Source organism: Narcine bancroftii, chromosome 1 (assembly GCF_036971445.1).
Source record: "Narcine bancroftii isolate sNarBan1 chromosome 1, sNarBan1.hap1, whole genome shotgun sequence".
Lineage (NCBI taxonomy): Eukaryota > Metazoa > Chordata > Chondrichthyes > Torpediniformes > Narcinidae > Narcine > Narcine bancroftii.
The window spans coordinates 232,546,575-232,683,168 of NC_091469.1; the positions used below are offsets into that span (position 1 = coordinate 232,546,575).

Genomic DNA, 136,594 nt, shown 5'->3' on the forward strand with positions numbered 1-136,594 from the left:
ATTTAAAACTTTCTAAAATCATTTTAAAACAGGTTTTGAATAGTTTTGCCAGGGGGAGGTGTTTTCCCACGTCTTCTTCCTATGCCATCACGCCATGACCCCCCCATTTGGGCCATAATTGATTTTTCTTTTATCTGTGATATCTCCATTTTAGATCATGGCATCATTAAAAGTAATTAACAGATTATAAAAAAGTTTAAATCACATTAATCATAACTGACTAATAATGACATCCTTGATATTGGTTGAGATCAGTAATACAGCATTTTACTTTTATGGTCAGTATTTTCTTGAATAGAATATGGAACTTTTCCTAGCATTTAAGTATTAATAATGACTGTAGATCCAGAACTTCCAGTTAATTCTTTGTTTTAATGAATGTTAGAAAAAGAAATGGGGGGGGGGCATGAATAAACATCTCCATATACAGTAACAACACTGCTCCCACATCACAAGCAATGTTGCCTTTCAAACAGAGTGATGCTTGGCCACACACAGTTTCCCTTGAGATTTCCCTTCAAATTGTAATTTCACATGTTGTTTTCAAGTGTGTCTTCTCTTTGCCAATTCATGAAGATTTGTTGCATCCATTATCTGTTTTGCTTGTAATTGTAGCTCCCTGTTCTTTTCTTCTTCTTCCAATTTAAGATCTAGCTCTTTTCGCCACTGTGAGGCAAAGGAAACCCATCAAAAAGTCATACATTAAATATCATGAAAGGAAAAAAGAAACACGCATCCTCCCAGTAATAATTTGTACAAATCCAGATGCTTATTAGAGGCTTTAAGCAGAAACTGTAATGAAGTGAATACTACAAATGATATTTCAATGGACAAAACTACTCATGATATTGGAATAATTTGTGCTTCTGATTTTAATTAAATCCTTAGTGAGAAAACAAATCATTTGGTACACTTTGTGTGACAGGTAGGAATCTGGTGTGAAATTGAGCAATCTGTGTCATGATTTAACACAGCAAAGTGCTTCATTAATGTCTGCATCAAATGAAAAAATGCAAACAGCAATATAGCAGATCCCTTCTTAAACTCACTGCAGTACTTTACCTTGCTGATATCATGCTCCTCTCTAGAGTGTTCATCTGTTGGATGAGTGGAGAGAACAAAATGAAGACTCTCCTGTGGGCTTCATGGGATGGAAGAAAAGTCATACAAGGAAATATTGAATCAGCTTGGCCTCCATCCTTTGAGTTTAGAAGAAGAGAATGTATTGGAACACAAAATTCTTGAAGAGCTCAACAGGGCAGCAGATGTGATACTGCTGGAGAAGTCAAGAGCGGGGGAGGGGGGGGGTTAAAAGTAAAATGCAAAACATATGGGACAGAAATGAGAGTAAATTAATTTTTTCAAAGGGTGGTAGTTGTTTCAAATTCTCTGCAATGCCATGGAGGCTCAACCACTGATTGCATTCCAAACTGACAGACATCTGGATTCCTCAAAGGAACATGAGGAAATGACAAGGAAGTCACATTGGGATACTAATGATGGTGGAACAAAGCATGTGAGTACAAAGGACAAGCCTGAAGCCCTTACAAGTATATTCAACCAAATCTATCATATGGGTGAATGCTCCCCACTCCACCCACCACCCGCTTCCTCACTTCTCTGCCTAACTCTGTTTCTTGTCTTTATCTTGTTGTAACCACAATTTCCGTCTACAACTATCCACAACACCTCCAACCTCTGAGTCATCCATAAACGTACTAACCTACCCCCCCACTTCTTCATCTAAGTCGTTTATAAAAATTACAAAGGGAAGGGGGTCCCAGAACAGATCCACATGGAACACAACTAGTTACCAATATGCTTCTACAAACACCCTCTGCTTTTTTTGGGCAAGAAAATTCTGAATCTATGTAGCCAATGTCTCATGGATCCTACGCCTCATGACTTTCTGAATGATCCTACCATTGGCAACCTTGTCAAATTCCTTACTAAAATCCATTAACTCCATGCCCACCACCCTATCTTCATTGATTTCTTTGGTCACCTCCTCAAAAAAACTCAATGAGGACAAGTTCATTGATTTAAGTTCAAATCAAGTTCAAAGATTTAAGAGATTTTTTTGTTCCTTTAATTTCTTCATTTTTTTCAGTCAGAGCATAGTACAGTCCCTTCGTCTCACACTAATAACCTACTCTAACAATTTAACTAGAATTTCCCTACAGCATAACCCAAGATCCTATTGTACCTGCCTCCACCACTATTGCCAGCAGCACATTTCAAGCATGCACTACTTTCTGTAGAAAGAAAACTTGCTTCTTACATCCCTGAACTTACTCACAAGCACCTTAAAACTAGCTCTCTCGTATTAGTCATTTCAGCCCTGGGGGAAAAGCCTCTGGCCGTCCACATGATTAATGCCTCTCATCACCTTGAACACCTCTATCAGGTCACCTCTCATCCTCTGTCACTCCAAAGAGAAAAGAATGTTCACTCACCTATCCTCATAAGGCATGCTCCACAATCTAGGCCACATCCTTGTAAATCTCCTCTGCACCCTCTGAGCATCTACGTCTTTCCTGGAATGAGTTGACTGGAACTGAGCACAATTTCCTTTTAACCAATATTAATTACTTTTTAGGCCCTCACTATTTCTGGTGTGTTTATTTAGTCTTCAATACGGAAGATATAAAATATTTGAAAAAACACCTTTTATATTCCCATTTTTTTCTGCCTCTGGTTCTCAGAAATCCACAATTATTTAGCTCTTTTACTTTTTACACAATGGCAAACAGCAAATGTTTTTACAAATGTTTACATATTTCATGTTCCATAAGGGTGAATTTCCATGACCAAACAGGGTGGGTGGGGGGATGTTGGGGGGTATACGCACTTCTATCCTTGACTTTCTCATCGGAAGACCACAGTCAGTATGGATTGGAAACAGTGTCTCCTCCTCACTGATCATCAACACAGGCGCACCCCAAGGGTGCGAGCTTAGCCCACTGCTCTACTCATTAAACACTCACAACAGTGAGGCCAGTCACAATTCCAATACTATCCACAAGTTTGTTGATGACGCCACAGTTGTCGGCAGAACCACAAACAGCAATGAGGAAACGTGCAGGAGGGAGACAGACCATTTCTCTGAGTGATGTCACATTAACAACCTTGTGCTTAACGTTAGCAAAACCAAGGAGATGATGGTGGACTTCAGGAAGGAGTCAAGAGAACACAATCCAGTCCTTAATGAGGGCTCAGTAGTGGAGAGGGTCAAGAACTTCAAATTCCTGGGAGTCAACATCTCCGAGGATCTGTCCTGGAGCCCTCTAATCACGAAGAAGGCCTGCCAGCGGCTATACTTTGAGGTGCTTGAGATTCAGTATGTCACTGAAGACTTTTGAAAACTTTTACATTGCTTCTGGCTGGTTGCATCACTGCCTGGTATGGAGGCACAAAATCTCAGGACAAGAAAAAAACTCTAGAGGGTTGTTAATTCGGCCTGCGACATCACAAACAGCAGACTTCACTCCATCGAAGACATCTACATGAGGCGGTGTCTTTAAAAAAGCAGCCTCTATCCTCAAAGACCCCTACTACCCAGGCCACGCCCTCTTTACTCTGCTACCATCGGGAAGGAGGTACAGGAGCCTAAAGATGAGGACTGAGCGGCCCATGGACAGCTTCTTCCCCTCTGCCATCAGATTCCTGAATATCAATGAACCAAAGACACTGCCTTCCTTTCGTGCACTCTTTGCTGCAAGACACTGAATTTCATGACTTGTTCATGACAATAAATTCTGATTCTGATTTGGACCCCCTTTAGTTATCCATGTTTAGATCACTTTCCAAAGTAGCTTTGACTTTGTGGCTATCAGTGTGATCTATTTCAGTGTCAGGATCGGGACCAGGAGGCAGTCAGCTGTATAGCACTAGCATGGATTGGGCTTCAGCCTCCTGCAGGGTCTAAATCTCAGGGTGGCTAGAAATCGTCCATATTGTTTCAGATGTAAGAAGCCAGTTTTGGCTGTGAAGATGGCCAAAATGGTGGCAATTGTGGATAGCGAGAGGAATTGCTTTAGTGGCGAAGGCTGTTATGACCAAGGAGGGCACAAAGAAAGGGAGAGTGGGGGATTAGAGACGGGATAGCTATGGTGGTCACAGAGGTCATTCTTCCTGGGACGATGACTGGAATGACTTACACGCTAGATTCCCATTAGGAAGCCACTGTAATTTATGATTCAAATTTAAAATTGTATGTTAAAATTAAATTCTGCATTGTCACGATTAATCTTGCTACCTGTGCGATTTTCTGTGAATTTCTTTTGCAAATCCAAAATGGCTCCAGAGCAAGGCCACATTTTGCAAGCTGCCCATATGACATGCCAAACTAAGTTTTTCACCATATCCAAATAAACATTTCAATTCAATGAGTTTGTACAGGAAGTTAAGAAATAGAAACATTGCCACATGGGCGTTGAAACTTCCCTGATGTTCAATAATACCATGATTGATCTTTTATCTTAACACCACTTTCTTACATTAATACCATATCCTTTAATATCTAAAAACCTTAAAGAAGTTAACTAAGTAGCTAAAATTATAGCAAGATTATTCCTGATGGAATTGACAGTTTCACTTTGTATATTGGAAAGACAAACTAATATATTTACTAAATAGAGAGTCCCAAGGAGGGGGGGGGGGGGGGGGAAGCAATCAGTCTGCAAAGGTTAAGAACCCAATGAAATGTTTTATCAGATAATCTGAAAGTGCATACAGCCTTGGTCACATGCAATACCTAGACTGCAGATACAATCTTGCTTTTATACCAAAAGTTAAAGGCTAAATTATGTGTAAAAGTTGCTTGTATGACTTGTTTCTTGTGCTAGATGCAGAACCCATCTTAAAATCAGAGATAGACCATTTAGTGAAAACAAGTTCATGTTTGCAGGGGTGGAGACTATAAATTTATTTCCCAGAAAGGTTATGGAAATTGAGCTGATTGAAAGATCTTTCGAAGATAAGGGTAATCAAAGGACATGAACGTTGCTGCAATACAGAAAAGTAATCCCGAAAAGGCAACTTCCGTGCCTACATATGTTGACCTGAAAACACTTAATGGCTTTAAAATTTCTTGTCAGAAAACAATCTTTAATATTTCACACGAGCAGAGGATTTAAGCCTTGTACAAAGAAATTCACTGTTGTATTCTGAATGTAATTTAATTGAATTATAATCAATTTTGATTCCATTTAAAAGCTTCAACTATTTGTTTATGATGGGCTGTAAATATTACATGAATAATGTTTGGATCTTTTGTTAAATTACACGGGCTACTTAAATGTAATTTACTGTTTTAATCATTCAGAGTAGGCCATATGGGAAGGAATGCAAGCTCAAGGTCAGTAGAACTTTGGTAACACATGCACACATATAGAAACAGGTCCAAAGATTAGTTTATTCCCTTCCATCAATCTCTTTGCCTCTCATAAACAATGACATTATCAAAACAACATTTCATGTAATCAGATATTGGGACCACAAACATATAGCAGGTTTACCTGATCTTCCACTATTCTTCGCAGATCAAACATTGTGCGAGTATTGAAATCAGGTAATGATCTATGACCTGTTTGTGCCAATATTATTTCTTGCCTGTAATAAAACATGTTATTTATAGCTATATTAACATCTAAAATTAGAAAATACAAAGGGTATACATATTAGTATTGCAAGTTAGAAGTTTGTATAAACTGTATAATTCATTTATTAAAAAAATAAATTTGAAAGAGGTAAACAAGAAAAACTGCAGATACTGGAAAGCTGGAGGAGCACAAATTACTGGAGGAACTTAATGGGCTAATAAAATAAGTAATGGAAGTGATCGTGGAGGGATTGGTAATGATTGTTCAGGAATCAAGAGATTCTGGTATGGTTCCAGTGGAACCATACCAGAAAATTGCAAATTTCACCCCAGTATTCAAGAAGTAGGGGGTGGGGGCAGCATAAAGGAAATTATAGGCTAGTTAAGCCTGACGTCAGTGGTTGGGAAGATGCTGGAGTCGATTGTCAAGGAGGAGGTTACAGCGTACGTGGAGGCACATGACAAGATAGGCTAAATCTTGTCTGACAAACCTATTGGAATTCTTTGAGGAGGTGACAAGCAAGCTTGATAAGGGAGGTGCAGTGGATGTTGTATATTTGGATTTTCAGAAGTCATTTGAAAGGACCACACATGAAGCTACTTAACAAGATAAAAGCCCAAGGTAATAATGGGAAACATACTAGTCTGGGTAGAATATTGGCTGATTGGAAGGAAGCAGAGAATTAGAATACCAGATCATTTTCTGATTGGTTGCTAGTGGTATTCCACAGGGGTCAGTATTGGATCACTTCTATTTATGATATATATTAATAACTATGAAATGAATGGTTTTGTGGCCAAGTTTGCAGACGATATGAAGGTAGGTAGAGGAGCAGGTGGTGGAGGGGTAACATGAAGGCTTCAGGAGAATGGACAGATTATGTGAATAGGCAGAGAAGTGACAAATGAAATATGATGTTGGAAAGTGTATAGTCATGAACTTTGTATATTAAAAAAAAAATGAGCAGACTATTTTTTAAATGGGGAGAAAATTGAAAATACCCAGATGCCAAGGGACCTGGGAGTCTTTGTGCAGGATAGCCTGACAGTAAACTTGCATGTCGAGTTAGTGTAAAGAAAGCAAATACAATGCTGGCAATCATTTCAAGAGGAATGGAATAAACTGCCAGAGCGGTTCCAGTGGTGTGGGGGATTATGGGGAAGGAAGACAGCCATTGCTCCCACACTCCAGCATTGAGCAGTTGCCGCAAACCAGAGCGGCACGTCCCCGGGATGAGGATCACATTGAGGGCCAGGAGCGGGGGGAGGGGAGGGCGACTGACGGCCAGGAGTGTTTAGCAGAACTTTAGCATGATGCATCACTCATCACTTCAATCACCAAGTTGGCGATTTAACAGGTAGGCTAGGCTGCTATTTCAAAAGCGCATCCTGCCCACATGACTCAGTAATCTCATCCAGGCCCCAGATGGGCCACCCGGGTGCTGCAATTTGAAAGCGCTTAGATTGCCAGATACACTCCTTGATGACCAACTCTCAAGATTTGATGTTTGCCTGGACAACTCAGTGACCTGTAATCGGATGGCTCTTGAATCTGACATTGTTCCCAAAACTCCTCTCTCTTTTGTCCTTTGTTCTTCCCAACAACTCTTATCATGTACCTCACATTTTTATTTGTGGACATTTCACAGTTTGTCTCTCCATAGAATCTTCATTTCCCCCATCATATGGCAAAATCTACTGACCATTTTTCACATATTGGCTATGGAAAATATTATGATATTTAAGTGTGTTCAGTTAAATCTTTTTAAAAATTGAAACAAAATGTTAATGCTATGGCATTGATGGTTTTTGCCCATGGCATACAGTCATTTCCTAATTGTGACTTCTTACAACTACTGGTGTATAGCAATGGAGTTAATTGTATCATCAACTTTCCAACTCATTGTATGAAATTTATATTTACCTGAGGGAAAGACGGGCTGTTTTTTTGTTTATATTCACCTTTTTCTTAAGTGGAGTAGTGAAATTAGTACGTTTTTGCGACAGCAATCGAGGCAAAGGAATACAAGGAACCACAGGAGGCAAGCAAAGCTCTGACAAAATGTTTGCTATTCGCCAACCCAGAGAGCAAAATGCAACTGAACCCTTGAGGGACGTCTTAGAGCTTGCAGCAATGAAAGGGTTTCTTGGACCATTTAACTCTGCCTTGGAAAATAAAAAGGATGTCAATTCAAAATATGAGAAACAGACAAGTGGCATCTCAGTACAAGGTCTTTAAAATAAAAGTATGTTAATCATAATTTAAATTTTTTTTTAAGTTTCTTTGTTTTCCCACAAACATTGGGACGAGACACACAGGTGAAACTGTCGAAACTGAACCCTGGAGCATCTACATTTTAAAATCTTATTTAGTAATTTAATTGTTGACCTTTGAAGCTCACTGCCCTTGTGGAATTTTGTTCAACGAATGCAATCAAAAGTTATTCTCATCACCCTTTTTTGCAGCTATTTGAACTATCTGCTCTAATCCAGGGTTCTGATTCAGGAGCGCAAGTCAGTTGGATGTGGGTTGGCATTCAGAAACCTCTTTTAGAAAGGGAATTAGTGCACAAATTTCCAATTAAAGTCACATTTGAATCATTTGGTATAGTCCCAGATGACAATCTTTCCTCATAAGCTACCTCCCTCATCTCTGGAATCAACCTCTTGAACCTCCTCTACACCACCTCCAAAACTTGTATATATCTTTTATCTTGATCTGTCAGGGCTTGAAGCATTGAATCAGTGATAAAGGTTCATGTTGCAAAACTGCAGTGAACAGCCATCTGGAGATGGTGCTAAATGCCAATCTGTTATTGGAAAACAGAGTAGTCCTTTATGATTTTAATCAATTTGATAACACAACTTGGATGCGCAATCTTAACTCCGAATTAGAGATTGAAGCTTTAAGACAAATTAAGAGATCCACATAATTGTGGATGACTGTATGAACAAAACTATCCATTTACAAATTAGGAGATAGGCTCGATCTTTATGGAAATTGCAATATCCCCCTGGCTAATAAGAACATGAAAAGTGGAACAGAAATAGGAATTCATCCTGTTGAGCCTGCCCCGCTACTTAGTAAGATCATGGGCGATCTGGCTGTGGATTCAGCTCCACTTACCTTCCTTTTCCGCTATAACCCTGAATTCTCCTACTTTGCACAAATCTATCTGCATTTTAAATATATTTAATGAGGTAGCCTCCATTGCTTTCTTGGGCAGAGGATTTCAAGGATTCATCTCTCTCTGGGAAAAGCAGTTCCTCTTCATCTTCATCCTAAGTCTACTCATCTATATCTTGAGGCTAATTCCCCCAGTTCTAGTCTCATCTGCCTCCATTGGGTCTATCCCTTTCTTATACATTTCCATGAGAACCCCTTGCATTCTTCTGAATTCCAGTGGGTATAGTTCCAGATGACAATCTTTCCTCATAAGCTACCTCCCTCATCTCTGGAATCAACCTCTTGAACCTCCTCTACACCACCTCTAAAACTTGTATATATCTTTCTCAAGTAAGGAATCCAGAACTGCACACAGTACTCCAGGTGTGACCTCACCAGTATCTTGTTGCAGCAGGACCTCCCTGCTCTTGAATTCAATCTGTCTCTAGCTCTGAGCTCTGAAGCCCAATATTCTGTTTGCCTTCTTGGTTATTTATTGTACCTTGCAAACCAACCTTTCACGGTTAATGCACATGTACTCCCAAGTCACTCTGCATAATGCTGCAATCTTTCACCATTTAAAAAATATCATCTATTATTTTTTTTGTCCAAAGTGGATGACTTCGCGTTTACCAATATTGCACTCCATCTGCCAGATTTTTGTCAGTTAAGCTATCCATATTTCTCTACAAACTCTCCACATTCTCTGAACAATTTTCCACTCAATTTAGTGTCATTCGCAAACTTTGATATGCTACTTTCAGTCACCTATTCCAAATCTTTAATGTATGTTGTCAACAGTTTTGGGCCTGTGATGCTCTGCTCACTGTTATTGCCAACCAGAGAAATACCCATTTATACCAAATCTCTGACATATTGGTTAACCAATCCTCTATCCATCCAAACACCTGACCTCCAACTCCATATATTTTCATCTTATGGTTAAGTCTACAACACCTTATCGAATACTTTTAAATCCAATGACACACCATTTACCTTTAGCCTTCAAAAACATTGTCAAACAGGGTCTGCCCTTCCTGAATCCATGTTGTGTCTGGCTGATGGAACTATTTCCATCTCGATGTCCTGCTCTTTTTTTCTTAATGACAGCTTCAATAGACATCTCCCTTTTGCCTGCATTCTTTTATTTTTAATAGTGGTGTGATATTTGTTGTCTTCCAAACTGCCAGGACTGGTCCAATATTCAGAGAATTTTGGTAAATTATCACTAAAACCTGTACAATAACTCCCACTATAAGCTCCTGGGATGCATTCTGTCAGGACCAGGAGACTTATGAGAAATTCAATTATATTGTGATCACTCTTTCCAAGAGGATCCCTAACTACACAGTCATTCATTTTACCTGTCTCAAGGCACAGAACCAGAACCAGATCCAAGATAGCATGTTCCCTTGTAGTTTCTAACATGCTGTTCAATCATTATCCTAAAACAAACATTACTAAAATGCCTAGATATTGGATTGTAACGGTAAAGGTTCCATCATTGTCCCGTGATACTACATTTAGAATGTAACATACATGAAATTCTTTAACTTTTGTCCACCGTAAGGCAGTCAGAGAGTCACCACTTTGTCCAGTGCCCCTCACAGAAACCTACAGCACCTGGTGTACCCAGGCGTCTCCCCTCCAAGTACTGAACAGGCCTGAGCCTGTTCAGCTTCCAAGATCAGATGATCTCAGGGTATTCAGGTTATTAGGCTTCTGTGGATTAGGTATCAATAATTGTTATATAATATGCCAACAGTTTCGTTGTGTGCACAATTCCGCAAGCATTTGAGGTCAGGTGGGGAGGGGCGTGCCACGTGATGATGTAGGGCTGGACTTGGAATCCCTTCTCTCTGTAAAAGTTTCAAAACAAAAGAGTTAAAAAAGCTGAAGTAATTAGAAGAAAACAGAAAGAAAAGCTGTGGGAAGGCCTACAGAACAACTCAGAATGCCACCTAAGAAGGATAAAACAATTACCATCTTTCAAGAACTTGAACAAGTAAAGGAAGCAGATAAAGAGGATAACCTTGAAGAAGGATCCTAGAGCTGTCCGGAAGGTAGGAGCCTCTGGGGATAAGCCTGGAGCGGAGGAGACCTTGGACATTGCAGTGCACGGTCTCCCCTGACAACAGCCGCCTGCCATGGGAGAAAGAAGTGACTCTGCACATGCGCTACTCCTCACACATGCGTAGAGCACAGAAAAAAACCGGAGACCATTAAAAAAAAACTCAAAAAGTCTCCAGTTCCAGTGATCAGGAAGAAGAGGAACAACAAATATATGTAGAACAGAGTTTTGACTAAAAAAAAGGAGAAAATGAAAGAGACTTGTATATCTACAGCAGAAATGAAGAAATATATGGATATTTCTCAGCAATCTCTGGTTCAATTGACAATGAAAGTTAAAAAATGTAATGAAAGTTGAAAACAAGGGTTATACAAAAAAGGTGGAAAAACATTGTCGCCAATGGATAAAAAATTTGGTGGAAGAAAAAATTAAAGGGAATGAATTTGAAATTCAAGATGTTAAAGAACAAGTGAAAAAAGTTCAAGTAGAAGCGGCCGCAACAAAATATCAATTAACTCAAAAAACTTCTGTTTGAAAATTTCATTAGAAGAAATAATATAAAGGCGATGAAGGACAAGACATGAAGAGGTTTTTGCAACATTGGGTTCTGCAATCATTGGGGGTAATCAAATTTCAAGCAAACATTGAGATTGAAAGAGCTCATAGAACATTATGACCAAAACCACAACCAGATCAAAAGCCACGTTTGATACTGGCCAAGTTACTTCATTACGAAGTGAGGGAAAAAAAACCCTGGAACTGGTGGCGAAGCAAGCAAAAGAGAAAATCACCATTAATTTATAATGGAAATAAGATCTTCTTTTACTCTCATATAAGTTTTGATTTGTTGAAAATAATTCAATGGTGTTGAAAATGTTATGGAAAAAAGGTTATGCTTCGTCCGTGAAGCCAAGCCAAAGAAAAAAGAACCCAGCAATTCTGAAGACTTTTGTTCCTGAAGGAAAGAAATAAGATTTTTTTGGAACCCACTGAAGCAAGTGTTTGCAGATTCATTGCCTGAGAAAGAGAGACGAGAACTGGGTGATGCTTGAAATGAGAGAAGATGCAGAAAGATTTCAGTAGATGGCACGGTGAAATGCAAAATTGTATACCTTGAGAAAAAAAATTACATATAGTTTAAGAAATCCTGTTGAAAATTTTTATAGTATTTGGAAACCATATATGGATTTTATGAATGAGTTTCCGTCCATCTCTTCCACCTTATCCACTCCACTCAATTATAAATTAATAGTAATGATTAATGAACATATGTATGATAATGCTATTTCTTTTCTCTCTTTTTTCATACTTTTGGGATGTAGGGGGTTGGGGAGAAAATTTAAATGTTCTTTTTTAAAAAAATCACGACACATGATCAAATGATTAATGTATTCATTGGATTTTTTTGTTTGTATTGATACAAATGATAAATAAAATTTTAACAAAAAAAAATTTGCGGTCCAAGGCCTTGGACACAGTTGAATGGGAAATGTGTCATCTGTGACAGAGGGTGTGTTTGGTGCAAGGAGCTGGCAAGAGAGCAGAAACCTGATAAATGTGGGGGCTCGAGTTGGGACAACAATTAGTTAGGAACATAAGAAATATGACCAGATGTCAGACACAGGGGACCTTTGAGCCTGTCCACCATTCGATGGATCATGGCAAATCCTATCTTGGCCACAACCCTAATTTCCAGGATGTACCATGCACTGACAGACTGAGACTAGCTGCAAATTGGAGGAACAACACTTCATCTTCCATCTGGGCACCCTCCAACTGATGGCATTAACATCAACTTCTCCGGTTTCCATTAACCCCCTGTGATAGTACAGATCTATCACCAATGTACATAGTGTATATAGTTACTGTATCTAGACTGTGCTTACAGCGATTGGCTGAGAGCTAAGCCACTCCTATTGTCTGGGCCTTAAAGGGTTGTGTCCCTAGCCAGGTCGGATCATTCCGGACTGGTCGGCCACCCGTGAAGAGCTCCGGTCTTTTGCTAATAAAAGCCTTGGTTTGGATCAACAAGTCTTTGGTTCTTTCGACGAGCTCTACAATTTTATTAGCAAAAAGAATTTTTTTGAAAGGGATGGAGCGTTTAACTCGGCCAGAAAAACTTGATATCGACCCACAGTCAGCTACAGCCTTCAAAGCCTTTAACTTCTGGCTGCTGAACTTTGAAAACTTCCTGAGATTCATTCAGGTAGAGGAGGATAACCAGCGTCTAACAGCATTGCTGTCTATGGTGTCCTTGAGAGTCTACGAGAACATCCAGGATGAGACCACTTACACCGCAGCCATAAAGGTACTGAAAGGACTGTATGATCAACCGGTGAACAGAGTTCATGCCCGGCTCGTGCTTGCGTCGAGGAAGCAACAGCCTGGTGAGTCCAGCAGGGCATATTTACAAGTATTAAAGGCATTGGGCAAGGACTGTAACTGTGTGGACAAAACTGCTGCCGAGATCACAAATGATCTCGTCCGGGATGCCTATGTGGCCGGGCTCCGATCGAATGAAGTGAGGCTGCGCTTGCTCGAACAAGGGGTAGAAAAACTAGAGGACGTGGCCCGGATTGCAATCACAATGGAGGATGCAGCCTTAAAGTCCACCGAGCTCTCTAGGGACTGGACCCCTCGTTCTGATGTGAGTAGAGTGCCCTTCTACCCTACCCCTGACGGCCTGTCGGCTGCTGCTACCCTGCCCCGTGCGAACCCGAAATGTTATTTCTGCGGGAGGGACAAGCACAGCAGATCCCAGTGCCCAGCAAGAAAAGCCAGGTGCCAGAAGTGCCTTAAAAAGGGCCACTTTGCTGCAGTCTGTAGGTCTAAAATGGCCGCCAGCAAACACAGTGCCTCGTGTGAAGCCCAATCGCCGCTTTCCCATTCAAACTCTTCTTCCCCAGAGCTCTCGTCCAATGAGAGCGAGGGCTCCCCTGCACGGCAACGCCTGACGTCACGGAGACGCCGAACCCGGAAGGGGCAACCCACCGTCGCAACCATGGTGATGGCCCGCCTCTCGCCCCCGTGCGGAACACTTGACACTACCGCCGCTGCTGCCGCCGCCACAGCCACCCCCGGGGCCGACGCACCCGCCGCTGCTGCCGCCGCCACAGCCACCCCCGGGGCCGACGCTACCGCCGCTGCTGCCGCCGCCACAGCCACCCCCGGGGCCGACGCTACCGCCGCTGCTGCCACCGCCACAGACACCCCCGGGGCCGATGCTACCGCCGCTGCTGCCGCCACCACAGACACCCCCAGGGGTGTCGCTACCGCCGTAGCCACAGACACCCCCGGGGCCGACGCTACCGCCGCTGCTACCGCCGCCACAGCCACCCCCGCGGCCAACCAGGTGCTCACCCTAGCGTCCATCGCTGACGACCGCCAGGGCCCGACCGCCGCGACCAACGACCTACCCACCGCCAATCGCGAGCAACTACAAACCCCAATACTTACTATTCACACGCCAACGCCGCCACAACAGCACTTCCGGGAGGTCCTCCAACCTGCTCCTCGAGCGTTGACTACGTCATTCCGTTGCGTGACGTCATCCCGTTGCGTGACGTCATCGCGCAAAACTCCCCTGTCAACTGCTTCAATAACAATGAACCAGCAATGCTCTCATCCCCTCACTAAAGCAATGGAACTGATTAAAGTGCATGGACACTACATCAATTGCTTATTTGACTCTGGGTCAACTGACAGTTTTATCCAGCCAGATCTGGCCCTCCGTTGGGGACTTGACATTATTCCCACTACCCAGAGGATCTCATTAGCGACGAGGTCGCACTCGACTGGGATAAAGGGGTATTGCATCGCCACGCTGGAAGTACAGGGCATGACGGTCACCCACTTCAAATTATTCGTCCTTCCCCAATTGTGCGCCCCAGTGTTGCTGGGATTAGACTTCCAGTGTCAGTTCCAAACGGTGTCCCTACACTTTGGGGGACCCCACGCCCCCCTCTCGGTCTGCCATCGCCCCACTCCCGAAGCACCCGAGCAACCCGCCCCCATGCCCCGGGGCCAATCCTGCGGCCTTTCCACACTCCGGATTGCCCCGCCAGCACTCTTCGCAAACCTCACTCCTGGCTGGAAGCCTGTGGCCACCAAAAGTCGGCAATATAGTTACGAAAACAGGCAATTCATTAGGAGTGAGGTGCGTAGATTGCTGGATGAGGGCATCATCGAACCCAGTTCAAGCCCCTGGAGAGCCCAGGTGGTGGTTGTCAAGAATGGGGAAAAACTACGGATGGTGGTCGACTATAGCCAGACCGTTAACCGCTTCACGCTCCTGGATGCATACCCCCTGCCACGCATCACGGATGTGGTGAACCAGATCGCCCAGTACCGCATTTTCTCCACTAATGACCTACGTTCGGCCTACCACCAGCTCCCGATCCGCTGCGAGGACCGACCATTCACGGCCTTTGAAGCGAATGGGCGGCTATACCAATTTCTCAGGGTACCATTCGGGGTCACGAATGGTGTCGCGGTCTTCCAGCGGGAAATGGACAGGATGGTGGACCAGAACGGGCTAACCGCGACCTTCCCGTATCTGGACAATATCACCATCTGCGGCCACGACGTGCAGGACCACGACGCCAACCTAGACAAATTTCTTCAAACTGCCCGTCAGCTAAACCTGACTTACAATTTGGACAAGTGTGTCTTCCGGACCACTGATGTGTGGTGGAGAACGGGATAGTCATGCCAGATCCTGACCGCATGCGTCCCCTAATGGACTTACCCCCCCCATATACCCAGAAAGCTCTCAAACGTTGCCTGGGCCTTTTCTCGTATTACGCCCAATGGGTTCCAAACTACGCCGACAAGGCGCGTCCTCTTATCAAGACCACCTCTTTTCCCCTCTCGACCGAAGCCACAGCGGCTTTCGATCGAATCAAATCTGACATCGCTGCTGCGACGCTGCACGCGATCGATGAGTCTGTCCCGTTTCAAGTCGAGTGCGATGCATCCGACTTCGCCCTGGCAGCCACCTTGAACCAGGCCGGTCGGCCTGTAGCCTTCTTCTCCAGAACCCTCCAGGGTCCGGAGAGTAGACACTCCTCGATCGAGAAGGAGGCCCAGGCCATAGTTGAAGCGGTGCGTCGTTGGAGACATTACCTCGCTGGGAGGCGCTTTACACTGTTGACTGATCAACGTGCGGTCTCCTTCATGTTCAGCAACACCCAGCGTGGTAAGATAAAAAACGACAAAATCGCCAGATGGAGAATCGAACTCTCCACCTTTAACTATGACATCCTGTACCGGCCTGGTAAGCTCAATGACCCGCCTGACGCGCTCTCCAGGGGGACGTGCGCCAGCATACAGATGGACAGACTATGGAAACTCCATGAGGCGCTCTGTCATCCAGGGGTCACTAGGTTTGCTCACTTTGTCAAGGCGCGCAACTTACCCTACACAGTCGAGGAGATCCGCTCCATGACCCGAGCCTGTTCGGTGTGCGCTGAATGCAAGCCCCACTTCTTCCGTCCGGATAACTCCCACGTTATCAAAGCCACCCGCCCCTTCGAGCGTCTTAGTGTAGACTTTAAGGGGCCCCTACCGTCGACCAACCGTAATACCTACATCCTTACGGCCATCGACGAGTACTCCCGCTTCCCATTCGCTGTAGCCTGCCCAGACACCACTGCCACCTCAGTGATACAGGCCCTTCACAGTATTTTCACCATCTTCGGGTACCCCAATTCCATCCACAGTGATAGGGGGTCCTCATTCATGAGTGCAGAGCTGCAACAGTACCTTCTGGAGTGTGGTATTGCTTCAAGCAGGACCACGAGCTATAACCCACGCGGTAATGGCCAGGTCGAGAGGGAGAATGCCACCATATGGAGAGCGGTTACACTGGCTCTCCGGTCTAAAGGTCTCCCCACCTCTCACTGGCAGGAGGTTCTCACTAGTGCTTTACACTCCATCTGCTCCCTCCTATGTACTGCAACAAATGCCACCCCCCACGAAAGGATGTTCTTTTTCCCGAGGAAATCCGAATCGGGAACCACTGTACCGGCATGGTTCACCGTCCCTGGCCCCGTCCTTTTGCGACGCCACGTCCGGCACTCAAAGAACGACCCCTTGGTCGACCGAGTGACTCTACTCCACGCAAACCCACATTACGCATACGTGGAGTTCCCAGACGGGCGGGAGGACACTGTTTCGGTGCGGGACCTAGCTCAGGATGCGGTAGACCCAGCAAACCCCCCCAACTCCTTCTCCAGGCCCCGTGCCGCAACAGAAGGACCAACAGCATCCCAATGACCCGGGCCACCCTGCCGACAAAACAACTGGGGAATTGAGCGATGGAGCAGTCGCTCCCGACGAGCCCACTGGCAACACCACTCCAGTGACCCCAATCTCGGCACCACGGCGGTCACGCCGGATGGTCAGACCCCCTGACCGCTACAGTCCTTGACCTACCCCTTCCTTTCATTCTCTCCCTCGTTTTTGTTTATTTTTCCAGGGTCAATTCTCCAAGAAGGGGTGAATGTGATAGTACAGATCTATCACCAATGTACATAGTGTATATAGTTACTGTATCTAGACTGTGCTTACAGCGATTGGCTGAGAGCTAAGCCACTCCTATTGTCTGGGCCTTAAAGGGTTGTGTCCCTAGCCAGGTCGGATCATTCCAGACTGGTCGGCCACCTGTGAAGAGCTCCGGTCTTTTGCTAATAAAAGCCTTGGTTTGGATCAACAAGTCTTTGGTTCTTTCGACGAGCTCTACACCCCACCCCTCCCCATCTTTGTCTCTCTGTTTCCTCTCTTTCTCTCTCCCCCCTTTTCCCTCTGCTTCCTTTCACAGAGCCAAAATCAATTCTCACCTTTCCTCTTATCATATCCAATTAACACTTCTGGCTGTTAGATCTGGACTCCTCCCCTTCCCATCCTTCCCCCTTAATCTCTTGTCTTTAATTAAGATGGCTGCCTGCTTTTTGCTAATTATTTGAAGAAGGGCTGTGGCCCGAAACCTTGATAATATATCATTACCTCCTATGGATGTTGCAAGACTGGCTGAGTTCCTCCAGCATCTCTGTGTGTTCTTTCCCTATAAACTACAACTCCCCTATCGCTCACAAACATGTCTGCCTCAGACTTTAAAACACCAAATTTCTCTGCTTCCATAGTTCACAATTCTGATTAAATTAATTCTTAATTATCTTGCATGGTTGCTCCCCTTACTTTGAAATGATGGTCCTTTGCTCTAGATTCACCCAGCATCTACCCTGTTGAGATCATCTCTCATTCTTGTAAGCTTCAATGAATATGGGCAAATCCTGCACCACCCTTCTTCTCAAGATGATCCTTTCAACCCAGTGACTCAATCAGTGAACCTTCTTTGAAATGCCTCAAACTTAAGAGAATCATCCTTAAATAAGAAAAACAAAAATTCTATGCAATCTCACCAAGACCCTCTCCAATTATGGCAAGATTTCCTTGATTTTGTACTTCTTTTTATATACAATAATGGTAATGCTCTGATTATTTGCTAATCTGCATGGTAGGTTTCTGAGTTTCAGCAATAGGGACACCGAGATTTCTCTGTACAGCACCATTCTGTGGTTTCTCTATTTATGAATTCTGTTTATCCGTTTTTACAATAGTGGAGAACTTCAAATTTAGCTCCACCTTCAGAATTAGATTTCAGATTCAGATTTAGATTCAGACTTGTCCACTTATTTAAACTCTCGATATACTTCTGCAAATGTGTTGTGTCCTCCTCACTACTTGCTATTCCATCTATTGTTACATCTTTTTAAAAAATATGGCAACAGTACACTCCGTTCATCTATGTAGAGATTATGAATAATTGAGGCTCCTGTTCTGATCCTGCTGATACAACATGAAAATCACAGATTTAACGACTCTCTGTTAAAAGATAGCCATATTTACCTTTGTCTGAATGTATGGCAAAGATTTTACACAGTTACCCCCACTCACATATATTCAAATTACCTCAGCTACTTTAATGGCTGAAAGTACTCGAGTGTCTAGCTCCAAGCTTTGATGTCTTTGCAGAGCTTGCCACGCTGCATTCCTTATTCCATCTTGATTTCTGACACCATAAAGGATATGGCAGATTTTTCTCAAACTATATGCTGCTCCATAGCGAACCCACCAGCCACTGCTGTGATCTGCAAGATAAGTTATTTATTTCTATCACCTCCGATAATGCTTGTGATGATGATGTCCGATACAGAAAATGTCAGTAAGTTAAAAAATGTTTTGCAATACCATTATATCACACAGTAAGAATAGAAAATCTATCTTTACTAAAAAACTATGATCTGAAAATTAGGACGATGAATTTTGGAAGCACAAAAGCGATCATTTGAATTAAATCATAAGACTGGAACCATTTCTACCACATTCACTGTGATGCAAATAACCACAATTTTAATAGGAGCCCATGATATCTTTATTTTATTTTTCACAGATAGGTTCATGTAGAAATTAATACACATCAGGCAAAGAGACAGCGCGAGGACCACAAAATTAGAGCTCGGCAGAATGAGGATCACTTTCTACCCACTGATTATGTAACTCAAAAGAAGTTAACAATCTTCCACATAGGTTGTTGTCTAAGTCAGGCCATTTAATGATAGGATTTAAGGAAAGCCAACTTTGCAGAAGTCTGCTCTGAACTCATGGTATACCACTCCGGTCATTATGATGGAGGGGATCACATTAGATGTGAATGCATGAATTGGAGAGATTTGGTTTCAGAAATAAGGATAGAATATTTGTGGGAAAGTCAGGAGGTTATGTGTTCGGCTATGAATGGTTGAAAAAGATAAATCAAGGGACATTGACAGGATATCAGTGGAATATGTTTTCTATCAGTTTTGACTAGTTTGTCAGCCAAGTTAAGGACTCCCAGATGGTAAACAACCTCAATGTGCAAGAAATTTAATCAGGAATGGGCTTTTGCATTCAGGGGTAGGAAATTGCCCAGCTGTCAGTTTCAGATGGGTCATTAGATAAGGCATCTCAGCTTGATAGTGGCAATTAAATTGCACATTGTGGGAAGAAATTGGCTACACTCGGGGAACAAAAGAATGCAAGTCAGTTCGGGCCCTGGAAAAGGGTTGAAGTAATGATGGGGAGGAAATACAATCCAAGATCAGCTGTTCTGTGAAGGCTCGGAGCAGCAGTCCTTCAACCTTCAGATTTATTTTGAGAGTACATATATGACATCACACGCAACCCTAAGATTCTTTTTCCTGCAGGTGTGTCAGAATTACTACTAATTGGTAATGCAAAAAAAATGCACAGCATTCACATGTAAACATATAAAAAACTGTAAACAGATAACAAATGTAAACAAACTGACTATGCAATACAGAGAGAATAAATAGAAAAGTGCACAAGAGTCCTTAAATGTGTCCCTGATTGAGTTTGTTGTTGAGGAGTATAATGGTGGAGGGGTAGCAGCTGTTCCTGAATCTGGTGGTGCGTGTCTTGTGGCACCTGTACCTCTTTCCTTATGGCAGTGGTGAGAACAGAGCATGTGCTAGGTGGTGAGGCTCCTCGATGACTGGTGCTGCTCTCCGATGGCAACATTCCCTGTCAATATTCTCGAAAGTGAGAGGGTTTAACCTGGGCTATGTCCACTACCTTTTAGAGGGCTTTTTGCTCAGGGGATTGGTGTCCGCATAAAGGACCGTGATGCAGCCAAACAGCATACTTTCCACTACACTTCTGTAGAAGTTTGCCAGGGTGTCTGATAACATAGTAAACCTGTCCCTTTGGAATGCTAGAATAGGCATTCAGCTTAAGGATCTGAAAGAAAATGCCCAAGATTCTGGAAACCTGAAATTAAAGCAGAATTTTCCCATATCTACCATTGTCTTAATTTAAATTATAGAGATACATAATATGTCCAGAGGAGGCAGGAAACAGCTTAAGAACTCAGTGAGGTTTGGGACTTCGAGAACATTTTAAATCCAAATTTCAGGGCAGTGCGTTATGATCTGCATCAGAATTCCTGACTTGCACCAGTACAAGAAAGGTGATCCTCACATTTAAATCTTAAAATCTCCCTGGTCCTCATCATCCCCACTGAGTTAAACAGCAAAGTCTGAAGACAATGGTTGTAGTGCAATACACTAAAGTGCTGGAGAAACGTCCATGGGAAGGAAAGTTATATAACCAATATTTCAGACCTGAGCCCTTCGTCGAGCAGAAAACAAGCAGGCACCTGGATGTTGTTTGGGCTTCTCAGAGATGCTACGTGGGTTTCTTAGGGACTAGAAAACTTGTCAGAAAAAAAAGTGGAAGATTTTTGTATCATAAAGAGAATTGTCCAGCATTCTGTGGGCAAGAAGATTGTGCAGAGACTGGAGAAACACAATTAAGAACTGTATTAAAGGTTTTAATAGAAAACCTTTTAATAACATAAAATTTCCCCAATATTTCTATACATTTTGTCAAAACTGCAGTGTTAACTCCCATAGTTACTTTGACTTCATCACTTCCCACCCTTTCTCCTGTCAGGATTCTATTCCTTTCTCTCAGTTCTTCCATTTCCACCACATTTGCTCCCAGGATAAGATCTCCAATTCTCAGACATCTGAGATGTTCTCCTTCTTCAGAAAATGTGACTTTCCCTCCACTGCCATTAACTCAGTCCTCACTCTATTTCCCACACATCTACTCTCGCCCCCTTCCCCAACTGCAGTCACAAGGATAGGGTTCCCATTGACCTTACCTACCACACTTCCAGCCTCCACATCCAACATATTATCCACCACAGTTTCTGCCACCTACTCCATGACTCCCTTGTCCAGTCATCGCTTCCCACTAATCTCCCCCTTGGTACCCTACCACTGTGAACACAAGAAATGCTACACTTTCACGCCTTGGAAATTTCCAATCAATCAACTTATCCAGTTTTTGTTAACACCCTCTCCTTGTCTGTATCTTTTCCAATCCCTCTGTCTCCTTTCCTTCCTTCTCTTATCAGAGAATTCTGTGTCTTAGCCCTCTGACCTCTCCCCATCACTTCTCACCCTTTTTCTCTTCTACCTTCCTACCTGTATCAATCTATTACCTCTTACCTGTTAGCCTGTGTTTCTCCTCCTGCCCTTTCCTCCATCCTTTTCTCTCTCCCTCCCCCACTCCATTGCATTCAGGTGCCCCGGCCTGAACTATTGGTTGGTTACCTTTTACTTTCTATGGATGCTGTGTGATCTGCTGGGTTTCTTTAGTGCATTTGTGTATTGCACTTGAATCCAGCATCTGCAGATTTTCTTGTTTAACTCTTCATGGATAACCATTATGTGCAAAAGAAAAGTGAGGTAGTGTCTATGGTTCATTATCTATTCAGAAATCTGATGGCAGAGTGGAAGGAGCTGTTTTTGTGTATTTGTCTTCAGGCTTCTATACCTCCCCTGATGGTAGCAGTGAGAAGGGGGTCCTTGATGAGAAGGGGGTCCTTGATGATAAGAGGTGGCTTTCTTGAGACACCGTCTCTTGTAGATGTCCTTAATGGAGTGAAGACTATTGTGCATGATAGTGGCAAGTTCACAACTCTCTGTAGCTTTTTCCTATCCTGTGCATTGGCATCTCCATATGCTTGCCATATAAATTTGCAAGAGACTTTGGTGACATACCGAATCTTTTCAAACTCTTAATGAAGTGCAGCCACTGGTGAGCCTTCTTCATGATTGCATTGACATGAAGGCCCCAGGATAGATCCTCACAGATCTTGACACTCAGGAATTTGAAGTTCCTGACCAACTCCATTGCTGACCCCTCGATGAGGACTGGTTTGTGTTCTCCTGATTTCCTCCTGAAGTCCACAATCAGTTCTTTAGTTTTGCTAATATTGAGTACAAGGTTGTTGTTGTGACACCACTCAACAAGCTGAGCTGTATCACTCCTGTCTGCTTCCTCATTGCCGTCTGTGATTCTGCCGACAACCATGGTGTCATCAGCAAATTTGTAGATGGCATTTGGATTGTGCCTGGCCACATGGTCATGGGCATAGAGAGAGAAGAGCAGTGGGCTAAGCACGCATCTTTGAGGTGCACCTGTGTGTTGATTGTCAGTGAGGAGGAGACGCTGTTACCAATTTGCACTGGCTGTGATCTTCTAATGAAGAAGTGAACAATCTCAGTTGCAGAGGGAGGTGCAGAGGCCCAGTTTTGAAGCTTGCTAGCCAATACTGAGGTATTGACAGCTGAGCTGTAATTGATGAAAATCAGTCTGTACATGTTGCTGTTGCCTAGGGCTGAGTGGAGAGTCAATGAGGTGGCATCAGGTGTGGAGCAATTGTGGCGGTAGGTGAAATGCAGCAGGTCCAGGTCTTTATTTAAGTATGAGTTAACTCTGGCCATGACCAACTTCTCAAAACATGTTTTTACAGTAGAAATGAATGATCCTGGCCAATTATTATTGATTTTCTTCAGTATGACTGATGTCCTTTTGAAGTAAGTGGGAACATCCGACTGCAGCAATGAAATACTGAAAATGATCCTTTTTTTTTGCAGCCATAGTGGCTAAAAACATGGGGGATAATTGACCGAAGTTTCAGGTCACACTGGCTTAACTTATCCACATGCCATGGATCCAAACGGAGAACAGTTCAATGTCTCAGAAGCCTACAAAAATACCTATGGGTAGATGTAAATGGAAATTTTTTAAACAAGCTAGATGGCAAAGTATGTTTGAAAGTATAAGTGGTGAGGAAAGTAAATATAGTGCAAGCAAACATTCTGGTATTCACTCCCAGTTTTATGGCTTGATAATCTACTTTGCATTTCATTCTGGTACTTGCCAACTTCTGGTGTTACTGCTCGCTGGCTTCGTAGAAGTTCAAGTAATCCTGGTGTATTGTTCCTGTGGGATGACTTTGAAGAAACCTCGCACCCAGTTAGAGCAGCCTTTTGGATTTCTGAAGTATTGCCATGGAGACAGATGTCTCCTAATATATAACAGTAGAGTTGATTTAACTGCAAAGACCAAGCATGCAGATCTGCACTCATATTTGCCTAGAATTAAAATACAAACATGTTGATTTAAAATTCTTGTATAATCTGCACCACATGAATCGTTCAGTCACATTACTCCATAACAATGCTGTTTTATTGAACAAGGCAAAAGAATCTCAGTTCTTTGATGCATACGTAATGAAAGGCAAACCTATCCAGAATTGAGAATTGGTTGAGGAGCATCTATTCCTCTGCTCTTCGCAAATCTTAAGCAATTTAGCAGTAATATCAAGATCATAACCAGTAAGCCACAGCTTTACTGGTTGTAATACTTCAGCCAAAAGGCAGGCACATTTAAGCAGAGTAAAACATCTTAATTCTGTAGTATCTCAAACAAAATTTGACCTAATTTATTAGATGACAGTTAATCTAAGACATTTTAATTGTACCTTGAAGGGAAGAGGGATAGGAAAGGAGCCAAAGATGGTTAGGGAGGAAATGCGAGGCTGAAAATTAAGGCAGCTGAAGATATGGCTGCCATTGGACCATGAGAAATAGAAGCAGAATTAGGCCATTCAATCCATGGAGTCCACTCTGCCATTCCATCATGACTGATTTACTATCCTTTTTAACCTGCCTGCTCCATATTCTCCTGCCTTCTCCCTGTCACCCTGATTCCCTTCTGAATCAAGAACTTATCTACCTCTATCTTAAATATATCTGATGACGCCCTCCACAACAAAAAACCTCAACAAATTCCTTGATTCACCACCCTATGTGCAAAGAAATTCCTACTCCTCTCTATTCTAAAGGGATGTTTTTGTATTTTGATGTTGTTCCTTCTGGTCCCAAACTCTCCCACCGTAGGAAACATCCTTTCCATGTCCACTCCATACAGTAATTTCAGTATTCAATACATTTCAATGAGATCACTCCATTCTTCTAAACTTCAGCAAGTACAGCCTCAGAGCCATCAAATGCTCCTCATATAATAATCCTTTCATACCAGGGATCATTCTATGAACATCCTCTGAACCCCCTCTAATGCCAACACATCCTTCCTTCGATAAGAAACCCAAAACTACTCACAATATTCTGTGTGGTCTGTACAATACAGGTTCTAACCCAATACCCCTTCCTTGTCAGCCCAAAATCAATTTTTTGCCATTATTAGCCCTCCTTCCTCTCCCCACTGTATAAGACAATCATTGTTTAAAAGTAAAAGCATGTCAACATTTTTAGATTCTTTGGTGACCTCACAGTCTGGGTCTCCAATGTGGTCCTAATTCCTTTCGTTCGGCTGGGTGGAGTAACATTTTGAAGCTCTCACGTTTCTACTTTGGCTCCTTTAAGATCTAAGAAATTAAATCTTTATAATTTTTGTCTCAAGGAAAATCCTTATAACAATAGCATTCTAAAGAGAAACGGGAGACTTCCTAACACCTTCATCCCAAAAGATTTCCATAGCCTTATCTATTTTCCAACTGTTTCACATTCTCTGACTAGACAGGGAGTTCATCAGAACCATTGCAGCTTCTCAAAAGCTTTTTTAAAATTCTTAACCATTTTAGAGGAAGGGTCTTATGCAATTGAACATAAAATGGTGTCGAAGCTCAACATGTTAGAGAGCAAGTTTATGTTTCAAACTTGGTCTACAGAGATGCTGTCTGTCAGGCTGAGTTTTTCTCACTTATGTTTTATATCAGATTTCCACCAATGGAACAATTTACTTTTAGGTTTTATGGAAAATGTTTATTACACATGACATTCTTAGAAGAATGGTTTGAAATGTTTTGCACTGAGTCAAATGTAACTTTACCTGTTTTAAATTGTGAACACTTAAATATGTTACAAAAGATAAACCCAGATCTTTCAAAGCTTTCAAGCAAGGCTTGTTTATTTTGGCAACTTCACCGAGGAGCAGCAAACCAAGTGCAGAATCAATCCTGAAAATAATCCAAGATACTGGCATCATTTAGTTGTGTGATTATTTTGTATCTTATATTTTGTTATTAGCTGTTTTGCAATGTGCAACAGATACTTATAAATATTAAAAACTATACTATGATGCTCTTACTTTGCATCTTTTGTTATACCGGTAGTAATAATTTAAAAGAATACGTGTTAAAATAAGTATAAATTTGGTGGTGAGGGAGAAAGCAGTTTGCATTTATGTGGAGTTTTAGATTTTGTCATAAAGCATGGTAACAGGCCATTTTGGCTCACAAGACCATGCTGCCCAATTACACCCAATTGAACTACAGCCCCCAGTACTTTTCCAACAGTGGGAGGAAACCCATGCAGACATGGGAGAACACACAAACTCCTTCCAGACACATGGAATTCTAACCCCAGTCCCACTGTACAGGTGCCTATCTTTTATCCAGGATTCCGAACACTGGCGACCTCCAAAAATCGGCACTTTTTTTTGGTAATGAAAATGCCCAACTCCATCGCTCCTAGCCCCCGCCATTAGTCTTTCCCCCACCTCCTCCCACTCCGATCATCCGTCGACCCCCATCCCTGGCCTTCTGTCTGTCGGTCAAACCCCCCCACCCCATCTAACTCCTGATGGCCCCCTCCCCTATCTAACACCTGATGCAGCAGCAGGGCTGCCCTGTTGCTGAGCCTGGAGTTCATTTGCAGCGGCAGCTAAATTCGGAAGCAATGGCCGTCTTCGTCATCCATAATCCCCCACACAGCTGGAACCGCTTTGCCAGTACCAGAGCAGTTCCAGCTGCGTGGGGGATTATAGGTAAGAAAGACAGCCATTACTCCCGCATTGAGCCAGGAGAAGCTCGGGGGTGAGAGTCACCTTTCCATCAAAGGTAAGAGATGTGGGGATGGGGACAGGGGTCTGAGCCAGTTTTATTTTAAAATTTAAAAAAATTACACTAGAAATATTATGGTTTTTATTTATCTAAATTCATTTACCACCCCATGCCCCCTGTTTTGTGGGATTTTGCACAATTTTTTAAACATTGTACTTGTGTAAAGGGACCACCATTTTAAAATGATTCTGAAATCCGGCAGGAGTCCAGTCCCGACAATCCTGGATAAAAGATTAGGTATCTGTAATAGTGTTGCACAAACCACCATGCCAAGCATTCTGCCAAAATGATTTAAGGAGCTTGAGCTAGCATTATCAGACATATTTGACACAAAGTCACATTAAGAAAGACAAAATCGAAGGATGATAAAGAGGTATGTCATAGAGGAGGAAAATTACAGAGGGGGAAAGGTTTAAGGAGGGAAGTTCAGGATTAGGGATTTGGGAACAGAAAGTATGTCTGCAATTGTGGAGCAACTAAAATTGGAGATAAGCAGGAGCCAGTTGAAAAAACAAAATAGATAGCTCAGAGGGTTACAGTTGTTGATTACATCTTAGATGGTAGCATTCAGTGATGTTCTTCAGGGCAAAGCATAAGAACCACTGCACGTTTTAATACACATTAAAGACCCAGTTTTAGATATAAAGCTTTTGAACATAGTGTTGATCTGAAAGGTTCAACTATCCGATCCTAATGCTGGTGGCTTTAAATGGCCTGTTAAATGAGCTGACGGTGTTTGTAAGTGAAATCCTGCAACCACAGACATTTGTGGTCAAGATGGCAGCGACTGTGCTTCTTGAGGGATTGGAGACTGGGGGAGCAGGTGACAGGCGTAGGGCACCATAAATGGGGAGAATAACCACCACTGAGAAGGAGAAGCAAAGGAGATGATGCGACAGCAGCAGACCAGTGAATGACTCAACAGCTGAAGGATCCACACAGGCTACGGGCTGCTGGAGACTGGCTAATGGGAACTAGGGATTCAAGAGGGTACTGAGGGCAAGAAGGGCTGATGAAGGGCCTTGAGCACTGAAGGCTTCCTGATTGTGTCGGAGGTTTGGATCCGATCTTGGGTTGACGATGAATCGAACTGGAGCCTGAGTGGCTGCGGAGGTTGCGGTAGCACTATACGGGCAGACAAAAGTTGAAGTATATCATGTATAGTACATTTTTAATGTATTATTGCATGTCCATAAAATAAACCTTTGAACGTTTGATATATGGACACTGATCAAATTTAAATTATAAAAAAAATTTAGACATACAGGCTCTTTTGGCCAACAAGCTCATTCTGCCCAATTATACCCAATTGACCTCCAATCCCTACTATGTTTAGAAGGGTGGGAGGAAACCAGAGCCCCTGGGGAAATCCCATATAGACACGGGGAGAACGTATGAACTCCTTACTGTGACAGATTATGTTATATTTTATATTGAATATAGAATGTTTTAAATTATATAAATTGTGGCCTTTTTTTGTGTAGGTCACATACAAACACTTCAAAACAGATCTCATTTAAAATGCCAGAGCTCTGCTCAAGCCAGACAGTTCAGGCTCCAGGAGCCTTTGTACAAACTTTAAAGAATGCCAATAAGGACTTCACAAGCTGTGGAGTAATGGATTATTGTTTTGGAAAGCAACAGATGAATGAACTCAGAAGATTGGGTCCAGTGCTGCAATCTGAGTGAAGTTTGTTGTTCTAAGAGGGTCATGTGGCTTTCTCTGAGAGAGAGAGAGAAAGAAAGAGAGAGAGAAAGAGAGAGAGAGTTCAGTTCTACAGTTCAGCAGCAGCAGCTGGGACTGGAACAGGACAAGCTGGCAAGCGTGTGGAAAAACCCTATTTTGAAGATGGGTTGTGAGTTCTTAGTTCAACCTGGTCAAAGCACTTGTGGTCCATACAAGAGGAGATGGCTGGCTGTATAATGTTTCTCTTGAAATAAGGGAAACAGAAAAGGAACTCTGTGGTGACCTGAAAGAAAGAGGTTATTATCTGGAAAACCCTGATGGGGAAAGTTTCTTCAGCAAGACACTGAAGTGACTGATCGAAGGGTATCAGTTGTGGGAGTCCAACAAGCAACATATCTCTCTCTGAAAAACCAACAAGAACCTTCCTGACCAGTAACCATTTACCTTTCAAGCACCAAAGCCTGGTGAAATTCATAAATGTTAAATTCTGTGCACAGTATAATAATTGCCTGATACCAGTGAACTTGGAGAAATGAGAAGTGAGATTGGACTGTGAATTTAAAGAACTTTTTTTGAACATTACATACATGGGTGCTTAGAATTAGAAGGGGGTTGTTAAGTTAATAGTATATAGTTAAAGTTTGATCCTGTTTTTATGTTTAAAGAAAATTAAAATTAAGTAGCTATTTGTCTTGGTGTATTTCTATTGCTGCTGGGTTTTGGGGTCTTCTGGGCCCATAACATTACAGACAGCATGGGATTCGAACCCAAATTCTGATTGTTGGCGCTGTAATTGAGTTGCGCTAACCGCCACACCAACCGTGCCATCCTTATTACATTCACTTATTTAGCCAAGACATAAATTGGGGGGGGGGGGGGGTGTGGTGTTCCTGGGATTACATAAAACACCACATGGGTCACAGTATCATGTCACAGAAAGAGTGACAACACAAAAGAGGTAATAAGGAGGAGTTCGGAGATCTGCGGGAGTGATCCTAGGAGTAGAGAATTTTAAGATTTAATATTGGATGGGATGAAGCTTTTTTTGCAGTTGAGAAGATTCAGAAGAGATTTGACATATAATGGTGTTAAAGAGAGTGGATTGGAAGTACCTATTTCCACTGGAAGAAAGGTTAGTAATGATTGGACATAACTGTAGATTCATAGATTTCTACAGCACCGAAACGGGACCTTTGGCCCAACGTTCATACCAACCAAGCTAGCCCTATTTGACCATATTCAGCCCATATCCCTCAAAACCTTGTATGTCCATATGTCTGACTCAGTATCTTTTGAATGTCACAATTGTCCCCACTTTTTCCACTCCCTCTGGTAGCTTGTTTGTGTACCCACCACCCTCTGCATGAAGAAGATGCTAAGTGGGTCCCTTTCAAATCTTCCCTCTATTATCTTAAATCTATGCATTCTTGTTTCAGATTCCCAAACCCTTGGTAAAAGGCTACATCTATTTACCATTGGGGCAGAATAGTTAGTGTAGCAGTTAGTGCAATGAGGTTACAGCGCCAGCTATCGGGATCAGGGTTCAAATCCAGCTCTGCCTGTAAGAAGTTTGTACATTCTCCCCATCTCTGCGAGGGTTTTCCCCAGGGTCTCCAGTTTCCTCCCAACCTTCAAAAGTGTACAGGGGGTTGTAGGCTAATTGGGTGTAATTGGGCGGCACAGGCTCATGGGCTGAAAGTACCTGTTACCGTGCTGTACGTCTATGTTTAAAATTAAAAAATAAAAATAAATTATCTATAATTTTATAAACCCTGATAAGGTTTCCTCCAATCCCACCCCCCCCGCCCCGCCCCCAAACATGCATGCTCCACTCCAGGGAGAAAAGTCCCAATTTATCCAGCCTCTCTTTATTATCCAAGCCTACCAGTCGAAATATCATTCTTGTGAAATTCAACGTTAATGATGGAAAGATCAGAAAAACCATGAACCAACCATGGTTAGCCAAGGACATTAAAGTTGAAGGAAAAAAATTGTAGGAAGCCAAAAAAAAAAGCAGAAGACACAAAGATTACGATAAATTTTAAACCTAGTAAATTTAAAAAAATCAAAAACTATGTAATGATTACAAAGAAAAACTGTGAAGTCAAACTAGGAAGGAATGTGAAAAATGGACTGTTTTTTTTAAGTGAATTTTTTGATTTTCCATCTCTGGCTAGTTTTGATGTAATCAAGCTTTTTTTTAGCTTTTCGATTCTCTCTCTACCAACAAATGCTACAAGCAGATTCGCTCTATCACAGCAGACATTCCCTTTGTTCTCCCTGCCATTCACCCTTCTCTGAGAGTTAAAACAAACCTATTTTCTAAATTGTCCGAGTTTTGACAAGATGTTCAAGGATCTGAAATGGGAAACCTGATCTTCTGAGTATATCCAGTAATTTCTGTTTTTATTTAATAATTACAGCATCTGTAGTTTTTTTTTTGGACAAATATTCCTCCCTCATCTGTCAAATACCACGATGTGGCAATCTTAATGAATACAAATCTGTCAGCATCATCTTTTTTTAAATTAAATTTGGAACAATCCAAATCTTTAAAAAAGTGAAACCTACCAATTGGCTTGATGGAATTGTTCCTTCTGGAGTTGATTCAAAGCATCATCCAAGAGTTGAATGTTATATCTCACACAAATCCAAACATTAAGGTATTTCCTTAGCACTGGACTGATGTTGCATTTTCCGTGTCTCTGAGCAGATTGACAATCTTTTCTCAACTGAAGAATAAAAAATGATATTTTGTAAAATTACTATTGCAGAAATGATCTATGCAATATAATTGATGATAATCAATTGGAATAAAACCCTGAATAAAATGAAAGTAACTGTTAGTAACATGCATAAATTAAATAAACAGATTAACATAGTTAGGAAAATAATTAGAATTGAACAAATTCCATCCAATATTCATACTCATACAATTTCAAAAAAAATGTTTAGTCACTAGCAAAAGAGTCTGCTACCCCTTCACACTAATCAGTTTGCCAGAGAAACTTTCAGAATGGCATATAGATTGAACGGACAAAAAAGTCTGTTCTCAAGAATATAAATTGCCATTCCTTTGAACAATACAGACATTAAAACTGTTCTTTCTTTCTTTCTTTCTCAGTCTCCTTATTAATCATATTATAGGTAAACAATACATGAGATGAATAGAACATAATGAAAAAGGGAAAAAAATTTCACAAGACATCATGTGATTATAACATAGTGCATTACACAATTACTGAATATGTTCTCATATCCTCAATCTGAAATCTTCAAAAAAAAACACCACCTAATCTAAAAACAAAACAAAAAGACTGGGGCAGCCTATCCTGAGAATTTATTAATAAAAATTAATCTCTGGTCCTCACCAAAAATGAGAAAGGAATTAAAAATAATTATACTAAGTCATGTGGAAATAATTTATAAAAGTGTATCGTCTTTTCAAATTTAACAAAAGTATGAAATGTACGACTCCTGACTTTATCAGACATACAAACTGTTTATGAACTTTATATTCCTATGATTTTCTCCCAGAGATATTGTTAATATCATCTTGGTTAATTTAAAATAAACTATTTTACTTTTGGTAATTACAGTATGTGCCATCGAAACTAAGTTTTTGAAATATGATTTATTGCTATTTTATCCTAAATTATTATTACAATGTATAAATGATAAAGGAGACACAGGATAACATTGGAATGCCTTGTGGCATATTATTTTCGAAAGAAGGCAGCACTTACAGAAAGGGTATAGCAAATGTTATTTCCTGGAATGGTATGTTCATTATGTAGGTCATTTTATACAAAAAAAGTCAATGTTGAGTTGAGAAGACTGACATGTAACATACAAATTTCTTTGAGAGGTTAATGGTTCTTTATTGGAATGTGCTTTGAACCAGAAGTAAGTGTCAAAATAAGGATGTGGACATCTGGGACTGAGAAGAGAAGGTGATTATTAATCTTTTGAATTGTCTTCCCAAGAATGCTTGGGAGGACCATTGCCATGTATATTTAAGATTCAAGATTCTTTTATTGTTTTGTAATAATAAAGAAAATGTAATATTACATGAAATTTCCTTCTGCCTGCCATAAGGCAGATTCATTAGTACTGCCCGGCACCCCTTACAGTAAGAGAAGCAAAAGTGAGTCCCTTCAAAGACACTGAGTGTCTGTGGATTCACCTCCAGTGCTTCCACAGCTTCTGCAATGGCACAGATTCCGAGCTCCAGATCCAAAGCTCCAACGTGATCAGGAAGCCTTCAGCACCTCAGGCCCTTTGTGAGCTCTTCTTGCCCTCAGTACTCTTGTGAACCCCATTTCTGCGAGTCCCTCGACCACAAGTCGCTAACTGCCTGCAGGCTGTGTGGGGCCTTCAGCCACTGTGCACTTTTTGTCTGCTGCCATGGTCACTGTCCTGCAGAGACCTACAGCTGCTGAGATCTTTGCTGGCCCAGTGCTGTAGTCTCCTTTCCTGTAGGGTCGTTTCCTCTGCTTCTCCTTCTTGATTGGTGGGGGTGGGGCGGGGGGAGGGGGGGGAATGGGATGGCTGGGTGTTCTCCCTGTTTCTAGTGCCCTGTGCCACTCCATTAAAATTAGTTATTACCTTGCTGAATGGTGGAACAATCATGAAGAACTGAAGAGGCTTTCACCTGTTTCTATTTTCATGGATGCTCTTATATATTTTATAGTATTGTGAGCAATTTGGAGTATTGTTGGCAGTTTTGGGCCTCATGTCTCGGGAAGGATGTGCTGGCATTGGATATGGTCCAGAGGAAGTATACAAGAATGATCCCAGGGATGACAGGAATCATATGAGGAACATTTGATGGGTCTGGGCCTGTACTTGCTGGAATTTGGAAGGATAGGGGGGCGGGGGGAAATCTTATTGAAACCTGCCAAATATTGAAAGGACTGGATAGAGTGGACGTGGAGAATACATTTCCAGTCGTGGGAGAGTTGTGGACCAGAGAGCATAGCCCCAAAATAAAAGGGTGCCTTACAGAACAGAGATGAAGAGAAATTTCTTCAACCAGGATACCAGGATGTAGTGAATCTGTGGAATTTGTTGTTTCAGATGGTTGTGGAGCCAGGTCATTGGGTATATTTAAAGTGGAAATTGATAGTTCCTGATTAATAAGTGTATCAAAGGTTATGAGGAGAAGGCAGGAGTATGGGAATGAGAGGATTCACTGGGCCAAATGGCCTAATTCTGCTCCTACATCTTATAATATGTTTTCTCTGTTTAATATAATCTGAGCATTCTCAGTTGAGTTTAAACATGTATTCTCTTCCCAATTTTTGGGAAGCAGTATTTTGTACATTGAGTTCTTAATGTTAATTTGACTCCCAAGACTTTTATTGCTCTCTTTGGGATAAGTGGCCCATCTGGTTTAATTCTGACTGCTTCACAATCCCATGTGGTTGCCCTCACCTCCCTTATTGCTAAACAGGCCATATTAATGAGGCAGAAAGATGCTGTCCCTCCCTCTCATAATAAATGGTTGTCCAATATGATGGACTTTGGAAAAAAAGTAGGTGTTCCACTACTGAAATTAATCTTAACTTTGTTTCTTTATGGGGTTCTTTTAATGACTTTCAAAGTTTGCAAGATTAATTAGTTTCTGGTTTTGACCCCATTGTTTACCTTTTTTTATTAGTAGCGGACTGTGTGTTCAGCCAGAGGCTTCCAAAGGGAGGGGATCGATAATTAGTATAGTATGTTTTTTTTTAACTTCTTTTCAATGTAACCTAGGTTTCAATATCATTTTAATTACGATATAAGATTTGTTAATATTTTATTTTATTGTCATATACCTATGTAACATTTATTTGATGAAACCAATAAAAATATTGGGAAAAAAACATGCATGTAAATGACCCTACTTCTGAAAGATTATATCTATATCAGGGACTCAAGGGTTCCATTGATATCCAACAGGAATTCTGTTAAGCTTGATGTACATTTATTGCCCATTATCAACAATTCTTAAAAAGTGGTAGATCATCCTGAACTATTGCAGAATATTGAACCAGCAACAATGAAAGAACAATAGCAAATACACATCTGGATCGTGTATCCCTTGGAGACAATGAGATTTCTAATCTACTAATGCTCACGTAACTGAGGAATTCTGCAATGCAACCAATACATCGTGTCCTACAGTCGTATTCATGAGCAATTAAAGCATTGTATACTCAGTTTAATCAGCACTAGATCCAGTCAGCAAAAGTGAAGGTTAAGATTTACCTATTTCGACCCAGGTGAATAATAAGCCTGACAGTATTTACCAGACTTGAGAAGCTTTTAATATTAATTTGCTGAAGTAATGTCAAGCTTCCCGAATTCTGTCTTTCTCTTGTAACTAAAATATTAACAGAGCTGTTCTCCAGACAACAACCTGTTGCATGAGTAACTCGAAAGTAAAAATTCCATTTTAGGCTGGGAGAAGTTGGTCTCCTTGTTAGAAATACTGATTACTTGATATACTTTGACAAAAAGTCAATACTGAATCATTTTATAAATTTCTCCACCATGACCTTTCATTTTCTCACCTGGCCAAAGCATTTTTTCTTCAGTTCCTCATCTGAACCATTATTACGAGCATGTTCTTCAGTTGATACCAGGGAGCCACAGATTATTTCTCCTGCATCAATGATGAAGTGAACATGCAACAGAATAGTTGGATAGGATTGATAACATGCCTCACAGTCTGGGAGTCCTACAAACATAATAATATCTTGAAATCAGATCACTGGTTCATTATCATGTATAACCAAGGTACAATGATAAAGTTTGTTCTGTGTGCAATCCAGCTGGTCAACCCTGTAGTGATATGTAATTACACCACTAGGTCACCAGGGGTCATCCCGGTGACCTTGTATATAAAGCAGTCCAGAGCTACAGTCTAGCCTTACAGTCTTGTAGAGACAAGACTTCTTAGTGTACACATTAGTTTATTAAAGCTGTCTTATACTCGCACTGCTGGTGTGGTTATTGTCAGTACAAGTTAATAAACTAATATCATAGCTACTAGGATGGAAGCTGCTTCTGCTTCAACACACATTCCCGACCACCTGAAGACTCTTCCTGAGGAATAGAATCTGGGGACGACCAGCACGCACGTGCATCTGAGGACAGAGACGGCGAGGGACCGCTGTACTGGAATCGTGGTGGAATGCGTGGAAGACCACAGAAGTATGATATGGCAAGTAAGAAACGGCCAAGAGCCCTGCCTGCCTGTGGGTTTGGCACTGCTGACCCTAAACCCCAGTCCAATCAGAAAAGGGCCTCTACAAGCACAGATGGAAGGATCTCTAAAAGTCATGCTCCCGATCGCCATGTATGTGCAGAATTCCCGACCACTCCAGAGCCAGGAAAAGCAGACACCGCTACTGTCACTCCCCCAGCAACAATTTCCCCAGTACCATGGAGACCTGACGCTACTGCTGGGATCCTCCCTAAGGCCGCTGCAAACGTCCCAAAGCCAGAGACTCAGCCAACAGCCCCAAGCACCTAGGTTACTCCTCCAGCAGACACACGCCCCACAGAGGCTCTACCAGTAGCTCCCAGTACCCCAGGGTCCGCCCTTGCTACACCTAGACCTAGAGACCACGTGAAGACCAGGAACGACCCCCAGGGTGCACCCACATTACCTAAGGGACCAGAGACTGCAGCTTAACCATGTGCTGTGACCAGACAGGCTGGAGCTCAACCACAGAAATCCCGGAGCTGGCATGCAATTCGCCCGTTGGCAGAGATGCATTCTAAATTATGTGGAGGGTGCTGAGGCATCGGATAAAGAGCTATTAATGCTGCTGTTAGCACAGCTGGGAGACCACCCTCACTCCCTTATACAGGATGCCAGGTCCTACCAAGAGGCAATAAGCACTTTACAGAGGCATTACAGTAAGGGGCATAGCGAACTCCACACCCGGTACAGGTTCATGACCAGGTCACAAGTAGGGGAGTCTGCCAGAGAAAATGTCTGTTCCAACTGTGGAAAATGTGGGCATTATGCAAAAGTCTGTAGAAGCCCCAAGGCCCATTCTCATGCTAATGAGAGGCTGGAAAGCTCTTCTTTCTCCACAGACAAAAAGAAGAAGAATGCCATGTGCAGCTGGCCATCTTGGACAAATGCTACAGAGCAGAGGACACAGTCTTCAGGAGATGAATATGACGCCAAGTACTATCGGATGGAAGGACATGCCAGACTTGCTTCCCTACGCATGAATCAGGCGAGTCCACACAATTTATCTGATGCCACTGTGTGCATCAAAATTAATGATGTGAGGGTAAATTGCTTAATAGATAGTGGAAGCACTGAAAGTTTTATTGACCAGTGGTTAGTCAACCGCCTTGCCCTCCCCACACGCCCGAGTGAGCACCGGATCCTGTTAGCAGACAGAACCCTTGTAGCTGAGGTAAAACAGTTTTGCAGGGTTACTCTAGAAATCCAGGGCACAAAATACGAAGGGTTCAAATTACTAGTACTCCCTCACCTCTGTGCCCCGGTACTATTGGGGTTAGATTTTCAGTGCCAGTTAGAAAGCATTACAATAGTGCACAACGGGCCTCACCCCCCACTACGCCTTACGAAGAAACAACACTGCAGCCTGTCTGTCCTGAACATAGAACCCCCTCCGCTATTCACACACCTGACCCCAGAATGCATACCAACAGCCACAAAGAGCAGGAGGTACAGCCCAAGAGACAGAGCCTTCATTAGGACAGAGGTCCGCAGGCTACTATAGGAGGGCATCATAGAGCAGAACATCAGCCCCTGGAGAGCCAAAGTGGTTGTAGTAAAGTCAGGAGAAAAACTGCGCATGGTAGTGGATTACAGCCAATCAACAAATTTACACAACTAGATGCCCACACCCTGCCATGCATAGCAGACATGGTCAACAACATTGCGCAGTATAAAGTATTCTTCACCATAGACCTGAAGGCAGCATACCACCAACTGCCCATTAGAAACAGCGATCGCATTTACACAGCATTTGAGGCAGACGGCAGGCTGTATCAATTTCTGCGATCCCCCTTCGGTATCACCAATGGAGTGTCCCTGCTTCAGAGAGAAAAGGTCCGAATAGTAGAGGAGTTCCAACTGAAAGCCGTGTTCCCCTACTTAGACAACGTGACAATCTGTGGCCATACTCAGGAGGATCATGACACAAACTTAAAATGCTTCTTTCAGGCAGCCAAAGAAAGGAACCTAACATACAACAGGGACAAATGCGTTTTTAGCACCAAAAAGTTGCCAATCCTGGGCTACATAGTGCAGAATGGGGAAATCAGCCCAGACCCAGCCCGTATGTGCCCTCTCCTAGACCTCCCAGTGCCACACATACTGAAAGCACTAAAAAGGTGTTTGATAGATAGTGATAGAAGGTGTTCGCTTACTACGCCAACAGGACTCGCCCACTTATAAAAGCCTCAGTTTTCCCACTCTGCCCAGCACCCACCAGAGCATTCAAAGACATTAGGGACCATATCGCTAAAGCTACCATGTGGTCCATAGATGAGTCGATTCCGTTTCAAGTAGAAACGGATGCATCCGATGTGGCTCTGGCAGCTACCCTAAACCAAGACGAACGACCGGTGGCCTTTTTCTTGCGAACCCTACAGGAGGTCAGAGGTAAGACACTCAGCAGTAGAGAAGGAGGCCCTAGCCATTGTGGAAGCAGTAAGGCACTGGCGACATTATCTGGCGTGCAAACACTTCACCCTCGTCACGGACCAACAGTCTGTGCTTTTATGTTTGAATTAAGAACGACAAAATCCTGCGCTGGCGGATAGAATTGTCTACATTTAACTACGACATTCTATACTGCCCTGGGAGACTCAACAAGCCCCCAGACACGCTCTCCTTAACCACACATCCCCGTTGCAGAACTTGCACAATGAGCTGGGCCACCCAGGGGTCGCTAGACTGTTTCACTTCATTAAACCCCAAAACCTCCCATTTTCAGTAGAGGAAGTGAGGTCAGTGAACAAGAGCTGCCCCATCAATTTTACCGGCCAGACAAAGTCACCCTGATAAAAGCTACCAAACCTTTTGAGCGCCTCAGCCTCGATTTTAAAGGCCCGCTCGTCCACTAAAAGAAATGTCTATTTCCTCAACATAATAGATGAATATTCCCGTTTCCCCTTTGCAATCCCGTGTTCTGATGTATCAGCAGCCACTGTTATAAAATGCCTCCAACCCATCTTCAGCATATTTGGGTACCCGAACTACATACACACAGACAGGGGTGCTGCATTCATGAGTGCAGAAGTACAGCAGTACCTCCACGAGAGGGATTGCTACCAGCGCACTACAAGTTACAATCCCAGGGGGAATGAACAAGTCAAAAGGGAAAATGCCTCTATTTGGAAAACGGTCCTCTTGACTTTAAAAGCAAAAGACCTGCCTGTTACTAGGTGGCAAGAAGTGTTGCCAGAGGCCCTACACTCTATACGTTCGTTGTTGTGTACTGCCACTAACATAACCCCACATGACCATATCTTTTCTTTCACAAGGAAAGCCACGACGGGCACAGTGCTGCCTAAATGGATGATGACACTGGGACCTGTTCTCCTCCGGAAGCACTGCAGACCCTACAAAGCAGACCCGCTGGTGGATCAAGTGGAGTTGAGGCACGCGAACCCTCAGTATGCCTTCGTCACATTCCCAGATGGAAGAGAAGACTTGGTGGCCACCAGGGATCTCATGCCGGCCAGATGTGTGAACAACGCAGAGGAAACACAGATGTCTACGGATCAACAAGGAGCTCAGCAGCAGTCACTAGAACAGTCGTCCATCGAGTCACCCCAGATGACTATATCACCCACCCCGGAAATCAGGACCCTGGGTACCCCCGCCCCACAAAATATCACCACCCTAGACTTGATGGCAGGACCTAATCCCATACAATACCTAATCCCAGCCCACATGGCCATCTAGTACTTCCCACTCCCACACCTCCACCAAGAAAGACTGAAAGGCAGACTGCACTCCCCACCCCTATACCACTACCAAGGAGGTCCAGAAGGCAACTGAAGCCACGAAAAAATTTGGACATGAACAAGGGAAGGAGGACGTGGGGGGGGGGGGAGGGCGAAATAATAATTTTTTAAGGGGGGGGTGAATCTGGTGATGTGTAATTACACCACTAGGTCACCAGGGGTCATTCCGGTGACCTTGTATATAAAGCTACAGTCTAACCTTCCAGGTTCATCTTGCAGAGAGAGACAAGACCTTAGTGTACATATTAGTTTATTAAAGCTGTCTTATAGTCGCATTGCTGGTGTGGTTATTGTCAGTACAAACCCATACATAGTACCACAATAAAACAATACAGAGTGACAGAGAAATCAGTTTGAACGAAGCAATTACAACATTATTTCACTGGCAAGAGCAGAGTGGGAGGGAGCAAGGCTCTCGGTGTCATCCTGAATGCAGTTTCTTCATTTTCATTAGTCATAGGCCCCAGAATTTCAAGAAGCTTGGAGAATTTTACATTTTTTCAAGGAGGCTTTGAGAACATTCTGAACGGTTTACATCCATGCTCCTGGCAATCTCGACACTGGGAAAATGATCTTGGATCACACTTCCTGCCAGTGGATTCGTATGATTTTCCACAGAAAGCAAATGTAATGACCTTCCAGAACTTTGAGGTGATTGCATACAGTTGTCCATATCTTTAAACCGTGGAGAAGGCTGGAGCTCATTGTTGCATGACAGATCAGGGGATTCTTGGCAGATTTGAAATGGGAACACTCTCTTCCCCAGACAGCATTGGGGCTGTGGAAAACTGTATCATCAACATTTGTATTAATCTTAGGAGGTGGTTCTTCAGATAGAGAAGAGTTCACATTTTCCAGGGTCTCATTGTGAACCTTTATTGTTGAGGGTGGTGGGGTAAACCTTGCATTAGCTGACCAACAATTGCAGAACATGTCTTCATGAGCTTTTAAGAAACCATTATCATCCCCTACTCACAAAACAATAAGACATTTGAGAAGCAATAATGTTTTAGACTTTAGTTCACGCTGATGCTTAAAATGGTCACTTGAAAATTCTGCAGGAGTAAATTATAAAGCGAAAAATGCAATTTAATGGAAATTATTTTCTATCTTATTTAAGATAGCAATGGAAAAATGCAATCTATTTTATTGTTTTAAGTTGTACTTTCTATTAAACTAGTAAATGAAAATGAAAGAAACTGCAATGGCTGGAAAAGCTAAATCAAATTTAGAAAATGCTAAAGATAGCATGTCAGGTCACATCTGTAGGAAGAGAAATGGGGCAAATATTTCTGAAAAAATACCCTTCATCAGAACTGAAAAGGCAGCAAAAGAAGCAAGGGAATGAGAAGGAGTATGATTTTGATAATGGTGAAACTGGGGTAACATGGGGATAAACTGTAATCAGGTTTTCAGATTAACGAGTAATTTGGGAGCAGTTCAAGAGTGTGAAACATAGACAAAAGAACATGGGAGTTGTGAAATGCAGAGCAGAACAGAATGTCCAGCCAGAATGGTCAGACTAGGAATGTCCTCCACGCCAAAAAAAAGGGAGAAAAAAAATCAAGCTGAACTAATACAGGTACGTAATCTTTTATCTGGAATTATTAAAACCAAAAATTTTTTTCCATGGATGTTGTCTGCACACCAAAGCTCACATATGGCGTCAAACACGACCCATGCTCAATTCATGTTTGAATGTCCCGTGTCAGTAATTAGTGGAACCCTAGGGAATCCTTACTTTAAAGGTGCCAGTGGAAAAAACAGAGTCCAGCACCTCTGATTCGCCGTATATGGGTGCCCAATTCATCGTAGATAGCTGGACATCCGGTGTCCCCCCCCCACCCCCCATCTAGTGCTACCACAACCCCCACCATTCACTGCTGTTGCTGCAATACCCCACCCCTCTACAGAGACCCTTCTAGTTGGAGTGTGTCACTGTTTTGTGCAAATCTGAAATCAGTGCAATTAATTAACATACCAGTGTTACTATTATTCTATTATCCAAAAAATTCAGAATTCCAAGAAGTGTCATATTCTGTAGTAGTATCAGAAATCAAATTATCTGTGGGTGTAGAATTCAACATTGAGTCCAGTAGGATGCATTGTGCCCAGACAGAAGATGAGGTGCTGTTCCTCATGCGTGCATTGGCCTCATTGTAATAGGGCAGGAGGTCATTAACTGATATGAGCATGAGATAGGAAATTAACGTGATAACCAATGGGAAGGTCAGGCTGCCCGTGAGACTGAAAGCAGGTATTCCACTAAACAATTACTAATCTGCATTTGTTTCATTTTTGATCAAGACAAACTGTATCCAACCCAAAAAATCAACTGTGTTTCTCTTCCCACAGCATTGACCCACTGAGTATTCCCGTATTTTCTATTTTTGTTCCTACCAATCATACCAGACTAAAAGTATTGTCAAATTACTCAAATGTTATGAAGTAAAATTAAAGTAATCTTGAATTTCAGTTTTTAATTTTAATTTTTAGAGGATGCCCAAATTATTGCCTTAGTCTTCTGCAGATTGTAATCTAAAAATAAAGTGACAGGGAAAAAAAGCTACTAACTTTCAAAAGAGATACAATTACCAATTATTAATATTTTATATGGATAATCAAATGGAATTTGGCAGTGTTTATGCTGGATCTTAATTCCCAGGCCCCCAAAATCAGCATTTGGGTTTGTTGCAGTGCAATAATTAGGCCCTTTCAAACTGCTGTGTAAAATGGGATTAACCGGGCAATTTGTCCAGTTAGCGCCCCAGTTACGTGGCAGTATGAAAGGGTCTGACCTAGTCAACCCCGTTGGAATCCAATTGGGTCCCTGACCTACCTCAGATGTAGTCAGGAAACCCAGTTAAACTTGTCTAGGTTACGTCCACAGTTGATTTGAGAATGAAAATGGCCGACCCACTTATTCCGGTGACTTCAGCGCTTGCGTTCGTGCGTCACCGGACAGCCAGCATCCGAACATCTGGCAGTACTTCCGGTGAGTATGTAACGCGGCATCGTGGGGGCAGGATCCCCTTAAATTGCCGGGTTGGCGATTTAATGGGTAGATCCCCCGCGATTTAAAAGGTGCTTCCACCACCTTTGCCCCAGTAATCGCACTGGGTCCTGGGAGCCCTACCCCAGGTGCTGCAGTTTAAAAGAGGTCAGTGAGTGATCTCCACCTCTTGTGAAACAGTATTTCTGGGATCCAAGTGTTCAGCCTTAGCAACTGAGTACTTGTGCCGAGTAATGAACCATTTGCAGATCCCCTCCTTAAACCTATGTTTTGAAGTACTTAAATGATGCATATAAGAGTTAGATCAACTAACAGTACATCATGAAAATTTAATGGCCTCTTGTTGCATTGAATATCCAAAATAAAACAGAAAGTGATGTGACAGGTCAGTGGAGAGATAAAATTGGCTGGGAAGCTGCTGCAATTTGCTAACCATGATGTATGTGCAGGGTGATTTGCTTCTAACTCTGGAAAAATAAGGTAGAGCGAGAGGATGTAATGCACAACCATGTAGTCGTAGTCGTAGCAGTAGCCCTTATTGTCATTTAAAACCAGTATGCAGTACATAGTTTAAAATAAAATTAAGTCCTCCAGATACCACAACACTACCCACATAACTGTGATTACACATCAGAACACACAAGACGCCATTTCTGCTCCAGACAAAACAAAAGATAAAAACTATACAAGACTAAAACACACCTACACAAAACTACATCATGAGTGAAAAAAAAGTGCTAACAGTACAGAAAAGATGAAAAACTAGACGATAGGCACAGTGGAGACATCATATTTCAGAGACTTAGATTTTAGAAAGTTCAGTGGCTTGAAAAGAAGAACTGCCACACAGTTCACAAGTCCATACAGGCCTGTCAGCTTCGGCACTGTAACAGTAGAGAGACCCCTATGGCCTCCACTCTGACCCCATCATCCGCCACAGGGCTCCGCACTCAAAGATGGCACAGCCTCCCAAACCTCCAGGCCAGGCACATGACACAGCCACTCCAGGCTCCTGGACACCTCTGCAAAACAGGCGGCCAGGCATATGCCACCCCCTCCAGACACCCTGACGCAGCTCCGCAGACGCAGCTCCGCAAACGCAGCTCCTCAGACCCGCCACAGCATCTCCTCCTCGGCCACCGGCAGCACCTGACGTCTGGAAGCCTCGTCCTCACTACAGCAGACCAGGTCACACCGCGTCTTCCACACCTTCACCTTACTTCGCAGTTCTTCTCAGCTTCCCGACTCCACTGCACTACCGTCTCATCTTCATCCTTTAAAAATTGAGCAGGCACTCCGCTTTGACCGTTTCAGTCTGGAGAGGCCGTTGCAGCCATGCCGTGCTGCGCTGCCATCATCTGGAACCAGATGATTGCCACTTACACTGAATTCTCTCCCTGCCCAAGATGGTCAGCGTGTATTCTCATGTGGTGAAGAGGCAGGAGACCTTGATTCTCCACCAGTGTTTGTTTTCTGGATCAGACTGTGTGGTTTTCTCAAGAGGTATTTGGAGAATGTATGTTGAATAAGAGTGGTTAGCATGTAGGTGAGGTGTGGGGAAAATGTGCATAAAATAGTGGTGAGTCTGTAAATATAAAAAAAGGGAGAAGTGGAATAAGAAGGTTTCTGTGGACTGTAATCCCATCCTTCATCCAATAATGGATTACACAAACAAACAGCAGAACTACAAATTTCATCCCAACTGTCACAAGAGGTTCCTGATAGTTTTTCTGACGACTTTCCTGCTTATAACACAAATGGCCATTGTAGGGCACACAATCCACTCAGCAGATATAAATACCACGTTCCTCATGTGAAAGAATAAAATTTCTGCTACTTCTGTGACTGTTTGTGGAACTTTGACCATTCAAACATACTGCATCCTGATATTCAGTACCTTGTTTTCTTTAAATCTTACCATTTAAGTACTTCTGAAGGCGATATTTATACTGCTCAAAGGGTCCAATAAATCCAGCAAGGTGAAAAATAAACAATCTTACAAATGTGAAAAATCCAACCTATTGAAAGAAAAAAAAACATAGATTCTAAATATTATGCACTATAGAATGTACAAAGGTAATGAATTCAAAGTTGATTACATCTCCATTCAGTGAAAAGTTTAATTGAAACCTTAGTCCTGAATATTGGTTTTTATTTTATTGAGATCCTATTACATCAATTCTGGCAGCTGGAAAGAAATGTATGATTATCAATGTTGGGTAATTTAGATTATAAAATATTATTTTACTATCATTCATGAACTTGAATCATCTCAGTTTTGGTGCAAATATTACACAACTAATAATAACTTATTACCAGGAAGGTGCCTTTGGACTCTCAAGTAGGAATATGCACGTAAAAGGAAATAGATGAAATCAATAAATTTTAAATGAACAGATCACTGCACTCCGAAATAAAGCAGGTGAACAACCTCCTTCTGCACATGAACTTTGCTTTGCTTTGGAGTTCTCTGAAACTAGGTTTATCAACCAAGGGGACCAATGGTCTTTGGGCACCAAATTTTGTGTGTCCTATTCTCTGTTCAGGAAAAAAATATTGGTGTATGGTTTTTTTTCTATTTGAATAACTGCATGCAAAAACTACCCGGAATGCTCGTATTATTGCTTAAACCTTGGATTAATTCTACTCTAGACTTAATGGTTCTTGAGTCTGAAATGATCTGAATAGTTTCTTGTAGTAGGATACATTGTCATTTAACAACATCCCTTTCCCACCTTCTCTGAGTAGGTGCCAATCTCCTCTGATTTTCTTTTTCCCTGAAGGAATGAAGTCAATTTTCTCCTTTAAATATTTATGTTCAGGAATTCATTTCCAGCTGGATTTTCAAAATGTGGTTTGTAGTAAACTAGCGATTTGTATTTTGCATTGCACAAAGCACTGTGACAAAGTTGATTCTGTGAGGAATGCAGCACATCAACCCAGAGATTCAAAGTTCAAATTTATTGTCAGATTACATACACCCCTCACATTCCTTCTTCCTACAGGCCAGCCAAAATTTCCACTTCTCAGTAGTTCAAGAAAATATGCATATAGAAAAGAGAGAATGTAAACAAACTGACTGTGCAATGCAGAAAATAAATATTCAATAATAAATAATGTGCAATGAAAGAGTCCTCAAATGAGTCTCTGATTAAGTTTGTTGTTTATGAGTCTGATGGTGGAGGGGTAGCAACTGTTCCTGAACCTTGTGGCATGAATCCTATGGCACCTATACCTCTTTCCTGATTGCAGCAGCAAGATCAGAGCATGTCCTGGGTGGTGTGGATCCTTGATGATTATAACAGCATGCCATGTAGATTTTCTTGATGGTGGGGATTTTTGCCTGTGATGTACTGGGCTGTATCCACTACCTTTTGCAGGGCTTTATGCTCAGAGTTATTGATACCCCCTGTGATGCAGCTGAACAGTACACTTTCCACTACACATCTGCAGAAGTTTCCCAATGTTATCAATGTCATACCAAGCCTCTACAAATTCTTGAAGAAGTAGAGGTGCTAACATTCTTTCTTCACAATGCAAGGTCCAAGAAAAGTACTCCAAGTTAGTAACTCCTACGATTTTAAATTTGTTCACCCACTTCACCTTTAATCCCCTAACGATCACTGGATCATACACCTGGTTTTTTCTTCCTAAAGTCCACAATTAGCTCCTTGGTTTTGGTAACATTGAGTGAGAGGTGGTTGTTAGTACACTATTCAGCCAAGTTTTCAGTCTCCCTCCTGTAGCTGACTCATTGTCCCTTTTTATACAACCCACTATCGTGGTATCATCAGCGAATTTGTAGATGGTGTTATTGCCGTATAGAGCCACAAAGTCATAGGTGCAAAGCAAATCAAGCAGGGGGCTAAAACGTTCTAGTATGGAGTAAAACAGAGTATAAAAGTGCTGAATTGCAGAGAGAGATCAGTTAATATAGAGCAAAAACACAATAATTCTACTAGTGTAAGGTTGATTAAGGAGTCTGATAACAGCAGGAAAAAACTGTTCTTGAATCTGGTTGGATGAGATCTCACACTCCTGAATCTTCTCAATGGGAGGAACCTGAAGAGAGTGTGGCCAGGATGTGATGAGTTGTTTAATATGTTGGCTGCTTTTCAAAGGCATGGGAGGAATAGATGGTGGAGGGGAAGATGGGGTTTGTGTGAATCCTGAGCTGAATTCACAACTCTACTGTTTCTTGTGGTCTCGGGTGGTATAGCTCCTGTACCACACAGTGATGATCTCTAACAGGATTCTTTTAATGGTGCATATGTACAAGTTGTTGAGGGATGTAGGTGATATGCAAAAGTTCCTCAAGTTTCTTTGGAATTAGAGGTGCTGGTGCATTTTCTTCCCTATCGCATCAACATGGGTGGACCAGGGCAGGTCATTTGAGATATTTATTCCCAGGAACTTAAACCTGTCTACTAACTCCACTTCAGCACTGTTAATGTGGATAGAGGAGTGAGCTTGATCCCTTTTCTGGAAGTTCATGACCAATTCCTTATAATTCTATTGAGGTTAATCTTAGAGGTGGACTTCAGTGCTGCTTTCTTTATATAGCAATTTGTGCAATTGACCAGGGTGAATTTCCATAATTTGGTCTTTCAAATCAGGTTCTTTTCGTGCACATGTGACCATGCCTTATCAATGTCATTCTTGGATCAGTAAAGGATTTTGACAAATCTCCAGTTGAGAGTACATCAAAATGGAGACACAAGAGATTGCAAATGGTACAAACTGGAGGAACATAGTGGTTCAAAATTTTTTTTAAAAGCTGAAAATCTAAAACGGGGGACAGAAAATGCCAGAAGTCAAGCAGCACCTCTGGACATAAAGAGTGATAATGTTTCAGGCCCTGTTGAAGAGTTTCAGACCCAAATGATAACTTTGTCAATTATGCTACATGACTTGCTGAATGTTCGCAGTGTTTTCTGTCTTTAAATCACTGCTTTACTTGAAGGCCCTGACTGGTAGGAAAAGAGGAGAAAAAAACCTTTGGGTTATAATTTATTATTGTTCCAATCAGGCATCAAGAAGAGTATTTGAATAAGAGTCACGTGATGGAGTAGTGGCCGGTCAGGGAATTCCAGCCCTCTCTGGAAAAGTTTAAAAAAAACACAGAAAACACAAAGGCACAAACACAAAAATTAAAATAAAGTGAAAGTAAAGGTGGGAAGAAAATGGCAGCGAAGAAAGAAAAGTCGAAAGCAACGGGAAGAAGAGAAGAAGAAAAGACATCGGAAGAAGAAGGTGAGGGCCTTACCTGTCCGAGGAGGCCCGCTGTGGAGAGAGAAGCCCGCTCCCTCAGGTCAGTCGTAGTATGCGCGATGCGCAAGACAAAAAAAACACTGACGGGAGGAGGACCAGCTGAGGAGTCGATCTCCACAGCTGAGAATGACAGCTACAGCACAACAACAAGAGAACATAGAAAACAACGAGAACAAGAAAGAAGAGAGTAAAAAGAAATTAAGGAAACAACAGATGACCAACTCAGAGGAAGAAGAAGAAGAACATAGAGAAATGGAGAAGGGAAGGGCAAGAAAATGGATATATATTTTTTTAAAGAATATATGGAATCAGTAAAAGAATGGCAATCACAAGAATTTAGTGAAATAAAAAGAAGAATTAAAAGTACAGAAGAAAAAATGAATAGATTAGAGATGGTCATGTCAGATATAGGAAAAAGAGTGGACAAGGTGGAAGAACGAGAAACAGCCGTAGAAATGGAAGTAGAGGACTTAAAAAAGAAATTAGAAGAATATAATAAAAAAGTTAAAGAGACACAAGAGCTGTTAGCTCAGAAGAGATATAATGGAAAATTATAATAGAAGAAATAATATAAAGATAGTGGGCCTTAAGGAAGATGAAGAAGGCAAGAATATGAGAGAATTTATAAAAGATTCCCAGGGTCCTAGGAAGACCAGAATTACAGGAAGAAATGGAAATAGAAAGGGCACAAAGAACATTAGCCCCTAAACCACAGCCACAACAAAAACCAAGATCCATTTTAGTAACATTCCTAAGATATACAACAAGAGAAAATATATTGGAGAAAGCAATGAAGAAAATAAGAGAAGACAAAAAGCCACTGGAATACAAAGGTCAAAAAATTTTTTTCTATCCAGACATAAGTTTTGAACTCCTGAAGAAGAGAAAGGAGTTTAATACAGCAAAAGCGATCCTATGGAAAAAAGGATACAAATTTATGCTAAAGTACTCAGCGGTACTTAAAATAGTTATCCCAGGGTAGCAAAACAGACTATTCTCGGATCCGGAGGAAGCACAAAAATTTGCAGAACAACTACAAAACAGACAGAGAGATGAAGACATGTAACGAGAGCAAAAATGACCACGAACTATATGTATGTGTGTATATGGGTATATATATATATATATATATATATATGTGTGTGTGTGTATGTATATATGTGTGTACATGAATGTATCCGTATTTAAAAGAAAATATATAGAGTATAGATAAGAATTAATAAGGGAAAGAAAGGGAAGAGAGGAAGTAAGGAGGGAATTAAGAGAGTGACCTTTGTTGTATATGAAAATTAAAATCTTTTCTGGGGGGGGCTGGGTGGGGAGGAGTTACGGTCACTGCGAAATCAGTTGACGCTTGCGAGTGAATTCGCAAATCCAAATGGAGAGGGGAGATGTGGTTGCCCGACAAGGGTTAAAGAGCAACTCAGGAAGGGGAGGAGAGGGTGGGGTTAAAGAATTTTTAGATAGGAGAATAAGGGAAATGTTTGATGTTTTAGAAATGTTGTCTTATAAAGTGTTCAAAACAAGAAAGCAGAAATGGATAAGAAGGAAAGGTGATGATGAGGAAACAGAAAGGAAAGATAAACAAAGTATGAAATGGCTATGTTGAACTATATGACTTTAAATATTAACCGAATACATAACCAAATCAAAAGGATGAAACTGCTAAATTTACTGAAAAAAGAAAAAATTGATATAGCATTCGTGCAAGAAACACATCTAACTGAAGTGGAACACAAGAAATTAAAGAGAGATTGGATAGGACATGTAACAGCAGCATCATATAATTCAAAAGCTAGAGGAGTAGCTATATTAATCATTAAAAATGTACCAATTAAAATAGAAGAGGAAATAATAGATCCAGCAGGGAGATATGTAATGATAAAATGTCAGATATATTTAGAGTTTTGGAATTTACTCAATGTATATTCACCTAACGAAGAAGATCAAAAATGTATGCAAGATATTTTTTTGAAGATAGCAGACATGCAAGGGAACATACTAATAGGAGGGGATTTCAACCTTAATTTGGATTCAAACATGGATAAAACTGGGAAATAAATTAACAGAAAGAACAAATTAACCAAATTTATAATTAAATCGATGCAAGAAATGCAACTTTTGGATATATGGAGGAAACAACACCCAAAGGAAAAGGAATATTCATATTATTCGGGTAGACATAAAACCTATTCCTGTTATCAGCTCGCATGCAAGACAGAGTTAGAAAAACAGAATATAAAGCTAGAATATTATCGGACCACTCACCCCTGATATTGACAATAGAGTTAGAGGACATCCCTCCAAGAATGTATAGATGGAGTTTAAACTCCATGCTACTTAAAAGGCAGGATTTTAGAGAATTAATTGAAAGACAAATTAAAATGTACTTTGAAATAAATGTGGAATCAGTGAAAGATAAGTTTATACTATGGGACACAATGAAAGCGTTTTTCAGAGGGCAAATAATAAGTTATGTAACCAAGATGAAGAAGGACTACAATCAGGAAACAGAGCAGTTGGAAAGGGAAATAGCAAATGTAGAAAAAGAATTAGCAATGAAGGAAGACACAACTAAAAGAAGAGAATTGGCAGATAAAAAAATAAAATATGAAACACTACAAACATATAAGCTGGAGAAGAACATAATGAAGACAAAACAGAAATATTATGAACAAGGAGAAAAAACGCACAAAATTCTAGCATGGCAGCTTAAGACAGAACAAACTAAGAGAATGGTATTGGCATCAAGGAAAAAAGACAAACAAATCACATATAATCCAACAGAAATTAATGAAAACTTCAGAGAATTCTACGAACAATTATACCAAACTGAAAACGAAGGGAAAGAAGACAAAATAGATGAATTTTTAACTAAAATTGAACTACCGAAATTACAAATAGAGGAACAAAATAAATTAACAGAACCATTTGAAATAGTAGAAATACAAGAGATAATAAAAAACTACCGAATAATAAAACACCAGGAGAGGATGGATTCCCAATAGAATTCTATAAAACATTTAAAGATTTATTAATTCCTCCCCTCTGGAAGTAATCAACCAGATTGATAAAACACAAAGCTTACCAGATTCATGCAAAACAGCAATAATTACAGTAATACCAAAGACAGGGAAAGATCCACTCGCACCAGCGTCACATAGACCAATATCTTTACTTAACACAGACTATAAGATAATAGCTAAACTATTTGCAAGTAGATTAGCCGACTATGTAGCAAAAGTAGTAAATCTAGACCAAACTGGATTTATTAAAAAAAGACGAACAACAGACAATATTTGTAAATTTATTAACTTAATTCATGCAGTAGAAGGAAATAAAGCTCCAACAGTAGCGGTTGCTTTAGTCGCAGAGAAGGCCTTTGACAGAGTAGAATGGAATTATTTATTCAAACTACTACAAAAATTCAGTTTACCAGAGAAATATATTAATTGGATTAAAGCATTATATAAAGGGCCATTGGCGAAAGTGACAGTGAATGGATATATATCAAAACAATTTAACTTAAGCAGATCAGCAAGGCAGGGATGCCCACTATCGCCCTTATTGTTCGTGTTACCCATAGAACCACTAGCAGAACTGACAAGAACAGAAAATAAAATAAAAGGGATAAAAATAAAAGACAAGGAATATAAAATCAGTTTATTTGCAGATGATGTTATAGTATACTTAACAGAACCAGAAATATCAATAAAAGAATTATATAAGAAATTGAAGGAATATGGAGAAGTGTCGGGATACAAGATTAACGTAAATAAAAGAGAAGCAATGCCAATGAATAATGCGGATTTCTCAAAATTTAAGAAAAAGTCATCATTCAGATGGCAAATGCAAGCAAAACGATACCTAGGTATACAAATAAATAAAAACCTCGGCCATCTATATAAACTCAATTATTATCCACTAATGAAAAAATTACAGGACGACTTAGAGCATTGGAAAGACTTACCACTAACACTAACAGGAAGGATAAACTGTATTAAAATGAACATTTCCCCAAGGATACAATATCTATTTCAGGCATTGCCAATACACTTGACAGAGAAATTCTTCAAGGAGTTAAAGAAAATAATAAGGAAATTTTTATGGAAAGGGGGGAAACCGAGGATAGCACTAGATAAATTAATAGAATGGTATAAACAAGGAGGCTTACAACTGCCAAACTTTAAAAATTATTATAGAGCCGCACAATTAAGATACCTATCAGATTTTTATCAAACAAGGGAAAAGCCAGATTGGACTAGATTAGAACTAGATAAAATAGGGGAGAAGATACCCGAACATATATTATATAAATGGGATGAAAAATTGGTACAATGTAGGAATTCTCCAGTATTACATCATCTGCTCAATATTTGGAAGAAGATTCATGTAGAAAGGGATAAAACAAATTACCAACTACCAAAACTAATACTGACGCAAAATCATCTAATCCCTTTTACAATAGATAACCTTTCCTTTAGAGAATGCGAGAAAAAAGGGATCAAAAGAATAGAAAATTGCTTTTCAGGAAATAAATTATTATCCTTTGAACAAATGAAGGAGAAATATAATATAACTCAAGATACAGTGTTGGCATACTACCAACTGAAATCCTACTTGAAGGACAAATTGGGAAGCAGTCTGAGGTTACCAGAGGAAAGTAATTTTGAATATGTGATTACAGACACAATGATAATCAAAAAATTAATAACAAAAATGTATATTAAACTACAAGAAATGGAGAATGAGGAAACAAATGGTAAAACCAAACAAAAATAGGAACAAGATCTAAGCATAAAAATAAAGAATGAAACATGGGAGAAACTATGCTCGGGAACTATGAGAAATACAATAAACACGAGGTTACGTATGATACAATATAACTGGAAACACAGGCTATACATTACACCTCAAAAGTTAAATAAATGGGACCCAACAGTATCTGACAGATGTTTTCGCTGTAAAAACGAAATGGGAACAACAATTCATGCAATCTGGACATGTGAGAAAGTGAAAAAATTTTGGGAAGATCTAAACCAGATATTAAATAAAATCACAAAAAGCAATATACCAAAAAACCCAGAGATCTTCCTCCTAAGTAACATAAAAAACAAAGAATTTGGACTTGATTTGGATGGTGCACAAAAAAGATTTGTTAGGATAGCCCTAGCCGTAGCAAAAAAATGTATTATGTCAGCCTGGAAATTAGAAGATAACTTGAGAATACAACAATGGTATATAGAAATGAATAAATGTATTCCATTAGAAAAAATAACATATAATTTAAGAAATAATATTACAATATTTGAACAAATATGGGAGCCATACATGAAACACAATAGAGAAAACCTACCGGGGACATCTAACACCTAAAATGACAGAAGGAGAAGGGAATGAAAAGAATTGACTCAGTGGAATTTCTTGTTTATTTTTATTGAGTGACAACATTGTTTGACGGGTTTAATGTATCTTAGATTCTGAACTTTAAATGAATGGGAGGGGAGGTAGGGAGGGTGGGGAGAAAATGACACTTTATATATTTGAAAAGGAAAATGTATGTATCTTGATCAATGTGGTTTATAGTGTGAAAAATAAAAAAATTTAAAAAAAAGGAAGAGTATTTGAATTTAGGTATTTGTGAGTCAGGTTTTTCTGGAGAACTTATCAAAACATTCTAAAACACACGTGTAACATAGAACTTCAATCAATTTTGTGACAAAGTGTTTTACCCTCTTACTATGCTTCTGTATTTAAAGTTTTCACTTAATTAAGTACCTTTATAATTTTGACATGGCGCATGTTGAGATGTGATTGTGTCACAGTATCTGTACAAATCCAGTACAGCACAGACTCTGCAAGGAAGAACAAAACTGGAATCTGTTCTCGATGAAATGGTGCATGGTCCAAAGAAATCAAGAGAATATCCAAAGCTTCTTGAGAAATAAAAAATAAATTACATTAGTACTAAAAATAGTGCTAAATTAATATTCTCCAATTTAATTTTAATTACTATTTAATTAAATATACTGTATTATATTTTTTAATTAAATATTAGATTGGATCAATATCAAAAGTCTTAAATTCAAAATAAATCTTGGCGTGTAACTGGGAACTAAAAAGAAACTGTTCAAATTTTTTTGTACATCTATTTTCTGATGGAAAGAAGATTAATTAAATTTTCTTTAGCATGTTCGCTAAGACAAATGAGAGATGTCACAGAAAGTACAGTATACTTGACACCTATTTGGAGCATTAATCAAGTTTTATCCGGGGTCAGAGATACCAAAGGTGTCGACCCACTATTCCTTCAGGAGGGTGGATTACATTAGAGACCTTTTTAAGGTCTCCAACACTCTATGTATTAATGAATGTATTGGAACCTGTATTCCACTAAGAGGCTATCAGAATTTTGGATGCCAAGCACTTAATTGCAGCATATAATATTCCAAATATTTTGAAAGGAAATAAGGAAATATAGTTCTTCATAAGTGGAAAAAAAAATCACTTTCATCCAACCAATTTTTAAACATAAAACTTATAGGCCATTATAATTATATATATATTTTAAGTATTGCTTGTTTGAAACCATCCAGTAACACTTTCTTGATAATCATGGTTAGATTTATATTTAACAATTAAACCGTCTCTGATGGCATCACTGTTTCCAAGCAATAGGTAGATTTACATGATCACTCAAACGTACTATTTACAGATGACAAACTTTTCATGGATTGGTGCAGATACAATAATTTAAAAGAGGCATATTATCTACACTAGTACTCTGTTTATTGCAGTATTAGAGCACATGTGGTCCTCCATCTCAAACAATCACTGGCATGTACCCTCTGTTCTTTAAAAGAGAGATTTGTTAGGGCTGCCCATGAGTTTCTGGTGCAATCTCCTGTTTGATGATTGTGAACATCAAAAAAACTTGGTGATAATCACTGCCTTCATTGCTCCTGGGTGCTGCTGTGCAAGGAACCAGGAACATTGTTGGTCCTCCTTTGGCATTGAACTATTCTTAAGAGCTGGTGTTGGGAAAGCTGGGGCCTATGGGGTGGTACCTTGACCAGTGAATGTGGGACATTTCTGGGATGGCAGAATGATATATCCCTTTTTCACAGAGATCCCACTTAATTGGTGTGTTAATGACCCATGTTTAAAGCCAGGTCAGGTCATTCACACTGAACCAAGAAAAGAAAGGTAAGTGTGACCTTTTATATAGCGACCCAGCATTCCGAAGCAAAAGGAGGCAGTTCCTGCAACATTACACTGTCAGGATCCTGAGTGATGTATAATGTACACGCCGGGCAGAGACCTTGTCGCTGCTACTTCAAGTTTGAATCTCCCGCTGGTAAGTCACATGCATTCAATGTCATCATTGCATCTTAGCCTTTGACCGTCCTGGACCCGGGAAGGCAGGTAAGCCTTTTACACAGGAGCCGACGCAAAACTCAACAGCTCTGCTACTACCTATTTGGGCAGGTAATACATGAGATGAAAATAACCCCTATCCTGTGTTTATTACATTCACATGGGTAAGTGAAGTGGTTAAAAGGCCATTAATTCCCATCCTTTAACAGCTGTGTAAAAGGAGTAAAAGAGATCTCTAAGCAGAGGGGAATTCTGCAGATAAACAGAGGGAGAAGGAAAGACACCAGGTACTATCACATCCAAGATTATATCAACATCAGGAACAATCACTATCAGTCACGAGCATTATCCCATACTCATCATGGCAGCTCACAGGCACCATTCTAATGAGTAGGCCAGATGAGTGACCTGACCGTGGTTCAGTGAGCCATTTATGAGAGGCAGAGAGAAGAAAAATGCAATGCAAATAGGATAGACTATAATCAAAAGACACTTTTCACAGTATCAAGGATTGAGAGTCCCGAAGGCTGTGGTGTCTGCCCAGGTGCCTGGAATATCTCATCTGAACTGCAGAGGGATTTTCAGATTTCAGACATTCTCCCTGTGTCTGCGTGGGTTTTCCCTGGGGGCTCCAGCTTCCCCCCACCTTTTGAAACTTACTGGGGGTGTAGTTTAACTGGGTGTAAATTGGGTGGCATAGACTTGTGGGACAAAATGGCCTGTAACTGCGCTGCATGTCTAAATTTAAAAAAAAATAAAATTAAAGATTTATTGTCAGAGTACATACATGACATCATCGACAACCCTGAGATTCTTTTTTTCCTAAGGGCAAGGCAGAGTTACCACTTATTGGTAGTGCACAAAAAAAATCTGTATTAAATGTACACCTGTAAACAAATAAAGAAATGAAAACAAGCTGTACAATACAGAGAAAAAAAATTTTAAAGATGCAAAAGTAAGAGTCCTTAAATGTATGCGTCTCTGATTAAGTTTGTTGTTGAGGAGTCTGATGGTGGAGGGGGGAAGCAGCTGTTCCTGAACCTGCTGGAATGAGTCTTGTGGCATCCATACTTCTTTCCTGATGGTAGTAGAAGTGAGGACAGAGTGTGTGCTGGGTGATATCGGATCCTTGATGATCCCTGGTGCTCTCCAACAGCAGTGTTCCCTGTAGATGTTCTCAATAATACGAAGGATTTTGCCTGTGAAGTCCTGGGCTGCATCTACTGGCTTTTCCAGGGCTTTAAGCTTAGGGGTATTGATGCCCCCATACCAGACTGTGCTATAGCCAGTTAGCACACTTTCCACCACGTATCTGTAGAAACTTGCCAGGATTTCCAATGTCATACCAAACCTCCACAAATGTTGGGTCCAGGACTAAATTGGAGAAAGGGCAATTTTGAGGAAATGAGAAAGGATCTACAATCCATGGATCTAGAATGCATGGATTGGGATAGGTTGTTTTTGGGCAAGAATGTGAGAGGTAAGTGGAAGACCTTAAAGGTGAAATTTTGAGAGTACAGAGTTTGTATGTCCCTGACAGGATTAAAGACAAAGTTACCAGGCAGAGGAAACCTTGAATTTTGAAGGATATTTGGATCTAGTTCAAAAGAAGAGAGGTGTATAGCAGGTATAGGCAACATGGAGCAAATGAGGTACTTGAGGAGTGTAAAAAATGCAAGAAAATCTCAAGAAAGAAATCAGTAAGGCTAAAAGAAGACATGAGGATGGTTTGGCAAACAATGTAAAGGTAATTCTTAAGGGTTTCTACAGGTATATTAAAAGCAAAAGGATAATAAGGGACAAAATTGATCCCCTCAAAGATTGGAGTGGTTGGCTTTGTATGGAGCCAAAACAAAGATGGGGGCATTCACTCAGGAAATTGGCACAGAGTTGTGGTCGTGGGAAGTAAGGAAAACAAGTAGTGAGGTCATGGCACCTATACAGATTAAAGAGGAGAAGGTTATAGTTGTCTTAAAAGCAAATAAGGGTGGATAAAATCCCCTTGGCCTTACAAGATATTACCTAGGACTTTGAGGGAGGCTAATGTAGAAATTGTAAGGGCTCTATCAGAAATATTTAAAATGTCTTTAGCCACAGGTGTGGTGCTGGAGGGTAGTTCATGTTGTTCCATTGTTTAAAAAAGGCTCCAGAAGTAACCTTGGAAACCATAGGCCAGAGAGCCTGACATCAATAGTAGGTAAATTAAGAGACTGGATTAGGGATAGTCAAAATGGTTTTGTGCCAGGTAGGTTGTGTTTAAACAATCTTATAAAATTTTTTGAGGAGGTTATCAGGAAAGTTGATGAAGGAAAATCTGTGGATGTTGTCTATATGGAATTTAGTAAGGCCTTTCACAAGGTTCCACATGGGAGGTTAGTCAGGAAGGTTCAGATACTCAGTATTCATGGGGAAGTCGCAAATTAGATTCAAGAATGGTTGGACAGAAGCCAGAGAGTAGTGGTGGATGATTGCTTCTCAGACTGGAGGCCTGTGACTAGTAGTATGCCTCAGGGATCAGTGCTGGACTATTGTTATTTATATCTATATCAATAATCTGGAAGATAAGGTAGTCAACTGGATCAGCAAATTTGCAGATAACACTAAGATTGGAGGTGTTGTGAACCGAGGCAGTTTTTAAAGCTTGCAGAGGAATCTGGACCAGCTGGAAAAATGGAAGATGGAATTTAATGCAGACAAATATGAGGTGTTGCATTTTGGAAGGACAAACCAAGAAAGGACATACACAGTAAATGGTGGGGCACTGAGGAGGATGGAGAACAGAGGGATCTTGGAATACGGATACATAGTTCCTTGAAAGTTGTGTCTCATGCAGATATGGTTGTTGGCCTTCATAAAGTATTGAGTCCAGGAGTTGGAATGTTATGGTCAAGTTGTTTAAGACATTGATGAGGCCAAATTTGGAGTCTTGTGTGTAGTTTTAGTCAGCTAACTACAGGAAAGATATTGATAAGATAGAGAGTGCAGAGATTTACTAGGCTGTTGCCCAGATTTCAGGAACTGAGTTACAGGTTAGGATTTTATTCCTTGGAGCATAGAAGAATGAGGAGAGATTTGATAGAAGCATTTAAAATTATGAGGAAGATAGACAGAGTAAATGTAGATAGTTTTTTTTTCCACTGAGGGTAGGAGAAATACAAACCAGAGGACGTGGGTTAAGGGTGGATGGTGAAAAGTTTAGGGGGAACATGAGGGGGAACTTCTTCATACAGAGAGTGATGGGAGTGTAGAATGAGCTGCCAGCTGAAGAGGTGAATGTGAGCTCAATTTTAAAATTTAAGAAGAATTTGGACGTACATGGATGGGAGTGGTATGAGCAGCTCTGGACTGTGTGTAGATCAGTAAGACAAGGCAGAAAAATGGTTTGGCAGAGACTACAAGGGCCAAAGGGGCCTTTTTCTGTGCTGTATTGTTCTAGGAAAGATCCTCCTAGTAAATCCTAGGAACTTTAATTTGATCACCCTCTACACCTCTGATCCACCAATGACACTGGATGGTACATCTCTGGTTTTCCCTTCCTGAAGTCCACAATCAGCTCCTTGGTTTTAGTGATATTGAGTGTGAGGTTGTCAATGTTGTACCACAGCCAAGTTTTCAATCTCCCTCCTGTATTCTATTTCAACGCCACCTTTTATACAATCAACTACCATGGTATTGTCAGCAAATTTGTTGATGTACCAAGTCACACAATCATGGGTGAATAGCAAGTAGAGCAGGGGATTAAAAATGCAGCCCTGTGGCACTCTGATATTGATGAAGATTGTGGAGGAGATATTATTCCCAATCCTCACTGATTGTGGTCTGGATGTGATGAAATCTGGGATCCAACTACACAGATGGGTGTTGAATATTAGATCTCGGGAGTTTGCTAATCAATCTTGAGGGGATGATGGTATTAAATGCTGAAGTGTAGTCAATAAACAGCATCCTAATGTAAGCATCTTTGCTGTCCAGATGTTCCAGGGCTTTGTGTAGAACCAGTGAGATAGGATACCATCCTGTTAGCGGATTAGAAGGGAACCCTATTGTTACGATAGGTGAACTGGAATGGATCATGTCACTGCTCAGTCAGGTGATGATGTTCTTCCACACCAGCCTTTCAAAACACTTCATCACTATTGATATGAGTGCCACTGGTCGATAGTCATTTAGAAGGTAACCACTTTCTTCATGGGCATCTATACGATTGGTGTCTGTTTGAAACAAATTTGGAGTTGGAGGGGAAAGAGTGAGTTGTTGTGATTCATATAGGCACCAACAATGTAGATAGAAACAGAAAAGAGGTTCTGTTGAGGGAATTTGAGTAGCCAGGGACTAAATTAAAAAGCAGAACCCAAAATGGTAATAATCTCTGGCTTGCTACACTGGCTACCTGCAAATTGGCACAAATAAAATTAAGGAGGTAAATGAGTTTGTTCAAAGACTGGACTGGAAGAAATGGGCTTGAATTTGTGGGACATTGGAACAACTCCCTCCTTCTGGTGCCAATGAGACAGGTTCCACCTGAACTGTGCTGGGACAAGGATCCTTGCAAATCACATACCTTAGATAGCGCTTTAAACTAACTAGTAGGTGGCTGGGTGCCACATATTGTAATAATATGGATGAAGCTGAAGGGAAGGAGAGCACAGTTCAGGATATTGAACTCTAGATACAAATAGGCCAGAAGGTTTAGAAAAGGGATAAGAACTTAAACTTGGTCAACATGGAGACAAATGTGCGAAGGGGCTGAAAGTGTTGTATTTGAGACAAGGTAGATTCACTTAAAGCACAGCTGAAAAATGGCAGGTTGTCAGTGGATCCCAAGAAAAGGGATGCTTCTGAAATGCCATTTAGAGCAGCTTGTGGCAGAGTCCACAAGGGAAAAGGCAATTCTGGATTTGGTGCTGTGCAATGAACCAATCTTCGAGAACTTAAGGTAAAGGAACCCTTTGGAGATTATCATAATTTGATAGAGTTTACTCTACAGATTAAAAGGGAGACTTTATAACGTAACTCCAGTGGCATGAGAGAATAGCTGGCTAAAGCGGATTAGAAAGGAACCCTAGCAGGGAATACAGTGGAGCAGCAAAGGCTGGAGTTTCTGGGAGTAATATGGAAAATGTAGGATGGATTTATTCCAAAGAAGTGCTCTAAGGGAAGGGTCAGGCAACAGTGGCTGACAAGGGAAGTCAAAGCAAAAGAGAGGGCAATACAGTCTGGCAAAAATTAATGGGAAGCTGGAGGTTTAGGTAGTTTTTTAAAAACCAATAGAGGCAACTAAAAAACAAACAGGGAAGATAAAATATGAAGGTAAACTAGAGGCAAAAGTGGACCTGAACCACTGAAAAATTATGTTGGTAATGGGGATCAAAGAAACGGCAGATGAACAGTTAGCATAGCAGTTGGCACAATGCTGTTAGAAGGGCAGTGACCCAGGTTCAAATCCAGCAGTGTTTGTAAGGAGTTTGTATGTTCTCACTGTGTCTGGGTGGGTTTCTCCAGGTGTTCTGGTTTCCTCCCACCCCTCAAAAACAAATGTGGGATGTAGGTCAAGTAGATGTAATTGGGCGGCATGGGCTTGTGGGTCAGAAGGGCCTGTTACTATGCTGTGGGGGTGGCCAAACTACAGCCCGCAGCTCATTGCCCATTCGTAAGTGGCCCAGGGTGAATTTAAAAAATAAAATAGAACATGGCCCGTTAGAATATTGTTTCTTACAATAAATTGAACTATTTCTACATTGTACTTCTTAGTTTCAACAGAAGATGTCGGTGTCATTTTGAACAATGAACAGACCAACCATTGCAATGATGCTCATCCATGAAAAATTGATTAAACATGCCAAAACCGAAAAGATGGAAACTAGCAAGGAAGTGTCGAAAATTTCAGACATGGTGGTAAAATGAATACTTTTTTCCACAGAAGTCAAAGGGGAAATTTGTTTGCTTAATTTGCAAGAAATCTGTTAACTTTAATAGCCTATCTTTAATAGCATTTCTACAGACTTACACATTCTCCATGTATTTGAGTGAATTTTCTCCGGGGGCTCCAGTTTCCTCGTTCAAAAGATACAGGAAGTGTAGGTTAATTGGGGGTAAATTGGGCAGCACGGACTCGTGGACCAAAATGGCCTGTTGCCATGCTGTATGTCTAAATAAAATTTCATTAAAAAAATATTGCATCCTAATCATTAAGGTGGACACTTGGGCCGCGAAATGTATTCACTAAGAATTGTGGAGGAATGTTGGAGATGGCCTTGTCCCATTCTTGATCTTTTCTCCTTTTCTTATTTTGCATTCAGCTTTTTATTTTGCACTGCTTTTTTAAATGAGAATTTTAGTTTTATTGTATTCATTTAAATTAAATGCAAGAGCGGCAGATACAGAAATTCCAACTGTAATATGTGTGCACATCAATAAACAGTTCAGTAGTGACATCGGCGGGCAGCAACCTCCTTTGAAGAAGACCGCAGAGCCCACCTCACTGACAAAAGACAAAGGAGGAAAAACCCAACACCCAACCGCAACCAACCAATTTTCCCCTGCAACCGCTGCAACTGTGTCTGCCTGTCCCGCATCGGACTTGTCAGCCACAAACGAGCCTGCAGCTGACGTGGACATTTACCCCTCCATAAATCTTCGTCCGCGAAGCCAAGCCAAAGAAGAAGTGTCATCTAGTTATTTTGAAAGAAAATTAATTTTTGATGGCACAAGGGTTGGCTGGTCTAAAAACACTTTTTCCTGCAGTGAAACTGGTTGAAAACTACCGGGCTTAATATTGTTTGGCCTCGTGACTCCTTATATTTTTCTGTATGTGACCCACAACCAAAAACATTTGGCCACCCATTCCATGCTGCATGTTTACATTTAAAAAAAATGTAATACTTTTTGTCAGTGTAAAAGATAGCAGTGGCATGCAGAAATTTGAGAACGTCACAGGACTGTAGTGAGTGTAGTTGTTATTACCAAGGAGAAGGTATTTGGGAAACTAAAGGGTATTAAAGAAGAATCAAGATCCAAATCAGATTTATTGTCATGAACAGGTGTCACGAGATTTGTTATTTTGCGTGCAATTACAGGTGCAAAATACAATACCATAAATACAAGATTTTAAAAATAATTAGTGCCAAAATGAGAGGAAAGTGAGGTAGTGCCGAAAGGTTCATTGTCTGTTCAGAAATCTGATGGTGGTGGGGAAGAAACTAATTTTGTAACATTGAGTATGTGCCTTCAGATTCCTGTACCTCCTTCCTGATGGTAACAGTGAGAAAAGGGCATGGACTAGGTGGTGAGGATCCTTGATGATAGAGGCTAATGGAGTGAAGACTAATGCCCATGATGGCTCTTACCGAGTTTACAACCACCTGAAATCTTTTCCTGTCCTGTTAATGGGCACTTCTATACCAGACAGTGAAGCATCCAGTCAGGATGCTACCCATCGTACACCTGTAGAAAGTCTTTGGTGACATTCCAAATCTCCTCAAAGTCCTAATGAAATATAGTTGTTGGCTTGCTTTCTTCATGATTACATTAACACGATGGTCCCAGGATAGATCTTCAGAGATGTTGACACCCAGGAATACTGTATAATGTTCCTTACCTTCTCCATTGCTGAGCCCTCAATGAGGACTGGTTTGTATTCTCCTTGTTTCCCTTCCTGAAGTCCAAAATCAATTCCTTATATTTGTTAACAATGAGTGGAAGGTTGCTGTGACACCACTCAACTTGCTGATCTATCTTACTATTGTACAATTCTTCATTGCCGTATGAAATTCCGCCAAGAACCATGGTGTCATCACTAAATTTGTAATGGAATTTGAATTGTGCCTAGCTACACAGACATAGGTGTTGAAAGTGTCAACCAGTGGGCTAGGCACACATCCATGGTTCACCTGTGTTGATCGACAGTGAAGAGATGTTGTTAACAATCTGCATTGATTGTGGTCTTCCAATGAGGAAGTCAAGGATCCAGTGGTAGAGGGAGGTCCAGAGTCCCAGGTTTTGAAGCTTGCTAACCAGTACTGAGGGGATGATAGTGTTGAAAGCTGAGCGATAATCAATGAAAAGCAGCCTGATGTATGGATAAGATGGGTAAGTCATCTGGGCTGTATGGACTACACTGAAAGAGGTAGCTGAAGAGATTATGAACGCATTATTAATAATCTTTCAAGAATCATTAGAGACAGGAATGGTTCCTGGGTACTTCAGTGCGAGGCAAAATACTGGATACCATTTTTAAGGATGACATTTTGGGTACTTGGCACAAGGTAGAAATAGGCCAAAGTCAGCACAGTTTCTTTCAGGGGAGATCCTGCTTGACTACTTTGAGGAAGTAGCAAGCAGAACAGACAAAGGAGTCACTGGATGTGATTTAATTGGATTTTCAGACGGTCTTTGACAAAGTGAGGCACATAAGACCTTCCGTTCTTTCCCGAGACCACATTTTGGCAAGTTGGAACACCTGGCTGTGCTCCTTTTGCCCTCATACAGACAGAGCCTAAAAAAGAGAGGCTCTGGAGATGAGGATAGCTAGAAGGTAGTCACAGAAGGCTGAAGAACGGTTACAGGACTACCTCAAGACAGAGGATTGAGGAGTGCTCAAGAACTCACTGAGGATCTGAACGATTACATCAGGGCTGTCACAGACTTTATCAAAACAGCTGTGGACGAGTCTGTCCCCAACAAATCTTTCAGAGTTTTCGCCAAACAGAAACCTTAGATGGATAATGAAATCCGGAGCCTACTCAGAACCAGATCACAGGCATTTAAGACCAGAGAGCCAGATCAGTACAGAAGGAGCAGGTATGACCTGCAAAAAGCTACATTCCAGGTGAAGTGGAGAATCTGGATGAAAATGGAAACAATGAAGGACACCCGACAGCTGTGGCAGGGCACAAATGCCATAACCTGTGAGAAAACCAAATCCAGTGCAGTAGCAGATGGCAGAGCTTTGCTCTCAGAAGAACTCACTGCCTTCTACGCCAGATTTGACCACAGTAACAGTGAAGAACCATCCCTCCATATCCCCTGTTGATCCCATCTTGTCTGTATCCGAGTATGATGCGCTGCCTTCAGGAGAGGGAATCCAAGGAATGTATCCAGACCAAATGGAGGACCCAGCTGAGTATTAAAAACCTGTGCTGACCAATGCATTCATAGATGGCTTCAACTTCTCACTTTAGCAGGGCGTGTGATTCACCTGTTTCATACAGGCATCAATCATACTGGGGCCCAAGAAGAGTGCAGTAATCTTCCTTAATGACTATCTACTGGCAGCACTTACATCAACAGTATAAACAGTTTTAAAGGCTGTTGTTGAAGCATATTAGCCCCTCTCTGAAGGACGGCATGGATATGTTCCAGTTCACCTATTGCAGCTACAGGTCTACGGCAGATGCCATCTCACTGTCTCTACACAAAGCCCTAGAACACCTGGACAGTAAAGATGTATTCATCACGATGCTCTTTATCAACTAGAGTTCATCATTTAACACCATCATCCTCATAAAACTGATCAACAATCCCCACTGTGTAACTGGATCCTGGATTTCCTTACCTTCAGAATCTGTGCAAATTGGTAAGAACTTCTCCTTCACAATTTCCATCTGTACCGAAGCACCACAGGGATCTTACCCCCTGCTCTACTCACTTTACACCTACGACTGTGTGGCTCGGTATGACAATAACACCATTTAAAAATTTGCCGATGATGCCACGGTTATGGGTTGTATTAAGGAAGGGGATGAGTCAGCATAAAGGGAGATTGAAAACTTGGCTGAATGGTGCACCAGCACCAACCTTGCACTCAGTGTCACTAAAACTAAGGACCTAATTGTTGACTTCAGGAAGGAAAAGCCAGAGGTATACAATCCAGTGATCATCAGGGGTTCAGCGGTGGAAAGGGTGAGCAAATTTAAGTTCTTGGAAGTTACTTTCTTGGAGGATCTTTCCTAGACTCAACACATTAATGGCATTGGAAGAAATCCTCGAAAATTTCTATTGATGTATGGTGTAAAGTGTGCTGATCAGCTGCATAATGGTCTGGGACACCAATACCCCTGAGCACAAAGCCCTCCAAAAGGTAGTGAGCACAGCTCAGGACATTATAGGCAAAAACCTCCCCACTATCGAGAACATCAACAAGGAGCACTGCCATCGGAGCAGCAGCAGCAGTCATCAAGGATCCAGCACAGGAAAGAGGTGTAGATGCCACAAGACTCACACCAACAGATTCAGGAACAGCTGCTACCCCTCCACCATCAGACTCCTCAATCAGGGACTCATTTAAGAACTTACTTGTGCACCTTGCTGATTTTTTATTCTCTCTGCATTGTAGTCAGTTTGTTTACATTGAATTTCTATTTATAATTCTTTATTTGATTACATGTATATGTTGTGTACAGGTTTTGTTTTGCACTACCAATTAGTGGTAATTCTGCCTTGCATGCAGAAAAAAGAATCTCAGGCTTGTATGTGATGTCATGTCTGTTTGTATGCTGACAAATTTGGAATCTGAATCTGAACAAGATAAGGATACCATAAGAAAAGGTAATAACATGGATAGAGGATAGAAGATTGGATGACTGTCAGAAGGCAAAGTGCAGGAATAAAGGGGGCCTTTTCTGGCTAGCTGCTGGTAACTAGTGATGTTCCACAAGGATTGGTGTTGGGACAATCAATATTCATATTATATGTAAACAATTTAGAACATAGAATTTTACAGCATATCAGCCAACAATGTTGTGCCAATTTCTAAAAACATATCCAACAGACGAAACCTTCCGTACGTCACACCCATAACCCTGTTTTTCTTGCATCCATGTACCTGTCTAAATCTTTTAAATGTCCCTATTGTACCAGCCTCCACCACCACCCCCAAGCTCCCTCTTTTCTGGGTAAAAAAAAAGTACCCCTGACGACTCCCCTAAACTTTCCTTTCCTCACCTTGTACAGATGTTCTCTAGTGTTTGCTAGTCTTGCCACAGGAAAAAGGTGATGGCTGCCCACTATCTTTATCTCTTTATGATCTTGTAGATCTCTATTAAGTCACCTCTTATCCTTCTCCACTCAAAAGAGAAAAGCCCCAGCTCTGTCAATCTTACCTCATAAGACACATTCTCCAATCCAGGCAACATCCCCCGGCAAAACTCCTCTGTACCCTTTCCATGGTTTCTATATCCTTCATCATGTATTGAGGTGACCAGAACAGAACATAATATTCCAAAGTCTAACCAGGGTTTTATAGAGCTGCAACATTACCTCATGATGCTTGAACTCAATCCCCTGATTAATGAAGGTCTGCACACCATAAGCCTGCGCAGCAACCATTTTTAAAAAATTGTTAAAAATTTTTAAATCATACATGTAGTCAAATACAAAATTTAAAAAAAAATACATAAGTAGACAAATTTATGCTGCATGATGGTTGTAACTCAAACCCTCCAACCCCCACCCACCTAAAAGACCCTGAAAAGAAATGTGTGAGAAGAGAAAAAATAAAGAAGAAAGATAGAGTGGAAAAATAAGAAAGGTTGCTGGAAAGCACCATTTACTCCACAGATTTAAATTCATTATTTAACTAGTTTTCTTCTTTGGAGAAGGTTAACATGGACTGGAAGAAACTCAACTAAAGATTTATACCCAAGATCTTTAACTATGGTTTCTGTATTTGCTTTTATTTCTTAGGTTGTAAATAAATTTCTCAAGGGGAACACAGCTATGCATTTCTTCATTCCAGTGTGCCATACCTAAATGGGAGTCAAACTTCTCAGTAACAGCAATACACTTTCTGGCCACTGCCAATGCAATTTTAACACATTCAACTTGATATTTAGATCATTTCAATTTTGGTCATCGCCATTATATATCCCAGTAAAAACAATTCTGGGTTTTGTGAAAATGGAATTCCAATAATCTGTTCTAAAAAAAAATTCCTAAATCCATCCGAAAAGGACTCACTTTGGAATATGACTAAGTCAAGTGTAAGAAAGTTCCCATCTCTTCGCCACATCTCAAACATTTATCTGATAAGTTTGACTTTAACTTATTTAATTTCTATGGCATGAGATATAACTGATGCAAAAAATTGTATTTTACTAATCTATACCTTACATTTGTATTTATTGTACTTTTCTTACACAAATTGGACCAGTTTTGCTCATCAATACTTACATCTCTGTCTAGACTTATGAATCCCTGTTTAGGGGCTCCCGTATGAAGTAAGAAATACATTCCTTTCAAATCAGAGTCTCCACATCACTGCACTTCGATTAAAAACATTGTTGGGCCCAGTTTTTCCCTTATGTATGCTCTTAATTGAAAATAGCAGAAGACTGTGTTGTTAAGGGTTCCATATTTATTTTTTAATTGTTCAAATGACAGAAGTTTGAGTGGAGATATATCAGATATATCTGATCCCTTTATGAGACAGTCTCTAAAATTTTATTATCCATTGTAAAAGGGATGTCTGTTTTGAATCAGAGGTATTTTAGGAGATCCCTTTTGTTCCAATCTCATAATTTATTTTATACCAAATATTAATTATATGCTTTAACCAGGGGGTGTCTTTCTCATCAGATATTAATTTTGTTTCCCATTTATAAATAACATTTTCTGCTATTCTCATTCCTGCTTTTTCTAGTTTTATTTTCAACCATGCAGGTTTGTCTCCTTCCTCAAAAAAGGAAGCAAGAAATCTCATATGGGCTGGTCTGTAAAAATTTTTCAAATTTGAGAGCTGTAACCCTCCCAAATCATATTTCCATGTCAATTTTTCAATGGAGACAAACCTGCAAGGGTAAGATGTCCAAAGGAATTTTCTGACATATCCTGAAAAACCTTAAGTTTATGGAAGGGCAATATTTGAAATAGGTACTGAACTCTTGGAAATATATTCATTTTGACACAATTAACTTTTCCAACTCATCTTATTGGTAAAGATGTCCACCTGCTCAAGTCTTCTTCAACCATTTTAAGCAAAGGTGAGTAATTAAATTTATATTAATTCTTTAAATTGTTATCTATACTTATTCCTAAATATTTTATCCCATTTCTATGGATTTGGGCCCCAAGGTCCCTCTGTTCTTCCACATTATTAAGAATTCTACCATTAACCTTGTACTCTGCATTCAAGTTTGTCCTTCCAAAATGCATCACTTCATACTTATCTGGATTGAACTTCATCTGCCATTTTTCCACCCAACCCTGAATCCTGTGTGTATCCTGTTGTAACCTACGATAACCTTCTCCACACTCCACAACACCTCCAAATTTGCATCATCTGCAAACTTACTGACCCAACTCTCTACTTCTCTGTCCAGGTCATTGAAAAACAATCACAAAGATCAGGGTTCCTACAGAATTCCACTTGTAACTGTTCTCCAGAGAGAATTTGTTCCATCTACTACTACCCTTTGCTTTCTGCAGGCAAGGCAATTCTAAATCCTTACAGCCAAGGTACCATGTATCCAATGCGTCTTGGCTTTCTTAAGGATTCTACCATGGGAGACCTTGTCAAGTATCTTACTAAAATCAATATACATCATATCTACTACCTTACCTTAATTTAGATGACAGAAGTATTATCTTTGTGCCTAGGTTTGCAGATGATATGGAGATAGGTGGAGGGGCTGGTGGTGTTGAGGAAGCAGGGAGTTGGAAGAGGGATGGATAGGTTGGGAGATAGAAGTAACAGGTGAAGTACAGCACAGGGAAGTTGTGGTGTGACGGAGTATTTAGAGGTGGTTTGGGAGGAATTGCTAGAGCAGCTTGCACACACACATTTTAAATCACAGAATATTTGCAGGACTTTTATCGAGTGCTTTTTGCAAGAGGCAACAAAATATCAACATACAGCTTGCCTGGGAGACCATGTGATTTTTGCAGAAAGAGGCAGAACAGTTTTGCTCCCAGAGAGGGAGGGTGTGAAACAGAGAAGAGTCACAGAAATCAGTTCCAGAGGGGCAAGCTGGCGAACTTTGGAAGGCTGTCTGGTCAAAAAAGAACGCTGGCAGTCTGAAAGGTGACCTGAAAGAAAGAAGATCATCTGGAGAATCCCGAAGGGGGTAAGTTTCATCAGCAAGACTGATTGAGAAGGAATCAGTTGCAGATGTCCTGGAAAAGAAATCTCTCTCTGAAAACTAGCAAGAACCCTCCTGAGTGGTAACCATTTACCTGTTCAACACCAAAGCCTGGTGAACTTTGTTAATTCTAACTTCTGTGCACAGTACAAGAATTTCCTGCAACTAGTGAAATTGGACTGTGATCCAAAGAACTTTTCTAAGCCTAAATATACATTACACATACCTGCGCTTAGTATTAGGGGGTGGGGGTGGGGGGGGGGGGATTAAGTAGGTTAGGTAGGTTAAGTAATAAGTTAAAGTTTAATCTGTTTTCTTTATCAATTATAATTATAAACTACTTATGTTGAAGTGATCCTGTGTTTTGGTGCATATCTATTGCTGCTGGTTTTTGGGGTCCTCTGGACTCCGTAACAGTGGACATGCACTTTGAAAGAACAAATAAAAATATAGACTCTTTTCTAAATAGTGAGAAAATTCAGGAAGCTCGTCTAAAATTATTTGGAAGTCCAAGTGCAGGATTCCCTTAAAGTTAACTTGAAGAGTCAGTCGAAATGGAGGTATATTCAAATGTTAGCATTTATTTTGAGATTGGAATATCTAGGATGGCATGGTCGGTGTAGTAGTTAGCGCAACACCTTTACAGCACCAGCAATCAGGGTTGGAATCCGGCGCTGTCTGTAAGGAGTATGCATGTTCACCCTGTGCCTGTGTGCATTTTCCCCCAGGACGTTCAGTTTCCTCCCACCCTTCAAAACATACTGGGTATAAATTGGGCGGCATGGACTCGTGGGCCGAAATGGCTTACCATGCTATAAGTCTAAATTTAATTTTTTTTTTTAATTTAAAAATAAGAGTAAAGTTGTCATGCTTAGCATTTATAATGGTTGGTCAGAGCATACTTGAAGCATTTGGTCCCCATTTCGAAGGAGGTTTACAAAAATGATTATGGGATGAGAGGGTTAATGTATACTAGTGATTCCAAAAGTGGGTGCTGTCGCCATCCTTAGGACAGTGGAAAGATCCAAGAGAGCAGCGATGGAAAAGGGGGCAGTGAGGAAATAGGGGGAGTTCTGGACCTTCCGTCTTTTTATTATTCATTTTGTTGCAAGGTTTATATGAAGAAGCCAGAGCGGTAATTTTCTGCCCAGACTCAGAGTAGCGGTAGTGAGCAACATAAACAGCAACAAGGCATTCCCGCGAGAGCTGGACTTGGTGGCCGCCACATTGGTGGTGTCACTACCCCATTCAGCACTGCCACTCACCAACTCCCTCCTCAGCGCCGGCACTGCACCCCCTCCTCAGTGGCACTGCACCCCTTCCTCAGTGCCACTCACCACCCCCTTCAGCACTGCAGCTCACCAACCACGCTCTCTGCGCTGCCACTACACCCCCTCTCTGCGCCGCCACTACACCCCCTCCCCTGCGCTGCCACTACACCCTCTCCCCTGCGCCGCCACTACACCCCCTCCCCTGCGCTGCCACTACACCCCCTCCCCTGCGCCGCCACTACACCCCCTCCCCTGCGCCGCCACTACATCCCCCCTCTACGCCGCCACTACACTCCCCCCTTTTGAAGTTGACATAAACTTACCTTCTTGAATTTTCCCTTTACACTGAGCCAGCAAAGCTAATTCTGTCCATGCTGCTGGTAGATTTACATGATCCCCTGAACCCATTGTGCTCAGACCAGCTTTGTGCTAAAGAATGAAGAAAATAAATTGATATCATTATTCATTGTAGCATTCAGTATTTCAGAACCAAGATTTATTGTCATGAGCAAGTCATGAAATTCGGTGTTTGTGGCAGCAACTTCATAGGGCAAACATTCATATTATAACCATCTTACAACATCACTATAAAAAGTAAAATAATAATAGGGCATATTTACTACCACTCTAACTGTGTCATCACAATGAGTAAAACAAGGCAAAGTTCATAATTGTGATGTTAGTTACCACAACTCCTTATCTGTTGATTATATTCAAGTGATTTTTGTTGCTCTATTTCCTAGATACCAACCTTTGGACGGACATGAACCATTTTGTCTTGCTTTACATTCATTTAATTATTCAGCTGGCAAGTCTTAATTCTGATTACTGCATTACTAAAATTAACCATTACTCCAAGGTCAATGATGGGACCACTAGGACAGTGCTACATTACAATGTCTTAAATTTCTCATGATTTTCAGGCTATAGTTAAACGCTAACACTATCAAAATATCAAGAGAAATCAATGGCAGAATAATCCAATAAACTCAGGGTAAAAAGTAAGTAGTTTTCAAATCAGACTGAAACAACACTCTGAGGAACAGAATCTATAGAAAAATAAATGTGTGCAGGATAGCATGAAGGAAAAAAGTTTCTAAATGAGTTTTGTTAAAGACAGCAAGGAAGCAAACTACTAATACTATTAATTCCAACCATTTGTCACTGGACTAGGTTCTCAGAATATTTTGGATGGTGTATATTTCAGTGATCAAATGTTATTAAATTCTCAGTTTGGGGGCTCATCTTTTCGGATTGAAAATTGGAGTTTTTGTGATTTATTAATTAATTGGTTTTTCCAAGCTAATTTAAAGCTTGTGTGTGTGGGGAAACAGCAGTAATAGATACATTTTTGTTACAACCTTCACCTGCAGAGCTTCAGAGCAAAAGAGGAACTGATGGTCATTGCTAAGGTATTAAAGCTGACCCCAATCAGGGGTCAATAAACTTGACTATCTCCTTCCTGTGCTCCATCTTATCAGGTTTGAAATCCAACTTGTAACATGGTGTCATCTGCAAACTTGTGAGCACTCCCAGACGGTCATGCTGAGTGTACCAAATGAGTTGGAACTTTACACAGGGCAAATATTCCTTTGGGCTTGGAGAGCAAAGAAAAAGTGAGTACATCTGCAGATCCTAGCCTCCAAGAATGTTCAGGGAGAGTGTCCACCTCAAAGACAAAGTTTGCTAAAGGCAGCAGTAGCATGGACTTATGACCTATTGCAAGTTAAACATTAGAGATTATCTGCATTCCAAGGGACAATGGTTGATCTCTGCCCCACTTCACAGTCTGTGCCCCACATCATTTGAGAAAAGTTTAAGGACCAGATGGCGCAGCATCAGAATAAAAGGACATCCCTTCAGAACAAATGAGGATGAATTTCATTAGCCCAAGAGTGGTGAATCGGTGGAGTATAACCATCGAGTTACTGGGTAGATTTTAAGTGGAAGTTGATAGGTTCTTGATAGGTAAAGGTGTTAAAGCTTGCAGGGAGAAGTCAGAAAAATGGGGTTGTGAAGAAAAATATATCAGCCATGATTCTAATGGTGGAGCAAACTTGATGGGTCAAATAGCTTAATTCTGCTCCTACATTGTATGATGCTCTTTCAAAGAAAAACTACTTCATCTAATAATCTTTGAGCTGAGAGATTGTTGCTGAATGGCATGTGGATTTACAAATACTGCACTGAGGATTATTCAAACCTACTGAGTGCAACATATCAGGTTCCTCCTCTGAATACAGTGTTGTTCGTGAATCACAACTTGGAACACTGCTTGAACATACATTTCAAAATATTATAAATACTGCAAAACACAACTTATCAAAATAATTTGCAATATTAGCTAATCCTTGTTGCCTGATATTTTTGTTGTTAATTTCATGATTCAAGATTCCATTTAATGTCATGTACACAAAATTTTTAAAATCTTTCCTTTATTTGTCCTGTTAAGGCAATAAAAAAAATACCAGGCCACAATCAAGACAAAAAAAGAGAAGCAAAAGAAAGCTCCTTTCGAGACAGGAAGCAGCCATCGATTCCACCGTCTCCTTGGATGCTGCCTCCTCCATAACCACACAGTCTCCTGTCCAGTCCAGCACTGAACCCGAGTTCAAGACATCCAAGTCAAACCTTCCCAATTATGGTTCTTAACCTTGAATGCTTGAAAGCCATCAATGCTTGTGGAGCTTCAGGAATCCTCTTCACCATCTCACCTTCATGAATCCTAGGCCTGATCGCTGGTTCTCAGAAGTCACCTGAACTGTAGCTTGGCCTGCTGCTGTAGATTCCCAACCTTCAAGTTCCTCTCCAAGCCTTTTCTTTCTGGCAGGATGAGGAGGGGTTGGGTGGGGGAGGTGTCCTCCTGCACTGGTGTTCTGTGCTAATCTATTGCTTCCTGGGAGCCTGCCACCCCATCTCAGGGATATAATTATCTGCCCGTATGTGAAGACTGGACTACCAGGCGGCAGGAGACAGACGCTAGGGTTTTCGTGGATCGTTGAATTCCACTGTGCTGTGTTCCGGTCACTATTACAATGGATCGAGGGTCTCAGTTTGAGTCGGAGTTGTTCTGAACTCTCACTGATCTTCTGGGCACTACCCATATTCGCACTATGGCTTACCAGCATCGTTGAGCGTTTCCATTGACAAGTGAAAGCAGCAGTATGACCAGGTTGTGATGCATCTATGTGGAGCAAATATTTGCCATGGTTCTCCTTGGAGTGCGTACTGCTGTCAAGGCAGATCTTGGCTATTCACCAGCAGAGGTAGTATATGGCATGACATTAACCTTGCCTGGGGAGTTTGTGAATCCAAGACCAAGCACAACACTATGATCCAGCTAGTGATGTTGGTCACCTTTTGGAAAACATGAGATTACTCCAACCTACTCTCAAGCGGCAGGCGACACCTACAGTGTATGTTCCGAATGATTTACAAAGTTGTACCCATGTGATCCTTCAGCATGGTGCTGTTCACAAACCAGTTCAGCCCATTTACAATGGTCCTTTTCAGGTCTTACAACACCACCTGAAGACTTTTGTGATCGATAGGAATGGAAAAGCTGACAGTTTCCATCGACAGGATGAAGCCAATGTATATGAACAGTCCATGTACTGCTTCGGAGCCAGAGTCAGGGGACCAGTTGCACCTTTGCCAGTCGGACCGTACATCGCTTGTCTTGCACTATCATACGAAGTTGTGCTGAACTGTCAGCCCTTTGGACTGTTACATAGTGGGACAGTTCTAATCAGTCATCTCCTTACATGGCTCGGTGGCTGGAGGTGAGGGGCAGGCTGTTTCAGTTGCGTAATTATCTTCGGTGGGAAGAGAGTGAAAGTGTCAGGATCACCTATGTGGCAGTGAGCCAACAAGGTCAGAGGGGTTTAGCTGGGTGGTTTTTGGGGAGTTGAAGAATGGAACGTTGTGTCTAGTGAATGATAAAAAGAAAGTTGATTTTATGGTGTGCTGAAAGAAACGAGTGAGTGTATTCTTTATTTGTTTGTAAGCTGTGGCGAATCACTGCCATTACAAAGGCAGCAGAAAAGGATTGAGAGAAAAAAATACATCAGTCATGATTCAAATGGTGTTGGAGACTCAATGGGTCAAATGACCTAATTTTGCACCCATCTTGTCATAAAGGCTCATGACAACATTCTGGCCCCTGATATCAATGGATTGTTTTAAGAAATAGAGGTCATGTTCCCTCCTTTAAAATGTCTCTCTCAGACATATCAATTGTTATTTAAGAGACTGCTTTTAAGCAGTAGAAAGATGAGATTGTGTTGTCATATATAGGTACACAATCCTTTATCTGGAGCCCTTGGGAGGCAGGGTGTTCCGAATTTCAGATTTTTCCAGATTTCGGAAAGCCAGATTTAAGCCCACCCAAATTGAGCTGCCGTATTCAGTCGTGCTGCCGTCTCCCCCTCCCCTCACCCAGGGGGTCCCCCATCGAAAAGAAGGCCCAGACGATCGGGGAGGCAGTCCACCACTAGCGCCACTACCTGGCAGGCAGGAGGCTTTCCCTTCTCATTGACCAGCGCATAGTGGCTTTCATGTTCAGCACTACCCACAGAGGCAAGATCAAGAATGACAAGACCTTGCACTGAAGAGTCAAGCTGGCCACATTCAGCTACAACACCCAGTATAGGCCGGGGAAACTCAATGACTCCTGTGTTGCCCTGGCCCAGACCTGCGCCAGTGTGTAGTCCAATCAACTGCAGGCGCTGCACAACACCCTTTGCCATCCAGGTGCCACGCGCCTATATCACTTCATCAAATCCTGGAACCTCCCCTTCATCATCCAAGAAGTCTGGACCATGACCAAGTCCTGCAGGGTCTGTGCGGGGTGCAAAGTGCGCTTCTTCCACCAACCACAGGCCCACATGGTGATGGCTACTCGGCCCTTTGAGCAACTCAGTATCAACTTCAAGGGACCACTGCCTTCCACGAACAAAAATGTCTATTTCCTCTCGGTTATAGATGAATACTCCTGTTTTCCCTTCGCCATCCCTTGCCCTGACACCTCCACCGCTTCAATTATCAAGGCATAGATGTTCACAATGTTTGGATGACCAGCATTCATCCACAGTGACTGGGGGTCCAGTTTCATGAGTGAGGCGCTGCACCAGTACCTGGCGATGTGAGGCATTTCATCTAGTTGCACGACTAGCTATAACCCCAGGGGCAATGGGCAGATTGAATGTAAAAATGGGGTAATCTGGAAGGCAGTTCTCCAAGCTCTGAGGTCAAAAGGATGGTTCACCATCTATTGGCAAGAGGCCCTCCCCGAGGCGCTTCACACCATACAGTCACTCTTGTGCATGGCTACTACCAATCAGACCCTTCACTAACTCTTTTTCTCCTTTCCTAGGAAATCGGCTATGTCTCCGGGACCGGTACTCCTCCGTATGCACATGAAGACCCACAAATCCGACTCCTTGGTTGAGCAGGTGCACCTCAGGTACCCCAATGGACGGGAGGATACCGTCTCCACCAGGGATCTGACATCAGCAGAATCCCAGCACCCCCCATCCAGGACCCCTCCCCCCCCCCCAGGAATGGCGTCTACCTGCTGCCTCTCCACAGGCTTCCACCCCCTGTAGACCTGGCCCACACCTATGCCCCCACTCCATCAGGTACAACCCCACTTGTGCTACTGGCCGTCCTGACCACCTCGGTCCTGTGTGACTCCAGTGACCATCGACCAGGAGCCTGCCCTGCGACGGTCGCAGTGACAAAGGCTCTGACCAGACCACTTGAATTTGTAAATACCCTAGAACCCCCCCCCAGGACGCTTTTAAGAAAGGGGTGAATGTGGTGATACAACCACTACACTGGCTGCACTCTTACTAGCCTACTGCAGGCGGCAACCACTGTACCTGCAGGTAGACAACCTAGATGGCTGGTCCCACTTGGCCGGCTGTCAATCACTGACCCATATAAAGACTTGAGCCAGCCCCTTCCTAAATCAGTCAGACACGTGGAACAAGAGGCTACACAGACCTGGTGTAGCCTCTGATTAAAGCCTGTAGTACAGTCTTCTCAAGTTTTATTTGTTTGCTGCACCACAGGCTGTCGAGTCAGAGACTGTCAAATCAGAATACAAAATGTTGCTCCTCTCATTTGCAGGCAGGTGGCCTTGATTTAGCAGTGCATGAGGCTGTGAACAGACATGTCAGTGTGAGACTGGTGTGTGGAATTAAGTGCTGGCCACTGGGAGTCCTTGCTATTGTAGCAGACGGAGCAAACGTGCTCAAAGAAACAATCTCCCAGTCTGTGTCCAGTCTCCCTGATGTAGAGGAGGATGTATCGGGGACACTGGTGCAGTAAATAACCCTTACAGATTCACAGAAGTGGATAGCTTGGATTAAAGGTGGTAAGCTAGTGGGAGGTAAAGAAATACTTGCATTTGTATAATGCCATTCAAAAAAAATTTACAGATAATAAATACATTAGATATTAAAACAAAAAGTGCTGAAAAGAATCAGTAAGCCAGGGGATATCTGTACAGATTGAAGCAAAGTTTAAATAACCTCTCTGGTTCAGAATTAGATTATGGCCTTGAAACCAGAGCAAGGAGAAACTCAACTGCAGTTTTAATCTTTACTAATACTTCTGAAATTTAATTTCTAGTTCAAAAAAAAGGAAAAACTGAGCAACTCATAAAATAGGAGTTATTCTTCCCATTTAGCAAATAATAATTGTGCTTTTTACATGTCATAGAGACATGTCAAAAATACAATTGAATCCTTTCATCCAATAATTGAATACATTTCCTTTCACATACTTAATCACCATGCAAATACCTTATTTCTGGTGAGCATTTTTTTAGCGATGTCAATCATTTGTTCCTTTTCTTTTTGCTTTTTTTCACATTTAAACTCCTGGACAAATTGTTCTGTGACTTCAAAGAGTGGTCTGAAATAGATGAATAATAACAGAGTAACATAATACTGGAATAATTTACTAAATGAGTGTTAAAAATGGTTAATACTGGAGATGTTCAACAGGAAATTTCAGAAGGCGCAGTCTGTAACCTAAAATGTTAACCATGTTTCTGTCACTACAAAGCTGAGCATCTGCAACATTTTCTGCATTTTTTAAAATTTCAGATTCCCTGTACCAGCAGTTTGTTATCATTTACTTAAAGTACATGACCATAAGGAAAAGGGACTAATGAGCCCCCGAGCTTCTTTAAACATTCAATAACATTATGCCTAATTCAGTCTGGGCCTTGATTGCTAGTACACCAAAGAGTTGAAGAAACTCAGTTGGTCACGCAGCATTCATAGAAAGTCAAAGCCTCACAATGTTTCAGGGGGAGGGAATGAGAGAGAGCAGGGAGGAGGATAATATAAACTGAAAAAGACAATTATAATGTCAGGTTGGAGACCACTGAGATGGAATATAAAATGGTGTTCCTCCAATTAATTTGTAGGTTGCCTCAACATGGGCAGACATGGGAAGAGTCACGCCGGTCGGGAAAACCAGCCCTTTCCAGGAAAATAGGAAAAAAAGTTAGGAAAAGCAAAGCATAACAGAAATAGAGTACAAGAAATAGAAGATAAAGATACAGAGAAGAGAAAGAAGATGGCTTCCAAGAAGGAGAAAGTAAGAATAAGAACAGCTGGAAAAAAAGTTAAAAAGTCGCCAAAGAAGGAAGAAGGCCTTACTTGCAGGAAGGAACATGACGCTGTGGTGACGAGGAGCCCCCGACCTTCGAGGTCAGTACCTGCCCTACAGAGTCGCAACCTACCAGCCGGAACACTACTAAAATGGCTCTCGGAGCCAAACAAAAGTGCGCAATCAGAGGAGAAAGAGGACACCGGCGGGAGGGGCGCTCAGCAGAGGAGCGGGCTGTCACAGACCGAGCAGCTGAGAGATGCCCGACACCAGGGCTCTCAGCTGGAGGACAAGGAAGATAGCAGAAGAGGGTGCGATGAAACAGATGTGGAAGACAGACGGAGGGAAGATCGACAAGAAGACCAACGTCAAGAAGGACAACAGACGAGCAGCCCAAGAGGGGAGGAACAGCAACAAGAGGCCCAGCAACAAGAGGCCCGACAAAGAGATACAAGCAGTTCATCAGGAAAAACAGAAGAGACACTGACACAAAGAAGAAGAAGAAGACACAAACACAGATACAGACATAGAAGAAGAGGAAGAAGACCAAGATCACGGAGAAATAGAAGGTAAAACTGATGGACAAAGAGAAATTAAAGGTAAAACTGATGAACAGAATATAGATAAAGTCTTTTTTGAAGAACAAATGAGATCATTAAAAGAATGGTTGTCATTAGAGTTTAATGCAATTAAAAGGAAAATGAAAAGAACAGAAGATAAAATGCAAAGGTTAGAACTGGTAATGACAGAAATAGGGAAAAGAGTAGAGAATGTGGAAGAGCAAGAAACGGCTCTAGAAATGGAAGTAAATGACTTAAGAGAAAATTTGGAAGAAAGTGTCAAAAAAATTAAAGAGACACAAGAGTTGTTATCTCAGAAAATTAATATGTTGGAAAATTATAGTAGGTCAAACAACATAAAAATAGTGGGCCTGAAGGAGGGTAAAGAAGGCACAGACATGAAGGAATTTAAAAGGATGGATCCCGAAGGTCCTGCAAACGACAGAAATGCAGGAAGAAATGGAAATAGAAAGGACACACAGAGCATTAGCTCCGAAACGACAGGCACATCAAAAACCAAGATCCATCTTAGTAAAATTTTTGAGATATACAACGAGAGAAAATATACTGGAACGGGAAAGGAATACAAAGGTCAAAAAATATTTTTTTTACCCAGACATGTTTTGAACTCTTAAAGAGGAAGAAGGAATTTAATACAGCGAAATCAACTTTATGGAAAAAAGGTTACAAATTCGTATTAAGACATCCAGCAATGCTTAAAATATTTATACCCGGGGAGCAAAACAGACTGTTCTCGGGTAGAGAAAGCGCAAGAATTTGCAGAACATTTGCAGGACAGGAGAAGAGATGAAGAGATGTAATAAGAATGAAGAATGGCAATAAAATATATATAAAGATGTAAAAACAATGTATATGTAAAAAACTAAAGAGGGAAAAAAGAAGGGAAGGAAGGGAGTAAGGGGAAAAAAAGAGAGCTTTGTTATATGTGTTTAAAAAAAAGTTTTTCTGGAGACGCTGACGCTGCGAACAAGATCGCAACCCAAATGAAAAGGGGAGTTGTGGTTGCCCAGCAATGGGTATGGGGCAACTCAGAAGGGGGGGGGAAACTTTTGGGGTTAAGGTATTAGTAGATGTGGGAACTGCGGGTACTTTATGTCTTAAATGTGTTGTCGTATATTATGTGTAATAAGAGAAAACTAAGAGATGAAAAGGGGGATGGAGGTGGCAAAGAAGTGGAAAAGAGATGTATGCAAGCTATAAGATGGCCATGTTGAACTGTATGACTATAAACATTAATGGAATACATAACCAAATTAAAAGGAAGAGGCTACTAAATGTATTGAAGAAGGAAAAAATAGATACAGCATTTGTGCAGGAAACACATCTAACTGAAGCAGAACATAACTAAAGAGAAACTGGGTAGGACACGTAACGGCAGCATCTTATAATTCAAAAGCTAGAGGTGCAGCCATACTAGTTAACAAAAATGTACCAATCAAAATAGAGGAGGAAATAACAGATCTGGTAAGGAGATATGCAATGATAAAGTGTCAGATATACTCAGAATTTTGGAATTTGCTCAATATATAGGCACCTAACGAGGAAGATCAAAAGTTTATGCAGGATATTTTTTTGAAGATTGCAGTCACACAAGGAAATGTATTGATAGGAGGGGATTTTAACCTTAATTTGGACCCTATGTTAGATAAAACTGGACAAAAGACAAGTAAAAAGAATAAAGTAGCCAAATTTATGGTTAAATCAATGCAGGAAATGAAACTTATCGATATATGGAGGAGGCAACACCCAAGAGAGAAGGAATATTCATATTATTCAAGTAGGCACAAAACTTACTCAAGGATTGATATGTTTTTGTTGTCAGTCCATATTCAAGGGAGAGTTAGGAAAACTGAGTATAAGGCTAGACTACTATCAGATCATTCACCCCTATTATTGGCAATAGAACTGGAGGACATCCCACCAAGAACATGGATACATGGAGGTTAAACTCCATGCTACTTAAAAGGGATGAATTTAGGGAGTTTATTGAACGCCACATTAAAACATATTTTGAAATAAACACAGGATCAATGAAAGACAAATGTATATTATGGGATGCAATGAAAGCCTTCATTAGAGGGCAGATAATAAGTTCTGTGACTAAGATGAAAAAGGATTACAATCAGGAAATAGAGCAGTTGGAAAGGGAGATAGTAAGTACAGAAAACGAATTAGTAAAAAGGGATGATATAACAAAAAGGAGAGAACTGCCGGACAAAAAAATTAAATACGAAACATTACAAACATACAAGGTGGAAAAGAACACAATGAAAACAAAGCAAAAGTATTACGAACTGGGAGAAAAATCATAAAATATTAGCCTGGCAACTTAAAACCGAACAAGCTAAAAGAACGATACTGGCATCAAGGAAAAAGGACAAACAAATTACATACAATTCAACAGAGATTAACTAAAATTTTAAGGAATTTTATGAACAATTGTATCAAACTGAGAACGAGGGAAAAGATGATGAAATAGAGGAATTTTTAGCTAAAATTGAACTGCCGAAATTGCAAGAAGAGGAACAAAACAAACTAATAAAACCATTTGAAATAGAGGAAGTACAGGATATATTAAAAAAGCAACCGAACAATAAAACACCAGGAGAGGATGGATTTCCAATAGAATTTTATAGAACATTTTAACCAGATAGAAGAAACACAAAACTTGCCAGATTCATGTAAGACAGCAATAATTACAGTAATACCAAAGACTGTGGAGGATCCACTAACACCAGCATCATATAGACCAATATCTCTACTTAACTCAGACGATAAGATAATAGCGAATTATTACCAAACAGATTGCCCGATTGTGTACCTAAAATCAAACTAGATTTATTAAAAGACGAGCAGCTGACAATGTCTGCAAGCTTATTAATCTAATTCATGACGTTCAAAGAAATAAGAATCCAACAGTGGCTGTTGCTCTAGATGCAGAAAAAGCCTTTGACAGAATAGAGTGGAATTACTTATTTAAAGTATTACAGAAATTCAATCTACCAGAAAAATATATAAATTGGATTAAAGCATTGTATAATGGACTGTTGGCGAAGGTAACAGTAAATGGATATGTATCAAGTCGCTTTAAATTAAGTAGGTCAACTCAGCAGGGATGTCCACTATCCCCCTCATTGTTCGCCTTAGCAATAGAACCTTTGCAGAACTGATAAGAATAGAAAATAAAACAAAAGGGATAAAAATAAAGGAGAAGGAGTATAAAATCAGCTTATTTGCAGATGACATTATAGTATACCTATATCAATAAAAGAACTACATAAGATATTGGAGAAATATCAGAGTACAAGATAAATGTAAATAAAAGTGGTGATGACAATGAGTAGTGCAGACTATACAGAATTTTAAAAAAGAATTACCATTTAAATGGCAAGCACAAGCAATCTGATACCTAGGGATCAGGTTAGATAATAACTTAAGCCACTTGTACAAACTAAATTATCAGCCACGAATAAAGAAACTGCAGGAAGACTTAGAACAATGGAAAGAATTACCGCTAACGTTGATAGAGAGGGTAAACTGCATTAAAATGAATGTGTTCCCAAGGATACAATACTTATTTCAAACATTACCAATTCCCTTAACAGAGACATTCTTTAAGGAATTAAAGAGAATAATAAGGAAATTCTTGTGGAAAGGGAGGAATCCAAGGGTAGCATTAGATAAATTAACAGAGAGGTATAATCATGGTGGTTTGCAGTTACCAAATTTTAGAAATTATTATTGAGCCGCACAATTGAAGTATTTATCAGGTTTTTACCAGACAAGGGAAAAACCAGACTGGACTAAGATAGAACTAGATAAAATAGGGAGAAGGTACTGGAACATATACTTTGCAAGTGGGATGAAAAGCTGGTGCAATATAAAAACTCACCAGTACTGCATCATTTACTTAATACATGGAAGAAGATCCACTTAGAAAGGAAAAAAAAATTATCAAATACCAAAATTACTCTTGACACAAAATCCACTAATCCCTTTTACAATAGAAAACCTTTCCTTTAGAGAATGGGAGAGAAAAGGAATCAAAAGAATAGAAAACTGTTTTTTCGAAAATAATTTATTAACATTTGAACAATTGAAGTACAAATATGAAATAACTCATGGTACGATGTTTGCATATCATCAATTAAAAACTTATTTAAAGGATAAATTGGGAAACAGCTTGAGATTACCTGAAGGAAGCAGCGTTGAATACGTGATTACAGACACAATGATAATCAAAAGATTTATAACCAACGTGTATATTAATAAAGTCATCAATATAACAGAGAAGAGTTGAGGAGCCTTGAAAGCTTTCAGCATGGATTGCTCCATGTATCCAACGAAAAGACAGGTGTAGCTGGGACCCATTCAAGTACCCATAGCTATACCTTTGATTTGGAGATAAGCCAAAGGACAAGTTATTGAGATTTGGCAGGTGCAGGAGGTTGGTGGTGGAAGGGGACTCATTAGATCCGTTATTCAGGAAGAAGAGGAAGTCTCGAGGCCTTCTTTTTAGGTGATGAAAATGTATAGGGACTGGACGTCCATGGTGAAAATTAGGCAGTCCAGCCCAGGGAAGAGAAAGTGGTCAGTGTTCTCCAGCATTTTTCTATTTATTCTTTCTATGGAGGTGTGTGATCAGCTGAGTTTCTCCAGCACTTTGGTGTTTATTCTATCTATGGACTTCAAACAAGAAGAGGATTGTTTAAAAACAAACTGGGAAAGATGGGTACTTATTTGTTTCTCATCCAGAACTGTAAGAATGGGACTTGGAACATGAAAAGGGCCGCTTATAAAGCACTGGAAAAGGTTGGTGCTTGTCTAAATTTCTACATTGGCTAATTAGCGGTTGTCAATAAAGGGAAGGGAGATTAAGCAACTAAGAGTGGGCTTTTGAGCCTTTGAGTAGAGGTGCAGGAAGTGAAATAGGACAACCCTCTTGTGATACAAAAGGATTCAGAAAGCAGGCACAGGTAAGGACAAGTTTGTCTAATATTTTTTTTCCATTTTATTGACAGTGGGAATGGCAGCCAGGGTAGGAACACACTCCTCCTGAAGAATGTGGATAGTAAGGGAAGCCAACAGCATCCTGATGACTTCATCTTTAAAAGATGCATCATCCAGCTGCAGTTCCTTACAAACAGCATTAGGGAATTGGAGCTGGAGTTGGATGAACTCTGGATCATTTGGGAGGCTGAGGGGATTATTGACAAGAGTTACATGGACGCAATCACACCCAGGAGGCAGGAAGAAGATGGCTGGGTGACAGCCAGGAGAGCGAAAGGGTATAGGCAGTCAGTACAGGGCAGTCCCGTGGACGTTCTCCTCAACATCCTTGTGGGGAGGTTTGCTAATGCTGTTCTGGGGTGGGGGGTGTTTAAACTAGATTTGCAGGGGGATAGGAACCAAAGTGCTAGAGCAGATAGTGGAGTAATGAGGAAAAATATGATGTTAAGTGCTTATAGAGTCAGAAATCAAAGGTGCGTAGTCAAAATAATGTTCTCAGGTTCATCTATTTCAATGCAAGGAGTATTGTAGTCAAGGTAGATAAGCTAAGAGCATGGAAAGGCACATGGAATTATGACATTGTGGCCATTAGTGAAATTTGGTTGCAGGAGGGATAGGACTTAACGTTCTGGAGTTTTGTTGTTTTAGATATGAATGAGCGGGAAGGATGAAAGAGCAAGGAATAGCATTGATCATCAAGGAAAATATCACAACCGTTCTCTGACAGTACAGACAAGAAGAGGGCTCACCCACTGAGGCTATATGCATGGACCTGAGAACTAGGAAAGATATGACCACATTAAGGGTTATATGATTGACCACCCAATAGTCAGCAAGAATTGGAGATAGTAGTGATTCTAACTTTTCACATATTAACGGGGGTTCCTATTCACGTTGAACACCTTGGGTAGCACAGTTAGAGTAGCAGATAGCACTGTTGTAACAGCACCAGTGATCGGAATGTGGTTTGAGTCCCACATTCTCTGGAAGAAGTTTGTTTATTCTCTGTGAGCTCTGGTTTCCTCCCACCGTTCAAAATGTACAGTGGTTTGTAGGTCATCTGGGTGTCACAGATCTGTGGGTCAAAAGGGCCCACATATTGACTGGGATCCCATACTGTAAAAGGGCTGGATGGCTTACATTTTGTCAACTGTGTTTAGGAACGGCTTCTAAATCAATATAATTGAGGCACCAACTAGAGACAGTGCCATACTTGATCTATTCGGGAACGAGACAGGACAGGTGATAAAAGTATGTGGAGGGGAACATTTTGGATCCAGCAATCATAATGTCATTCATTTCAAGATAATTATGGAGAAGGATAGGACTGGTACTCAGGTTGAGATTCTAGATTGGAGAAAGGCCAATTTTGGTACTCTGGCAAGTAGGTGCTCGGTAAGTGGAAGGCCTTTAAAGATGAAATTTTGAGAGCATAGTTTTTATATTCTTGTTAGGATTAAAGGCAAGGTTAACAGGCATAAGGAACCTTGGATTTCGAGGGATATTGGGGAACTAGTTCAGAAGAAGAGAGAGGTGTATAGCAGGTATAAGCAACAAGGAGCAAATGAGGTATTTGAAGTGTACAAAAAATGCAGGAAAAAAATGGACAGAAATAGGAGAGTTGAAAGAAGACAGGAGGTTGCTTTGGCAGATAAGGTGAATGAAATCCTGTAGGTATATTAAGAGTGAAAGGATACGAAGGGACAACATTGATCCTCTTAAAAATCAGCTCTATCTGAAGCCAGAAGAGATGAAGATACATCTCAAAGGGGGTGTGGCAAGATGGCGTAGGGAACAGACGTGCCTTCCAGACCTCTCCTGACTCTGATTTATTGTTTTGTCTTTAAGTGCCCGTTAATGTTCTTTTAAAAGTTTATAAATAAGAAGAGGTGCTGGATTAGTGCCTAATGGTTTATATGCAAAAAAAAGGTAAAAGAAAACATCAATAGACTGTTAAAAAAACTACATTTTCCGAAATTGTCTGAGCCTACTTGTTCACAAGAAGCCAGGACTCAACGTAGAATGGATCCAGAAGAAGACGTACAGAATTCGGCTTTGAAACTCCGTTTTAAACCGGTAAGGCTCTCTGAAGGTCGCATTCAGCAGCTTTCAGAACAAAGAGCTGGTCGGGTGCCAGTATTTCACACAACGGCCACTGTGAGTGCTGTTACTCAGACTTTGACAGTTGAATCAGCTGGGGCGCCACCAGCTGGAGAGTTAAAGAGCTGTCATTCGACTGCTACAGTGGTGGCGCTGCAAAATGCATCTTCAATTACAACAGTTTTTCCAGACATCGATTCAGTGAAGATGATTGAGATTTGGCTTAAAGATAACCCTGATCTTCAGTCTCCTGGCATTGCTGGGGGGACTTTGAGAGGGATTTTTATACGAAGTCAAACTGCTAGAAAAGATACTAAATTAAGGGAAGGGACAGAAGATCCCGTGGTCTCTAAGGAACAGCAAGACCCCATAATGCCTGAATCTACTTATGTTGAAATGTTTGTTAAGGATCTTGAAGATAAGATATATTCTGTATTGAGTCACTTAGCTAATTTTGTGAACCCGTTTATTTCCAAGATTAATGCGATGGCGGAAGCCATTAATGGAGCTTTTAAGCTTGAAACCATTGAAAGATTTGAAATGTGTGATCAAGGTTTAGTCGATGTACAGGATCAACTGCAAGATGAAAATAGAATAATTGAAACATTGCAGATCCAAAATTAAAATTTAGCAAAAAAGGTTGATAATTTGGAGAATCAATCTAGACGGAACAACGTGAAAATTGTTGGTTTGCCAGAAGGCATAGAAGGACCAGATCCAAGAAAATTTTTTACTGAATGGATTCCACGAGTGTTAGGACAGGATAAATTCCCTGAAGGTTTAATACTGGAACGTGCTCATAGAGTTTTAAGAAGAAAATCTTTTTCAGGACAGAATCCAAGACCTGTTCTGATTCGTTGTTTAAACTATTGTGACAGAGAGACAATTTTACGTACGGCTATTAGAAATGCCCAGCAAAATAGATCTCCTTTGATGGTTCAGAATAATCCTGTTTTCTTCTCTCAAGATTTGAGTCAAGAAATTATGTTTCAACGACGCAAATTTAATTCTGTGAAAGAACGGTTGTGGAAAAAAAGACATAAGGCAACATTCAGGTATCCTGCGGTACTGAAGATTTTTCAGGATGGAAATCAGCCAAAGTTCTTTGACAATCCTAAAGAGGTTATGGACTTTGCTCAGTCTCTGCCAATCATGCAGTTTCAGGAACGATGTAATCCTTCAAGGTCTCCAAAGAGAGTAGAGATGTAAGTTGGGATCCAGATTTTTAAAAGAAATGGAAGCAATGGTGACCGAAGTGGTAACGTTGATTTAAAAAAATAAATCTTTTATCTTTTTTTTTGAGAAAGTTTAAATAGTTTAAATAATGATGATAGTTTAATGAATGGGAGTTGGGAGAGGGAACTGGGTGGGCACTAGTTTCCAGAAGTCATCAGCTACCTGTGAGTTACCTCACACCCAATATTTTGGGGGAGTTACTGCTTTGGGCGGTTTAAACAGGAGGAGGTAGTCGTGACCTTCGACCTGTTTTTTTTTCTTTTTAATTTTTGGGTTAAGAAGAGAAGGTTTTTTTTAAAATAAATAAATTTTTTTAACTCTTTTTGTTTTCTGATTGTAATTGAGAGGGAATTAGGAGGTTTTTTTCTCTCCTTTTTTTTCTCTCTTTTTTTTGGGGGGGGTTTCTCTTTTTTCTCTCTTTTTTAAGAGGATGATGTCACAGAAGATAATAAGTCAAAAATTGAGGATGTTGAATTAGATGAAGAGGAAGATGAGGGGAAAGGTGATAAGAAGAAAACCAAGTACAAATACATTGAGGGAGAAGAGTTTAATAAAATTAAGTTAATTTTGATAGAGAATTTTGAAGATGTTATAAATGAAGAATATGGAGAATTTTATAAGAGTTTGAACTTTTTTTTTCTTTTTTTTTATATAAGGGGAGGGGAAAGGAATAAAAAGTTTATCTGATTGTTTTTTCTAAGGGATGTTTTTGTTCTCTCGATGAATTATAAAGGAAACTTGGTATTAATGGAAATTCTGTATTTATGTATTGTTAATTATGATTTTTTGTATAACAGATATGTGGTTGATATATGATTTTAATATTTGAACTTAGTTTTAAAGTGGATTTCATTTGTTAAATACATGTATTATGTTTGATTTAAATATATGTTTAAGGGTATTATTTTAGTATTGATTTTTTTGTTGTTAGTTATTTTTTTGTTGTTAAGTTTTATCCTTTTTTTGTAAGTGGGGTTTTTTCTATTTTATTTACAACATTGTTAATTAATTCTTCACTCTTTATTTTGGGGGGAGGGTGGACTAATTTTAAATTAGACGATTAATGTTGTGTTATAATTATTTGGGGGGTTAATTTGTGTAGTTTAATGATGTAGTATTCTAATTTTTATTATCTTATTTTTTATTATTTCTTTAAATGTAATTTTTATTTTATTCATGTCATAAAATTTTAAATAAAGTTTAAAAAAAATAAAGAAAAAGATACATCTCAAATAGCTTTTTTGAATCTGTATTTAATCAGCAAACTGGCACAAAGTCTGGGAAGTAAGGAAAACAAGCAGTGAGGTCATGGAATCCATACAGATTAAAGAGGATGAGGTGTTTGCTGTCTTAAAGCAAAGAAAGGTGGATAAATCACCTGATAGTCAGGGAATGATTATGGATAGCCAACATGACTTTATGCTTGGTAGCTCATGTTTAACGAATCTTCAAGCTTTTCAAGGAAGTTACAGGAAAATTCATGAAGGAAAGGCTGTGGATGTTATCTACATAGACCAAGGTCGCATATGGGAGGTTAGTTAGCAAGTTTCAGTCATTCAGAATTTATGGTTGAGGTAGTAAACTGGTTCCAATATTGGCTTTATGGGAGAAACCAGAGAGTGGTAGTGGATGATTGCCTCTTTGAATGGAGGCATTTGACTAATGGTGTGCTTCAAGAATCGGTGCTGGGCGTACTGCTGTTTGTCATCTATATCAATAATCTGGATGATAACGTGGTAAATCGGAAAACCAAGTTTGCAGATGACAAAGATTGGAGGTGTAGTAGATAGTGAGGAATGCTTTCAAAGCTTGCAGAGTGATCTGGGCCAGCTAGAAAAATGGGTTGCAAAATAGCAAATGGAATTCAATGCAGACAAGTGTTAAGTGCTTCATTTTGGAAGGACAAACAATGGTAGGACATTCACGGTAAATAGTAGGGCACTTAGGCCTGAAGTAGAACAGAAGCATTTGGGAATACAAATACATAATTCACTTAAAATCGAGTGAATCGTAAACAGGGTCATAAAGAGAGCTTCTGGACATTGGCCTTCATAAATAAAATTATTGAGTACAGGGGTTGAGATGTTATGGTAAAGTTGTATAAGACATTGTAGAGCCCAAATTTGGAAATATTGTGTGCAGTTTGGTCACCTAACTACAGGAAAGATAAGTGAATGCTACCCCATCCACAGAGCAGCTCTGCAACTTAACTAATCAAAGCTGATTGTTCAGTTTAGTCGATCAGGTTTTAAGTACCTAGGTGTAAACTTTACACACACATTCTCCAAATCTCCTAATAATTTTTTAAAAACTTCTTTTACATCAAGAATTTAAAATCAGATTTTCACAGATGAAGCAATTTGCCCCTGTCACTAATGGGCAGAATAAATGTAGTCAAAATGAATATATCACCAAGATTCCTTTATTTCTTCCAAAACATTTGTTCACCTTGCTGGACAAAATAATTTCCACCTACATTTGGAATGGGAAATGGTTCATAAAGCATTAATGGAAAACTGTAGTGGAGGACTTGCTCTTCCCAACTTCCAATTCTACTACAGGTACTGGGCAGCATAAGCTAAATTACTGGGTGCAATTCCCTGAGCTCTCCTGGTGTAAACAGGAAGAGTCATCTTGTAAGTCGTTGTCCTTAGCGGCCATGGTATATTCTTCATTGCCGACAAAACCCTCTAACCACACTGACAACCCAGTGATACTCAATACAGATTAGACGTCCCTTTAAATGGGCAGCTGCATCTGTTCAGGGTCCCTTATTTTCACCTTTACTCATCAATTTTTTTTTAAAAAAACATAGCGAACTAAAGGTATCAAATGTCTTTAAGATCTGTAAAATGTTTAGCAGCTTCACCTCTCTGTCACACACATATGGCTTACCTGCATCACACTCATTTCGTTTCTTTCAGATTCAACATTTTATTTCAAAGGCTTTCCCAAACTTCCCTCAGTTACCTGCCAAACAACCCTGGGAAGATGTAATTTCCTGCTAATCCAGGAGGGAGAGGAACAATTTCAAAAAATTATATTTCTATTCTGTCCATTAAAAGTCAATCACTTTCCAAAATAAAGACAGAATGGAAACAGAGGAGAAACTGTGGGAAGAGACTACTGAAAGAATTTGTTCTACCCTCTCCTGCGCTCGCTTGGGACTCATTCGGTTCAAGATGCTGCACAGGGTTCACTTTTCAAAATCCAGAGGGCCAGCCATTTGTCCTGAAATAGAGGACAAATGCAATGGGTGTAATGGCTCCCCTTGCCACCCAAGTCACATGTTTAATCAGAACCCCAAAATACAAGGGTTCTGGAGTGGAGTCTCCAAAATACTAAAAGTCAATTTGCAACTTGGCCTGTTGAATGCAATATTTGGAATCTCTGACAACTCTGTAAATTCCCGGCAGAAAGATGTGATAGCATCTACATCCCTATTAGCCAAGTATCTAATCCTGTTACACTGGAAGTCTGACAGAGGCCCTCCTATTACACAATGGATTAAGGATATCAGTTTCTTCATTAAACTGGAGAAAATTAAATACACATTAAAGGGTGTACCGGAAAGTTTTTCCACAAATGGCAATCCTTTGTGTTTTTTTTTCTCTGAATTACAAGTACTTATGGAGTAAAAAACTAACTGTGAGACCGCTGAACCAGTACAATCAGTAATATATCAATGCTACTGTCAGCACAAGTGTCACGGTGGTCAGAGAGTGGGGTCCAGGTGTATATCTCAAGAGTGAAGGTTTGTGCATATGTGTGTTGGTTTTTCTGTTAAAGAAAATGAAATAGGAGCACAATGTACATCTGTATAATCTGTACAAAGTTGGTTTTGATGCTCATTTAAATACATATTAAAAAAAAGGCTCTAGTCCAAAATGTCGACTACTTTTAATTCCGATCCATGCTGCATGACCTGCTGAGTTTCATGTACTGCACAAGATTCCAGCATTTGGAGATTTGACTTCTCTTGCAGCAAACGTTGAATCCATTGAGATAAACAGTAATTTATTTTACCCCATTTGTTGATGCAATCTTGCTTGTTTGCTCTGCTCTTTCTCAATACATTCTGGTTATCGTTACCTGTTATTGTTATTATGCAAGATTGGCTTCATTAATATCCTTCACCTGAAGCTCATCCTCTATTTTTAGCTTATCTTATCTCTCTTCTATCCTCATGTCCTCATTCCATTAACTAGCCTTCTATAAACTTTCTCTAATGTGGCAAAACACTGGTTCCATCTGTTTATGGAAATTCATAACCGTGTCAACATAACAAGTAGCTTAATAATTACAATTGGATGCAGGAGACTCACCAGTAGATAAAATGTCAGTGGGTATACTCTGCCTGACAAATACTATAAATTGTAGAAACACCATAGACATGCTATCATTGTTTTCTAAGGATGACAATCAAAAAGGTGCATCACAAAAAGCAAACCAATATAATTTCATTTATCTCATATCTTTCCCAATCATATTTTATATGACAGTGTAAAAACCAAAGTGAAACTTAACTTTTTTACAGCATCCTTGGAATAGCAAAATTTCAAGGTATCTTTGCTCGTTTTTGCAATGGCTTCAAGCAGTAGGTGATCATTTTGGGAAATTATCCCAAATCTGTGCACAATGGGTATCTTCAACATTGGCATTTTTACAGATGTAAATGTCTAATCTATATTTACAATAAAGACAAAGCAAAAATTTAGTGAAGGGATACAAATACAGAAGGGAATATTACAAATGTAGTTGCATAGCAAGGATTCTCTTCAAATTGTTGAAATTATGTTGCAAAATTGCCATCTCCCTTATCTATTTGGATGAGAATGTAGGTGGCATGATGACCAAATTTGCAGATACCAAAATTAGCACATGGTGGACAGTGAAAAAGGTGGTCTATGGCAGCAACAAGATCTTGTTCAACTGGGAAAGAGGGCCAAGGAATTGCAGGTGGAATTTAACTCCGAAAAGTGCAGAGTGATGCCTTTTAGGAATGAAAACCAACACAAGACAACAAAGTAAACGACAGTGCCCTAAGAATTTACAAATGAGACTGTGGGGAACCTATACTTAGTTCTCTGAAAGAGATGATGCAGGTAGGCAAGGTGGTAAAGAAGCCATATGGCATGCTCACCATCACCATTTCATCAGGCTTGTAAATGACTACTAGAGTTGGGGCACCATATTACAGTTGTACAAGACATTGCAGAAACCTCACTTGGAATAACATTATTAAGTAGTATTACACAAAGTGCCTTTAGTCTGCCATAGGCAGACAAGGATTCACCACTAGCATTGCCTAGGCTCCACTTACAGTCAGAGAAAGTGAAGCAAAAAAAGATCCCACAACCCTCCCCTCCAACCCAGAGGGTCCGTGTATTCACCTCCACTACTCTCATAGCCTCTGCATCTGCACATGACTCCATCCAGATCAATTCAAACAATTGGCAACCCAAACCAAGATCCAAACCTCCGACACAATGAGGAAGTCTTTAATATCCTTGCCCTCAGCATCCTCTCAAGTTCTGGCCCCAACACCCAGATCCCATGAGCCAGCTTCCAGCTGCCTGTTATGAATCCTTCAACCTTAAGTTTCCAGCAGCCCACAGCCTGTGAGGATTCCTTGTCTGCAAGTCACCAACAGCTCACCGCTTAAGTGTGTCTTTCAGCTGCAGAGCCTCTCACTGGCCCGCCACATTGGTCTCCGTCCTTGGGGTCATCTCGTCAGGTTCTCCTTCTAAACTGGGGGTGTCCACCCCATTATTGGTACTCTGTGCCAGTCCGCTGCTCTCCTGGAGTCTGCAGCTGAGGCCACCACCGCTATATTAGGCCCAGACCCCAGGTTGCAGGATTTTAAATAAAACCATCAACTCCTTTCGTAGGCTGTTTAAAGCCTGTATGGATCTGTCAGCAATAGAACTGGGTGGGAGAAACTTGCAGGGAATGCTGTGTCTCTGCTCCCCGGTCTCCCCAGGTCTGCACCAGTGGCAGCGCTGCCATTTTTTGTATGTAATTCTAGTCACCCTACTACAGGAAAGATGTGTTTCTTTGGGAGAGGATGCAGAAAAGGCACACAGAGATATTGCGTGGAATTAAAGGCTAAAGAGACTGAATAGGTTGTGACATTCCCTGAAACAAAGGAGGCTGAGGGGAGACCTTACAGAGGTTTATAAAATCACAATACATAAGGTGAATGGAAGCAGTCTATTTCCCATGGGAGGGCAATGCAAAATTAGAAGCCATGCATTAAAGGTGAGAAGAAAAAGATCTAAGGGAGACAAGGAGCACTTTTTTCAATGCAGAGATTGGTGGGTTTAGGGAACAAACTGTCGGAGAAGGTACTCTTACCACATTTAAGAGCGATTTAGACAGGTACATGGAGCGAAAAGGTTTCAAGGGACACAGACAAAGTGCGCAGGACGAGTTGAGGCAGACAACTTGATCGCATGGACAAGTTGGCCAAAGGAGCTGTTTCTATGTGGCTTTAGTCTATGACTCTCAGCCTTTCAGGAATGAAATTAGAAAAGATCTTTCATGTACAAATTGATGGAATGTTGGAACAATTTTCCACAAAGGAACTCGTATTTAAATTGGTAAAATTTGTGTTCACTATGGGTACTGAGGGGCAATGAGAAAGTGGGATACCAGTTACTGGTAGGTGATTACGTTATGAAAGAGCTCAAAAGGTTTGACGTATCAGATGTATGGTTTATTTTAGCAATTCCTGGAGCTTATTTATGAGCACATGACCCGAGTTTATGTCCCCAGTCATTGCTCCCTGCAAACACGTGGCCCTTGAATCGTCGGCAACTCTAGATCGAGCACAGCCTCCCTTCCCTGTTTGTTGCGCTGGAAACATCCCAGTCGAGGAGACATGGATGTTTAACAATCCGACACGGATCGCCGCCACTTTAATGACAGCGAAAGTATTCAGACCCCACACACACAAAAAAACTACCCCCCCCCACACCGGAAATATTTTACTGGAGAGCGGCAAAGGGGAAGGGAACAAGGTTTGGGGAATTTGTGTACTAAATCTTCCATTACTAAAGTAATTTCTATCGCGCAATGACGTCGCCGAACGAGGTTGGGGAGAGCAGAAGAAAGGGATTGATACCGACCAGTTGACACGGGGAACGCGTCCGATTCCCATCCGACCCGAATTGAACGGCGGTCCCAAAGCCAACCGGATGTCTCGAGTCTGTTGCCCCGGTGGTTTCCATGGAGACCCCGTGGCGCGCACGCTCGCCGGGACGGCCGCAAGGCCGCAGTTAATCAAGTTTGAGTCCCTTGCTGGATTTAAAATCGTTTTGCGCTACTTCCAACCCAAATATTAAAACATTTTGTATGAAACACAAGTAGATGGATTGTTAACTGCGCGTTTAGACAGATTTGCTCAAGGTTAAGTCACTATTATTGGGCCGTCCGTCGACGAGGTTTATCGTTGTACACATTGCACAATATACCTATTTTAGTTTATTGAAGAGAGCTGGGATGACTCGATTATATTGTTGATATGACACAGGATGCTCCCATTTTACATAGAGCAATGGGCAATGTCCAAATCACAGGATAGCGAATAAACCAAAGAGCTGGAGAAACTCAGCAGGTGCAGCAGAGGCCATGTTGTAGGGCACTGGCAGTAACCGCAGAGACAACCTCTGGAAATGATAGGCTGTTGTACACAGAAGAACCTTGCTGGCCCAAATCCCAGGATAGGAATGGCAGCAAGGGAAAGGTGGCTTGACCTTCATGGCCCAGGACCACGGGACAGGAGTCATCCGTGGGCGGGCCAGCTCCATATATACCACCGACAATGATAACTATGTACAATGGAAGAAACATCACCACAGATGGATTTTTTAAACCAAGAATAAATTTTATTCACTATAAATTACTTTCAAAGGGAAAACCATTCAAAATCTCTTCCCATCCATACATTTCCATCACTGTACATTGTTGTATTCATTTCGATTTACACAATTGCCTTTTCATCACTCACCCCCCCCCCCCCCCCAGTCTCAGTCCCTCCATGTCCCGTAACAGAAGGATTCTAGACTGTGGTCCTACCTCCCAGCGCTTTCACTTAGGCTGCACCAAGTATGGGGAGCGACGGGGTTTCTGGAGCATCAGGCAATACCTCACTGATTGAAAACTCAACAATGGAGGTGAGGGTAAATGGACATTTAGCTGATTGCTGAGTAGACACTGGCTCCACTGAGAGCTTTATAAATATTGTATAGTATATCTAACTGTAAAAGGGACGGAATTTTGTAAGTTCCAATTGGATGGACTTGTGTGCTCCTGTGTTGCTGTGCCTGGACTTCATGTGTCACCTAAAAACGTGACCATGGAGTACTCTGGCCCACACCCTCCAATCATGGTGTGGACAGAACGTCCCAAAAGCCGGACTCCACATGCATTCTCTCCACCCAAAATATTGATAACCCCCCCCCCCCACAACTGTTTTCAAACATGACTCCCGATTGCAAACCAATAGCTACAAAGAGCAGGCGATACAGAGCGGGTGATTGGGAATTTATCAGAGCTGAGACACTGCAGCTACTCAAAAAAACATAATTGAACCTTACAACAGCCCATGGAGAGACCAGCTGGTAAACAAAATTGCGCAGTACCATCGCATACCATCAGTTACTGATCCATTAAGAGGACTGCCCCTGCATAGCATTTGAGGCTCTATCAGTTCCAAGGATCCCTTTTTGTATCACCAATTGGGTCTTGGTCTTCCAGAGACAGGTAGACAAAATGGTCGACAAGTATGGATTGAAGGCCACCTTCCCTGATCTCGACAACGTCACTATTTGTGGACACTCTCTGGAAGACCATGACGCCAACCTCCAGAGGTTTCTCCACATGGCCAAGGCTCTGAACTTCATGTACAACTCCAGTAAGTGCGTGTTCCGGAAGAAATGTCTGGCGATCCTGGGCTATGCGGTGGAGAATGGCATCATTGGCTCTGACCCCAATCGAATGTGCACCATTAGACCTCCTGATACAGAGGACCATGAAAGCTTTAAGGAGATGCCTGGGCTTCTTCTCCTACTGCACCCAGTGGATCCCTCACTTGGCAGATAAGGTCCACTCCCTCTTAAAGTCCACTTATTTCCCATAGTCGGCCAAAGCCCAGGTGGCTTTTGACTACATTCTGAGCTACATCGCAAAGGCCACCATGCATGCGGTGGACGAGAATGCACCCTTCCAGGTGGAAAATGATGCCTCTAATGTAGCTCTGGCCACTACCCTTGACCAGACAGGCAAGCCAGTTGCCTTTTTCTCCTGCACCCTACAAGGCCACGAGCTTCGGAACCCATCTGTGGAGAAGGAAACTCAAGCCACTATAGAGGCCATCAGGTACTGGAGGGATTACCTGGATGGCAGAAAATTTACACTGCTCACTGAACAGTGATCGATGGCATTTATGATTAATAATGCAGAAAGGGGCAAAATAAAGAATGACAAGATTGCTAGGTGGAGGATCAAACTCTCCATCTATAATTATGATGTAGCATACAGGCCAGGTACTCTGTGAAGCTCAAGATGCCCTGTCATGAGGAAGTTGTGCCTCTGCACACATGGGACAGTTGCGGTCACTGCATGATGAGCTTTGCCACCCAAGCATCACCCACATGGCTCGTTTCATCAAGACACACAACCTGCCCTACTCCATCGAGGACATCAGGGAAATAACCAGGTCCTGCCAGGTCTGTGCGGAGTGCAAGCCGCACTTCTACCGCCCCGACAAAGTGTACCTGATAAAGACATCCCACCCCTTTGAACGATTCAAGGGTTCCCTCCCTTCAACCAACAGAAATGTGTACTTTCTCAACATTATCAACGAGTATTCAAGTTTTCCATTTGCCATTCCCTGCCCAAACATGACCACCACCACGGTCTTGCAGTCTATTTCACCCTGTTCGGGTATCCCAGCTATATCCATAGTGACCGAGGCTCATCATTTATGAGTGAAGAGCTACACCAGTACCTGCTTGTAAGGGGCATTGCCTCAAGCAGGATGACTAACTATAATCCCGGAGGAACAGACAAGTTGAAAAAGAGAACACGATCGTATAGAAGACTGTGAAATTGGCTCTCTGGTCCAAAGGCCTTCCAGACTCACGCTGGCAAGAAGCCATACCCATGGCACTTCATTCCATAAGGTCATTCCTTTGCATGGTGACTAACACAACTCCTCACGAGCTTATGTTTATGTTCCAGAGGAAATTCATGACTGGGACTACTCTAATGGCACCAGGGCTAGTCCTGCTGAGAAAGCACGTGAGGGGCCTTTGACAGGGTAGAATGGAATTATTTATTCAAAGTATTACAAAAATTCAGTTTACCAGAGAAGTATATTAATTGGATTAAAGCATTATATAAGGGGCCATTGGCGAAAGTGACAGTAAATGGATATATATCAAAGCAATTTAACTTAAGCAGATCAGCAAGGCAGGGATGCCCACTATCACCCTTATTGTTCGCGTTAGCTATAGAACCACTAGCAGAATTGATAAGAGCAGAAAATAAAATAAAAGGGATAAAAATAAAAGACAAGGAATATAAAATCAGTTTATTTGCAGATGATGTTATAGTAACAGAACCAGAAATATCAATAAAAGAATTACATAAGAAATTGAAGGAATATGGAGAAATGTCGGGTTACAAGATTAACGCAAATAAAAGTGAAGCAATGCCAATGAATAATGCAGATTTCTCAAAATTTAAGAAAGAATCACCATTCAGATGGCAAATGCAAGCAATACGATACCTAGGTATACAAATAAATAAAAACCTCGGCCATCTATATAAACTCAATTATTATCCACTAATGAAAAAAATTACAGGACGACTTAGAGCATTGGAAAGACTTACCACTAACACTAATAGGAAGGATAAACTGTATTAAAATGAATATTTTCCCAAGGATACAATACCTATTTCAGGCATTGCCAATACACTTGATGGAGAAATTCTTCAAGGAGTTAAAGAAAATAATAAGGAAATTTTTATGGAAAGGGGGGAAACTGAGGATAGCACTAGATAAATTAACAGAATGGAATAAACAAGGAGGCTTACACTGCCAAACTTTAAAAATTATTATAGAGCCGCACAATTAAGATACCTATCAGATTTTTATCAAACAAGGGAAAAGCCAGATTGGACTAGATTATGCTAGATAAAATAGGGGAGAAGATACCCGAACATATATTATATAAATGGGATGAAAAATTGGTACAATGTAGGAATTCTCCAGTATTACATCATCTGCTCAATATTTGGAAGAAGGTTCATGTAGAAAGGAATAAAACAAATTACCAATTACCAAAACTATTACTGACGCAAAATCAGTTAATCCCTTTTACAATAGATAACCTTTCCTTTAGAGAATGGGAGAAAAAAGGGATCAAAAGAATAGAAAATTGTTTTTCAGGAAATAACTTACTATCCTTTGAACAAATGAAGGATAAATATAATATAACTCAAGATACAGTGTTACCAACTGAAATCCTACGTGAAGGACAAATTGGGAAGCAGTCTGAGGTTACCAGAGGGAAGTAATTTTGAATATGTGATTACAGATACAATGATAATCAAAAAATTTATAACAAATATGTATATTAAACTGCAAGAAAAGGAGAATGAGGAAACAAATGGTAAAACTATACAAAAATGGGAATAAGATTTAAACATAAAGATAAAGAAGGAAACATGGGAGAAGTTATGCTCTGGAACTATGAGAAATACAATAAACACGAGGATACGTATGATACAATATAACTGGATACACAGGCTATACATTACACATCAAAAGTTAAATAAATGGGACCCAACAGTAACTGACAGATGTTTTCGTTGTAAAAAAGCAATGGGAACAACAATTCATGCAATCTGGACGTGTGAGAAAGTGAAAAAATTTTGGGAAGATCTAAACCAGATATTAAATAAAATTACAGAAAGCAATATACCAAAAAACCCAGAGATCTTCCTCCTAAGTAACATAAAAAACAAAGAATTTGGACTTGATTTGGATGGTGCACAAAAAAGATTTGTTAGGATAGCCCTAGCCGTAGCAAAAAAATGTATTATGTCAGCCTGGAAATTAGAAGATAACTTGAGAATACAACAATGGTATATAGAAATGAATAAATGTATTCCATTAGAAAAAATAACATATAATTTAAGAAATAATATTGCAATATTTGAACAAATATGGGAGCCATACATGAAACACAATAGAGAAAACCTACCGGGGACATCTACCACCTAAAATGACAGAAGGAGAAGGAAATGAAAAGAATTGACTCAGTGGAATTTCTTGTTAATTTTTATTGAGTGACAACATTGTTTGACTGGTTTAATGTATCTTAGATTCTGAACTTTAAATGAATGGGAGGGAAGGTAGGGAGGGTGGGATGGGAAGAGGGAGGGGGGGGAAGAAAACGACACTGTATATATTTGAAAAAGAAAATGTATGTATCTTGATCAATGTGGTTTATGGTGTGAAAAATAAAAAATTTAAAAAAAGAGAGAAAGCACGTGAGGAAAAGCAAGACAGACCACCTGATCGAGAAGGTGCACCTGCTGCATGCCTATGTGGCATACCCTGACAGCAGAGAGGACACCATCTCAATCAGAGACCTGGCACCCGCTGGAACTATGGATCAAATGCCTCAAGTGTGCCAGGAACTACCGAGTACCCGACTCAGGGTTGCGGAGGACACTGCTCGGGAAGTGGACCAATCCACACCACAACTTGAGCCAGAGTCCCCGAGACCCACTGATCCTGTACCACAGGGGGTCCAGGAAGTCCAAAGTCTTGCAGTACTGTGGCGCTCGACCAGAATTACCAGACCCCCTGACAGACTTAACTTGTAAATATTTGTAAAGTATTAGTTTTTTTTGAATGAATGGTCTCACCTACCCCAATATAAACCCTAGTTTTCCCACCTTTACCTGAGGACTATTGTATCTACCGGCCATTGATTTTAAACTATTAAAAGTGTGTTTATACTCCTCAATTGTCTCGGAGTGCATTCAGTAGCATAACAGTGTGATTATATAGCAATCTTGCCTCTGTTCACATACCCATTCTGCAACACGATTTTCCAACTCTGGCTAACAAATGATTCCTTTGCTCAACGAGAATTTTTCTTAAAGTCTCTTCTTTCTTCCTCCAATCTGTTACCAACCTCATCCACATCAAATTTTCATGCAGCAGCCCAGTTATCGTTTTTTTTGGCATTTTCTATCACTTTCCATTTAAAACTCGCTTCATACTTTCGTCATGAGTTGTGTTGTGTCGATGAACCTTCCATGATAGCAATCACCTCCAGCCAACACCCAGCAGCTCAATCCGCATGATCTTTGGGGGGGGGGGGGGAGAAGGAAAGTGGGGTGAGGGGGTCGACTTATATGCCAGTCAACAGCCCATCTCAGGCATTACAATCTTTGGTCATTGACTTACATGTCGGTCAATGGGCCAACTCAGGCACTCCGAAAGTTGGGGTTGACATATGCCAGATATGTCATAAAACTCTTAAAATGAGGCTGAAAAATGGGGGTTGACATATTCCAGTCACCTTGTACACTGAAATATACAGCAATAATTAAATATTATTTTAAATATAACTGTATGGGCTAATTTCTATGGCTGCTGTCTGGTATGTAACAAGTTTCAGAAATATTGGTAAGCTTGATGAAGAGATGCTAAGTACTGGAGCAAAAATCAAACTGCTGGAGTGATGCAGCAGGCAAGCAAACATCTGTGGAGGCAAAAGGATGGTTGATGTTTGGCATCAGGAGTCTGCATTAGGACTTAAAGGGAGGGATAGACAGTATAAAGAAGTCAGTGGGAGGGGCAGAAAGGGAAGAATCGAAGAGTAAAATTGGTGAAATACATAATAAAGGACTGTAAAGTTTTCATTAAGTTTGTTGAAAGCAAGAGAAATTCATTACAGTCAGACATAGGAGAATAGTAAACGACAAAGAAATTAAACATTTTTAAAATCTATATTCAGAAGAAAAAAACTGCTGGAAATACTAGAACATCTCGCATCTAATGAGAAACTTATGGAAATTAGTGTTACTAAAACAATAGTACCAGAGATTATAGTGATTCAGAAAGACAAAAAAAAACCTCAAAGACTCATTGATTTACATCCCACAATTTTCAATGAGATGGGTATTACCATAGTGAAGCCCCATGGAGCAGCAGCATGCACAGAGAAAAGTCCAGGCTGGCAAGGCCCGGAGAAAGAAGCGGCGAAGGGAAAATCAATTTTCTTTCTTTTCGTAATTGATCTGAACTGTGATATTAGAAATAGTATTGCTGGTAGTGCATCACTACCTTTGCTCAATTACAGGGTGGGGGGGGGGGTCAGGGAGAAATTTTCCAAAGTTTTTTTTCACTGAAATTGGCCCCAGGTTTTCTCTTTGGTTTTTTTTATCTCCCCCAGGAGACACTACTAGCATGGTAGGCAGAGAGTGGTAGTGTAGTGGGATAGATAGGGAGAGTGTGGGTATGGATCCTAGGGTAATGGAATGCTCCTCTTGTAGGATGTGGATCATTAGGGAAGTCAGTAGTTTCCCTGGTGACAACAAATGCGAGAAGTGCATCCCAGCTGATGCTCCTGACAAGCCTGAGTCTTTGGACCATTCAGAAGGCAGAAGGTATAATACATAGGAGTTACAGGGGCACTATTACACCTAGGAGACAGGAAGAGGGTAGATTGGTTAGAGTTAGGTGAGTGAGAGGGAACAGCCAGGCAGGGCAGGGCCCCCCAGTGGTTGTCCCCCTGAAAAACAAGTATACTGTTTTGGATACTGTTGAGCAGATGACCTACCGGGTACAAGCCATGGCAATCAAGACTCTGACTTGGAGTCTGGTGCTGTGGCTAAGAAGGGAAGGGGGAAAAAGAGGTGAGCTGTAGTGATAGGGTATTCCATAGTTAAGAAGACAGATGAGAGGTTCTGTGGAGGAGATCATGAATCCCGGATGGTATGTTGTCTCCCTGATTCAAGGGTATGGGATATCTCAGATCGAGTTCACAGCATTCTTAGGTGGGAGGGTGATCAGCCAGATGTTGCGGTCCATGTAGGGACCAATGACATAGGTAGGAAGGATGAGGAGGTCCTGCAAGGAGAGTTCAGGAATTAGGCATTAGGTTGAAGAAGAGGACCTCCAGAGTAGTGATCTCGGGATTCCTTACCATGCCACTTGCTGGAGAGGTTAGTAATAGGAGGATAAGGCAGCTTAACATGTGACTGGAGACATGGTGTAGTAGGGAGGGCTTCAGGTTTCTAGATCACTGGGCTCTGTTCCAGGGAAGATGGGATCTGTACTGACGGGACGGATTGCATCTGAACTGGAAGAGGATTAATATCCTTGTTTGGTAGGTTTGTAGTCTTGTCCCAATGGGTTTAAATTAGATTTTTTTTAGGGGGAGGGGAACCAGTATGTTAGGAGGATAGTGAGTGAGGAGAATAAAGGCCATGCAAGGACTACATGTATAGACAGAAATCAAAGGTTTGTACATAACAGAAATTTTCTCAGGTGTATTTACAGGTACTTACTGACTTACAACCTACTCGACTTACGTCCATCCACACATATAATCAAATGTATGTAGATTATGTTGAATTTGACAAACTACAGGGAATGTAAGAGCAAAAATGTGCGTACTTATCTTGTTAGTCGGTGTCCTGGGGTCCATAGGCTGGGCACGACCATCTTGATTCCTGTGTGCATGCGTGAGTCTTCGGTTGGTGCATGCACAGTAGGTTTGGTATTGGAGATCGGATGGTGCAAGCACACTGGGTTCCCAAAATGGAGTTTGGTTGGTGCATGCGCGAGAGTTAAGGGAATAAATTCAATATTGACAGGGCACTTAATTCTCGCACATGCACCAAACGAACTCTAATATGTGAGATCACCACACATGTGCCAACCAAACTCCAATATGTGAACCCTCTGTGGATGCGCACAGGAATCAAGATGGCCACGCCCAGCCTATGGACCCTGGAATGCCAAGGTAAGTACGCATATTTTGGCTCTTACATGCCCTGTATCCCTGTTGTAGTTTGTCGAATACAACAAAAATGTATGATGAAAAAAAAGATTTGATAAAAAGTTTGCTTTAAGACTTTGGCCATGCGACAAGACTGAGCAGACATGCTTTGGCTGAGCTCTCCATGAAATGTTTGAAAAAGACGACTCAAAAATATATATTTTTTTAAAGTTTTTTTCTGCTGAAAAGCTTATTGAAAGTAAACACCACAAAGATGATTGGGAAAAAAGTCAAAAGATGGGAGAAGCTCCGAGTTTGCCTGCAACATCGACTAATACTCCAACAGGAGCTGCCTCAACCTCCTCAACTTCAGAAACCTTTGCACGAGAATTTCAGACAGTCCTAGAAGGGATGGAAGCCTTGGGAACACGGCTTGCAGAAGTTTAACAAGTGATAAAAGAATTAACAGAATAAAGGACATGGGTGAATCAGTTACTGATTTAATGGAACAAATGGATAATGCTGAGAGAGACTTGGGAAAACACGATAAAAAATTAGAAGAATTGCATGACCAAGCAAAACAGTGGGTGATGGATAAACAAATACTCCTTGAAAAGACTGATCATATAGAGAACTTTAGCAGACAAAACAATGTACGCATAATTGGTTTAGAAGTTGTTGAAGAAAGAGATGCAGTTAAATTCACTGAATCCTGAATTCCCAAGGTACTTCGTGCCAAGTCACTCATCAGACAAGTATGATTGAAAGAACCCATTGAACCTTTGGACAAAGAAGAAATGAAAATGTGTGTCCTCAACTGGTCCTGGTGAGGGTGTTTTGAGTACACTAAAAGGAATAACGCCTCTCCGAAGTGGAATGGTCAGCAGGTCGTGTTCTTCCAAAATTTCAGCCCAGCAGTTGTACAGAAAAGAATTTGACAAAGTCAAGTGGCAACTCTGGGTGAAGATTCTCAGGTACTTCATGGTTAATCCAGCAATTCTACGGGTAGAGGTGTCAGAAGGCAACCGGCAGTTTTTCAAGACAAAGCAAAAAGCAGAAGAATTTGCTTGTGGACTTTAAGAAGAAAAATGACTTTGGAACTAAGATTTAAGAAGATTGTATTTTTTGTGGACTAAGTAAAGATATATTTTTTGAATCATTGGATATTTATTAGGTAATTTCTTATTGATACTTTATGGTGAGCCCAGGGAAATGTTACATGTTGAGTAAGGTAAGGCGGGGGTAATGGCATCATGAGGGAAGTTTGTTTTAAAGATGGTACTTTCGGGTGGGGTTCTTCTTTTCTATCCCTGGAGGATTTTGCGAGCTTTTACTGTGGGCTTCTGAGGTTTTTTGTTTATGTCATCATCAGAGCAGGGGCTTTACACTTTTTCTTAAAAGGGAGATCATGAGGGGGGGGGGGCGTGGCAAGATGGCGTAAGGAACAGACGTGCCTTCCAGTCCTCTCCTGACTCTAACTTATTGTTTTGTCTTTAAGGGCCCGTTAAAACTTTTTAAAAAAGTTTATAAATAGTATAAGGTGTTGAATTAATACCTAATGGTACATTTGTTTAAAAAAAAGTAAAAGGAAACATCAACAGATTGTTAAAAAATTATATTTTCCAAAATTATTTGAGCCTGCTTGTTTACAAAGAGCCACGACTCAGCGTGAAATGGATCCAGGAAAACAAGCGAAGAATTCGGCCTTGGAGCTCCGTTCTGATTCCGTAAGTCTTTCTGAAGGTCATTTTCAGCTGCCTTTAGAACAAAGGGCTGGCCGGATGCCAGTATTTCAAACAACGTCTACTGAGACTTTGACTGCTGAATTAGCTGGGGCGCCACCAGTTGGAGAGTTAAAGAGTTGTTATTTGACTGCTATACCATCAGTTATAACAGCTCTTCCAGATACTGATGTGTAGAGCTCGTCGAAAGAACCAAAGACTTGTTGATCCAAACCAAGGCTTTTATTAGCAAAAGACCAGAGCTCTTCACAGGTGGCCGACCAGTCCGGAATGATCCGACCTGGCTAGGGACACAACCCTTTAAGGCCCAGACAATAGGTGTGGCTTAGCTCTCAGCCAATCGCTGTAAGCACAGTCTAGATACAGTAACTATATACACTATGTACATTGGTGATAGATGTACTATCACATGATGTAACGAAGCTTTTAAAGGAGGTTTGGATCAAAGATAACCCTGATCATCAGCCTCCTGATACTTCTGGGGGGTCTGTGGCAGGGGCTCTTACACGGAGTCAAACTGCAAGAAAAGCTACTAAATTAAAAGAAGGGATAGAAGGTCCTCTGATTCCACAAGAACAGCAGGATCCCACCATGTCTGGATCTACTGATGTTGATATACTTTTCAAGAGTCTTGAACATAAGATATTTTCTTCAATGATGCATTTAGGTGATTCTATGAATAATCTTACTTCTAAGATTAATGCATTGGTGGATGTCAATACTCAACAGATGGCTGATTATGGAGCTTTTAAAGTCAAAACTATTGAAAGACTTGAGATGTGTGATCAAGGATTATCTGATGTACAAGATCAATTGCAAGATGTGAATAAAACAATTGAAACGTTACAGATTCAGAATAAAAATTTAGCAAAAAAGGTTGATTATTTGGAGAACCAATCCAGACAGAATAATGTGAAAATTGTCAGCTTGCCAGAAGGCATAGAAGGGCCAGATCCAAGAAAATTTTTCACTGAATGGATTCCACAAGTGTTGGGACAAGATAAGTTTCCTGAAGGTTTAATATTGGAACGGGCTCATAGAGCTTTGAGAAGGAGACCTTTTTCAGGACAGAATCCAAGACCTGTTCTGGTTCGCTGTTTAAATTACTGTGATAGAGTGACTATTTTACGTATGGCTATTAGAAATGTACAGCAAAACAGATCTCCTTTGATGGTTCAGAGTAATCATGTTTTCTTCTATCCGGATTTGAGTCAGGAAATTAGTTTCAACAACGTGAATTTAATTCTGTGAAAGAATTATTGTGGAAAAAAGGATATAAGGCAACATTTAGATACCCTGCGGTACTGATGGATATCAACCAAAGTTCTTTAATAATCCTAAAGTAAGAAGCTATGGATTTTGCTCAGTCTTTACCAATTACGCAATTCCAGGAACGACGTAGTCCTCCACGGTCTCCAAAGAGGGAAGAGCTGCAAGAAGGGAATTTGATTTCTGGAAGAAATGGAAGAAATGGTGGTCGCAATGGCAAAGTTGATTAAAAAAAATTAAAAAAAAATTTTTTTAAAATTATTTTTGTTGAGAAGATTTTAAATAGTGATGGGAGTTGGGAGAGGGAACTGGGTGGGCACCAATTTCCAGAAGTCATCAGCTGCATGTGAGTTATCTCACACCCAATATTTTGGGGGAGTTACCGCATTAGGCGGTTTAAACAGGAGGAGGTAATTGTGACCTCCGACCTGTTTTTTTTTCTTTTTAATTTTTGGGTTAGGGAGTGAAGCTTATTTTTAAATCTTTTTTAAATAATTAATTTTTTTTAAATATATAACTTTTAAAATTTTTTTTAGTTTTTGGTTGTAATTTCAAAGGAGAATTATGGTTTTTTTTTCTTTTTTTGGAGGGTTTCTTTTTTTCTTCTTTTTTTTCCTCTCTTTTTTTCCTTTTTTTTGTTTGTTTCTTGTTGTGTTTTATTGAGTGTAGGAAATGTCTAAATTGAAGTTTGCTTCTCTTAATGTTCAGGGTTTAAATAATCCTATTAAGCGTAAGAAAGTATTTGCTTATTTAAAAAAATTAAAAGTTGATGTTGCTTTTTTACAGGAAACTCATTTAACAGATGAGGAACATTTGAAACTCAAATGTGAATGGGTTGGGCAAGTTTTTTATTCTTTGTTTAATTCTAAGGCAAAAGGTGTGGCAATTTTGGTACATAAGAATCTACCATTTCAGTTACAGAATGAAGAGAAAAATGGTGGAAGATTATTAAAATTAAATTGTACAATCTTTAATGAGGCATGGACTTTGCTTGATGTTTATGCTCCTAATGTTGAGGATACAGCTTTTGTTGTGGATATGTTTTTATTACTTGGACAATCGAACTCTAATGTGATGATTGGGGGAGATTTGAATGTGGTGTTGGAGCCTTTATTGGATAAGTACCCAAGAGTAATTAAGAAGTCTAAGATGGCAATCCAAGTGATTAATATGATGGCAGATTTGAATTTAATTGATATTTGGCGAAGAGTTAATCCTACAGAGAAAGATTTTTCTTTTTATTCTTCGCGACATAATTCTTTTTCTAGAATTGATTATTTTTTAATATCAGCACATTTGCAGGATAGGGTTACATCTGTGGAGTATAAGGCTAGATTGGTTTCGGATCATTCATTATTATTATTAGAATATTTGAGTACACAAGATGTTCAGAAAGCTTCAAGATGGAGATTTAATACTATGTTATTGCAAAAACCAGAATTTATTAGTTTTTTAAAACAGCAAATTGAAATTTTTATTGGTATTAACTGTAATTCTGTTTCTAGTCATTTTGTTTTATGGGATGCAATGAAAGCTTTTTTGCGAGGCCAAATGATCAGTTATGCCTCTAAAGTAAAGAAGGAGAGAATTAAAGAGATTGAAGACTTAGAGGAAAAGATAACTGCTACTGAAAAAGAATTTCAAAAACATGCTACCGAAATGCAAAAGAATCAGTTAACTAATTTAAAATTTAAATATAATGAATTACAAACATATCGGTTTGAATGTTTAATGAATCGAACTAAGCATAAGTTTTATGAATGGGGTGAGAAAGCTCATAAAGTTTTGTCATGGCAATTAAAAAAGGAACAATTATCTAGGATTATACCAGCGATTAGAAAGAAATCAGGTATTACTTTTAATCAAAAGGAGATTAATGAGGAATTTTGTAATTTCTATAAACAATTGTATACTTCGGAATGTAAAGATGTAACTGGAGACGCAATAGATTCTTTCTTGGAAAATATTAACTTGCCACAATTGAATCAAGAAGATAGACAAGAGTTAGATAAACCTTTTACAGAAGATGAAATAGAAAGGGCAATAAGAGACATGCCGAATGGAAAGGCACCTGGTGAAGATGGGTTTTCTATAGAGTTTTATAAAGTTTTTTATGCTGATGTATCTTCCATTTATAAGGATTATTACAACAAACTTACAATACTTTTCAATTACCTGAGTCTTGTTCTATCGCAATAATTACAGTTATACCAAAAAAAGATAAAGACCCTTTACAGGTTTCTTCTTATAGACCAATTTCGTTGTTAAATGTAGATTATAAAATTGTAGCTAAAATTATGGCTAATAGATTAGCTCAATATCTGCCTAAAATTATACATGGTGATCAAACGGGATTTATAAAAAACAGGTATGCGTCAGATAATATTTTACGGTTAATAACCTTGATAAATAAATCTAAATTTCAGTTGAATTATCCAATAGTGGTTTCATTCGATGCAGAAAAGGCTTTTGATAGAGTGGAATGGAAGTTTCTGTTCAAAGTACTTGAGAAATTTTGTTTTGGTTCTTCATTTATTGGGTTGATAAAGGCTTTATATAATAGCCCAAATGCTAGAATTGCTGTTAATGGCCAAATTTCAGAATCTTTTAGTTTGACAAGATCTACTAGACAAGCATGTCCGTTGTCACCTGCTTTATTTGCTATAGTTATTGAACCTTTAGCACAATTAAATAGGTCAAAATGAAAATGTTAAGGGTATGAGAGTTCTGAATGAGGAATATAAGATTAATTTATTTGCTGATGATGTTTTATTATATTTGGTGGATCCGGATATTTCTTTACCTGCAATTCAAGAATGTTTAGAAATTTATGGCCAATTATCTGGTTACAAAGTAAATTGGGCTAAAAGTGAAATTTTACCAATTTGTAAAGGTGATTATTCAGTATATAAAAATATTACAAATTTGAAGTGGACTACACAAATTAAATATTTAGGAATTAATGTTAATACAGAATTTCAAGAATTATATTCAATTAATTATTTTCCTTTAATAAAAAGGACTAAATTAGATTTGATTAGGTGGATGGATTTACATTTGGGTTTACTAGGGAGGATTAATACCATAAAAATGAATATTTTTCCTAGAATACAATATTTGTTTCAATCAATTCCTTATTTTTTTTTTTAAAGTTTTTTAAAGGATTTATATAAAGCGATCAGAGAATTCTTATGGAAGGGAAAATTTCTGAGAGTAGCAATGAGAAAATTGATGTGGGATTTTCAATTTGGAGGTTTAAGATTACCGAATTTTCAGCATGATTATGAAGCAGCTCAATTCAAATTTCTTAGTGCATTAATGAATATGGACGACCCACCTAGTTGGGTAAAGATAGAAATGGTGGTTATTTTAGAAAAATTTCCTCATGAGTTTTTGTTTCGACGGAATAAAAATTTATTACGAACTTATGATGTGCCAATATTGAAACATTTATTGAATTTATGGACAAGTAAACTTAAAAAATTGGGACTTAAAAATATATATTCTGGAATATTCATTATATAATAATCAACTTGTTCCTTTTACGGTCTCCAATGCCACTTTGAGACAATGGGAAAATAAGGGAATAAAAAAATTATCTGATTGTTTTTCTGAGGGTTGTTTTTGTTCCTTTGATGAATTACAAAGGAAACATGGTATTAGTGCAAATTCTATATTTGTATATTATCAATTAAGATCTTTTGTAAAACAGTTATGTGGTTGACTTATGATTTTATTGCCTGAATCTAGTTTTGAAGAATATGTACTTTCAATACCAAAAAAGGGATATATATCTGATTTGTATTGTATTTTTACAAGAAATTGATAGTAAAAAAGACTGGGATAAAGATAAGTTGAAATGGGAAAAAGATTTAGGACATAAAATAGCTGAAGAAGCTTGGATGGAAATTTGTCAGAATAGTATTCGGAAATTAATTAATGCTAGACTAGCGATGATTAATCATAATTTTATTCATCAGCTATATTTAACGCCGGAGAAATTAAAAAAATTTGGTTTTAGAAAGTTGGATTCTTGTTTTCGATGTGATCAGACGGCCAATACTTTTTTGCATACTGTTTGGCTTTGTGATCGATTGCAACAGTTTTGGAAAGGTATTCATTCTGTTTTTAACAGTTTATATAATATCCATCTTGTATTAGATCCCGATATATTTTTATTAGGGAACATGCAATCATTAATCGATTTAGGTTTAGAGGATTATCAGATTTCATTTATTTATTTAGCTTTAGTTGTGGCTAAGAAATGTATAGCATTTACTTGGAAAGATAGAAATATACTAACTTTAGATAAGTGGTATTTGGAAATGAAATTTTGTTTGACTATGGAAAGGATATCTTTTTCAATTCAGGATAAGATGTCTTTTTATAAGTTAAAGTGGACTCTGTTTGCTAATTATATGCATTTAAGTTTGATTTAAATATATGTTTAACTGTGATATTTTAGTATTGACAATTTTTTTGTTGTTGTTGTTAGAATTTTTTTAGGTTAAGTTTTATCTCTTTTTTTTGTAAGTGGGTATTTTTTTTCATATATAATATTGAGGCAGGCAGAGGCCCCGATCTGGGCAGAGAGTGGGAGGTGGTGGCCCCAGTCCGGGCACAGGGAGAGCAGCGGCGGTGGCCCCGGTCCGGGCAGGAGCAAGGGGGAGGCGGCGGCCCCGGCCTCGGTCGAGTGAGGCAGGCGGAGGCCCCGATCTGGGCAGAGAGTGGGAGGCGGCGGCCACAGTCCGGGCACAGGGAGAGCAGTGGCGGCCCCGGCCCTGGTCCGGGCTGAGGGTAGGCGGCGGCAGCCCCGATCCGGGGAGGAGCAAGGGGGAGACGGTGGCCCCGGCCTCGGTCGAGTAAGGCAGGCGGAGGCCCCGGTCTGGGCAGAGAGTTGGAGGCGGCGGCCCCAGTCCGGGCACAGGGAGAGCTGCGGCGGCCTCGGCCCCGGTCCGGGCAGTATGGACCGACCTAGGAGGGGAGGCAGACCCCTCCAGCCCGGGTAAGAAACCTGCATAGGAGAAGGCCACTCCGATATAAAACCTACGACCCAAGGTCCTCGCTGCCACGTCCCAGCTTGCTTGGCCACGGCACACAAACCATGGGTGTAAAGGGTGGGGCCAGTACTGCGCACACTGCACTCCACCTAAAAGCTCCTTTGCGCAAGCCCGAGGACAGGTCGACGTCCTCCCCCTCCATGTCCTCCCCCTCCACGTCCTCCCCCTCCACGTCCTCCCCCTCCACGTCCTCCCCCTCAAAAGATGCTCACAAACTCAAGCTAGCATGCTGGAACATCAGAACCATGCTAGACAAGGCTGACAGCCACCGACCTGAATGTCGGTCTGCCCTCATTGCACATGAACTCCTCAGACTTGACATCGACATAGCCGCTCTCAGTGAAGTCCGCCTGGCAGATGTAGGCAGCCTCCAAGAACGCGGCGCGGGCTACACACTCTACTGGTCTGGCAAGCCTTCGGATGAATGATGCCTATCTGGTGCAGGCTTCATGGTCAAGAACTTCATTGCCTCCAAACTCGAAAACCTTCCGACAGGCCACTCGGACCGAATCATGTCCATGCGACTCCCCATTCAAAACAAGCGTTGCATCACCCTCATCAGTGTCTATGCTCCAACCCTCCAGGCGGAACCAGCAGAAAAGGACAAGTTCTACACTGACCTGCGCAACCTCATCCAACGCACCCCTACAGCCGACAAGGTTGTCATCCTTGGCGACATCAACGCTCGCGTCGGCAAAGACTCAGAAACCTGGCCAGGAATCCTGGGCAAGCATGGCATCGGCAAGTGCAACGACAATGGGCGCCTCCTGTTGGGGCTTTGCGCAGAACAGCGGCTTGTCATTACAAACACCCTTTTTCAGCAGAGGGACAGCCTTAAGACTACCTGGATGCATCCCCGATCCAAACACTGGCACCTCCTGGACTACATCCTGGTGCGAGAAAGTGACAAACGAGATGTGCTCTACACCAGGGTCATGCCCAGCGCGGAATGCCACACTGACCACCGGCTGGTTCGCTGCAAGTTCAACCTTCACTTCAAGCCAAAGCCCAGGAACAGTAAAGCCCCCAGAAAGAGGTTCAATGTTGGAAACCTGCAGTCAGACGAAGCGAGATGAAACTTCCAGGCAAACCTCAAAGCAAAGCTCGACGATGCAATCCGCCTCACGGACCCGTCCCCTGAAACCCTGTGGGATCAGTTGAAGACTACCATACTGCAATCCACTGAAGAGGTACTGGGCTTCTCCTCCAGGAAAAACAAGGACTGGTTCGACGAAAACAGCCAGGAAATCCAGGAGCTGCTGGCAAAGAAGCGAGCTGCCCACCAGGTTCACCTTACAAAGCCGTCCTGTCCAGAGAAGAAACAAGCCTTCCGTCGCACATGCAGCCATCTTCAACGCAAACTCCGGGAGATCCAAAATGAGTGGTGGACTAGCCTCGCCAAACGAACCCAGCTCAGCGCGGACATTGGCGACTTCATGGGTTTCTACGAGGCTCTAAAGGCTGTGTACGGCCCCTCACCCAAAGTCCAAAGCCCGCTGTGCAGCTCAGATGGCAAAGTCCTCCTCAGCGACAAGATCTCCATCCTCAACCGATGGTCAGAACACTTCCAATCTCTTTTCAGTGCCAACCGCTCAGTCCAAGATTCCACCCTGCTCCAGCTCCCTCAACAGCCCCTAAGGCTAGAGCTGGATGAGGTCCTCACCCAGGATGAGACATATAAGGCAATCGAACAACTGAAAAGTGGCAAAGCAGCAGGTATGGATGGAATCCCCCCAGAGGTCTGGAAGGCTGGTGGCAAAACTCTGCATGCCAAACTGCATGAGTTTTTCAAGCTTTGTTGGGACCAAGGAAAACTGCCTCAGGACCTTCGTGATGCCACCATCATCACCCTGTACAAAAACAAAGGCGAGAAATCAGACTGCTCAAACTACAGGGGAATCACGCTGCTCTCCATTGCAGGCAAAATCTTCGCTAGGATTCTCCTAAATAGAATAATACCTAGTGTCGCTGAGAATATTCTCCCAGAATCACAGTGCGGCTTTCGCGCAAACAGAGGAACTACTGACATGGTCTTTGCCCTCAGACAGCTCCAAGAAAAGTGCAGAGAACAAAACGAAGGACTCTACATCACCCTTGTTGACCTCACCAAAGCCTTCGACACCGTAAGCAGGATAGGGCTTTGGCAAATACTAGAGCGCATCGGATGCCCCCCCAAGTTCCTCAACATGATTATCCAACTGCATGAAAACCAACAAGGTCGGGTCAGATACAGCAATGAGCTCTCTGAACCCTTCTCCATTAACAATGGCGTGAAGCAAGGCTGTGTTCTCGCACCAACCCTCTTTTCAATCTTCTTCAGCATGATGCTGAAACAAGCCATGAAAGACCTCAACAGTGAAGACGCTGTTTACATCCGGTACCGCACGGATGGCAGTCTCTTCAATCGGAGGCGCCTGCAAGCTCACACCAAGACACAAGAGAAACTTGTCCGTGAACTACTCTTTGCAGACGATGCCGCTTTAGTTGCCCATTCAGAGCCAGCTCTTCAGCGCTTGACGTCCTATTTTGCGGAAACTGCCAAAATGTTTGGCCTGGAAGTCAGCCTGAAGAAAACTGAGGTCCTCCATCAGCCAGCTCCCCACCATGACTACCAGCCCCCCCCACATCTCCATCGGGCACACAAAACTCAAAACGGTCAACCAGTTTACCTATCTCAGCTGCACCATTTCATCAGATGCAAGGATCGACAATGAGATAGACAACAGACTCGCCAAGGCAAATAGCGCCTTTGGAAGACTACACAAAAGAGTCTGGAAAAACAACCAACGGAAAAACCTCACAAAGATAAGCGTATACAGAGCCGTTGTCATACCCACACTCCTGTTCGGCTCCGAATCATGGGTCCTCTACTGGCATCACCTACGGCTCCTAGAACGCTTCCACCAGCGTTGTCTCCGCTCCATCCTCAACAATCATTGGAGCGATTTCATCCCTAACGTCGAAGTACTCGAGATGGCAGAGGTCGACAGCATCGAGTCCACGCTGCTGAAGATCCAGCTGCGCTGGGTGGGTCAGAATGGAGGACCATCACCTTCCCAAGATCGTGTTATATGGCGAGCTCTCCACTGGCCACCGTGACAGAGGTGCACCAAAGAAGAGGTACAAGGACTGCCTAAAGAAATTTCTTGGTGCCTGCCACATTGACCACCGCCAGTGGGCTGATATCGCCTCAAACCGTGCATCTTGGCGCCTCACAGTTTGGCAGGCAGCAACCTCCTTTGAAGAAGACCGCAGAGCCCACCTCACTGACAAAAGGCAAAGGAGGAAAAACCCAACACCCAACCCCAACCAACCAATTTTCCCCTGCAACCGCTGCAACCGTGTCTGCCTGTCCCGCATCGGACTTGTCAGCCACAAACGAGGCTGCAGCTGACGTGGACATTTACCCCCTCCATAAATCTTCGTCCGCGAAGCCGCCAAAGAAAGAATATTGTCAATTTTATTAACTCTTCACTCTTTATTTTGGGTGGGGGGTGGGTTGGACTAATTTTTAATTAGACTATTAATATTGTGTTACAATTAATGGGGGGGGGTTATTTTGTGTAATTTTCTGAGGTAATATTGTAATCATACCTTTTTAAATTTTTTTTTCTATTTTTCTTTAAATGTAATTCTTTATTGTATTCTTGTTATAAAAATTTTAAATAGTCTTTAAAAAAAAGAGGAGATCATGAGATTGCTTAATCATTTATTGTGACTATATCACTGAGCAATATTTGTCTGTAAATCAACATGGATAAGATGTTAAAATTTATAAGTTTTAATGTTAATGGTTTAAATGGTAAAATCAAGCAGAAGTAGGTATTAGCTTACTTAAAAAATTTAAAGGCAGCTGTGTTTTTTTTTAAACAGGAAACAGATCTTACTAAAGTGAAACATGACAAATTAAAGAGAGGATGGTGGGGCAGATTTCCTCTTTCTCATTCAATTCTAAGGCAACGGGGCTGCGATTTTAATAAATAAAAATATTCTGGTTACTGTAGAGCACATATCAAAAGATCAAGCAGGGAGATACGTGATGGTAAATTGTAAGATTTATTCAGAATTATGGATGCTTATGAATATTTATGCACCAAACTACGATGATGAAGCCTTTATAAAGGATTTATTTCCAAAAAAAGAAATAAATGATGCCTTTCGACAATACCACACTGAGCTTTATAAATCGGATATGCCGGAGGATGAAAATGAAATATGTGAGTTTTTAGAAGGGCTTGACTTGCCAAAATTGGAGGAAAATGAAAGAAATAACTTGGATGGCACCTTTACAAGGGAGGAGATTGAGAAAGGACAATATTTTACAGGCTAACAAATCCGTGGGAGAGGATGGGTTTCCACCCGAGTTCTATAAAGAATTTAAAGATATGTTAATGCCATAATTGATGGATGTATTGGAACAAGTGGTGGAGACATGGACACTTCCGGTGCCTTTTCAATGGCAACAATTTCGCTATTACCTAAAAAGAGACCCATTAAAAACATCGTCATATAGGCTAATGTCTCTTCTCAATGCTAACCATAAAAGCAAAGGCACTAGCTAATAGGCTAGGGTAAAATCTACCAAAATTAATACATCCAGATCAGGTATGATTTGTAAAGAGTATACATTAATTTAGCCAGACTGTTTAATATAATAATATATGGCAAAGTCAGAGCATAATTCAAGTATGACAGTTTCTCTAGATGCAGAAAAGGGATTCAACTGATTAGAGTGGTCCTTTTTGTTTAAAACTTTAGAGAAATATGGTATAGGAAGATTTATTAATTGGATCAAGGTGCTTTAATAACAGTCCACAGGCAAAGATAATCATAAATAGTCAAATCTCAAAGGTATTTCCTTTGAGTAGGTCGAGTAGGCAAGGTTGCTGTTGGATATGACACCATTATGTGTATGCAACGACATGGGGAACTGTTTTATACTGAACGCTTCGTAGTCATGCTTGTAGTATGTAATTAGTAAAGCATTGAGTTTGTCCGCACTGATGTTGTGGCTGTCATTATTTACAACGGGGGGGCCTCAAACATACCAATGGTGACGAGGATTCAAGAACTCACCCAACCATTACACATTTATCAACTTTAACTACAGAGAACAGCAAAAAGCTGGGAATCCCAAGAGATGGTGGCAGCAGTTCCTGCAGCTCACTTCGACAAATTCAATGAAGATGAAGTCATTTGGGAGAACGTTTTGATAATCATTGTAATGTACCATGATATTACTGAAAATCCTCCATTGAATAAAAAATGGGATAGAAGGAAGCACCTATGAGCTCTTAAGATCACTAACTAGCCCATACATACCTTCAGCGAAAACATGCTGAAATACATCAAGGTATCAGTCTGCACCTTAACCCCCAACCTCCATAAATGACAGACAGACATAAATTTTACCTACATAAACAACAGCACGGAGAGTCTGTCCCAAATTTCATGGCTGCGTTACATAAACTGTCTAGATACTGTGCATTTGGACAGTTCAGAAACAGTGCTTTAAGAGATCAATTAGTAATTGCTTTAGCTGAACAAACTACCCGAGAAAAACTAATTTCAACATGAAATCTGACACTTGTACTAGCGTTAGACATTGCTACTGCCGCCAAGACAGCAGCAAGAAATGCAGATGTCTGCCAGAGAGACAATAAATCTTGGTGCCAAGATTCTTCCCGCCGGGAATCTGCCCGCCAAAAATCTTTTCACTGCGGGAAGATGAATCACAGTCCCAATAATTGCTATTTCAAAAAAACCAAATGCCACAAATGCAATGAGAAGGGCCAAGATACCCAATGATTAAACTAAAGAAAGATTACCAGCCAGGTTCCCGAAAAATGAAAGAAATAACTTGGATGGCACCTTTACAAGGGAGGAGATTGAGAAAGGACTGAATATTTTACACAAGGGACGGGGAAAGCCCAGACACTGAAAACACGGATACCATTGAATCAGAAGAAGAACCAAATGAAAGTAAACATGTCATACAAGTAATTCACATCTGTGGACTGGGCCACAAAGAGCTGAATTTTTAAATCCACGTCCACATTAACAACAAACCGACATGGATGGAACTAGATACAGGAGCAGCAGTTTCCCTAATGACCAGAACAATGAAGGAGTGTCTGCTACCACACACAAAGATGCTCCAAATGGGCACCATCTTAAAAACTGATATGGGGGAGGAAATAAAAGTTTCTGGAAAGTGCAATGTACACATTAAATACAAGGATCAATCTAACCAGTTGCCTGTCTATATCGTGGACACTGAGGGGCCAGTATTGCTCAGTCACAATTGGTTAAGCAACCTTCAGCTGACTGGCAAGAAATAAGGGAAGATAATCAGCCAAAAGGACAAAGAAAAGCGGGATGAATACCTGCAGTGAACCACGGACCCCAAACTGGCTCCAATTTTAAAACGTTACGGCACAGTATTTGAAAACGGTTTGGGAAAAATTCATGGGGTACGAGCCAAACTACACATGAAACCCAAAGCAGAACCCAAATTTTGCAAACCCAGAGCAGTATCTTTCGCAATAAAGGAAAAAAAATTGAAGCGCAACTTAATAGACTGTAGAAAGAAATGATATTAGAAAAAAATCTAATACTCCAATTGGGCAACCACAATCATACCAGTACGCAAGGCAATGGAGAAATGTGTATCTGCGGTGATTACAAAGTGACCATCAATCAAGCTCTACAAATTCCGGAACACCCCAATCCAAAGGCTGAAGAGCTATTTCAAACATTAACCAGAGGACAAAAGTTCACTAAAACTGGACCTGTCACAGGCCTACCAACAGGTGGAGCTAGACTGCAGCTCCCGGAAATATGTAGCCATAAACACACATTTGGGATTACTTACATATGCCTGTATACCGTATGGAATGTCAACAGCACCAGCCATATTCCAAGTATTTATGGACAAGTTACTGCAAGGACTCAACATAGGTTGATACTAAGATGACATCACCATTACCGGCTGGGATGACGCCGAACATCTACCCTAGATATCATTCTGAATCGACTACAACAGGCAAACGTCCAACTATGAAAAGATATGTGTGTTCATGGTACCATCGGTGACCTATTTCGGTTTCACCATCAATAAGGAAGGGGTACAAATGGACAACAAGGGTACAGAAGCTGTACGGAATGCTCTCTACCAACCAACAAAACAGAACTACAATCATTTCTGGGTCTAGTAAACCATTATCACCAACACAATCTAAACTTGTCCATGTTATGTAATCCACTGAATGAACAACCCAAGAAGAACCAGAAATGGTTCTGGAAGACAGAAATCAAACGAGCTGTTGATGAACTAAAACCAATTTTAACAAGCAGTAACCATGTCTTAATTCATTACAATCCAGACAAAGAACTAACACTGGCAGTAGATGCGTCACAGAAAACTGAAAAGGGAGAACAACCCGTGGCATACACCTCCCGATCACTGACTGTCTGTGAGTGGAATTATGCTCAATTGGAAAGAGAAGGACTAGCCATCATCTTCGGGGTACAAAGATTTCACCAATACCTGTACGGACGCAAGTTTACATTGGGGACAGACAACAAACCACTGAGTCTAATATTGGGATCAAAAAAAGGAATACTGATGGTGGGGGCAGCCCGAATTCAAAGGTGAGCGATGCTATTGGCAGCATATGATTTTGACTTAAAATGCAAACCAGCATTGCAGAATAACCACGCGGATACCCTCTCCCGCTTACCACTCCCAGATTCGGAGCAGAATGAACAATCGTAAAATGGACATCAGAAGCAACAGAAATAAATCAAACCCAACTGAATCAACTTCTGATAACAGCAAAGGGGATCAGTAAGGAAACCCAGAAAGATATAATACTGTCAAGAGTATTCTATTTCACGAATAATGGCTGGCCAGAAGTTCAGGAAATGTCAGAGGAAATGAAACCCTATTACACCAGACGTGGCAAACTGCCCATCCAAGAAAGAGCCCGGACTGACATTCCCAAGAACTGGCTGCAAATACACAATAACCACCCAGGGATAGTGTGTATGAAAGCACTAGCCAGGATGCACATTTGGTGGCCTTCCAATAGGGGAAGGTATCGAGCACACAGTCAGAAGATGTAGTGCATGTCAGGAGGCACAATCCAAAGCACCTCAGGATGAAGCAAACCTATGGCAATGGCCATCACAACAAATGCATAGGATCCACAGAGACATTTCGGGACCATTTATGGGAAAGAATTTCCTGATAGTAATCGACACGCACTCGAAATGCCCATTGTAATCCACATGAAAAAACGACTGCGGATCAGACCATTGAAAATCTCAGAGCAGTTTTTGCATCATATGGATACCCATTGAACTCATCTCCGACAACAGCCCGCAATTGGTATCAGCAGAATTTAAAGCTTTCATGTGCAACAATAACATTCACACATACTATCTGCACTATACCATCCCAGTACAAACAGAGAAGTAGAACATTTCATACAAACTTTCAAGAAAGCCATGAAAATGAGATGAAATTCGGACTTATCATCACCCCTTAAAAATCGGTGATTTCCTGCTGAGTTACCGAACACACTTCACTCAACCACCACAAGAACACCAACAGAACTGATGTTCGGGAGAAATCCAAGGACCAGACTGTCAGTAATATGTCCAAATATCAGACTGGAACATACAGCTTCTGTGAGACCCAGGATTGATTGAAGTGGGGGAACCAGTGTTGGTCCACAAAGCTCCATAGGTGCAGGGAGTAGTCCTGAAAAAACTCAGCTCATACTAGTATCGCATCCTAGTGGGGCACATGATATGGAAAAGACACATCGACCAACTAAGGCCAGTGCACGATGCAATGACACCTGAAGACGGAAAGGACGGTGTGTTCAGGGAGGGGCCAACCTGGCTACCAGTAGAAGCATTTCCACCACATGTCGACGGACATGGTGAAGGGCCAAGCCACCGATCAAGGAGATACCATCAAGAAGGGCACCTGAAACCAGAGACCAGGCAAGCAGCCCGCTGGGTCTTTGCACCCCAACTCTGAAAAGACCGCCAAGATAATTTTCTCCACATTCCAGTTGTATCCTGACCGATGAACCGGAACAGATCATGCCTAGAGCTCCTTTGAAACAACAAAGTGCATCCAAACGAACCACATACCCACTGGAACATTTCAAAGACTATGTATGCTGGGTGGGGGAGGGGGAAGAGTGTTGGATCTGACACCATTACGTGGATGTAATGACGTGGGTAACCAATTTATACTGAACGCTTTGTGGTAATGCTTGTAGTATGTAATTAGTAAAGCATCGAGTTAGTCTGCACTGACGTTGTTGCTGTCGTTATTTACAACGGGGGTGGGGGGGAGGCCTCACATATAACAGATGCCCTCTATCTTCAGAACTGTTGATAAAGGCAAATGAACCTCTAGCTGAAATTATTAGAAGAGATCTGGAGATTAGGGGCTTTGTGGTCGGTCAGAATGAGCACAAAATTAGTCTATTTGTGGATGTGTATTATTGTATTTGTGAGATCTGGAAGAATCCCTGGAAAAATTACAGGAGATTCTTAGAAAATATCGTAGAGTTTCTGGTAACAAAATTAATTTTAATAAAAATGAAATAATGCCCTTAACAAATCATAATTACAATAGATATAAAAGAGGTAGTAAGTTTAAATGGAAAACAGAATGAATTAAATATTTAGGAATGGGAACAGACAATAATTTGTATAAGCTTAACAATGTTCCTCTGCATAGTAAAATAGAACAGGATTTCTAAAGGTGGAAAGATTTGCTGTTAACATTAAGGGAAGAGCGAGTTGTGTAAAGATTAAAGTGATGCCGAGACGTCAATACTTGTTCCAATCACTACTGTTAGGTCTGCTTTGTTCATGAATGAGTGAGACAAACACCAGACTGAGTCGAAATCAGGGTTCTTTGTTCTTTATTACCGGATTGTAACACTTGCAACTAACCATGTTAGTCGGAGAATGCATTCTGCCGTTATCAGCAAAATGGTGATTTTTTATACCCTTGGATACATGCTTAGAACATCAACATATCATTACTTGTCCAATGACTAAAACTGTTGCTATCCTTTCCCTGCTAGCTTCCTGCCTCTCAATCCATCAATGTCTCTCTTATCTTGTAAGTACAAGGATGCATTCACATCTTGTTACAGCCCTGTACAGGGTAACTCCTTACACATTCCAATCTCATGATGTTTTACCTTACACTACCTATAGCTTTGCCTAAGGATTTTTTAAATTGTTAAACAATCAAGAAAGACAATTTCTATGGAATAACAAAGTGCCCAGAATTGTGTTGGAAAGATGAAGCTGGGATTATAAATTGTAGAGGGGGGGTGCTGAGAATTTTTTTTTGAAGGGAATTCACCAAATTGGGCTTGTATGGGGATGCATTCAATGAATGAAGAAATAGCTAAAGATTTTATCTACAAGTGAAGCCTTAAATCAATAAAAAAATGTCAAACAATCCTATTTTGGTACACATGGTAAAAATATGGCAGGAAATTAATGAATGTTTCAGAAGAAAAGTGGGTATTTCACTAGGAGCTCCTTTATGTAACAATGTCTTGTTATCTATGAAAATGGGTATCAAACATATGGTTACAAAAAGGTACACGTTGTATAGTAGATTATTACAAAGATGGTGTCCTGATGTAATTTGAACAAATGAGGCAGATCTATGGTGTACCTAATGGAACCTTTTTATGTTTTCTCCAACTGCATTCATGAAGGAAAAATGGGCCAGGCATCAACTCCTCTGAAGGTTAGTGAAATGAATTGGACACTTTGGTTGGGCAATATGCCTAAATTTATAACTAGAATGTATTTTACTCTTCAGTTAAAGTGTTAAACCTAGCCTGTAGAGATCAAGAGAGAGGTGAGAGTCCAGTACCAGTGGACCTCGGGCTTCTGAAGCTAGTAGCTGTGGAACTTGGGCTCCCGGTGCCAGCAGCAGTGGACCTCGGGCTCCCAGCATGAGTAGGGCCTCAATGGGGAAGTGTCGGTGATCAACAGTGGCCAGCATTTTTTTTGTGAGAATTAAATATTACTTTAATGTTTAAAAAGCCTTACCTTGCTGTTTGTAGTTGAATAAACACTGTTACAAGTGATTTGCTGTTGCTACTGGGCTGTTTTTAAAAAATGACAAAAAACATTTATCCAAACTAGGCCCGGTCCAGACCATTTTGGATAATCAGAATAGTACTGTATCCAGGCCAGAAATATCAGAAATGTGCTTTAGGTGTGAAATAGAAGGAGGAACATTTTTTCATGTAACCTGGTCATGTGTGAAGTTCAGAACCTTTTGGCAAGAAATTGAATTCGCCCATCCTTATTGAATGAAGATCTACCGGGACCCATGCCTGAAGAGGGCGCACAAAATCAGTGAACCAGTGCAGACTCGAAAGGCCAACACGGCCTGTTTCCGCTCCGTAAATGGTTATATGGTTAAATTTCTGAAGTACTAACAAGGATTACTAGGGTAACCTTTCTGGGGATCCAGGACTTTATTTATTAGGCAATTTTATAGATATAAGCAAAAATCTCACAATTTCAAATTTTGTTTGTTAAAATTACACTGAGCAGTGGCCAAAAAAGTGTATTGCAGTCATGTGGAAATTGGGGCTCTCCTGTTAGCTTGGCGAAGTGGATAGCAGAGATGGATCGTTCTACCAATGGAAAAAATAACATACAATTTAAGGAACAAGTGGGCAACCATACTTGAACTGTGTCAGTGTTCAACTTCAATATTGCTGCTAAAATCAAAAGTGATCTCTCACTAAATTCTGAGGTTAATTTAAACTGTGAACTCTGACGGTGCATGAAAGAATGCTTAATAAAGTGGGGGGTGGGGGAAGGGGAGAGAGGAAATAAAGGTCTAGAATTAGGGCTTTTTTTGTATGTGTGCATTTTTGCTTTATGTGAAATTTAATATATATTTTTTGTTGAAAATTTATAATTGTTAATTAATTTTTTATGCAAGATAAAAAAATATTTAAAAAAAGACTTGGTACTCCACATATGCAGCAAAAATTTCAACTTGTGTCCATTCCAAGATACAACCGATCCTTTGGTTTCAATTACACTCGTAAGTCGGGGAAATCCTGTATTTTAATGTAAGGTGTATTGTTAGAAAGGCTGATGATATTAGGGCATGGATTGACACATGTGATTACGACATTATTGCTATTAGTGACACTTGGTTGCAGGAGGGGCAGGACTGGCATTGTAATGTTTCGGGGTTCTGTTGCTTCAGATGTGATGGAGGGGGAGGGATGAAAGGGGGAGGAGTGACATTGCTAGTCAGAGAAAATATCTCAGCTGTTGAAGTCAGAACAGCCAAAAGGGTTTGTCTACAGAGGCCATATGGGTGGAGATGAGAAAATCTGTTGAGAGATAGCAGATTGAGATAGCAGGATGTTGTGATGGAAGGAAATTTTAACTTTCCAAATATTTTTTTTTAAATTTTTTATTTTTCACACCATAAATCACAATAGCCATGATATACACTTTTTCTTTTTCACACATTTACAGTGACTTTTTCTCCCCCCCCTCCCTCCTCCCAAGCCACCCCCCCACCCCCCCCCCTCATCCATTTTAGGTATACAATCTAGTTTGCATTAATTCAGTCAGACAATGTTGTCATTCAACAAAAATACACCAGAAATTCTACAGAGTCCATTCTTTTCTTTCCTTCTCCTTCCATCAACTTAGGTAATGTTTGTCCCCGGTAGGTTTTCGCTATTGTATTTAATGTAAGGCTCCCATACTTGTTCGAATATTTCAATATTATTTCTTAAACTATATGTTATTTTTTCTAATGGAATACATTTATTCATTTCTATATACCATTGTTGTATTTTCAAATTATCTTCCAATTTCCAGGTTGACATAATACATTTTTTTGCTACGGCTAGGGCTATCTTAACAAATCATTTTTGTGCATCTTCCAAGTCAATTCCAAATTCTTTATTTTTTATGTTACTTAGGAGAAAGATCTCTGGATTCTTTGGTATATTGTTTTCTGTTATTTTATTTAATATCTGATTGAGATCATCCCAAAATTTTTCTACTCTCTCACATGTCCAGATTGCATGAATTGTTGTTCCCCTTTCTTTTTTACATCGAAAACATCTATCAGATACTGTTGGGTCCCATTTATTTAACTTTTGCGGTGTAATGTATAGTCTGTGTAACCAATTATATTGTATCATACGCAGCCTCGTATTTATTGTATTTCTCATCGTTCCAGAACATAATTTCTCCCATGTTTCCTTTTTTATCTTTATATTTAAATCTTGTTCCCATTTTTGTTTAGTTTTACCATTTGTTTCCTCATTCTCCTTTTCTTGCAGTTTAATATACATATTTGTTATAAATCTTTTGATTAACATTGTATCTGTAATCACATATTCAAGGTTACTTCCCTCTGGTAAACTCAAATTGCTTCCTAATTTATCTTTCAAGTAGGATCTCAGTTGGTAATATGCCAGCGCTGTATCTCCAGTTATATTGTACTTATCTCTCATTTGTTCAAAGGATAAGAATCTACTTCCTGAAAAACAATTTTCTATTCTTTTAATCCCTTTTTTTCCCCATTTTCTAAAGGAAAGGTTGTCTATTGTAAAAGGGAGTAGCTTATTTTGCGTCAATATTAGTTTTGGTAATTGATAATTTGTTTTATTTCTTTCTACATGAATCTTCTTCCATATATTGAGGAGATGGTGTAATACTGGAGAAGTTCTATGTTGTACCAATTTTTCGTCCCATTTATATAATATGTGTTCAGGTATCTTTTCCCCTATTTTATCTAATTCTAATCTCGTCCAGTCTGGTTTTTCCCTTGTTTGATAAAAATCTGATAGGTACCTTAATTGTGCGGCTCTATAATAATTTTTGAAGTTTGGCAATTGTAAGCCTCCTTGTTTATACCATTCTGTTAATTTATCTAGTGCTATCCTCGGTTTCCCCCCTCTCCATAAAAATTTCCTTATTATTTTCTTTAACTCTTTGAAGAATTTTTCTGTCAGTTGTATTGGCAATGCCTGAAATAAGTATAGTATCCTTGGAAAAATGTTCATTTTAATACAGTTTATCCTTCCTATCAGTGTTAGTGGTAGCTCTTTCCAATGCTCTAAATCGTCCTGTAATTTTTTCATTAGTGGATTGTAATTGAGTTTATATAATTGGCCTAGATTTTTGTTTATTTGTACACCTAGGTATCTTATTGCCTGCATTTGCCATCTGAATGGGGAATCCTTCTTAAATTTTGAGAAATCCGCGTTATTCATAGGCATTGCTTCACTTTTATTTACGTTTATCTTGTATCCCGACACTTCTCCATATTCCTTCAATTTCTTATATAGTTCTTTTATTGATAGTTCTGGTTGTGTTAAGTACACTATCACATCATCCGCAAATAGACTGATTTTATATTCCCTGTCTTTTATTTTTATTCCTTTTATATTATTATCTATTCTTATCGATTCTGCTAGTGGTTCTATAGCTAGCGCAAACAATAATGGTGATAGTGGGCATCCCTGCTGCGTTGACCTGCTTAAGTTAAATTGCTTTGATACATGTCCATTTACTGTCACTTTCGCTAACGGACCCTTATATAATGCTTTAATCCAATTAATATACTTCTCCGGTAAACTGAATTTTTGCAATACTTTGAACAAGTAATTCCATTCTACTCTGTCGAAGGCCTTCTCTGCGTCTAAAGCAACTGCTACTGCAGGTGCTTCATTTCCTTCTACTGCATGAATTAAGTTAATAAATTTACAAATATTATCTGTTGTGCGTCTTTTTTTGATAAATCCAGTTTGGTCTAAATTTACCATTTTCGGTACCTGTTCTGCTAATCTGTTTGCTAATAGTTTAGCTATTATCTTATAATCTGTGTTTAGCAGAGATATTGGTCTATATGACGCTGGTGAGAGTGGATCTTTCCCTTGTTTTAGTATCACTGTAATTATTGCTGTTTTACATGAATCTGGTAAGTTTCGTGTCTCATCAATCTGGTTGATTACATCCAGGAGGGGCGGTATTAATAGATCTTTAAATGTTTTGTAGAATTCTATTGGGAGTCCATCCTCTCCTGGTGTCTTATTATTTGGTAATTTTTTTATTATCTCTTGTATTTCTACTGTTCCAAATGGTTCTGTTAATTTATTTTGTTCCTCTATTTGTAGTTTTGGTAGTTCAATTTTAGTCAAAAATTCATCTATTTTCCCTTCTTTCCCTTCGTTTTCAGTTCGGTATAATTGTTCACAGAATTCTCTGAAGTTTTCCTTAATTTCTTTTGGATTATATGTAATTTGTTTGTCTTTTTTCCTTGTTGCCAATACCATTTTCTTAGTTTGCTCTGTCTTAAGCTGCCATGCTAAGATTTTGTGTGTTTTTTCACCTAGTTCATAATATTTCTGTTTTGTCTTCATTATATTCTTCTCCACCTTATATGTTTGTAATGTTTCATATTTTATTTTTTTATCCGCCAATTCTCTTCTTTTGGTTGTATCTTCCTTTATTGCTAATTTATTTTCTATGTTTACTATTTCCCTTTCCAACTGCTCTGTTTCCTGATTATAGTCCTTCTTCATCTTGGTTGCATAACTTATTATTTGTCCTCTAATGAATGCTTTCATTGCGTCCCATAGTATAAACTTATCTTCCACTGATTCCGTATTTACTTCAAAGTACATTTTTAATTGTTTTTCAATAAATTCTCTAAAATCCTGTCTTTTAAGTAGCATGGGGTTTAATCTCCATCTATACATTCTTGGAGGGATGTCCTCTAGCTTTACTGTCAGTATTAAGGGTGAATAGTCCGATAGCATTCTCGCTTTATATTCTGTTTTTCTTACTCTATCCTGCATACTAGCTGATAACAAAAATAGGTCTATTCTTGAGTATGTTTTATGTCTAGTCGAGTAGTATGAGTATTCCTTTTCTTTTGGGTTTTGTTTCCTCCATATGTCCACAAGTTTCATTTCTTGCATTGATTTAATTATAAATTTGGTTACTTTGTTCTTCCTGTTAATTTTTTTCCCCATTTTATCCATATTTGGATCCAAATTCAGATTGAAATCCCCTCCTATTAGTATGTTCCCTTGCGTATTAGCTACCTTCAAAAAGATATCTTGCATAAACTTTTGATCTTCTTCATTAGGTGAATATATATTAAGTAGATTCCAAAGCTCCGAATATATCTGACATTTTATCATAACATATCTCCCTGCTGGATCTATTATTTCCTCTTCTATTTTAAATGGCACATTTTTTGCTAATTAATATAGCCACTCCTCTTGCTTTTGAATTATACGATGCTGCTGTTACATGTCCTACCCAATCTCTCTTTAATTTCTTGTGCTCCAATTCAGTTAAGTGTGTTTCTTGGACAAATGCTATATCTATTTTTTCCTTTTTCAGTAAATTTAGTAGTTTCTTCCTTTTAATTTGGTTATGTATTCCATTAATATTTAAAGTCATATAGTTCAGCGTAGCCATTTTATATTTTGTTTATCTTCTCTTTCCGTTTTTCCATCATTACCTTTCCTCCTTTTCCATTTCTGTTTTCTTATTTTCAACTCTTTACCAGACAACATTCCTACAACATCCAACATTTTCCTTATTCTCCTATTTCTATCTTCTTTATCCCCAATCTCCCCTTCCCCTCCTGAGTTGTCCTTTATCCCTTGTCGGACAACCACATCTCCCCTCTCCATTTGGATTTGCGAATCCACTCGCAAGCGTCAACTGATTTTGCAGTGACCGCTCTTTTCCCCCACCCAGCCCCCCCCAGAAAAGATTTCACTTTTCATATGTCACAAAGGTCACTCTTTTAATTCCCTCCTTATTCTCTCTATTCCATTACCTTCCCTTATTAATTCTTGTCTATACTATCTGTTTTCCTCTAATTACAGATACTTTCACGTATGCCCATTGTCTCTATTCACTCTTATACCTCTTTACCCGCATACATATCAATCGTGGTCATTTTTACCCTCATTACCCGTCTTCATCCCTCAGTCTATTTTTGTCTTTACCCACATACATATCAATCGTGATCATTTTTACTCTCATTACCCGTCTTCATCCCTCAGTCTATTTTTGTAATTGTTCTGCAAATTTTCGTGCTTCTTCTGGATCCGAGAACAGTCTGTTTTGTTGTCCTGGAATAAATATTTTCAATACCGCAGGATGCTTCAGTGTAAATTTATACCCTTTCTTCCATAAAATCGCCTTTGCTGTATTGAACTCTTTTCTCTTCTTTAGGAGTTCAAAACTTATATCTGGATAAATGAAGATTTTTTGCCCTTTATACTCCAGTGGTTTGTTGCCCTCTCTTACTTTTTCCATTGTCTTCTCCAGTACCTTTTCTCTTGTAGTATATCTTAGGAATTTTACTACAATAGATCTTGGTTTTTGTTGTGGTTGTGGTTTAGAGGCCAATGCTCTATGTGCCCTTTCTATTTCCATTTCTTGCTGTAGTTCTGGACATCCTAGGGTCTTAGGGATCCACTCTTTTATAAACTCCCTCATATTCTTGCCTTCTTCATCTTCCTTAAGGCCCACTATCTTTATGTTATTTCTTCTGTTATAATTTTCCATTATATCTATTTTTTGAGCTAGTAGTTCTTGTGTCTCTTTAGTTTTTTTATTAGATTCCTCCAATTTCTTTTTTAAGTCTTCTACCTCCATTTCTGCTGCTACTGCCCGTTCTTCCATCTTGTCCATTTTTTTCCCCATTTCTGTTAAGGTCATATCTATTTTATTCACTTTCTCTTCTGTGTTGTTTATTCTTCTTCTTAAATCATTGAATTCCCGTGTTTGCCATTCTTTAAATGACTCCATGTATCCTCTAACAAGAGCAAGTATATCCTTTACCTTGCCTTTCCCTTTATCTATTTCACTGTATTCTTCCTCTTCTTCTTCCTCTGGGTTGGCCATCTGTTGTTTCTTTGGTGCCCTTTCCTCCTCTTCTTTCTTGTTTCTATTGTCTTCTGTGGTCTCTTCTTGCTGCAGGTGTTCTGCAGCTGTCGTTGCCGGCTGTGGAGATCGACTCCCCAGCTGGTCCCCCCTCCCGTCGGTGTGTTTTTTTTCATGCGCATGCGCGGTTGCGCACTTTTACTCGGCTCTGTGAGCCATTGTTGTAGTTCTTTTTCTACCGACCTGAGGTAGTGGGCTCCTCTCTCCACAGCGGGCCTCTTCGGACAGGTAAGGCCTTCACCTTTTTCCTCCATTGTCTTCTCTTCCTCTCTTCTTACCGTTGATTTTGATTTTTCTTCTTTTGTCTCCATCTTCATTCCACCTTTATACTCACTTTTCTTTAACTTGTATTTCTGTGCCTTTGTATTTTCTCTTGTTTTTCCCGACTTTTCTGGAGATGGCTGGAGTTCACCGTCCGGCCACTACTCCATCACGTGACTCCTCCAACTTTCCAAATATTGACTGAGATTTCCATACTGTAAAAGGGCTGGATGGATTGAAATTTGTGAAATGTGTTCAGGAAAGTTTTCTAAATAAATATTTAAAGATACCAATGAGAGAAGATGCAGTACTTAATCTCCTAGTAGGGAACAAGACAGGTCAGGTGACATGTATGTCTAGGTGACCATTTTGGGTGCAGTGACCATAATGTCATCAGCTTCAAGTTAATCATGGAAAAGGTTAAGTCTGGTCCTAAATTGGAGGAAGGTAAATTTTGTGGAAATAAGAAAGGATCAAGGAAGAGTGGATTGGAATATGTTTCTGGCAAGGCTGTGTTAAGTAAGTGAATGGCCTTCAAAGGAGAAATCTTGAGAGTGCAGAGTTTGCATGTACCTGTTAGGATTAAAGGCAAAATTAACAGGCATAAGGAACCCTGGTTTTTAAGGGACATTGGTGATCTGGTTAAGAAGATATATAGTAAGTATAGACAACATGGAGGCAAGGAGTTAGCTGAAGAGTACAGAAAATACTCAAGAAGGAAATCAGGAAGACAAAAAGAAGACATGAGGTTGCTCTGTGAAGGTAAACTGAAGTACATTAAGAGCAAAAGGATTGTAAAGATCAAAATTTATCCCCAAGAGGATTAGAATGGTAAATTATGTGTGGAGCCTCATGTAATGGGGGAAGATCCTAAACAGTTCTTTTGCATCAGTATTTACTCAGGAAACTGGCATAGTGTATAAGGAAGGAAAACAAAGGAAGGATCATGGAACATGTGGAGATTAAGGAGGAAAAGGTGCTTGATGCCTTACAAAGAATAGAGGTGGTTAAATTACTGTGCCGAATATGATATTCCCTTGGCCCTTGAGGGAGACATGTAGAAATTGTAGGGGTCCTTGCTGATAATGTGAGGTGCTATAGGATTGGAGGGTAGGTAGCTCATGTTGTCCTGTTGTTTAAAAAAAGCTCCAAAAATAAACTAGCTCATTATAGGCCGGTGAGCCTGACAACAGTAGTAGATAAATTATTAGGAGTTCTAAGAGATAGGATATATAGGTATTTGGACAGTCATGGACTGATTAATGACAGTCAGCATGGCAGGTTGCGTTTAACAAATCTTGTAGAGTTTTTCAAGGAGGTTACCAAGAAGGCAGATGAAGGAAAGGGTGTGGATGTTGTCTATGTGGACTTTAGTAAAGCCTTTGACAAGGTCCTACATGGGAGGTTAGTTAAGACACTAGATATCCATAGAGAGGTTGTAAACTGGTTTTGTAATTGGCTGTATGGGAGAAAACAGTGTGGTAGTGGATGGTTGCTTCTCAGACTGGAGGCCTGTGACTAGTGGTGTGCCTCAAGGGATCGGTGTTGGGACCGTTGTTATTTATATCAATGATCTGGATGATGTGGTACATTGGATCAGCAAGTTTGCTGATGACACAAAGATAGGAGGAATTGTGGAGAGTGAGGAAGATTTTGAAAGCTTGCAGAGGGATCTGTACCAACTGGAAGAATAGACAAGTGTGAGGTGATGCATTTTGGAAGGGAAAACCAAGGTAGGACATACACAGTAAATGGTAGGGAACTGAGGAGTGCAGAGGAGCAGAGAGATCTGGGAATACAGATACAATGTTCCCTGAAGGTGGCATCACGGGTGGACAGGGTTGTACAGAAAGCTTTTGGCATCTTAGTTTTTAAAAATCAAAGTACTGAGTGTAGGAGTTGGGATGTTATGTTGAAGTTGTTTAAGGCATTGATGAAGCCAAATTTGGAATATTGTGCAGTTCTGGTCACCTAACTACAAAAAGGATATCAATAAGATTGAAAGAATGCAGAGAGGATTTATTAGGATGTTGCCGGGTCTTCAGAAGTTGAGTTACAGGGAAAGATTAAACAGGTTAGGACTTTATTCCTTGGAATGTAGAAGAATGAGAGGAGATTTGACAGAGGTTTACAAGATGATGAGAGTATAGACAGTGGATGCGAATGGGCTTTTTCCACTTAGATTGGGGGAGATAAATACAAGATGTTATAGTTTTAAGCTGAAAGGGGAAAGGTTTATGGGGAACATTAGAAGAAAATTCTTCACCCAGAGAGTGGTGGGAGTGTGAAATAAGCTGCCATCTGGTGTGGTTAATGCATACTCAATCTTGACTTTTAAGAATAAATTGGATAGATACATGGATGGGAGAAGTCAAGAATGGGAGCAGTTCAATGGGACTAGTGAAATAATGATCAGCATAGCCTAGAAGGGCCAAATGGCCTGTTTTCTGTACTATAGAGTTCTATCAATGAATTGGTTATCATCATCCAAAATCTAAATAGATTCTGGAACTATTCCTTCAAACTGGAACATAGCAAACAATATCCCACTATTTTGATAAAGAGAGAGAGGGAAAACAAGGAATTGACAAACTTTAACCAAATAAGTTCTACAGGAAAATAATGGAATTTATGCTACAAAGTTTTTCTGAGTATATGGCACAGATTTGCTCAACAACTCTTCTGCCACCCTCCACTGCTAATAAGAAATGTACATTTAAGTGGATTTAACACATACATGGCAAATGGAGGGATTAGAGTCGACTGTGAGGTGCAGGAAGAAAAGTAAGAATTAAAAACAGACTTTTGGAAAATCACTTTGAAGCATTCAAAAACTTTATCTTTGGTGTAAGTCTGATTGGCAGTCATCAATACTACTTCACCTATCCAATACAATACCATATAAATTGAGATTGTGTGATCTCAGAAGTTAAGCAGGCTCAGGACGGGTCAATACTTTTGGAGGGGAGACAACCTAGCAACACCAGGTGTTGTAGGGGTGCTGGACAAAATGGCGTCTTTCTCTGTCTGCCTTATGGTAGATAAAAGTTAAAGAATTTCATGAATGTTACATTCTAAATTTAATATTACATGACCATAATGGAACTTTTAACAAAAATCATGAAGGAACTTGCATAGTTTTAGATCTTCGTATTCACCAGACATTTGGCTCTTTGCCAACATGTGGTGATATGTTTCCTCCATTGTATATAGTTATTGTTGACTGCTGTATATATGGAGCTGGCCCACCCACTGATGACTCATACCCTATGACTCCTCCCCCATGGTTCTGGGCCATAAAGGTTGAGCAACCTCTCCCTTCCTATACTTGGATCCGGGCCAGCAAGGTTCTTCTGTCTATTAAAGTCTATCATTCCCTCAGCCTAGTCTTGATAGTGCCCTACAGAAAATTATGGAGAAGCTGCTGCGCCCTGATCAGTTAGAAGTGGATCCCCAATCCCCAGGAGCATCTGAACAGTACAAGCAGTGGATCAGCTGCTTCGGCAACTTCCTCGAGGCCGCTGCTGACCTGATCGACTCTGATGAAAAGAAGCTCAAAGTTCTGCAAGCAAGAGTCGGCCAGAGAATTTTCTAAGCCATCAGGAGCAGAGCTACTTACACCGAGGCGATGGCTGAGCTTTGGGCCCTGTACAAACCAAAGGTCAGCAACGTGAACTTGCATTACTTCTTGGCATCCCGAAAACAGCACCCTGGTGAGTCGGCAAAAAGAGTTCATTCATGTCCTGCTTGTACTGGGGAGAAGCTGTAGGGGTAGTTTCAAGGCTACCGGTAGGTGGGCCAATGTGAAGACCTGGTCTGGGATGAAGGTCGGGGTTGAGGTCTAACTACACAAGGCAGCGCCAACTCAAGGGAGACCAGTTGCCACTGAAGCAAGCTATACTGCTGGTAAGGGCTCTAGACTTAGCCCAGTGCCACGCGGAATCAATCGCAGGCAAAAATGGGACCTCCATGTGCACGCCAAAAATGACACCATTTTGGGAAATAGCCTCGGGGATGGCCAACCTGACCATGGTGGCTGTGGCGATCGAACTTCAGAAGTGCTACTTCTGCAGGCAGACGAAACACCCGCGACAACTCTGCCCCGCGAGGGGTGTTAGCTGCTCCGGCTGCGGATAGAGAGGACATTATCTGCGGGCATGTAAGGCCAGAGCCTCCCCACGAAGCAGCGCGGCATGTACAACCAACGAGCAAGCCGTGTCTACACTTCCAGTGCCGACCGCATGCACGGTGAGAGGAGCGCCATCTTACCTGCTGCCACCCTCATCCTCTACATCGAATGCAGTCGCAGCTTGCTTAGTTGATGTCACTTCTGCCTTATCTCTCGACCTTGGCAGCCATGACTGCGTGGTCAACATGGAGGCCGCAATCTTGTGCATCAGGCCTCCCTGCCGACGACGAAGACAACGATCCGATCTTTGCATCGATTATATTGAACCAGGCCAGCCCTCATCCGATCACCCACTCCATGATGCAGGTCGAAGTGCATGGATATAAGTGAACTGTCTCTTCGATAGTGGCAGGACGGAGAGCTTCATCCATCCTGATGTAGTCCACAGACTCTCGCTTCCAGTCTGCCAATGAGCAGCTCCATATCACTGGCAGCAAAAGACCATAAAGCAGACATTAGTGGGTGGTGTCTTTGATGGTGGGGGAGGAGCGTTACGATAGCTTTTCCTTATTTGTCATGCCTCAGCAATGGGCGCCGATTCTCCTGGGCCTCATCTTCCAGAGTCAGTTTAGGAGCGTGACGATGGCGTTTGGAGGCCCCTCAACCGCCACTCACAGTAAACAACCCACAGATCATGGACCTCGGCCACCACAGCAGCGGCAATGGAAACGGACATTGGGCCCCCAGGCGGCAGCGGCAGACCTCGGTCCCCCCGGCGGCAGCAGCAGCAATGGACATCGGGCACCCCAATGGCAGCAGCAGACCTCGGTTTGCCCGGCAGCAACAGCCATCGGCCTTCCCCGGTGGTGGCAGCGGACCTCAGCCCCACCAGTGAAGGCAGCAACGGGCATCGGGCCCCCTTGGTGGCGCCAGCAGATTTCACGTTTCCTGGCGGCAGCAGTGGACTTTGGGCCCTTCAGCTACAGCAGCCGACTTTATCCCCCTTCGGCAGTGACAGCAGCGGCAGACCTCGGCTCCCCCAGCTGCAGCAACAAGACATCAGGGCCCCCCGGTGGTGCCAGCAGACTTCGGGTCTCCCGGTGGCGGCAGCGGACTTCAGGCCCCCTCCCCTGGTGGCAGTGGACATCAGCCCCTCTCCCCACGGTGGCGGCAGCAGCAGCACCGGAGCCTTGGTGGCGAGAGGTTGGTGATGGGGACAAGATCAACATGGTCGAGCAGCTGCTGAGTGCCAATGAAGGCGCCTTCACAGAAGTGACAACTGAGACTGTGGGAAGTATGACTGGCGCTGCTGATAATGTTTTTACAACATCTGTTGCAAATGCTTCCATATCAGGGCAGGTATTGTCAAGAAAAACCACACTGCAGATTGGAGGAGGACTCCCCACAGACAAAGCCACACTGATTGTGGTTCACGCAGATGGCAGTATGGTGGAAACAACAGGATTGAAAAGGCCCAGTACACCTATAACACAAGGCCCACATGCACCATCAACTCTTCTGACACCAGACCCTGACAAGGATACAAATACAACTGGGATCCATCTGTGTATTGTTAGGTCTGCTTTGTTCATGAATGAGTGAGACAAACACCAGACTGAGTCGAAATCAGGGTTCTTTGTTTTTTATTACCGGATTGTAACACTTGCGACTAACAATGTTAGTCGGAGAATGCATTCTGCCGTTATCAGCAAAATGGTGATTTTTTATACCCTTGGATACATGCTTAGAACATCATCATATCATTACTTGTCCAATGACTAAAACTGTTGCTATCCTTTCCCTGCTAGCTTCCTGCCTCTCAATCCAACAATGTCTCTCTTATCTTGTAAGTACAAGGATGCATTCACATCTTGTTACAGCCCTGTACAGGGTAACTCCTTACACATTCCCATCTCATGATGTTTTACCTTACAGTATGGGGACAAGCTTCCAGTCTGTTGCCAAAATACAAGCGGAATTTTGTTTAAGAACAAGTTGGGTTCTGGAGGCCGAGGCGTTGCATAAAACATGGAGAGAGCTGGTACACTCCCAGCGAGTTGAAGAGATGGCAGGTCTTGCAAGTAGCAAAGACTGGAAAAGAAGCATCCGCTATGCTGGCAGCCCCTTGCGGTGTCTGATACAAGATGGCTGCTGTGAAGACATGTCCCTGACTGGACCGGTCAGGCTCTTAATTTCATTCAAAAGATGCAAAACAGAAAATGAACCATGTACTGTTCCAGAGAAGAAGGAGTCTCTGAAGAACATCACTCTACGGCCTGCTGCAAGTACACCCGCCTTTACAATGACTTCAGGCGGGTAGATCACCCCTCTGGGACACTGGCTTTGATGCCACAGTCATTGTTTCAGTTTCAGAGGTCTTCACCAATACCACATAGGATGGCACCCACCAGGCTCAGCCCTGTCAGGACTGGTGGTGGTCGAAGAAGTGCACCTCATTCATGCCAGTTTTTGACGACGATGAGGACACAGTACCAATCCAGGATCTGGCGCATGCCCGAGAGCCCGGATCCATCCCATACACCCCTGACCACCCTGCGCTTCACATCACCCCGACGCAGACAGCACCGTCTCCAAGTAGTCAGTCGGTGACCCTGCCTCTAGACACCCAGCCGACGGAACAGCAGGCCACCCCTACCCCTGCTCCCCGCCAGTCCCTTAGATCACCGGTGCAACTGAATCTGTAGTCTTGGGAGTTTTTTTTGTGTTTTTGTTCAAAGACTGAAGGGGTTCTGTTCTAAAAGGAGGGGTGAATGTGGTGATATATTTCCTCTATTGTATATAGTTATTGTTGACTACTGTATATATGTGTGTGTGTTTGTGTGTGGAGCTGGCCCGCCCACTGATGACTCATACCCCACGACTCCTCCCCCCTGTTCCTGCTCAATAAAGGTCGAGCCACCTCTCCCTTCCCTCAATTCCTAGACCAGCAAGGTTCTTCTCGGTGATTACTGATAGTGCACGACTCTACATTTCTAATTCCTCAACATGATACCACGTGCTTCTGCCCTCGCTGATATTTTGACACCAAGGACAACACTAAAGTTTTTTTTAAAAGAAATCTTCCACCACTTCCTCTGGCAGTTGCCCTTTCAAAGTATTTTTTCCCCTCTCACCCGAAACCTATGACCTGCAGTGAGAGGCTCTTCAACCTGGGGAAAAGTCTGAACAAGG

The 136,594-nt window shown here is 40.8% G+C and overlaps 1 protein-coding gene and 1 long non-coding RNA gene across 7 annotated transcripts; one reads left to right on the plus strand and one right to left on the minus strand.

The window, feature by feature from the left end:
* Positions 1-352: 352 nt before the first annotated feature.
* On the minus strand, positions 353-94,111 carry tmem232 (transmembrane protein 232). Of its 6 annotated transcripts, XM_069892684.1 has the most exons (15): positions 94,011-94,111; positions 91,408-91,564; positions 77,137-77,248; positions 70,651-70,756; positions 53,383-53,540; positions 44,252-44,351; positions 34,865-35,031; positions 30,879-31,039; positions 25,609-25,735; positions 23,636-23,849; positions 18,811-18,989; positions 7,527-7,768; positions 5,520-5,613; positions 2,457-2,537; positions 585-666 (listed from the first exon to the last, which is right to left on the minus strand). In XM_069892684.1, the coding sequence occupies exons 2-14, from the start codon at positions 91,539-91,541 to the stop codon at positions 2,484-2,486; spliced, it is 1,848 nt and encodes a 615-aa protein (XP_069748785.1). In that variant the 5' UTR covers positions 91,542-91,564; positions 94,011-94,111; the 3' UTR covers positions 585-666; positions 2,457-2,483. The 6 variants fall into 6 exon arrangements, with proteins under 6 accessions (XP_069748774.1, XP_069748794.1, XP_069748763.1 ...); XM_069892673.1 differs by lacking the exon at positions 2,457-2,537 and having other exon boundaries at positions 353-666; positions 53,383-53,537; XM_069892693.1 differs by lacking the exon at positions 2,457-2,537 and having other exon boundaries at positions 353-666; positions 34,865-34,956.
* On the plus strand, positions 71,081-79,792 carry LOC138740287 (uncharacterized). Its single transcript, XR_011342795.1, has 3 exons — positions 71,081-71,328; positions 75,702-75,791; positions 77,769-79,792. It is a non-coding gene; the product is annotated as an uncharacterized lncRNA (long non-coding RNA).
* Positions 94,112-136,594: the final 42,483 nt, after the last annotated feature.

Bases quoted from the DNA above. Each gene is read 5' to 3' on its own strand.
- tmem232 (XM_069892662.1), bottom strand. From the start codon at position 91,541: ATGCCAATGTTGAAGATACCCATTGTGCACAGATTTGGGATAATTTCC. The intron at 25,736-30,878 runs GTAGGTTTCACT...GATTATTTTCAG, and splicing joins CAATTCCATCAAGCCAATTG to GATTGATTCTGCACTTGGTT. The intron at 23,850-25,608 runs GTAAAGTTACAT...TTTTAATTCTAG, and splicing joins GTGTTCACAATTTAAAACAG to GCAAATATGAGTGCAGATCT.